Source organism: Medicago sativa, chromosome 4 (assembly GCF_051527215.1).
Source record: "Medicago sativa cultivar Bolivia chromosome 4, Bolivia_mono, whole genome shotgun sequence".
Lineage (NCBI taxonomy): Eukaryota > Viridiplantae > Streptophyta > Magnoliopsida > Fabales > Fabaceae > Medicago > Medicago sativa.
Genome location: NC_140752.1, coordinates 57,473,325 through 57,617,503, shown reverse-complemented (window position 1 = coordinate 57,617,503; position 144,179 = coordinate 57,473,325). Strand labels below are relative to the sequence as shown.

At 34.0% G+C, this 144,179-nt stretch overlaps 12 protein-coding genes and 1 long non-coding RNA gene across 15 annotated transcripts; 8 read left to right on the top strand and 5 right to left on the bottom strand.

The window, feature by feature from the left end:
- Positions 1-27,760: 27,760 nt before the first annotated feature.
- On the top strand, positions 27,761-30,431 carry LOC146930149 (uncharacterized). Its single transcript, XM_085707498.1, has 3 exons — positions 27,761-28,433; positions 28,555-29,524; positions 30,251-30,431. Exons 1-3 carry the CDS (start codon positions 27,761-27,763, stop codon positions 30,429-30,431), a joined length of 1,824 nt encoding a protein of 607 aa, XP_085563624.1.
- Positions 30,432-32,624: 2,193 nt separating this feature from the next.
- On the top strand, positions 32,625-39,866 carry HDA9 (histone deacetylase 9). Its single transcript, XM_085701766.1, has 14 exons — positions 32,625-32,775; positions 34,216-34,328; positions 34,455-34,572; positions 35,192-35,266; positions 35,984-36,203; positions 36,417-36,480; positions 36,977-37,069; positions 37,181-37,289; positions 37,394-37,443; positions 37,524-37,614; positions 38,472-38,542; positions 38,767-38,865; positions 39,347-39,413; positions 39,503-39,866. The coding sequence occupies exons 1-14, from the start codon at positions 32,739-32,741 to the stop codon at positions 39,586-39,588; spliced, it is 1,293 nt and encodes a 430-aa protein (XP_085557892.1). The 5' UTR covers positions 32,625-32,738; the 3' UTR covers positions 39,589-39,866.
- Positions 39,867-41,315: 1,449 nt separating this feature from the next.
- On the top strand, positions 41,316-42,203 carry LOC146930147 (F-box/kelch-repeat protein At3g23880-like). The gene has a single exon (XM_085707497.1). The coding sequence runs from the start codon at positions 41,316-41,318 to the stop codon at positions 42,201-42,203; it is 888 nt and encodes a 295-aa protein (XP_085563623.1).
- A 3,381-nt stretch (positions 42,204-45,584) lies between these two features.
- LOC146930146 (uncharacterized) lies at positions 45,585-47,264 on the top strand. The gene has a single exon (XM_085707496.1). It carries the CDS (start codon positions 45,585-45,587, stop codon positions 47,262-47,264), a length of 1,680 nt encoding a protein of 559 aa, XP_085563622.1.
- A 13,991-nt stretch (positions 47,265-61,255) lies between these two features.
- LOC146930145 (F-box/kelch-repeat protein At3g23880-like) lies at positions 61,256-62,722 on the top strand. The gene has a single exon (XM_085708279.1). It carries the CDS (start codon positions 61,473-61,475, stop codon positions 62,592-62,594), a length of 1,122 nt encoding a protein of 373 aa, XP_085564405.1. The 5' UTR covers positions 61,256-61,472; the 3' UTR covers positions 62,595-62,722.
- Positions 62,723-65,918: 3,196 nt separating this feature from the next.
- On the bottom strand, positions 65,919-68,855 carry LOC146930144 (uncharacterized). Its single transcript, XM_085701765.1, has 5 exons — positions 68,384-68,855; positions 67,955-68,090; positions 67,785-67,852; positions 67,291-67,377; positions 65,919-66,312 (listed from the first exon to the last, which is right to left on the bottom strand). The coding sequence occupies exons 1-5, from the start codon at positions 68,741-68,743 to the stop codon at positions 66,232-66,234; spliced, it is 732 nt and encodes a 243-aa protein (XP_085557891.1). The 5' UTR covers positions 68,744-68,855; the 3' UTR covers positions 65,919-66,231.
- Positions 68,856-88,451: 19,596 nt separating this feature from the next.
- On the top strand, positions 88,452-89,141 carry LOC146930143 (uncharacterized). Its single transcript, XM_085707495.1, has one exon. It carries the CDS (start codon positions 88,452-88,454, stop codon positions 89,139-89,141), a length of 690 nt encoding a protein of 229 aa, XP_085563621.1.
- Positions 89,142-94,844: 5,703 nt separating this feature from the next.
- Positions 94,845-95,471, bottom strand: LOC146930142 (uncharacterized). Its single transcript, XM_085707494.1, has one exon. The coding sequence runs from the start codon at positions 95,469-95,471 to the stop codon at positions 94,845-94,847; it is 627 nt and encodes a 208-aa protein (XP_085563620.1).
- LOC146930141 (uncharacterized) lies at positions 95,465-96,632 on the bottom strand. The gene has a single exon (XM_085701764.1). The coding sequence runs from the start codon at positions 96,476-96,478 to the stop codon at positions 95,717-95,719; it is 762 nt and encodes a 253-aa protein (XP_085557890.1). The 5' UTR covers positions 96,479-96,632; the 3' UTR covers positions 95,465-95,716.
- A 202-nt stretch (positions 96,633-96,834) lies between these two features.
- LOC146930140 (uncharacterized) lies at positions 96,835-99,009 on the bottom strand. The gene is made up of 2 exons (XR_015006284.1): positions 98,227-99,009; positions 96,835-97,142 (listed from the first exon to the last, which is right to left on the bottom strand). It is a non-coding gene; the product is annotated as an uncharacterized LOC146930140 (long non-coding RNA).
- A 1,324-nt stretch (positions 99,010-100,333) lies between these two features.
- On the top strand, positions 100,334-101,123 carry LOC146930139 (uncharacterized). The gene is made up of 3 exons (XM_085707493.1): positions 100,334-100,537; positions 100,654-100,934; positions 101,054-101,123. The coding sequence occupies exons 1-3, from the start codon at positions 100,334-100,336 to the stop codon at positions 101,121-101,123; spliced, it is 555 nt and encodes a 184-aa protein (XP_085563619.1).
- A 3,737-nt stretch (positions 101,124-104,860) lies between these two features.
- On the top strand, positions 104,861-130,896 carry LOC146930138 (DNA polymerase epsilon catalytic subunit A-like). 2 transcript variants are annotated; one of them, XM_085701763.1, is made up of 49 exons: positions 104,861-105,097; positions 106,246-106,311; positions 106,405-106,464; positions 106,643-106,738; positions 106,964-107,124; positions 107,271-107,359; positions 107,477-107,694; positions 108,068-108,154; positions 108,267-108,401; positions 108,769-108,891; positions 110,388-110,471; positions 111,048-111,212; positions 111,318-111,494; positions 111,781-111,894; positions 112,092-112,196; positions 113,499-113,617; positions 113,721-113,862; positions 113,933-114,027; positions 114,254-114,359; positions 114,474-114,553; positions 114,663-114,839; positions 116,819-116,906; positions 117,050-117,130; positions 117,222-117,365; positions 117,857-117,952; positions 118,113-118,313; positions 118,427-118,481; positions 118,566-118,708; positions 118,793-119,244; positions 119,838-119,973; positions 120,058-120,252; positions 120,401-120,475; positions 121,594-121,784; positions 121,955-122,135; positions 122,286-122,350; positions 123,493-123,622; positions 123,714-123,815; positions 124,166-124,249; positions 124,472-124,546; positions 125,267-125,326; positions 125,425-125,687; positions 125,773-125,821; positions 125,997-126,157; positions 126,440-126,506; positions 127,257-127,367; positions 127,528-127,698; positions 127,790-128,002; positions 129,623-129,729; positions 130,319-130,896. In XM_085701763.1, exons 1-49 carry the CDS (start codon positions 104,948-104,950, stop codon positions 130,683-130,685), a joined length of 6,612 nt encoding a protein of 2,203 aa, XP_085557889.1. In that variant the 5' UTR covers positions 104,861-104,947; the 3' UTR covers positions 130,686-130,896. The 2 variants fall into 2 exon arrangements, with proteins under 2 accessions (XP_085557889.1, XP_085557888.1); XM_085701762.1 differs by having other exon boundaries at positions 107,268-107,359.
- Positions 130,897-132,881: 1,985 nt separating this feature from the next.
- LOC146930137 (MAR-binding filament-like protein 1-1) lies at positions 132,882-139,195 on the bottom strand. Of its 2 annotated transcripts, XM_085701760.1 has the most exons (5): positions 138,907-139,195; positions 137,574-137,771; positions 135,674-135,717; positions 135,438-135,578; positions 132,882-134,994 (listed from the first exon to the last, which is right to left on the bottom strand). In XM_085701760.1, the coding sequence occupies exons 1-5, from the start codon at positions 139,172-139,174 to the stop codon at positions 133,150-133,152; spliced, it is 2,496 nt and encodes an 831-aa protein (XP_085557886.1). In that variant the 5' UTR covers positions 139,175-139,195; the 3' UTR covers positions 132,882-133,149. The 2 variants fall into 2 exon arrangements, with proteins under 2 accessions (XP_085557886.1, XP_085557887.1); XM_085701761.1 differs by lacking the exon at positions 137,574-137,771.
- Between the last annotated feature and the right edge of the window lie 4,984 nt (positions 139,196-144,179).

Genomic DNA, 144,179 nt, shown 5'->3' with positions numbered 1-144,179 from the left:
AATAAAAGAAAAACATACTCAGGAACAAACTGGAAGAAGAACTCTTCCTTAATGCTTCAGATACTTCACCATTGCCTTGAACCACCACCTTTCTAAATGAATATAAGTGTGTGCAAGGGTCTTTATTTATAAACATTTTTCCAACTCAGGTTTTTTGATAATTCTTGTCTTTTTCATTTTATCCAACTCAACTTGAAAAACAAGTTGAAAACAATCAAAACCCGCCCATGATGAGCAGGGGTACATAGATCACATTAGGTATCCCCCCTAGGTTATGCCATTCCCAAACGTGTTTTTACCATGAGATATGCAGTTTTTCGTCCTTTTTAGATCGTTCTTCCGTCTTGGAATGAATTCTCCCCGATTATATTGTCTTCATAAACATTTTAAGCACCATTGATCTTCATTGTTAATTTCCATTATCCTCCACGTGGTGTCTTTACTGAATTACATGATTTTTCAATAAAAATACTCAAAATACATATGGAGTTGCATGATTAAGGAAGAAACTGAATTACAATGACTCGAATGAAAACAATACAAAATATCTCTCGAACTATTAATAACTCCTCTAAATAAATTCTAAATTGTCTTTAAATGCAAATAAAATAACTAAAAACATAGCCTAAAACATCATGTGATGCTCCGTCATCATCTGGAATTGAAATCAGGTTCTCCTGAACGATTCGTTCTTTGGTGGAGCTCATTAACCAAAGTTCTTGATTAATTATTGGTTTTTCTTTCGATAAAGTTTTGTTAATTTGTTTACCACGTACATAGTTCTTTAATTATATTAATCAACTTAACAAATAATCACTCAAACTTGTTGATCATCTAGACAACAATATTGAATATTTGTATCCTTCCTTATCTTGATTATTATGTTTCTACTGCATAATGACATTGTTCATGCGCATCTTGTTCAATTATATCGCATCGTCTCGTCACTTGAAAACCAATCAATAGTGCAATACATGAGGTCATTGTTATACCCTAATTTTGGACCTAAAAATACTAGCTCCATTCCTCTTTTCTTGCATTTCAAGTCATTTGAACTGTCTCTGATCAATTACATCTTCCTCTGCATTTTATTTCATTATTACTTGCAAAATTCATGAAAAAGGGCATTCTAGTCATTTCCTATGTTAAAATTTCTTTCAATCTTTGGAAAATTGTTTGAGTCTTTTCAACTGGTTTGAGTAAGTTTTTATTTCAATTCCATGTCAAAATCCACTTTAAAAATTGCATTTGAAGTCATTTTGAGTCAGTTTAGCCCCTAGGGGCATTTTAGTCTTTTCATGTGTTAAAACTCTGTTCAAATTTTAAAAATTGCCTCTGAGCCTTTCAAATTGGTTTAAATAAACTCTTGCTTTAATTTCCTGTTAAAAATCCATTTTTAAATTGCATCTGAGTCATTTTTTAGTCGTTTTAGCCCCAGGGGCATTTTGGTCATTTCACACGAAATTTCGGCAGAGAGAGGTTACTTTAAAGTACCTCATTTAAGTAATTGGTTCATTTTAGTCCGTTTTGTCATTTTTAATCGTTTCACTTTACGTTATTTTCAATTTACGTTTTTTACCAATTTTATTTTAATTACACTTTAGTCCTTTTTGTTAATTTTGCACTTTAGTCCTTATATTTCAATTTTTGCAGATTTGTCCAAAAGTTAGTTACAGGTCCAGGGACACTTGGCAACTCAGCATTGGTCCAAGACTACACATGGCAGCCTATAAAAGTCCAGTCATAGTCAACGGTCAAAGATATCACTCATTTTTTGACAAATCATCATAAACAAGTTCTCTTTTCTCTCTCTGCATCTGTTCCATCAAACACCACCAAAAGGCCAAAAAATCTCAAGAACACTCAAGAACACCCTTGAATGTTCATAACAGAATCATCATCATCCATAACCCTAACCGTCCAAAACTCACACAATCTTGACAAATTCATCACAATTTGTCACTGATTCAATCAATCCTCCACACAAATCCACAAAAACACCAAATCACACAAAATTCGAATTCAATTCCAGCACCAGAACACAAATACGAATTCGATTCCAGCACTGAATCGAGCACAAAAAACTCAGAGTCGAAGCACCAACATAAAGGCGCAAAGAAAAGAAAGAAGAAAGGATTCGAAGAAGCAAACAAATTGACCGGTGAAAAGGATCTTTTCACGAGGCTTTCCATCCTCAAAACCTCCGATCCAAACACGGTACGTGGCTCCTTTGTTCTTCTTTCGTTGTATTTTGTTTGATTTAGCATATGTGAAAAAGTGAAAAACGTTGCAAAACTTTGAAGTCCGATCTACTCCGATTCAAGTTTTTTTTTTTCGAAAACGAACTTTGGATTCAGAAAGAGTATGATAAGAAGGGTCTAAAGATGTAAAAAGTTTCGAGATCGGAGTAGATTGAAGTTCGCCGGCGCCCGAAACCGCCACCGGTAACCGTCGCCGGCGTTCAAGGCTTCGTCGGAGAAGAAGACTTGTGTTGCAGAGCTTCTCTCTCTAACTTGTGTTAGAGAGAGAAGTGGATGTGATTTTTGTGCTATTTTCCCTTGGCTGTACGTATATATACCTCCCATAATCACACGCGCGCGCGTCCCTGGATCCACACCGTGTTCTCTTATGTTTTGACCATTGGATGTGCTGTTGTGCCACATGTACGCTGGTGATCTGTTGTGTCCATGTGCCAGTTGTGATCTGCCAGGTTCCCCTACGTTTAGACCGTTGGATCTAGGGTTTGCTAGATCTGGATCAATCCAATGGCCCCTGAGGCATCTGGATGATCCAGATCCAGTATTAGTGTTGGGTTTGGGCCTAATGTTGCTGGTAATTTCGTTTTCCTTCATTTTTTGGCTATTTTTACACTGTGTGTTGATGTTTACACCCCCTGCCTTGCCTAAAATTCTCATAAAAATTCCTTAAATTTTTCCATATGTTTTTTTGATATTTTTCTTAACCTTTTTGTGATACTTTTATGTGTTAAATCTTGATAAAAATATGTGTAGCTTTTTTTTAATTTGTTTACTATTTTTGTTAAAATTTGTGATTTTCTTGTACTTTTTTTTAGTCCAAAAATCCTTTAAAAATTCTAAAAATTTTCATATACATTTCTTGATAATTTTGTAGTGTTTTTGTGATGATTTTTGCATATTAAAAACTGATAAAAAATAATGTGATGTGTGTCTTGTTATTTTGTGATGTTTTTGTATTAAAAATTTGTGAAAGGTACATGTTCTTGATCCTACTAACCATTTCCTTTCATATTTCATGCATCCCATAAGCTCCTCTCATCTCATATTCATCTCTATTTTTCTTGCAAATTAATTTGTACCAAGGCTTAGAATGTAAATACCTAGGGATTTTGTAATATTTTTCTTATGTTTTTTAATTCCTTGCAAGACCATAGCATGTATCTAGGCCAATGATGTAAAGGACAATGGACTCTAATGATGTACACCGACACAAGCACCGACACATGCACACACATCACTTTAGGTATATGGCTAGGATATGCATGTTTAGATGTATGTTTAGGATTGTATGTTTAGATGAATGCTTAGGCTTTACACTTAGAAAAACCTCTTTTCCAAAAAAAATATGAATAACATCACTCAAATCTTTTTTTCATAATAAACCTTGGGATCCAAAATCCCATTGTATTCTCTTTTATTTTCTTAATCAAATTTTAATGAATTTTAATCATACTTTGACTTTCATTTTGCAAAATAACTAATTTCACCTCACTTTTTTCCAATCTTATGCCCTTGAGGCCTCTCAATCTCCATTCTTCAAAATTCCAATTTTCAAACTTAAAATCAACCAACAAAAACAAAAATATTTTTTGAGAGGGAACTACGGTGGATTTGATCCCTTAAAAGGGTACGTAGGCAAGGAAACAATATTCATTCAATTCAAATAAAATAAAAATTCAAACACTTTCTTCTCCCTCCAATTCCTCACTTAGAAAACTCTTAGGCTTAATGTCACTTTTTCAAAGTAGCATTTAAAAATAAAGCGCGCGCGTAGAAAGTAAAGACGGTTCCTATAGGATACTATAGTCGTTATGGGTGCCTAACACCTTCCCGTAGTGAAAACAACTCCCGGACCTCGATTCTCAAGGGTTTTGCTTACTTTTTCCCTTCCCAAGAAAAAATAAGATATCACCGGTTAAAAAGGTTCAAACGTAATCAATGTTTGACACCCGAAAACCAAGATAAAACAGCTGGCGACTTCACTGGGGACCATTCGAGAGTTACGCCTAGTCTTTATTTCCACGCTTGCGCTTTCGTTCTTTACTTGCTTCTTTTTACTTGCTTTCCTCTGTGAATAAATGTTTAAATTCTTGCAAAACGTGTGGGGTAAGAATATCAAAAGTCCTACACCCGGGCTGAGTGAACTTAGGATTTAGGAGGGATATAATCGACAATTCATTCCGGGGGTTGCCTCGTGTTTTGGATTATGCGATCAATCCCACATAGCTGAGGCATTTTGGGGGTGATGTTGTCGGCGCGTGTTGTCGCGTTTAGGCACTTTACTTCTAATTGTTCTATGACACTATGAACCGTAGATAACCGAACTCATCCATGGCCATTTTCTAGGATGTAGTGCGGAGGCTAAACCGAGTGTTGTCTCGAATTTTAGTCGTCACGCGATACTACACTCAAGTTAGACCTTCTTACGGATAATCATGGAGCGAGTGTTGTCTCGTGACACCGTGATATACGTCGGAGAGGTTGTGACTTGGGAACCTTTTTAGAACCCGGGTACTATTTCCTAAAGCCCTAGTTCACCGGACGCCGTGTCCACCCATGACTCCTTGACTTTGAATTTCAACCCACCGTGTTTTCTCCGTACTTGAATGTGATCATGCATACATGCATAAATTTTTTTTCATGCATTTATCGGAGGACTTAGACAAGTCATCTTTTGAACATCACGGATGTGAACACCAAGTGATACCATCTCAACTAAACTTCTAGTTTTGCTCAAGATCTTCAAATAAAACTGTGTTTCTCCGTGATGTTCACAACCACTTTGACAAGTCTTCTGACAAAAAAAAAAAGAGGAGTCTTTTCGCATTTGCATATCATGCATCATATGCATCATTCATCGGTCACAAATGGCTTCCCGTGCTTATTGCCTCATGGTTCTTCTGCCGCAGTCTGAAAAGTGGCTCGTGCTCGTAAGGTTTACCAACCAGATAGAGTTCATCATACAAGATTGTACAAGAGAAGAATCATGGCTAACTTTGAAGAAGAAAATGCTCAGCTCTGTGCCGAATTGGCTGCTATGAAAGAAGACTTGGCTAAGGCTCATGACGCTATGTCCACCATGATGGCTGCACAAGAACAACCAGCCACATCTGTTCCAGCTTCTACTGAAGGGATTCCCTCTATCCCACTGTCTACTGTAGCTTCTGATGCTCGTTTTGTTATGCCCAATGGACGTCCTTATGGGCTCTCAGCTTTCTACTCTCCTAATACTGCTGCTGGTGTCTCTGGTTTTGCTGGTCAAGGACAGATCCCCGTATCCACCTCTATGCCTCAAGTGACTACTGTTGTTACCGACCCTATTGTACACACTATGCAACAGGTGATTGATGTTGATACTCCACGCGGACAAGACCCTGTAATGGAGGCTATGAAAAGACAGTTAAGGGAGTTGGTTGGAGAACTCCGTGAGGTCAAAGCTAGCCGTGGAAACAATATCTCTGCTAAGGCTCGTGATCTGTGCTTGGTATCCCGGTTTGAGATTCCTAAGAAGTTTAAGGTGCCAGATTTTGACAAATACAATGGATCTTCTTGTCCACATAGCCATGTCATTCGGTACGTCCGAAAGATGGCCAATTATGCAGATAATGATGCACTGATGATACACTGCTTCCAAGACAGTCTAGAAGAAGATGCGGCAGATTGGTACACTGGTTTGAGCAAAGACAATATCCATACTTTCGAGGATCTTGCTGCTGCTATTGAAAGTCATTATGAGTTCAATACCCGCTTGAAGCCAAATAGGGGCTCTCTTAAGTCGTTGTCTCAGAAGACAGACGAGACCTTCCGTGAGTATGCTCAGAGGTGGAGAGGGGCAGCTGCCCGTGTTTCCCCTCGGCTTGATGAGGAAGAATTAACACAGACATTCCTGAAGACTCTGAAGAAGGAATATAAGGAAAGAATGATAGTCTCCGCTCCAAACAACTTCTCCGACATGGTTACTATGGGAACTCGTCTAGAGGAGGCTGTCCGAGAGGGTATCATTGTTCTTAAAAAGGGTGAATCTTCAGCCAGTGCACCAAAGAAGTATGGTAATGGCCACCATAAGAGGAAAGAATCTGAAGTAGGGATGGTATCTGGTAACCCATCTACAGCTGCTACACAATTACCTCTGCCTTACCAATACATGCAGTACTCTCAACATCCCTTCTTCCCGCCGTTCTATCAGCAATATCCTCTGCCACCGGGTCAACCACCAGTGCCCGTTAATGCCATTGCTCAACAAGTACAACAACAACCTCCTGCCCAACAGCAGCAGCAACAACAGGGTCCCCGACCCAGAACTTCTTTTCCACCAATACCAATGTGGTATGCTGAGCTGCTCCCAACTCTACTTGCTAAGGGACACTGTGTCACGAGACCAGGCAAGCCTCCGCCTACGCCGTTGCCTCCCAAATTCCGACAGGATCTCACATGTGAATTCCATCAGGGTGCTCAAGGCCATGATGTTGAGGGTTGCTATGCTCTGAAGTATATTGTAAAAGACCTGATCAAAAAAGGACGGTTGACTTTTGAAAACGGTGTTCCTCATGTTCTTGACAATCCACTTTCAAACCATGCTGCTGTTAACATGATCGAGGCTTTCGAAAGAATTCCCGTTCCTCAAGAGGATCCCATGTTGGATGTCCGCAAGGTTGTTACTCCCTTGATACCGCTACATGTCAAACTTTGCCAGGCTTCTTTGTTCAATCACGATCATGCTTCTTGTTCAGAATGTCTTCAAAATCCTATGGGTTGTGGTGTGGTGCAAGATGATATCCAGAGTCTGATGGATGACAAGCACTTGATTGCCAGTGATGTTTGTGTAATTGTGCCAGTGTTTCATGATTCTCCTGTTGAAATTGCATCTCAGACAAGGAACGTTGAGCCCTTAGTAATCAGGTTACCTGGTCCAGTATCTTACGCCTCTACAAAAGCAATTCCTTACAAGTACAATGCAACCATGATTGAGAATGGAATGGAAGTGCCTCTGGTATCCCCAGCTACGGTTGATAATGTTGCGGGAGAAATTACAGCTCTGAGGAGCGGAAAAGTCCGTCCACCCTTGTTCCAAGAGAAGGTGGTTACACCTGTTGCTACAATAACTCCACCAGTTGCTCCTCCTATCGACAAGAGCCCCAGCCCATCAGGCCAATCTATTGAAGAGTCTAATCTGGATGAAATTCTGAGGCTTATTAAAAAGAGTGACTATAAAATTGTGGACCAGCTGCTGCAAACTCCATCAAAGATATCCATCTTGTCTCTGCTCTTGAGCTCAGAAGCTCATCGGAAAGTGTTGATGAAGGTACTGGAACAGGCCTATGTTGATCATGAAGTCTCTGTGGATCAGTTCGATGGAATAGTGGGTAACATTACCGCTTGCAACAACTTGGGGTTTGGTGATGATGAGCTCCCCGAAGCAGGGAAATACCACAACTTGGCTCTGCATATCTCAGTACACTGCAGGTCTGACATGATATCCAATGTGTTAGTGGACACTGGATAATCTTTAAACGTAATGCCTGAGTCTACACTGAGACAATTGAGTCATCATGGGATCTCTCTAAGGGGAAGTAGCTATTTGGTTAAAGCTTTCGACGGATCTCGCAAGGATGTTCTTGGGGAAGTAAACTTGCCAATTACCATTGGTCCTGAGACATTTCAGATTACTTTCCAGGTCATGGACATCAATGCTTCTTACAGTTGTCTCCTCGGAAGGCCGTGGATTCACGACGCTGGGGCAGTAACTTCTACTTTGCATCAAAAGCTCAAGTTCATGAGGAACGGTAAGATTGTCACTGTACATGGTGAAGAAGCATATCTGGTTAGCCAAGTGTCATCCTTCTCTTGTGTTGAAGCAGGGTCCGCTGAAGGGACGTCATTTCAAGGCTTAGCTGTTGAAGGTGCAGAGCCCCGAAGAGCTAGTGCTAGTATGGCTTCATTGAAAGACGCCCAGAAGGCTGTTCAAGAAGGGCAAGCTGCTGGCTGGGGCAAAGTGACACAGATTTTGGAAAACAAGCGTAAAGAGGGCCTTGGATTCTCCCCAACCTCTGGTGTTTCAACAAGAACTTTCTACAGTGCTGGGTTTATTAATGCTATTGCTGAAGATGCTGCTGGAAGTAGTTATGTGCCTACATTTGTTATACCAGGAGGCACCGTGAGAAATTGGGAGGCCATTGATGTTCCTTTAGTCATGCATGCTTCCATGTAATGTGTCTTGTTGCTCATGTTTTTCTTTGTTTTCAAAATAACAATACTTTCGCTCTGCCCAAGGCGAAAGTGATATCATTGTAAGGGCGTGTTTGTTTCGGCATTGCCGTTATCAATAAAAGTTGTCGTCTTTCTCACGAGTCTTTGTTTTTTATACTTTTTAGTGTCTTTTTCTTGGAAATAATGGTAATGCCAGAAAAAACCAAAACATCTGTATTTTTCTTATTAATTTCAAAAATCTGCATGAAAAACTTTTTCTAAAAATCATCCCAATCATATTATACAGATTGAACCACAATAAACCCGTTGAACACAGTGACCCTATGGTTCCTCCAAATTTTGAATTCCCGATATATGAAGCCGAAGATGAGGAGGATGATGAAGAGATACCGTATGAGATCACTCGACTGCTTGAGCAAGAAAGAAGAGCCATTCAGCCTCATCAGGAAGAAATTGAGCTCATCAACCTGGGTACTGAAGAGAACAAGCGAGAGATCAAGATTGGTGCAGCACTTGAGCCAGAAGTGGAAAAGAAGATTACTCAGCTTCTCCATGATTATCCAGATGTCTTTGCATGGTCCTATGAAGATATGCCGGGTCTAGATCCCAAGATTGTGGAACATCGGATACCGACAAGACCTGAATATCCTCCTGTCAAACAGAAATTGAGAAGGTCTCGTCCAGACATGGCTCTTAAGATCAAGGCTGAGGTGCAAAAGCAAATTGATGCGGGTTTTCTCATGACAGCTGAATACCCTGAGTGGATTGCCAATATCGTACCAGTACCAAAGAAAGATGGGAAAGTTCGAATGTGTGTTGATTACAGAGATTTGAATAAAGCCAGTCCAAAATATAACTTCCCATTGCCTCATATTGATGTACTTGTTGACAGTACTGCTCAATCTAAAGTGTTCTCCTTTATGGATGGTTTCTCTGGCTATAACCAGATACGAATGTCTCCTGAAGATAGAGAAAAGACGTCCTTCATCACTCCATGGGGAACATTCTGTTATAAAGTGATGCCGTTTGGCTTGATAAATGCTGGTGCTACCTATCAAAGGGGTATGACCACCCTGTTTCATGATATGATTCACAAAGAGATTGAAGTATATGTTGATGATATGATTGTGAAGTCAAGTGATGAAGAGCAGCATGTTGTGTATTTGAAAAAGATGTTTGAAAGATTGAGAAAGTACAAGTTGCGGTTGAATCCTAACAAGTGTACATTTGGTGTAAGATCTGGAAAGTTGTTAGGCTTCATTGTCAGCCAAAGAGGCATTGAAGTTGATCCTGACAAAGTCCGAGCCATCAGAGAGATGTCGGCCCCTCAAAATGAGAAGCAAGTCAGAGGTTTCCTCGGACGTCTGCATTATATTTCAAGATTCATATCCCACATGACTACTACCTGTGGACCAATTTTCAAATTGCTCAGAAAGAATCAGCCTGTTGTATGGAATGATGAATGTCAGGAAGCTTTTGATAGCATTAAAGAATACCTGTTAGAGTCACCTATCCTTGTCCCGCCAGTGGAAGGAAGGCCTTTGATTATGTATCTGTCAATGTTAGATGATTCAGTGGGTTGTGTTCTCGGTCAACAAGACGAGACTGGAAAGAAAGAACATGCTATCTACTATCTGAGCAAAAAATTCACCGATTGTGAGACTCGGTATACGATGCTTGAAAAGACTTGTTGTGCTTTAGCCTGGGCTGCCAAACGCCTGCGTCATTATATGGTGAATCAGACAACTTGGTTGATATCACGAATGGATCCAATCAAGTACATCTTTGAGAAGCCTGCTGTTACTGGAAAGATTGCACGTTGGCAAATGTTGTTGTCAGAATATGATATTGTGTATAAAGCTCAGAAAGCAATCAAAGGAAGTATCCTTGCTGAGCATCTTGCTTGTCAACCCCTTGATGACTACCAGCCAATTAAATTTGATTTCCCTGATGAAGAGATTATGTATTTGAAAGCGAAAGACTGTGAAGAACCACTGATCAGTGAAGGGCCAGATCCCAATAGCAAGTGGGGATTGGTGTTTGATGGTGTTGTTAATGCTTATGGTAGAGGAATTGGAGCCATCATTGTAGCTCCGCAGGGGCACCACATTCCTTTCACTGCACGAATAACTTTTGAATGCACAAACAACATAGCTGAATATGAAACATGCATCTTGGGCATTGAAGAGGCCCTTGATCTGAGAATTAAGCACCTCGACATCTATGGAGATTCTGCACTTGTTATTAATCAGATAAAGGGTGAATGGGAGACTCATCATGAGAAGCTGGTCCCTTGCCGTGACTATGTAAGACGTCTGTTGACATACTTTACAAAGGTTGATCTGCACCACATCCCTCAGGATGAAAATCAGATGGCTGATGCTCTTGCTACTTTGTCTTTCATGTTTCGTGTCAATCACTGGAATGATGTGCCCGTGATCAAAGTGCAGCGTCTTGATAGACCCGCTCATGTGTTTACTATTGAAGATATGCCAGATCAAGCTGATAAAGGTGTGAATGATGGAAAACCTTGGTATTACAATATCAAACAATTCTTGCAGAATCATGAATATCCACCTGGTGCTTCCAACAGGGATAAAAAGACTTTGAGAAGATGGGCTAGCAAATTCCTTCTGGACGGAGAAATCCTATATAAGAGGAACTATGAAATGGTCTTATTGAGATGTGTTGATAAACAAGAAGCTGAGAAATTGATGCATGATGTACATGACGGTACTTTTGGGACCCATGCTTCGGGTCACACCATGTCAAGGAAACTGCTAAGAGCCGGCTATTACTGGATAACTATGGAGCGTGACTGCCACAAACATGCTAAGAGATGCCACAAGTGTCAAATTTATGCTGACAAGATTCATGTGCCTCCACATGCTATCAATGTTATGTCTTCCCCATGGCCTTTCTCTATGTGGGGCATTGATATGATCGGAAGAATTGAACCAAAAGCTTCCAACGGACATCGTTTCATTCTAGTGGCAATTGACTATTTCACCAAGTGGGTTGAGGCTGTTTCCTATGCAAATGTGACCAAGCAAGTGGTTGTCAAGTTTATCAAGAATAACATCATCTGTCGATACGGTGTTCCCAACAAAATCATCACTGACAATGGTTCCAATCTGAACAATAGCATGATGCAAGCTTTGTGTGAAGAATTCAAAATTGAACATCACAACTCCTCTCCTTATAGACCTCAGATGAATGGTGCAGTTGAGGCCGCTAACAAGAACATCAAGAAGATTGTTCAGAAGATGGTCACTACTTACAAAGACTGGCATGAGATGCTACCGTTCGCCTTGCATGGTTATCGTACTACGGTGCGCAGTTCAACCGGGGCAACTCCTTTCTCTTTGGTATATGGCATGGAAGCAGTTCTCCCTTTGGAAGTGGAGATTCCATCTCTTCGAGTGATCATGGAGGCCAAGTTAACTGAGGCTGAATGGTGCCAAAGTCGGTATGATCAATTGAATCTGATTGAAGAGAAACGTATGGATGCTATGGCTCATGGACAGTTGTATCAAGTGCGAATGAAGAATGCTTTTGACAAGAAAGTCTGACCTCGAGAATTCAAGGAAGGCGAACTTGTATTGAAAAGAAGAATAATTCAGCAACCCGACCCAAGGGGAAAGTGGACACCTAACTATGAAGGTCCCTATGTTTTCAAGAAGGCCTTCTCTGGTGGCGCTTTGATTCTTACACACATGGATGGTGTTGAACTTCCGAATCCTGTTAATGCCGATATAGTCAAGAAATACTTTATCTAAAAAGAAAAGAACAGCGTGGTAGGTCGAAAACCTGAAAGGGCGGCCTAGGCAAAAATGCGCTTCCCGGTGGATCGAAAACCCGAAAGGGCGATCCAAGCAAAAGTTAGGGACAAAAAATATATATGAAAAAAGCTCGCTGAGATTGTACATAACTCAGGCAAGAATGAGCGCCTCGATGAGCCGAAAACCCGAAAGGGCGGTTCATGCAAAAATGAGGTTGACAATAAAAGACAAGTAACTATATCTGGCAAATCACCATCACCCCTTGGGGCATCTGCAACTGTCAATGATCGTCTTCATCAGAGGCTTCTGTACCTGTGAATTCAAGATTTCTATGAAATGTAGCGGTCATCGTGTTCAATGTATCACCAACCAATAAAATTACCATTTTCCAAGCTTTGTAAATCCGTGAAGTTATGCCTTTGGCTGACTTTCACTATTCTACAACAATTTGAGCCTTTCTATTGTTTGAAATTCTATTTTCTTTCTACTTTCAATGCTATATACAAAATATTTTCTTTCTATTTGATAATGTCAATATCAGAAACAAACATTTTTCAAAATTGAAAAATCCTTTTTCAGTCTATTTTGAAAGCAAACCTGAGCAACAAGGTACATTTCAATGAAAACATGCATGAATAAATGAATGGCAATGTCTATTTCAATACAAGTTACAAGCAGGTTACTCCCCAGGATGATCTGTGGTCAATAGCAAGAATGAAAAAACAGAATGGAAAAAATCAAAGAAAAATGAAAATGAAAACAAAAGCTCGCTAAGTTGAAAACCCGAAAGGGCGGCTTAGGCAAAAATGAGCACCCCGCTGATTGACAACCTATGAAGGCAATTCAGGCAAAAATGGGGCAATGAAAAGAATTTTACTCCCCGGTGAATCGAAAACCCGAAAGGGCGGTTCAGGAAAAAATGGGATTGAAAAATGAAAGAATGAAAGAATGAAATATTGAAAAAAAGCATTGACCACAGATGCGAACATCCAATGTTTTCCCAGCACTGACACGCCCAACAACGGCGACCTGTATCCAAGAACTTTCCAAGGGTCCCTCCTTTACAAGTTTTATTGCCCTCAGCCATGGTTTTGATACGTCTTTCAACGACGGTCTCTCCAAAGAGGATTTCTATGTGAATATGTTGCAGCACGAGCCACTACATGCCCAATCTTCCAATGTTTCGTCTATCTTCGTGGAACTTTCTTGTCAAATTACAAACCAATCATGCATTTCGAGCATTCATACATGCATAATCATGCATTTTATGTGCTCATACATTCAATAATCTTGTTATACCATACATACATGCTGCATTTCCAATTTCGACTTTCAATCCAACTCAGTTTCCACTTTCAATTCAGTTCAATCTCCACTTTCAATTTGAATCAACATTCAATTTCCAATTCAACTCAATTTCAATTTCCAATTCAACTCAATTTCAATTTCCAACTCAACTCAAATTCCAATTTCAATTCAATCTCAATTTCAACTCAATCCAATGTCAACTGTCAAATTCAATTTCAATCTCCAATTTCAATCCAATCACAATTTCAATTTCAACTGTCAAATTCAATTCAATTTCAACCTGCAATCCAATTTCAATGTCAATTTAACTCAATTCAATTCCAATCTCCAATTCAATTCAATTTCAACTCTCAATTCAATGTCTATGTCTATGTCTCTGATCAATCTCAATTTTCAATCTCTCTTTCAATCTCAAACTTTCAATTCAATGTCTTTGTCAATATTAATCAACTCTCAATTTACTCTTGGGGCCAACAAAATGGTCATGTCTGTCTTCAAATCAAGTTAATATCAACTTACTCTCAATTCGTATCTTTTCAAATCAAACTTCCAATTTGTATCTTGTTATTGGTCAAGTGCCAAGTTCGATCCAAAGAACAGCTTGTACCTGTTTATATGCCTATATTCCCGGACAAACGACAAGTTCGATCCAAAGAACAGTTTGTACCCCGCTTATGCTTTGTTATCAGTCAAACGACAAGTTCGATCCCAAGAACAGTTTGCACTCACTTACATGATGTGGTGATGATCCAACGGCAAGTTCGATCCAAAGAACAGTTTGTATCTACCCTTTTGTCTATATCTCTAGCCAAACAGCCAGTTCGATCCAAAGAACAGTTTGTACCTGTCTATCTGTTTGTAACTTCAATCAAGTGTCAGGTTCGATCCAAAGAACAGCTTGTGTCTGCCTATATGTCTATGTTTCTGGTCAAGTGCCAAGTTCGATCCCAAGAACAGCTTGTACCTATCTCTTGTTTTGTATTCCTTGGTCAAGTGGCTAGTTCGATCCAAAGAACAGCTTGTACCCTATTTTTTATCCCCTGGTTTGTCTACCTTGTCAGTGTCCACCTGAATCCCCAGTGACATGACATGCTCCATAGACTCCAGTTGTTTGTCTTGCATTCATAACCAAAATATTGCATGACATTCATGTTTTGAAAATCTGAAAACGTATTTTTATGTCCAAAAACAGTGCAAATGTTAATATTTAAGTATCTCCGTCCTGTCAACTCAAAGACTTCGTCTCTTGACTCTCCGGACAAAGAAACTTAAATAGGGGCAGCTGTTATACCCTAATTTTGGACCTAAAAATACTAGCTCCATTCCTCTTTTCTTGCATTTCAAGTCATTTGAACTGTCTCTGATCAATTACATCTTCCTCTGCATTTTATTTCATTATTACTTGCAAAATTCATGAAAAAGGGCATTCTAGTCATTTCCTATGTTAAAATTTCTTTCAATCTTTGGAAAATTGTTTGAGTCTTTTCAACTGGTTTGAGTAAGTTTTTATTTCAATTCCATGTCAAAATCCACTTTAAAAATTGCATTTGAAGTCATTTTGAGTCAGTTTAGCCCCTAGGGGCATTTTAGTCTTTTCATGTGTTAAAACTCTGTTCAAATTTTAAAAATTGCCTCTGAGTCTTTCAAATTGGTTTAAATAAACTCTTGCTTTAATTTCCTGTTAAAAATCCATTTTTAAATTGCATCTGAGTCATTTTTTAGTCGTTTTAGCCCCAGGGGCATTTTGGTCATTTCACACGAAATTTCGGCAGAGAGAGGTTACTTTAAAGTACCTCATTTAAGTAATTGGTTCATTTTAGTCCGTTTTGTCATTTTTAATCGTTTCACTTTACGTTATTTTCAATTTACGTTTTTTACCAATTTTATTTTAATTACACTTTAGTCCTTTTTGTTAATTTTGCACTTTAGTCCTTATATTTCAATTTTTGCAGATTTGTCCAAAAGTTAGTTACAGGTCCAGGGACACTTGGCAACTCAGCATTGGTCCAAGACTACACATGGCAGCCTATAAAAGTCCAGTCATAGTCAACGGTCAAAGATATCACTCATTTTTTGACAAATCATCATAAACAAGTTCTCTTTTCTCTCTCTGCATCTGTTCGATCAAACACCACCAAAAGGCCAAAAAATCTCAAGAACACTCAAGAACACCCTTGAATGTTCATAACAGAATCATCATCATCCATAACCCTAACCGTCCAAAACTCACACAATCTTGACAAATTCATCACAATTTGTCACTGATTCAATCAATCCTCCACACAAATCCACAAAAACACCAAATCACACAAAATTCGAATTCAATTCCAGCACCAGAACACAAATACGAATTCGATTCCAGCACTGAATCGAGCACAAAAAACTCAGAGTCGAAGCACCAACATAAAGGCGCAAAGAAAAGAAAGAAGAAAGGATTCGAAGAAGCAAACAAATTGACCGGTGAAAAGGATCTTTTCACGAGGCTTTCCATCCTCAAAACCTCCGATCCAAACACGGTACGTGGCTCCTTTGTTCTTCTTTCGTTGTATTTTGTTTGATTTAGCATATGTGAAAAAGTGAAAAACGTTGCAAAACTTTGAAGTTCGATCTACTCTGATTCAAGTTTTTTTTTCGAAAACGAACTTTGGATTCAGAAAGAGTATGATAAGAAGAGTCTAAAGATGTAAAAAGTTTCAAGATCGGAGTAGATTGAAGTTCGCCGGCGCCCGAAACCGCCACCGGTAACCGTCGCCGGCGTTCAAGGCTTCGTCGGAGAAGAATACTTGTGTTGCAGAGCTTCTCTCTCTAACTTGTGTTAGAGAGAGAAGTGGATGTGATTTTTGTGCTATTTTCCCTTGGCTGTACGTATATATACCTCCCATAATCACACGCGCGCGCGTCCCTGGATCCACACCGTGTTCTCTTATGTTTTGACCATTGGATGTGCTGTTGTGCCACATGTACGCTGGTGATCTGTTGTGTCCATGTGCCAGTTGTGATCTGCCAGGTTCCCCTACGTTTAGACCGTTGGATCTAGGGTTTGCTAGATCTGGATCAATCCAATGGCCCCTGAGGCATCTGGATGATCCAGGTCCAGTATTAGTGTTGGGTTTGGGCCTAATGTTGCTGGTAATTTCATTTTCCTTCATTTTTTGGCTATTTTTACACTGTGTGTTGATGTTTACACCCCCTGCCTTGCCTAAAATTCTCATAAAAATTCCATAAATTTTTCCATATGTTTTTTTGATATTTTTCTTAACCTTTTTGTGATACTTTTATGTGTTAAATCTTGATAAAAATATGTGTAGCTTTTTTTTAATTTGTTTACTATTTTTGTTAAAATTTGTGATTTTCTTGTACTTTTTTTTAGTCCAAAAATCCTTTAAAAATTCTAAAAATTTTCATATACATTTCTTGATAATTTTGTAGTGTTTTTGTGATGATTTTTGCATATTAAAAACTGATAAAAAATAATGTGATGTGTGTCTTGTTATTTTGTGATGTTTTTGTATTAAAAATTTGTGAAAGGTACATGTTCTTGATCCCTAATCATGATCCATGAATATGATTTGTGAAGTGAGAATTTATAATGGTTTTCTTGCTGTTTTGGAATGTTTATTACTGCATGTGAATATATGGTATGAGTTTACTTGTTTTATAAGTCATATGAGTGTTTGTATGTGAATAAAATGCTAAGATATGTCTAAGACCTATCATGATTCTTGACTTGGTTGTATCCTCACAATCCTCATATTATTGAATATAATGAAACACCTTTAGAAATGTGTCATGGTGTGAGGGTTGTAGGTCATACACTTGTCTTGTTACCATGATAAATTTTAGGCATATTTTGCTAAGAGTTTAGTCATTTTTTTTAGTTTTTTGGCCACTTTGCTTAATGTTCCTTCTGTTTATAATTTTCATGCTATTATGCCTTATCCTACTAACAATTTCCTTTCATATTTCATGCATCCCATAAGCTCCTCTCATCTCATATTCATCTCTATTTTTCTTGCAAATTAATTTGTACCAAGGCTTAGAATGTAAATACCTAGGGATTTTGTAATATTTTTCTTATGTTTTTTAATTCCTTGCAAGACCATAGCATGTATCTAGGCCAATGATGTAAAGGACAATGGACTCTAATGATGTACACCGACACAAGCACCGACACATGCACACACATCACTTTAGGTATATGGCTAGGATATGCATGTTTAGATGTATGTTTAGGATTGTATGTTTAGATGAATGCTTAGGCTTTACACTTAGAAAAACCTATTTTCCAAAAAAAAATATGAATAACATCACTCAAATCTTTTTTTCATAATAAACCTTGGGATCCAAAATCCCATTGTATTCTCTTTTATTTTCTTAATCAAATTTTAATGAATTTTAATCATACTTTGACTTTCATTTTGCAAAATAACTAATTTCACCTCACTTTTTTCCAATCTTATGCCCTTGAGGCCTCTCAATCTCCATTCTTCAAAATTCCAATTTTCAAACTTAAAATCAACCAACAAAAACAAAAATATTTTTTGAGAGGGAACTACGGTGGATTTGATCCCTTAAAAGGGTACGTAGGCAAGGAAACAATATTCCTTCAATTCAAATAAAATAAAAATTCAAACACTTTCTTCTCCCTCCAATTCCTCACTTAGAAAACTCTTAGGCTTAATGTCACTTTTTCAAAGTAGCATTTAAAAATAAAGCGCGCGCGTAGAAAGTAAAGACGGTTCCTATAGGATACTATAGTCGTTATGGGTGCCTAACACCTTCCCGTAGCGAAAACAACTCCCGGACCTCGATTCTCAAGGGTTTTGCTTACTTTTTCCCTTCCTAAGAAAAAATAAGATATTACCGGTTAAAAAGGTTCAAACGTAATCAATGTTTGACACCCGAAAACCAAGATAAAACAGTCATTTGTTTATACCCAAAAATAATTATCATGTTAGTCGAAATTGGAAAAAATAGGATTGGAGGTTATATGTGTTTCTCTTCAGTCAGGTGAATGTTATGTCAGCCAAATAAGGGTAAGTTGATTATTTCTTAAGTCTACTTACTCAGGAGGCACACGGGTCTTAAAGACATAAACTTGAGTTAAAACTTAATAGAATTGAATAATGAGCACCAAACCTACCTTCATTGTTTATAGTGTCATTAACAGCAAATAACAACGACTTGTTGAAAAAAACAAATAACAACGAACAATGAGACATGTTTAAGGAAGTATTGCACATGTTGGATATTATCCAAGGATCACACCATGTAATGGGAAGTTGTCGTTCAAACGTGAGGGGCGACATGAGCCCCTTAGCGAGAGAAAATTAACGCACGACCCACGCAAATAGTCGAGATAGGCTAGACATCGTAAGCTATTTCATTTTGACCATCAAGAATATTATTTTTTTTCCTTTAAATACCCATTATGAACAGCTTATTCAACACAAAATCAATCAAATACAAGTTATTTACGCTACTTTATCTTTTTATCTTTATTTACATGCATTTCTTAGTTTAGTAGCAAAAATAAAATCTGAATCAATCGTAATTAACACTCTATAGGAGTACTTAAAAAACCCACGAAGGATGACAAAGTTTCATCCTCGATGTTAATTGTTTGAAGAAATAAAATCACAATTGACGACTATTAGCAAATACCTCAGCTAAATCTCTAGTTTGACATAAGATGATTAATTCAAATCCTATCCTCTAGGAGGTCTCTCACAAAATCACCCAAACTATTCGTATTATTGTCCACTCTTAATCGATCTCATCATCTCCAATCTTAAAAAACAATTTCGTTGTTAGAAAAGTCTCTTTCCACCAATTGGTAAGTCTCGTTCGTCTTTTATTCTTTACTCATTATTTAGGATTTCGTTCCTATCTTAGTTTTTGATTCTACTAAGGGATTCTTAAGATTTCATCGATTGTAGAGAGAAATAAAGCTATAAGAAAATCTAAATAATATTATTTGCTGAATTTTTTAATTTATTACAATATCTTAGAGTAAAACAATCCAAAAGTACAAGGTTCATGAAAATAGAAAGAAAGAAAGAAAAAAAGAAAAAGAATTCAAATCATTAGGTGCTACCACAACAACAAAGTGACATCTTGTGGAATTTTCTTGCGGAATCTTATGGGTACATAGATCAATCACATCCACATATACCATCATAGAAATTGGAGAAAAAATTTGACAACCGAACCTTCATTAAAAGACAATTCGGCTTAAGATGAAATAGACACATATCTTCTGGACAATCAGAATGTTGATTACATTCAATAACCGCTGTAATGAAAAATAGAATAAAAGGATGATATTAACATTTATAAAATATTCTATTATATATGAAGTAACTAATGAAATTTAAAAAGGATAATATTAGATTACCATTAACGTTCATTTCAATAAGAAATAAGGAAAGAAAGATAATCATGACATAAGTAAACTTGAAAACTTTAACCATATTTTCTAATTTTCAAACTTTACATTTAAGAGATATTATATGATCTTACCACTTTATAGTTTAAAAAACTCATCATTTTCTTATGCACGTTAACTATTTTTAGCAATTATGAACTTGTAAAACAACCTTTCTAAAGCTAAAACATTATTAAATGTCTCTTAAGTACATCTAATATTATGTTTGTCCCTTTGTCGTACTTAATAAAGAGTTAACGTAAAAAACATATCAATCATCATATTTCATTCTTATTTTACCAATCTTCTATTATTTGATAACCTCTTGACATAAAAGGGATAATATAAAAAAAAGAGGATTGGTGTGTGTGTGTGATTTCATGCGAGCCCTGAACTGTGGGAGAGGTATATCTTGTGTATATGTTACATTTCAAATTCATTGATAATTCCTTGGGAACATGAAAAGTTCATTATTGACAATGATGTATTTTTCATGTTTCACCGAGAATGAAAAAAAAGTATGTCAATATGTTTTTATGCCTTATGTTGTGTGAATTAATTTTTTTGTGAAAATAACTCCAATTGATTTTTGGTGAAGGTTGACAAAAATTCATCTACTGCTTAAATTATATAAACATTTGTTGGTCACTAAAATTTAAACAAAGATTTTATATGTCAATTGTAGTAAGATTTTGTGAATCTCTACATTTTTCAAATTCTAGATTGAGAACACCGACGAAAAATAAGTTATCACGTGTCAGTAAAATTTATTAGTGGCAAGATGATTTTATTTGCTTCTAAAGCTTTTTCTTTTGTGTCATCAGAGTTAGATTGAAGCTCAGTCGGCAACATGTAATTAGAATCAAAATAAATCGTGTATCTTTCAATACCTTCCAAACACTATAAATAGAGGTTTTTGGTCTCAAAAATTACAAATTTCACACATTTCTTTCCATCCCCCCTCAAACCATCGAGGTACAACAAAGAGGTAATGGTGTTTGGAAAGTTCTTAAGAAGCTTTATAGACTAAAGTAAATTCTTTATGAAATCATTTAACCTCATTTGAAACACATATGAATGTGAAGTTAAACCATAAATAACTTGACCTAAATAAGTCAATCAAAACATAATGAGAAGAATGAGACTGAGAGAATAACACAATATTTTTATACTAGTTCACTATCCAAACATATAGCCGATCTAATCCATCCCTATCTGAGTGATTTTGCCTTTTGTTTTAAAAGGATTTAATCCACTATAATCAACCAGTTTCAAACTTTAAAGTATATTCTTCCACCACAGGATATACTCTGAAATCCTACAAATCGTTTATCTTTTCTAAGACCTTTGCCACCCAATCATCATGTCCACACCAAGCATGATAAATTTCAAGAGAATTCATGACTAATATAAAGTCTAATTTGTCTTCTCATATCCATGAGATCCAAGTGTTTACAATCTCGTTAGAGTACATTGTTAATAAATGATGTTGCAAATATTGGTCATTGTAAGTAAGTGAAGAGTTTGTATCTAATTGATACAAAGTCTTTGATACGATGATTACTCTCTGTGAGAGAATGTTACAATAAAATCTTATGTCAATTCAAGTGCGCTGCGACTACTTTATTGTTTTACAATATGATCTAATTACTCTCTATTTGAAATATTTTACAATGAATTTTATTCATTATGTTCCATGATTTTTCTTAATTATTATTTTCTTTATAGAACATAGTTGTTTTTAAAAGTGTCGTGTATTGTTCACTCACACATGTATTTCATCCTCCTCCTTGCTCTTCTTCTTAGTACATGACAAAATATAGTACAAAGAGTTGTTAGACAGATTGTATAGATGTAAGGGCACGATGTTGTACTATAATCCGTTCTACATTATTTGCCTGTTATTTTCAAATGATTGGGCCTGATCTCTTCGACAATGTTCAGATTTTCGAACAAGATATAGTTGAGTCTTTCTAGAGTCCATAATGGTTCGCGAAGGTTGTGGACAAATTAGAATTAGTAAAAGTAAAGTGAAACCTAACGTTTTACTTGTGATGCATGTTTTTTAGCATCACCAACTGAAATTGCAATTTACACGGAAGCGTGTTCCAAGGAAGGATGCATGTGTGGATAAAGGAAACGAAAAATGTCGTGAAGGAGGGGAAATTAATACGAACATGGGGCGACATATACTCCCATCAACATGAAGAATCATACACGACTTGCAAAAATAGTCGAGCAAAGGTACATTTTGTGGGCCACAATACTTTGGCCGTTAAGACTAGTGTTGCCAATAAATACCGTACTTGTACATTTTATTTGACACAATAAATAAATTAAATGAGCTGTTTTTCACAATGTATTCCTTTCATCTGTCTACTTTACATTTTACTTACGTGTTTCTTAGTTTAGTAGCTAAAAAAAACTTTGTGCTTGTCACCTTTTGGAAGATTCAAGTAGTTAATAGTCGAGGAACAAAGTTCATTTCATAGTGTGATCATTTTAAGCATGAATGAAATCATAATTGAGAGTTATTAACTGATCACTCAACTAACTTTCAAGTTAGACAACAAATTTGTCACACTTGATTGGACATTACGACGAAAACCACTAAAAAGTTTATTCGTCAAGCCATGACAATGTTTGGCATATGCACAACATGGACCAACCATCAACATCAAAGAGGTAAGTCCCTCATAGACCTAATGATCCTCCATACACTCTGAGAGTGTTAGCATTTGTGGATCCTCTCATTGATTCTGGATTGATCCACCTGAACAAATAATGGTTATGACTACGCCCTTTACCAGACAATAGATTGACATTTAGATACATGCACATCACGGATCATGTATCTAAACAACTTGGTTAGAATGTTACTTTCATGGTTCACAATTAGTTAGCAAGTCGGAGACTAAACAACCCAATTACGGTGACAATTTGGTTACCTTTACCATTCAAAGAATTCAAGAAAACCGATGTCAACGAGGCATTGCACTTGAAAGCCATATTATCTTTGCAACAATATGACCTTCACAAGAAGTTATAGGTTGGGAACTTTGTCACAATATTTTTTTTTTGGTAATATCCAAAAAATAAGAAAGGGTTCATCGTGGAACCTTAATCAAGAGATTTAGTTGTTCATAGAAACAAACATCATAACAAAACAATAGAAATATATACCCTAGAGATAACAAGCGAAGGAAGAAACCATGCCTTGAAGCTTTGATGCTTGACCCTTGATTTGAACCATCAGTGTTCAAAATGAATATTAATGTGTGCAAGGGTCTCTATTAATAGAAAACAATTAACTAGGGTTTAGGAGAAGAAAACTTGACTTTTTGCATCGATCCAGCTTGGAAACAAGCTGCGGGAAATTTATTCCCGCTGATGACGCAAAAGGCGCCTGAGGCAGTAGCAATATTGCCTCATGCGCTAATGGCGCCTGAGGCAGCCTCCGATGTGCGAATTCATATGTTGTTCTCCTGTTTTTGATCGTTATTTCATCTGGAAACTTCTAAGAACTTGCAATGAAATTTCTTCACTTTGTATTGTCTTCAAAAACCTTCTAATAACCATTGACTTCAATCTTCATATCCATGATATTCATGTGGTGTCTTTATTTGTCGATTTACATGATTTCTCACTACAAAACACTCAAAACACCTATGAAGTTGCATGATCTAGGATAAAAATAAATTATAACGACTCAAGTGAAAACAATACAATATATTCTTCAAACCATTGACAACTCCTTTATCTCTCAACTTATGTACTAAAAACATAGCCAAAAATGTCATATGATATTCTGTCATCATGCTCCCACCAATTCACACATCTCAAGTATAATCAAATTGTTTTATTGAAATCGAAACAATCCTTGTAGAGACGAACTTATAAATTTTATTACTTGACAACAAATTAGTATAATTAATAAATTAAACATCTATGAGTATGAAATAAACCAAACAAAAATTTCTTTTTAAGTTTTAGTGTACTCTATCATGATATTAAAGAATAATCATGTAATCAATTATTATTATTATTATTATTATTATTATTATTATTATTATTATTATTATTATTATTATTATTATTATTATTATTATTATTATTATTATTATTTTAAGTGTTCTTTGAAGAAAAAAATTCTTCTAAATTTTTTTACTCAATATTTTATATCCATTTTACATATCTCTCTCTCTCTCCCCTCTTTGTTTTTTGTATCACATGAAGAGGAAACCAAAATTTATGCTGTTAAAAATTATTATGCAATCTATGTAGTTATAAAATAAAATTAACATTATGCAATCGGTGCAATCGGTGTAGTTATAAAATAAAATTTGTTAACGTAACATAACATAATTCTTTTATATTTCATTAAAAAATCTATTGTATTAATTGGTTTGATTTTTTAAGTTCAATTTGACGAAATTAAAATATGATTCATTTGATTTTGACCAACGACCGACGACTTTGATTTCTTGACCGTAACAATTTTAGTTACAAAATATGGATTAGTGGGTATTAAAACATATTTATATTTTGTAGGAAAAAAGTACATATTTCAAGACAGATATTATAAATACTAGGTCACATTTTTAGTCTCTTTGTAAAAAATACATATCCTCAATTATGACAAACAACAAACGAGTTTCATCATCACTCTCCCCAAACTCCAAGAATTTACCTGTTCACAACAAAATATCAGGTAGCTCCTCGAAAAAGCCTAGGGGTAGACCCATTTGCTCAAAGAACAGGGCCAAAGCACCCATCATTGTCAAGGAAAACATTGACAACCTCATGGAATCGATTGTCATTGAGATCCCTAAGGGCAATGATGTTGTGGAGACTCTCATCAATTTGTCTCTGTATCGTCAGGCTGGAATCACAGTGTTAAGTGCTTCTGATCTTGTTTCTAATGTGACTTTTCTGAATCCGATATCATGTGTGCCAAATTTTCGAACTAAAGGGACATACCAAATGACATCTTTATTCGGAACTTACATGAAAGCTACTCATGGTCGTGTTCCTCCCCAATTAATCGTTGAGCCATCATGTTCCTCCTTTTCCATTTATGTGAATGCCAATTGTGGCAATTACGTGTTTGGTGGAATCGTTGGGGGTAAGGTCAAAGTTGCTGGTACTGTTTTCATTACAGCCGCTCTTTTGAAAAATCCAGAGTTTCATAGGGTGGCTGTCATCAATGGAATATATCCTGAAATCGAAGATGATAACACAATATGTGTTGGAGGTGTCACCCCAACCATTGATGATTTTGCGCCAAATTTTGGTGTCGTGGGTGCCGATTCAGCAAACGCTCCCTCTTCCAGCTGATGCGATTGACATGCAGTGGAATATCTCCCCTAGCACTTAAGTGTCCGTCATCATAATTTTTCGATTCTTTTTAATATTTGAATAAATGAATTGTGTTTCACATCGTAATTTTCAGGTCTTTTTTATATTTGAATAAATTAACAAAATTTCATTTACGTCTTATTTAAAAAAAGATTAATAGTTGAAATTTTTGTGTCACCATTGCATGTTTTCATCAGGCTGTTTAATCTTCATTTTATTTCTTGTCTATTTTCTTTTTGTTTTTGTGTTTTTGACGGTGATATACCAAATATTTCAAATGTTTTTCGTAGTTGTCGATTTCTATATCCTTGAATTAATATTTTTCTAAATAAATTTAAAATATGTATCCCACATTGGTATATTGTAACACTCAAACTTAAAAAAAGGATAAACAATAAAATTTGAGTTTAAAAAAATGGAAATTTAATTAAACTTTACATATTCACGCCGTTCCTAGCATTTTAAAGGTCTTATGCAAGCCCTTATATAATACATCATAAAAGTAGACTGCAATTTTAACACCAAAGAATAATAGCACAAAAAAGTAAAGATGTTTGCAACAGAGAGAAATTGTTGTATCAATGTATTTTAAATTACACCAGTTTCTTAATAGCATTATAGTACCTGAGAACAATAATAGGAATACATAACATGAGAAAAAACTAGCAAACTAAAAGCGCCCGAGAACAACAGTAATAGCACATGAGAACAACACACAACCGAAATATCAAAATATATACCGTACGTAGAGAAAAATGTTTTGCTTTTTCAGTTACGTTTTTTGCTTTACAATTGAATAGAAAAATATCATAGATTTTTATTTTTTTTTTAAGAGAAAAGGCCAAAATGGACATCATGGGCCAAGAGTAGGACTTGGTTTTGGGCCCATTTATACGATGTAATATATAGACTTCTGCTCTTTACCCAAACGGTTTCACTCATTCCCAAGTGAAAAGACGGTTTTGCTCTTATGTGACTTAACTCACGGAGCGTGAGTTAAGTCACGCTGCGTGAGTTAAGTCACGCTGGGTACTATTTTCGATCAAAACCCAGCAGGCAACCACCCAGCTCCATTTTTTCTTTCCCTCCACCTCCAAAAACCCAAAAAGTGCGAATTTTTGGGGTCAAAATCTTCGTTCCAAATCATTGCAAATCGTCAGGAAGCAAGTTTCTACGCTCATCAAGCATCATAGAACAGGTAATGTACCGTCAAAACTCATCTTTTTTTTCGGGTTTTTCTGCAACTTACGTCATTTTTTTCCAGTAGGTGATAGGGCTCAGCGTAAGTTAACTCATGCTAGTTGTATGGGAAGCGTGAGTTAACTCACGCAGGAAGATAACACTAGCGTGAGTTAACTCACGCTACTGTGATGCCCAGATTTTGAATTTTTGCGCCACTTTTTTTACTTGCTTTGCTTGCGGCACAAGTTATTTATTTTTTTTCTTTGTTATTTTTTTATTGAGTTGACATTGAGTGATGTGGTTGAAAATGTGGCGGAGGATGGCGTTGAACCGAAACCGGGCAAAAACAAAGCTTCCGGCGAAGCTTCCGACGTAGGCGTAGGTTCCGGCATAGCATCCGACGATGTCAAAACCAGCCAATGATGTGAAGTTTAAAGTGAAAATTCCTTTTCAAGCTCACATTGTTCACAACCAAGGAAAACAAGTACCTATCGGTAACTTTGAAGAAAAGCCTAAACCGGTACCTACCGGTGTTCGTGTTATTGAAGTAAACACCGGGTCATTTTTTACAACAAATGAAAGATGGAAAGATCGAGAAGAATTACTTGGTTGGATTCGTCGACAAGCGGCTAGGGCCGGATTTACTATTTCTATAAATAAATCTAGTACAATAACTCCATACATTACGATGCAATGTGAAAGGAGTGGTGAATACAAGCCACCTAAGACGAGGAAGAAACTGAAGCTTGAAGGCACGAGCTCAAGAAATGTAATTGTCCGTTTAGGTCGAAATGCTTCTTTGAATAAAAAACACAAGATTGGTGGATTGCAATGCTTTGTGGAATTCACAACCATGACTTGACGCCAAAGTTATCCGGCCACCTTATTGCGGGTCGACAAAAAGCGGAGGAGAAGCAAAGAGTTATTGACATGACAAAGAGCTTGGCGGCGCCTAGGAATATTCTCACAGATTTGAAGGAAAAAACAAAGAAAGTGTGACACTCATCAAGCAAATGTATAATGCGCGAACTAGATGGCGCAAGGGGCAAAAGAGAGGACAAGACGGAGTTGCAATACTTGATTTCAAAGTTGGAGAAGCATCAATATGTCTATTTCACAAAAGCAAATAGCGAGGAAACCACTCTTGAAGACTTATTCTTTGCTCATTAATTGATATACTTAACACTTTTCCCACCGTTTTGGTCATAGACTCCACTTACAAAACCAATACCTACCGAATGCCGTTATTTGATATTGTTGGTGTCACCTCTACCAAAATGACATATTCGGTTGTTTTTGCCTTTCTTTCCTTTGAAAAAGAGAATAACTTCATTTGGACACTTGAGATGTTGGTTGGTCTTTTGACCTCAAAACGCAACATGCCTAAGGTGATTGTCACCGATAGGTACCCCGCTTTGATGAAAGTCGTTGCCGAAGTTCTCCTTAAAACAGACCATGTACTTTGTTATTTTCATATTGAAAAGAATGTCAAATCTAGGTGCATCACGGATTGTAGAGTCAATGCCAAGCCTTCGAAAGCAAAAGTTGTTGGCAAATATGCGAAGGAAGCGAATGATGACAAGCATTGTGAGCTTGTTAAGAAAATAGTGAGGGCTTGGAGAGATGTGATTAACTCTCCTACGCAGGATTCATTTGCAATTGCAAGGTTGACATTCAAAGATGAGGTATGCGGACTGTTTCCATTGTTTGTTAAATATGTTGAGGAAACCGTTTTGCCCCTTAATAAGCATTTTGTGAGGGCATGGACAAATAAATACTTGCATCTAGGGTGTAGAACCACCAACATTGTTGAATCGGCTCATGCACAATTGAAAAGATACTTGAGGAGTAGTGTGGGAGATTTGGCAGCATGTTGGGATGAAATTGACAAAATGTTGAAAAACCAATTAGGTGAGATACAAGAGAGTTTTAGGAGGAGCATAACCGTCATGGTACACAAATACAAAAAAAAAATTATTCTAAGAGTTGGAGGGGTATGTCTCTAAGGTCGTTTTGGGTTTCATCCATGAAGAACTTGTGCGCTCTAGGAGATTTGGCTTTGCTAACGAAGATTGTGGTTGTGTGCAAATGACAATGTTCGGGTTGCCTTGTAACTGTATTCTTGCCGAGAAGAGAAAGAAAAAATTGCCTATTCTTTTGGATGAAATAAACCCTCATTGGCGAAGGTTATGTGTAATTGGAGAAGAGATTGATGCCAATTTTTCCGTTATGGAGGAATGGAACGTCATTCAAGAACGTCTCAAGAGGGCCCCTTACAAGATGAAACTCTTCATCAAAGAAAAGTTGCGTGACCTAGGATTTCCGGAAGACACAATGTTGAAGCCACCTCCGAGAAAAATGGCCACCAAGGGAGCACCTAAAAGGGTGAAGTTTACACCGAAAACGAGGTCCACGGGTCGAATCCTCTCTAGGTGGGAGACTATTGATTCTCAAAATCCCGATAGTCAATGCTCACATGGCAAGAGTAATGTTCCAAAGAGTAAAGGTTCACGTCTTGGCACTTGCTCCCGCTCACAAGCTTCGACTCCTACTTCAAAACCAAAACCTTATTTGCAAATACCATACATTTCACAAATTACAAATCTCATGAGACCTTACATTGAAGACATTTTGAATTTTAGAGGGGATGGTAATTGTGGTTTCCGGGTCATAGCTAGGCACATGGGATTGAATGAGGAAGATCATGTTTTGGTTCGTCATGCACTTATTAATGAGTTGAAAAATCTCAAGAGTGACTACTTACCGATATATGCTACTGAGAGGCGTTATAAACTTATCTTGGATGATTTACACCCTCCAACAAGTAAAAGTGGTATTGCGCCGTTAGAGAAGTGGTTGACCACTCCGGATATGGGTCACATTATTGCTAGTTGCTACAATAGAGCTGTTGTTCTATTGACTTTGCTCGAAATGGATGGTGCATATGAGACATATTTTCCAATCCGGAGTGCTCCACCACTTAATCCACATTCCAACATAATGTGCCCTTGCTTAATTCCGGACCACTTTTTCATGTGAAGTTGAAAGAAGATTGTCCTCTACCACCTCCTTGTAAGGAGTGGATGACTCACAAGATTGGTGAGGCAGGAGAAATGGCATTTTACGTTTATGGATAGACAAGCCGCCTTTGATGATCTCATGTCTAAGGAGCCGAAGCCGCCAAAAAAACCAACAAATGAGCACAATCCTATTACTTGTGACACTCCAACTCCGAATAAACCAAAGCAAGATTTCGAAGTCATAGATGAAGACGAAGATTATGCACTATCACTAGTCTAGTTAGATAGGTTATGACACTTTTAGGTCGGTCGGTGTTCGTCCTATTTTTTGGTGGTATTACACCCCGACATATTTTTTGGTGGCCGATTGTGTAATTTGGATATATATGGCCAATATGTAACTAATATTATATATTATATAAATATATGAAATGAATTATTTTTTTGGTGGCCAGTTATGTCACACCAATTATTGCTCGCATTACTTTGTCACTAATTATTCAACTATTTATTTTATCTCATATTTGTTTTTCATTATATTATTGTGAAGTGAAACATGTCTGAAGATGCACAAGATCCAGTTAAACTTGAAGTTCGTTATGTAGATGTGAAAAAGAGGGTTTGGTTGACTGTAAACTGAACTGACAAGTTGGACGAGTTGAAGACATTACTTGATGACTTCTTTATCCATATTGGTTCAAATCATAGAACACGTGATGTGATAGTAAATGTGTCAGGCGCGGACTTGGGGGAGGATAAGGAAGAGGACTTTTGGAAGACCGTGTATTATCCACAACTTCTCAAAGATGATAGCGACATTGATTACATGTTTAGGTTAATGGTTGAGAATAACACTTTGTATCTTTTTGTCCGATCTGTTGAAGTGTAGTATTTATTTAAGTGTAACAGTGTAATATTTTCCGAATTTGTGTTTGTATTGTTGAATTTTAATGAATTTGTGTTTATGTAATTTAACAATGAATTTCGGTAATTTTGACAGTTTATGTGAGATTATGTAATTTTAGAAATTTATGGACAAATTGGTGTAATTTGGATCGCTTACGTGTCATTAATTGTGTTTAAGTGATTACGGGTCATTACCGACGAATTTGTGTAATTTGGACCGTTTAGATCGTTTATTGGTGATTACGTGATCGTGAGAAAAACGATGATTTTGTGTAATTTGGATAGATTATGTCGTATTATATAATAATGTTGTTAAACTGACGTAATTCGGTTAAGTTATGAATGTGACGTGATTACGGGTCATTCTAGACTTTTTCAAAGTTTTTGCAGTAACTGATTGCATTTAATGCTGTAACTGCTTACTGCTATAAACGTGAGTTAACTCACGTTAGTGCAAATGGCAACGTGAGTTAACTCACGCTGCAAATAACACTAGCGCATGTTAACTCACGCAACGTGTGTTAACTTACGTTGACATTTGCACTAGCGTGAGTTCACATTTGTTGGGGTATATTCGTCTTTTCACTTGGGAATGAGCAATACCGTTTGGGTAAAGAGCATAATTCTAATATATACATCCCACTTATTTAAAACAATTATTTTGAAACAGTCAAAGTTGTACATTGACTTGTGTGAAGATATTGATTACGACATGTATTTTGAAAAACAATTATATCGTTTTGCCCAAAAAAAAAACAATTCTTTAGTTAAGGTTGTAAAAGACATTTTTGCCCATGCATTTAAGTAGTTTGCAAAACGGATAATTGAGTTTTCGGAAATGCTAACGTGTTTTTAAGGACTTTAAAAGATAATTTTTTATTATAGAAAATTGTGTATTCAATGCATTGAAAATTAAAATATTTGACTTTTTTAAAAAATAATTTCATGATTTGAAATCCTTAAAGAGTGACCCGAAGCACTCGTTGAGATTTTGGTCTAAAGAAAGTAGGAGTAAGTTAACAACACACACGCGTTCGCGCGCACACAGACATATAGTGTCAACCATATGGTTCTCAGGGAAAAGGGGCCCTGGTAATCCGGAGTTCGACCAGGAGTAAGTAAAGTCTTACTAATAATTGTTCAATCGAGAAATCAAACTCAGATTCTTCTCAACAATTCGTCTTTGACGTTGCCCATTAACTAATTGAGCTCAATTGTTTGGTTATAAAAGAACATTTGTTGTACCTAAAACATCTCTGATGCAATCATTTTTTTATAGAGTATTAAGGTGGTAGTTTATAGCCATTTTTTTTGTGGTGTCGGGGTTCGGACCTTGCATATATTATGCATTAACCATTTAAAATAAGTATACATTTTTTTTTTATCATTGTAAATATTTCAACTTTTTGTTTTAGTACGTCTAAAAAATTTCTTCTACTTTTAGTCCTTAATTTTTTTTTTCCATCATCGCTGTTGGTCCATATTTTTAAATCAACTCATGTGTATGATTCGAAATTTTGAATAAGTTATTTTCATAAATGTTTTGAGTATTAAAAGAATCTCTCCCAAAAATATAAGAATGTTTTAACAAAACATGTCCGGGGTTGTGATGATTGAACATCATATGATATTTTTTGCTATGTTTTTAGTTATTTTCTTTGCATTTGAAGGCAAACTAGAAGTCATTTAGTGCATGAGTTTGAACCCTGCACCTTGCATAACATAGTCTCTATCAACTGAAATAAGTTCACGATGACTGTCATGATTAATATAGCACTCAAATTATATATGTCAATATTATAAAAAACAACTAATTGTCGTTTTACTCTTTGAATGTGACAAATAATCATAATCGAAATTATAAAGAGAAATGATATTTGAACATATATTTTATGACAACTTTCTCTTTCATACTCACATTACTTTTTATTTTATCTATTTATTGCTTTAATTTTCGTGCAAATACATATTTTTTTTTTAAATTATAGTCGTCGCATAAAGTGTCAACCAAATGGTTGTTCAAATAACACTACTCAATTATAAAATAGTCATGCACTTTATTAATAAAGTGAAATGACTATTACAAACAAAAAAAATGAAATGACTATTAAAAAAAAAAAAAAAGGTGAGAAAACGACGGCGTTTAAGAGAAAAGAGTATCGAATAATAATATTCCAGGAAGAGTCGAGTTGACAGCAGAGAAAAAGCTCCGGCAACCGATAATTGCACTGTAGTGCGACGGTGCCTACCATTCTCTTCCTTCGCTTAAACCAACACTCTTCAACCGATAATGCGCTCCAAGGACAGAATCTCTTACTTCTACGACGGTGCGTTTTCTCTTTTCTTCTCTATCCATTTCCACTTTTACACTCTAATAATCGCGTTTTCTTCTTTAGCTGAATCAGATTATTTTTCGTAGAAGTGATTTTCGAAATTTATTTATAGCTCTGTTTATTCATGTTCCTCGAAACCCTAGCTCTGTTATTCATGTGATGCGTAATGAATTGAACTTGCGTTTAGAACTGATTTAGGTTTCGGATCCAAGTCGTTGTTTAGCCGAACTTTAAGGCTTTTTCGTGTTTTTGAAAATGCAGAAATTTAGGTTTATTTGTTTTCCGTTAATTTAGGTTTAATCACTTTCATTTTCGTAAATTATTACCTGCGTCGACATGTTAGAGTCGCGTCAAGTGTTTCATAGGTTCTGACGTAAATTTTGTGATGTTGTTTGGGAGAGCTTGTTGAAACAGCTAATGGCATAGTTGATAAGTTGTTTTCAGCTCATTTTCATAAGTTCTCTAAAATAGCTTATGAAAACAGTTTATAGCTTATATGAGTACAATTTAATTTAATTTTATCTTTTGCTAGAGAAATAGCTTATACATAACCAGTTATCATAATAAGCGCTTTTGATATGAGTTGCCAATAAGTTGTTTATACAGGACCTTGATATTGGTAATGTACAATTGAGTGAGTCAGTGAGGATGGCATTTTGTGATAGGACAAGAAATTCCACAAAGCGAACTATTATGGCATCCGAGGCTGTTATTACATCACAAGATTTGCCCACATTAACTCACTCCATTAACAATTGGACTGACAATGCATTAACGATCATATCGGATTTATAGTTTTAATCGACAATCATGTCATGGGAGACTGTTTTAAATCATCTTCTCTCTCTCCTTATAATTTTGTATGGAGGGGAACATAGTAGTCAATCCCAGATAGCGGTGCGTGGCGGCCGATATTTGATTATTTTCTTTGGACAAATTACATGAATAATACTCTAAAGTATATAAAAAAAATATTTAATACACCAAAAAATAAAAGACAGAGGAACAAATAAAAAAAAATCATAAAACAAGAGAAACCATAAAACAAGAAAACAGAGGAAGAAAAAAGAACAGAGAAAGAGAGAAGAGATCCCCAAGTGGCGTTTTCCAGTTGGAAGAGGGAAGAGTGTGTTTTCTGGCGGATGTAAGAAGAGAGAAAGAGTTGAAAAATGTTATGGTTTACGAAATCCCCAAAATTCCCTCAAAAAGAGAAAGAGTGTGTTTGCTGTCACTTTGTCACTATAAATCAATTTGCATTTATTGTTTTAATTTTCATGCTGTTAGGCAAGGGAAGTAGTACGTTTAATACCACTCGAGTTCTGTGAGGAGCTGTTCAATCTTAATTACTTGTTAGTTTTTTCATTTCAAGTATTTAATAGACATTATTTATTTGCATGTTTTCCTGAACTCAATTACTTAAATTTCTTGTTGCAGGTGATGTCGGTAGTGTTTACTTTGGGCCAAACCATCCCATGAAGCCTCACCGTCTTTGCATGACTCACCATCTTGTTCTCTCGTATGATCTTCATAAGAAGATGGAAGTTTATGTCAGTAACACATGTTGTCTGTTTCATTTTTATTTGTATGTTTGGTATTTTGTTGCCATATGTTGATAGTTGTGGCTGATTACGTAAATAATGTTATTCAGATTATTTCTTTTTTATATGATGCAGCGCCCACACAAAGCTTATCCTGTTGAGCTTGCCCAGTTTCACTCTGCTGATTATGTTGAGTTTTTGCACAGGATTACGCCTGACACTCAGCACTTGTTCTCCGATGAACTGGCCAAATGTATGCTTTTCTCAATTTTAAACTGATAAGTTACTGTGATTTTAAATTTTTTGATTTACACAAAATAAGAAACATTGATAGAATTTATTGCTGTTTATTATATTTTCTATGTTAGAGAAATAGAGGGAAAGTGTAGACTGAAGCCTATCAATTTGAGTATATATTTGATTTAATTTCTTTTGCATTCTAAAGATTCTTGACATAATTTGTCTTAGATATTATAATCATTAGACTTGTGTTCCGCATCCTTCATAATTAAGCTTTTAACCACTGAAAACTATTTCATATCGTTAGTTTTGTTTTGTTTTGTTGATTGGCTTCAAGGTTTTTATATTTTAAACTGTCTTATACATATCTAAATGGAGAATAAGGAGAGTTCGTCTTTTTAAAGAGAGAAAGGAGGCAGTGGTTGGGAAGTTCTATGGAAGATAGCAAATCTTTTTACCCTCAAATTGTTGTTACTTTTCCCCTCAATAATAACTTGCATCCTCGCTTTCAATAGTTGATATCTAATTTCTCATGTTAACATTCTCCTATCCTAATGTTTTTATCTTAATATTTTCTGTTCATTGTTTAGCTAATAACAAGTTCCACCTTTATTGTTGATCATTTCTGTCAGATAATCTCGGAGAAGACTGTCCTGTGTTTGACAACTTATTTGAATTTTGTCAGATGTACGCTGGTGGAACTATAGGTAATGTGTTTATTGTTGAAACTTGAAACTATAGGGATTTAGATAGGGGAGGAATAAAAAGGACTAACGTAATTGTTATTGATTTGATTTTGATTATTGATATGAAGAACCAGTTGGAAAAAATAAAGCATCGACCTCAATTTATAGTAATTCTAGACTCCTATAAGCAAAAGGAAAAAAAACCATGAGATATATGATAACGCATCAATCTTAAGAGATTATCTTATATACAATGAAGATATTACAAGCTATTTTTTGTTTATTAACAGTCATGTTGAGGCTAAAGTCTATTATGCTTTAATCTTGTTACAACTTTGTGAGTGGCTGGAATAGTTACCAGCCTGAAGAGCCGATTGAAATGTTACATGAACAATGAAGATGAAAATGTACTGGAATGATCATAAGTGGACATTTTTCTAGCAACCAAATTATGCACAGCAAAATATTCTCCAAATTCATTATAAATGGCATCTGAAAGCTATATAAACTACACGGAAATTTAGGATTAAAAAAAATTGAAATTGTGGCTGGTGTGCACCATACCCTGGATAATTCATCACTGACATGCCTCATAAATGAGATAGACTGTAAATTTCCCAAGATACAATGATGATATGATTACATTTTTTTCGTACATTCTTACCATGATTTTGTGATTCTCTTTAATTTGGTCATGCCTTGTTTGTCTAATCTGTGCTGATTAACATGTATCTGCAGATGCTGCACGCCGATTGAACAATAAACTGTGTGATATTGCTATAAACTGGGCCGGTGGACTACATCATGCCAAGAAATGTGAAGCCTCTGGATTTTGTTACATCAATGACTTGGTTTTAGGGATCTTAGAGCTTCTTAAACATCATCCCCGTGTTTTGTATATTGATATAGATGTGCACCATGGTGATGGTGTAGAAGAAGCTTTCTACTTCACTGACAGGTCTGCTACTTTCTTATATTTTATCAGATTTAGGAAGTTCAAAGTGTTGAGAACCTTCAAGTTATCAAAACAATATCATTATAAATTTCACAACTATATTTATTAGTCTAACAAACCTCTAAATGTTTTCTTGTTATATTCAGAGACGATATTTTTGCCATACTGCACGTGATTTTTCTCTATTTTATTAAATGTTAATGTTTGACGTGACAGGGTTATGACAGTCAGTTTTCACAAGTATGGAGATTTGTTCTTTCCAGGAACAGGGGATGCTAAGGTGATTATCTTTAGGGGAATTAGTCACTTTAGTCCCTGAATGGGGAACGATTCGTCAATTTAGTCCCTGAATGCAGATAAATTGCAAAATAGTCCCTGAATGTAGACTTTGTTAGTCAATTTAGTCCCTGAATGCAGACTCCGTTAGTCAATTTAGTCCCTGAATGTAGACTTCGTTAGTCACTTTAGTCCCTGAAATTGACCATGCAGGGACTGTTTTGCATATTATCTGCATTCAGGGACTAAATTGACAAATCGTTCCCCATTCAGGGACTAAAGTGACTAATTCCCCTTATCTTTATTCTGTTTGTATTTTTAGTGTTTTTCTTGTTTTGATTGTAGTAATCTCCTCTTTTATAAGATTGATGTTTCAATTGTATAAATTGGGATATCACTATTCCCTCTGTGCATATGCTAAATTGAATATCCTGTGTTTGAAACATTTCTGAAGCTCTCAATATATTGGAATGATTTGAACTGATTTTACCTTATTGAAGGAAATAGGAGAAAGAGAAGGGAAATTTTATGCGATAAATGTCCCACTCAAGGATGGAATTGATGACTCTAGCTTCACTAGACTTTTCAAGACTGTAAGTTTTTATGTTCTTTTGGCCGAATTGCAACTTCAATATGGCATTCATTATTGTTACTTTTGGCTTGATGGTTTGTTCTCTGAACCTTTTGAAATTCTTGCGATATAGATTATTTCCAAAGTAGTTGAAACATATCAACCTGGTGCCATAGTTCTACAGTGTGGAGCAGATTCACTTGCTGGAGATCGCTTGGGCTGCTTCAATCTCTCTATTGATGGTGCTTATTTCCCAGTAAATTTCCCATTCTGGTGAAAATATCATCATTTTGTTACAACCCTTTGGCCTTGTTCTTCCTCACAATTGTTGATACCTATTGTGCAGGACATGCTGAATGTGTTAGATTTGTAAAGAAATTTAATGTGCCCTTACTGGTGGGTTTATATCACTTTATTTTTGCCTTCCATTCACCTGTACAATGAGTGGGATTTACATGAGTGGATTTCTGCCACAGGTCACTGGAGGTGGGGGATACACAAAAGAAAATGTTGCTCGATGTTGGACAGTTGAAACTGGAGTTCTTCTAGATACGGAGCTTCCAAATGGTATATTACGTTAGCCTCTTTGCAAATGTTAAATTGTGCCATGTTTTCCTGAAATTTATTTTCTTTATGAATTGGATTTAATGTTCATTGTTCTTTTACTATAAAAAAAATATTCACTGTTAAAACTTTTAAAAAAACAAACAGAGATAGATACTGCCATGTGAATTGTGAAGCGATGTTTTTTTTTTTTTGGGAACTATTTTTGGCTTTACATCACACTCTTGGAATGACGGAGAAAACTTTACCAAATACCCGTTATGAGGCATATGATATGAGAGGTTGCGATGTTGTAATTTCTTCATTGTAATCTCCTGCAATATCTGCCTAGAGAATGATTTGTGACCTAACTAGTGTTTATCATGATTCTAATATGGTTTGCCCCTCCTTTTTCTAACCTCACGGTTGCTTTTGCTTGAAGGTGCCCTGATAGACTATGTAATCTGTCGTCACACTGCAAATTATAAATTATTTTTTAGAAACATAACAAAAAACCATTCAAACTTCTCAGCCTAATATCTTAAGCGTTCGGGATAATCAGCTCATGTAATGGTTTAAGAGCCTCTACGGCTAAGTGATAAAACATTTGACTGTCACCATATCCACCTTCTAAATTTTAAAAAAAGATTGAGTTGTAGATTTAGATAGGTATTCACGTTTGCAGTGCAAATAGCTCTTATGTGAGGGCGTATTAGAAACTATTCATGTGTTTACACCTATCAGGTTGGGTTTTTTAGATTTTGGTTGATGGTAGTTTCTTGTATCTCTTTTCCAACGCTTGAATTTGGATTTCAGATGTAAATTATGTCTTGTTATTTCTAAAGTCAACATTTTTCAACTGCTTGGTCTTTCTTGTGCAGAGATCCCGGAGAATGATTATATCAAATATTTTGGACCAGACTTCTCATTGAAGATTCCAAATGGGTTTATAGTATGTAATTGTCAATAGTCTTGTTTATATTATCTATATATTTACCTGGACTTGTATTTATTTTTAAAATTGACTTGAGACTCGGAGTTTCTGGTCTGAATTTTGATACTTCAAATTACATAGGATATGATCAAATACACATTGTTATAATTTTAGTTTAGACTCTGCAATGTGCAGTGAAATGTGTTTATGTTCTCATTAATTTTCTTCTTTGAATTGATCAGGAAAATTTAAATAGCAAATCATATCTTAGCACTATAAAAATGCAAGTCATGGAAAATCTACGTTGCATCCAACACGCTCCGAGTGTGCAAATGCAAGAGGTGAGTTCCTCCTTGAAATCGGGATACCCCGCCCAGAAGGCAGTCTCAGTTTTTTTTACATAAATTTCTTTGTTGTGATGATCTGTTTGTTTTAAACTTAGAGTGTGAAGTATTAGCTCTCCAAATCAATTATCTATCGCAAATGAATTAAAAAAGAACCGTCATGATGGTGCTTCTAACTTTAAAAATGAGAATCGTTAGTTGACTGGGGACTATGGTGATAAAAAGTTGTGCAGAAGACTGAAATCTATCACTTAGGTCATAAGTTATAGCATGTTAGTGAACATATAATTTCAGGATCTATCCGTCATTATCTCTAGTTAATATTTTTTTTAATTTTTGGACTAGAGTGGTTCGAATTCAACCTCCTTCTGTGCTGTCATATGATAAAACCACTTTTAACCAAAGCTGACCCAGCCAATACATAAAACTAATAATATGTTCCAAATGGCGAGACTAACTTTTTGTGGGTTAATTGCAGGTCCCACCTGACTTCTACATTCCTGATATCGACGAAGATTTGCAGAACCCTGATGAGCGCAATGATCGTAAGGAGAAATAACTTTATTTTTCTTTATTCTCTATGTTGACTTGGTGTAAAATCTTAGTTTATTGATTTTGATAATCCTCTTTCCAGAGCACACTCAAGACAAGCACATCCAGCGTGACGATGAATATTATGATGGTGACAATGACAATGATCATCAAATGGATCTTCCATGACATTAGCTCCCGCTATGTCCATCCTTTTGTTTGGAGCGAGACCGTTTTTAGACACAAGTAAAATGTGACTAGATAGAAATACCTGGTGTTGTATTAAGAAAGCATTAGGCCTAACCCAAGTGACTCATGTATATTGGTTAGATTTTTTGGTATTATTGTTTTGTATATTTGCTGAAAACTGCATTAATGTCGTTTTGAACTTATGCCATTTTATCTGCGGCGTTAACATGTGCCCCGGACATCAGCTATTCTAGGTAATATAAAGAGTTTGCACAATATATGGACAATGTTTTCGTGCATAATTATTCCGGGCTTGTTTTTGTGCCTTCCTATTTTTGGGAGTAAAATGTAAATTCTTAAAGAGTTGGATTACAATAGAGTTCAATCTTTGTAAAAGAAATGTTGGGGAATGCAGTCATTGGATGCTCTTATTTTGCAGTTGATATGTGGCAGTTTTATGAATGATTGTAAGCACACCTCAACATTCTTAGGAATGGGGTGCAAGTTGCGAGTCCCATCTTTATGTTTGAAATTCGAATAGATGATTTGTGGCATCTTATTACATTCGATCAACAAATTCATAGTCTTCTGCCATCTACATGAAAATGGAAACATTTCTTCTTTGTGTGTTAACAATTTAGATTTCTTAAGATGTTTTTAAAATTTGTTTGATTTAAATATTTCAAAAATAAAAATAGATGTGAATGAACAGATTGGACAAAATGTTGATCCTTGTAATCATTCTTCTGATGTGCATGTCAACAGATTCAATTAATCTTAACTATGCCACTAATATCAGGATTGTATCTTCTGGCTATTAAAAGGGGATTAGAAATCTGTTATTTACAGCCAAAATATCACCCAGCAATGATTAACAAGCATCTTCAAGTGAATCCAACACCGGCAAGTGAAGGTTGGATAGCTTAACTAATTTGAGCTACGGAAAAAAGTTTAAAGGTCTTAAGTTCAAACCCGAGCAAAGAGTAAAATATTAACAAGTACTAATATTTGCGATTAAAAAAAATTATTTGTATGAGATTGATTTATACTACTAGACTCCAAAACATAGTTTGTGTATTCTTCATAAATACCTAACAAATATATTATGGTGGAAATACCGTCTTCCATAATTTTTGTGTGGACTTTAATCTCTACAAAAAATAAATAAAACTCAGGTAATCACTAAGATTTTTATTTTGAAGATAAATCCTTATTTATTAATTTTGTTACGTCTCCAGCAGCTTAACCTAATTTTTTCCCGCTCATTTGCTTTATTAGGTTTGCAATTATTTAACCTAACAAATTCAATCTAAAAAAATGCATTGCATACCAATTTCATTCCTATCCGCTTGCTTTTTTTTTTTTTGAAGAAAATATTTTCTACCATATCAATGATCTTACGAGTTAAAGATTATTTATTGGTCTCTATTATAGTCGAGAAAACTCGTGCGACGCACGGGTCAAAAGTCTAGTTAGTCCTTAACTCGGTATAACATATGAACTTTTTTTGTCATCCCTACATTGATTTGCACAAAAAATGTAAAAGAATAAAATAGATCCTTTCAAAAAAAATAAAAAATAAAATAGATCTTCACCGTATATTACTACCACAAAAAAAAAAAACTTTGAAAATCTATTAGATATCCTTTTTTATAAGTAAGGAAGGCTATTGTTGTTCAACAAAGCGAGAATAACCCTAAACCTAACATCTGTCGCTCACTCTTCCAATGGAGAAAACATCTGCTACCATGAACAAGCGGCTAACCCTAACATCACCGCCGTCACCTTCATTCTCTTCCAATGATGATTCACTTCCCGTTCTTCCTTTCGAACTCATTGAAGAAATTCTGTGTAGGCTATCAGTGAAGCTCCTCCTTCAACTTCGATGTGCTTGTAAGTCGTGGAATTCTCTAATCTCTCATCCTAAATTCGCCAAGAAGCACCTTCGCATGTCAACCACATGCCACCTACACAGAATAAGAGAGGGCAAATTCCTTCTCAAGTCACACCCACTCCACTCGGTATTCACAGACGACGTAACCACTGACGTCATGCAGCTCAGCTTTCCTTCCACCATTTTTTATGAACCTCGCATTGTTGCCTCTTGCAACGGTATCCTTTGTATTGCCGACTTTGTCCAAACTTCTTCCATTCCAGTTCTATTGTGGAACCCTTCCATTAGAAAATTCAAGGAATTGCCACTTCTTGAAAAGCCAAAAGTGATGTGTATCCACACATTCGGATTTGGCTATGATTCTTCGATGGATAATTACAAGGTGGTTGTTGTTTTTAGATACACTGTACTTGATAATAATCTTAAGTATGTCTGCAAAACTGATGTGAAGGTTCATACCTTGGGTACCTATTTTTGGAAAAGCATTCGGGAGTGTCCTTTTGTTGCTGTACCTACTAGGCAGTGTGGAAAATTTGTGAGCGGCACAATTAATTGGCTGGCATATATTGATATCTCCGGGCAAAGTGTACGCTTTATTGTTTCTTTTGATTTGGAGAAAGAATCTTGTCAAAAGATTTTGCCTCCTGATGATGAAGGAGTGTGTCATACCCCAAATTTTGACCAAATATCACGCATTCATGCATCGACACGTGTCTTTTAGACCTGACCAAACTCCGCGTTTTCAGCGAAAAATTTGGCAGAGAGGTATTTTAAAATACTTCATATTTGATTCTGTGTCGGGCCCTCTTCTCTCATCTTTTTTAATATCCATCTTTTATTTTAAAAATTTTAGTCTTATTTAATTTTAATTTCCGTTTAAATATTTTTTGGTATTTCATTTTCGTTTTGTATTTTATTATTATTATTATTATTATTATTATTATTATTATTATTATTATTATTACTAGGTCCATACAGTCTTGTCCCTTTGCCCATGCCTCAACGCTTTTGTCTGCCATGCTCACGCGCAAAGATGCTCACGCTGTAGATTCGCACAAATGCACATGTTCAGAAAAACGACCCATCATCCTTTGTCTTGAGACCTTGATTGTTGCCTATTTGAAGGGGATCAGCGCACAACACAGGGGGAGGAGAACTGAATTTTTTTCATCAACCCAAAAACCTGCAAAGAATTCACACAGACAGTTTCATACAGAGCTAATTTCACACAAACAACTTTCCCGTAAAACCTGCATCGCAAATCCTTTCAAACCCAAACATACCTGTTACCGAACCAGCAACATCATTCAAACAAACCATAGTCGTACACCACTCATCACCACCATCGATCCAACAATAACCAAATCCAACCACAGCCGTACCAAGACCGATCTCAAGCCCACAAAACCATTAACACACCACACCAGTCACATAACCGAACCAAAAATCATCAAACCAGCAGCTTTTACAGTAAAGAAAACAGTCACTAACTCCACACACAAATCCTAAACCGAATCAATCTGAGAAGCAGTGACAAAAAGGTAGAAACGTGTTTTAACTTGTAGATCTTTGATTCATACGTGTGTGTTTGTGTATTTTCAGGTGAGAAAACGAAAAAGAATAAGTTGCGGGCGGCGCCACCACCTGGAGTGGCTGGCCGCCGCCCATCTTTCTTTCCCGTCGGACATGGAGAAGAAGAAGTGAAGGAGAGAGCATTTGAGAGAGGGGAAGCCGAGAGAGAGAAAGCTGTGGGTAGAATGAAATTTTTGGGTCTTATACCATTTTATGCCAACCCATCCGAACCGGGTTGACCCATAACCCGTATACACCAACCCAGTCCATTTACTCTTGACCCGTTTCTTTATTCTGCATACTGTTTACACCTTTATGTTACTCGTTGCACCCCCCTGCTTCATTACACATTAACATTTTCATGCATTTGCAACTCGTTTTCTTTTTAAAACCATCCATTGTTTTATCATATAAGTCTGTTTAAATTTATTTATGCTTTACATGCATCTAAGTTCAAACCTTTTTTATATCATGCATTTTGTACTACTTAATGATTTAAACTTCACTTCATATGCATCTTAGTCCATTTAGGTTTAAAAATTATTGCATGCATATTCCATTTCGTTTTTTTTTTCATTTTGTTTAAGCATGTTTATTCATTCTTGTGCATTTGTGTTTTTGTTTTGGTCATTGCTGCTTCGCCATTTATTTCGTGTAAATGTTGCGTTTTAGTATGTATAATAGGACTCAATGTAATTTAATCTTCACGCACTTTATTTTCTGTCATTTATATTTTGTTTGAGACCATAGAATGTAATTAGGAACGATGTAGCCACAAATAATGAGAATATGCACAGACACCACAAAGTACTCGCGTTTTACTTTTATGCTCCGTTAGTTTAATTTTTATCTATATCTCAAAAACAACAAAAAAATCAAATATGCAAAACTACAAAAATATTTTCTTTATAAACCTTGGACTTCAACCCAAGTTGTTCTTTTCCTTTTGTTTTCTTAATCAAATGTTCAATCAATTTAACATCCACATTAGACATGGATTTCTTGCAAGTAAAATTAACCAACTTCATCGTATTCTCTCTTATGCCTTGAGGCCTCTTATCCCTTCTTAAAACCATTTTCAAAAAAATGTTAAAATCAATCCAACTCATCAAATAATTTTCGAGAGAGAACTACAATGGTTTTGATTCCACTTGTGGATATGTAGGCAGAGGGTTTCATCCTTCCAAATCAATAAAAATGTAGATATTTAGGTTTCTATTTTCTTTTATAATTTCAAATTCCTTCTTTTAAAAAGCAAGCAAGTTTATAGCACAAAAGTTAAATAAAATCAAGAGGTTCTCGTAGAGTACTACGAATATTTAGGGTGCCTAACACCTTCCCTAAATATAACCAACCCCCGAACCCTTAATCCCTTAAAAACGTGGTATTTGAACCTTTTTCCACTTTCTTTTGAAAAGAATTAAACGTTCAGTCGTGAAACCAAAAGCGGGTCTTTGACCGTGCGAAAAATGACGCGACAGAAATGGCGACTTCACTGGGGAATAAAAGTAAGAGGGTTAAACCTAACTTGGCTTTATTTAAAATTTGTGTTATAAACTTGCTAAAAAAAAAAACATGTTTTAAATAAAAGATGGAAATCACGTGTATATTTGTGCTCCCTTCTTCTTTCTCATTTCCAACGTGAGTGGTGAGATAAGTCCTACACCCGGACTTGAGAGAAATTTAAGATAGGACGGTGGTATGATCATAGTGCCTTGCCAAGAGTGAATTTTGGTTTGCGACACATGTGATAACCCCACTCAACTGAGGGATCTTGGAAGTATACTATGTTGGCATGAGTATTCGTGTTCGACATGTTATTTTCAAGTGACTGTCGAAAGTTGAGGACCTTTAGTTACCTTTAACCCCTCTTGGCCTTCTAGGACGTGGTGTGGTGGCTAATCATGAGTAATCTTGGTTTAGTTGACACGCGATACCACACTCAGACGAGACTTTCTTACGAACATTGTTGGATCGGAAGTATTTCCGTACCCGATAGTGTTCGGGAGTGGTTGATAACTCTGGGAACTTGGTAGAACCTGTGATACAAGTGCAAATTAAACCATAGTCCTTACCAAATGGCGTTGTTACCTTTGGCTCCAACATATGGACTTAAACTTCACCATATTTTCACCGTTTGTGTAGCGTAATCATGCATACATGCATACATGCATAAAAACTTTTTTTCATTAAAACATCGAAGGATTTAGATAAGTTTTTGTAAACATCAGAAATATTCCACATTTAAAGGAAAATAGAACCGATTGCAATAGCTTTACAAATTTACAAATGATATCATGTTTCCTCTGCGATGTTTACAATTCACCTTGACAAATCCTTTGATAAACAAAAAATTCATGCCTATTTTGCATAAACATATCATACATCATCCTGCATTTCACAATTTCCGAACTCAAGTCTCACTAAATTTTCTTCTTCAAAAAGAGGTTAAACTGTCTCAACTGTGGCCCGACGCACTCGCTACCGGTCAACTATTGTATACGGCACTCGGGCAAACTTCAAGAGTAAAATGGAACGTATTGAGCAAGACAATGAGACACTTCGTGCTGAGGTGACAACCTTGAATGCCAAACTGGATGAGTTGGCGGACATGAAAACGAAGATGGAAGAATTAACCACCCTGGTAAAGGTGTTGGCAGTGGCGCACACTCCGCTACCCCCTCCTCCTCCTATCAGAACCCGAGCCGAAGCTACTGGCCCTGAATGGACCTTTTGTGCCGACACTCCGACATACTCAGCTCCACAACAGTCCACGCCATGGTTTCAACCTTTGACTGCCGGCGAGATACTTCGCCCCATTGCCTGTGAAGCACAAATGCCTACTTTGCAACATGCAACTCATGTTCCTCGGCAAGTCCCGATATTTCCTCCAGCTGTTGTGACCTACTCAGCGCCTGCTGTTCATGCTACACCACAAGAAGAAGAACCCATCTTCCATTCCGGAAATGTAAGGGGGCAGGATAGAGTTGATGACTTACAAGAAAAGTATGAAGAGATGCATCGGGAATTGAGAGCTCTAAAGGGAAAAGAAGCTTACGGGAAATCTGCTCATGACCTTTGTCTAGTACCGAACGTCCGGATACCCCATAAATTCAAGGTACCTGACTTTGAAAAGTATAAGGGGGACTCCTGTCCAAAGGACCACCTGACGATGTACGTAAGAAAAATGTCTGCGTATGCTAAAGACGATGAGGTCCTCATATACTTTTTCCAAGAAAGCTTGGCTAACCCCGCTTCAAAGTGGTACAGGAACCTGGACAAAACAAGCATCCAAGATTTCCAGGACTTATGTGATGCCTTTGTGCAACAATATGACTACAACGTAGACTTGGCGCCGGATCGAGGTGACCTCCAGGCTGAAACTCAAAGAGAAAGAGAAACATTTAAGGAGTACGCTCATCGGTGGAGGAATATCGCCGCTCAGGTCAGCCCACGGGTGGAAGAAAAGGAGTTGACCAAGTTGTTCTTGAAAACTCTCAACCCATTCTACTACGGAAAGATGGTGGGGTGTGCATCTGGAAGCTTCGCGGATGTGGTCAGCGTAGGTATAAGTGTTGAGGAAGGTGTCCGGGAAGGACGAATAGCAAAGGATGATGCGTCCACTAGTGGTACCAAGAGGTATGGTAACGAGTTTCCCAGGAAAAAGGAACAGGAAGTCGGTATAGTGGCCCAACAACGCTATCCAGCTCATCAACAAGTTGCTGCCATAACACCCGCTACCAATACAAATCAACGACTAAATCACCAACCACAAAGGCCTCAAGGACTTCAACCATATTATCCACCATTATACCAGACCAATTACCCTCTCCCACATAACCCTCAACAATTCTACCAACAACCATATCAACCTCCGCTGCCTCAACAACAACATCAAGCTCAACAACAGCCTCGTCGTCCTAGAAACCATTTCCCTCCTATACCCATGTTATATAAGGATTTATTACCCTCCCTACTTGCAAGTAATCTGGTGCAACTCAAGGCTCCCCCTCGCGTGCAAAATCCTTTACCTCCCTGGTACCGTGCCGACCTCACCTGTGAATTCCATCAAGGGGCACCGGGGCACGACATTGAGCAGTGTTACCCTCTTAAGGAGGAGGTTCAGAAGTTGATCCAGAACAAGGAGTTATCCTTCACAGACTCGGATCCAAATGTGCAAGTCAATCCGCTACCACCTCATAATATCTAGTGTTTGATATTTTCTTCCGCTACTCATTTGTTCAAGAAATATGTTTGCTGGTTGTTTATGTTTTCTAAGAAAAAAAATCCTTTCGTCACACCCGAGACGTAAGTGAACTTGTGTAGAGCTTTTGCTTTAAGTACTTTCCATCATTAATGAAAAGATCATTTTGATCCCAAATCTGCTTTTATTTTGTGTTTTTCTGGAAAAATGGTAATAAAAAAAAAATTATTTTCCTTTAATCATTTCCACATATCTGCATAATCATAATGTTTATATCAATAATCAAATCATGCATTTTTAAACCCGTTGAACACTTAAACACTGTACTCTCTTTCGACTTTGAGTTTCTTATATCCAAGGCTTAAGAGGAGGATGATGAAGAAGTTTTCCAATGAGATTTCTCGCCTACTGGGGCATTTCGGTCGTCGAAGCTGCAAATATCAAGAAAGATTGTCCTGAAGAGAACTTTCAATTACAAAGACGGCACGATTTGCCTTGTACGGGTATTGTACTTCAGTACACACTTCAGCAGGGGCAATCCCCCACCATCCCTCGGTTTGCAAGTCAGCGCTTCTCTTGGAAGTCAAAGTCCTGTCAACGGAAGTTACAACGACAGATTTAAAAGTACTATTGCCATGTGTCATGGACGGTCATATCAAAAGGATAAAACAAGTATGCGACAAAGAAGGTTGGCCCCCGCGAATGTCAAGAAAGTGGATTTGTCCCAGGGGCAAATGGATGCCAAATTACGAGGAATGATAGCAAACTTGTATGTCATGTGAATACTGATGCAGTCAAAAAATACTTTGTCAATAAAATGAAAGCTCGATGAGTCACAAACTTGAAAAAGCAACTCAGGCAAAAATGAGCGTCTCGGTGGACTGAAAACCTGAAAGGGCGGTCCATGCAAAAGTTAGAGACATAAACAAAAATGATTATCCTGATAGATTGAAAACCTAAAAAGGCGATCTAGGCAAAAATTAAGGATCAAATGACAAAGTAACTGCATCCAATCAATAACAATCCGCGTGGGGCATGTATGCTATCAAAGAACATCCAATCTGAAGCTTGGGGCATACCTGCTATCAAAGAACATCCAATTCGAAGCTTGGGGCATTTCAGTCGTAAAAAGACCTCCAATTTATGGCAAGATAACTGCAGCAAATCAGTTATGATTCAACTGGGGCATTTTCAACTGTCAAAAGGATCTCCACTATGAAGCATCCGCAAATCAATAACTCAGAACAGTGGAGTTCAAAGTTGTCAGGGAGTATAACGGTTATTGTGTTCAACGTACCTTTCCCTTTATAATTACCATTTTCCAAACTTTTTAAAATCTGTGGAGCCACGCCTTTGGCATGCTACCACTCCATTACATCTAATTTGAGCTTGTACCCATTTTTTTGAAATTCTCATTTGTTATGTTTGCAAAATTTTCTTCTATTTTTGATGTTAATATTTAAAGCAAAAATTTTTATTTTAAAACCTTTTTCATGTCTTTTGAAAAGCATAAACAACAAGTACATTTTCTTTGAACTTATGAGTAGTTGAAACATGCATCAGCATCCGTCTCAAGGACATTTGAACTCTGCAAAGTAGGTATGACCAAGTGCTGGGAGATGACCTCTGTCAAAAAAAAAAAAAAAAAAGAGCTCGCGAAGTCGAAAACCTGAAAGGGCGGCTTAGGCAAAAATGAGCATCCCGGTGGATTGAAAACCTGAAAGGGTGATCCAGGCAAAAATTAGGGATTCAAAATTTACAAAAAAAAAATGAAAAAACAAAGACAGAGGCATCACAGTTCAAGTGGGCCAAATAGAAGAATGCACGTTATGCTGGTTTACAAAATGGCGACTTCAGCCAGAATGATTGATTGAGGAGTTTTATTCCGAGAAACGGCGACTTCTGCCAGTGTTTACTCAAAGGGCTTTACCCCGACAGTGTTTTGATTCATCCCCAAGTGATGTTATCCCCAATGAAGAGTGCCGAATGCTTGAAGCGTGATGTCGGGCCACATTCTTTTGGACCTGTCCAGCTTTGTCTCATCAGTCTCACCATCATATTGCCATATGAGTCTCATACATATTCATACATTCATACATAACATGCATACAAATATCATTCATGCATACATAGCATGTGTACAAATATCATTCATACATGATTGCATTGTCACCCAGTGTCCTATTTCAATTGTATCGCATAAAAGTGTCATCCCCAATATGACTAATTCAAAAGTTTACTACCAATTAAATTTGTTTCAAGTGGCAGGTCCCACCAAATATTTCACATTTTACCATTGTCTTCTCAAAATTCCCCCAGTAATTGTTCAAACCTTATCTCGAGTGTCTTTTACTAATTCAAAAGTAATTGACAAATTTATTTCTTATTTGTCTTTACCAGTTCAAAAGTAACAGACATTGTCCTTTTTCTCTCGTATGTTCGTCGTTACTCCGTGAAGGTAACTGACAGTATTTTCTTTCGTATGTTCGTCGTTACTCTGTGAAGGTAACTGACAGTATTTTCTTTCGTATGTTCGTCGTTACTCTGTGAAGGTAACTGACAGTATTTTCTTTCTGTATGTCGTCGTTACTCCGTGAAGGTAACTGACAGTATTTTCTTTCCGTATGTCGTCATTACTCTGTGAAGGTAACTGACAGTATTTTCTTGCGTATGTTCGTCGTTACTCTGTGAAGGTAACTGACAGTATTTTCTTTCGTATGTTCATCGTTACTCCGTGAAGGTAACTGACAGTATTTTCTTTCGTATGTTCGTCGTTACTCCGTGAAGGTAACTGACAGTATTTTCTTTCCGTATGTCGTCGTTACTCCGTGAAAGTAACTGACAATATTTTCTTTTCGTATGTTCGTCTTTACCGCAGTAATGGTAATAGACAATCTTTGCTCCCCAGTGATAACTATCAGTTTGTACTCCAGTCGACATATGTTTGTCGTTTGTTGCATTCATAATCACATTTGCATGCATTCATATTCATAAACATTGCATTCTCAACTGGTCAAAATTGGTGTACTCGATATTTAAGTCTCTTCGACCCGTCAAAACAAAGATTCTATCTTCAAATCTCCGGACGAAGAAACTTAAATAGGGGCATCTGTCATACCCCAAATTTTGACCAAATATCACGCATTCATGCATCGACACGTGTCTTTTAGACCTGACCAAACTCCGCGTTTTCAGCGAAAAATTTGGCAGAGAGGTATTTTAAAATACCTCATATTTGATTCTGTGTCGGGCCCTCTTCTCTCATCTTTTTTAATATCCATCTTTTATTTTAAAATTTTTAGTCTTATTTAATTTTAATTTCCGTTTAAATATTTTTTGGTATTTCATTTTCGTTTTGTATTTTATTATTATTATTATTATTATTATTATTATTATTATTATTATTATTATTATTATTATTATTATTATTATTATTATTATTACTAGGTCCATACAGTCTTGTCCCTTTGCCCATGCCTCAACGCTTTTGTCTGCCATGCTCACGCGCAAAGATGCTCACGCTGTAGATTCGCACAAATGCACATGTTCAGAAAAACGACCCATCATCCTTTGTCTTGAGACCTTGATTGTTGCCTATTTGAAGGGGATCAGCGCACAACACAGGGGGAGGAGAACTGAATTTTTTTCATCAACCCAAAAACCTGCAAAGAATTCACACAGACAGTTTCATACAGAGCTAATTTCACACAAACAACTTTCCCGTAAAACCTGCATCGCAAATCCTTTCAAACCCAAACATACCTGTTACCGAACCAGCAACATCATTCAAACAAACCATAGTCGTACACCACTCATCACCACCATCGATCCAACAATAACCAAATCCAACCACAGCCGTACCAAGACCGATCTCAAGCCCACAAAACCATTAACACACCACACCAGTCACATAACCGAACCAAAAATTATCAAACCAGCAGCTTTTACAGTAAAGAAAACAGTCACTAACTCCACACACAAATCCTAAACCGACTTATCGTAAAAAGACCTCCAATTTATGACAAGGTAACTGCATCCAATCATATATGATTCATCTGGGGCATTTCAACTGTCAAAAGGATCTCCGATATGAATCATCTGCAAATCAATGACTCGGAACAGTGGAATTCAAATGTTGTCAGGGAGTATAACGGTTATTTGTCTTTAATATACCTTTCCCATATAATTACCATTTTTTTCAAACTTTTTAAAATCCGTGGAGCCACGCCTTTGGCATGCTACCACTCCATTACATTAATTTGAGTCGGTGCCCATTTATTTGAAATTCTCATTTATGTTTTCAAAATTTTCTTCTATTTTTGATGTGAATACTTAAAGCAAAAAAAAAAAAAATATTATTTTAAAACCTTTTTCATGTCTTTTGAAAGGCATAAACAACAAGCACATCTTCTTTGAACTTATGAGTAGGTGAAACATACATTAGCGTCCGACTCAAGGACAGTTAAACTCCGTAAGGCGAACATGATCAAAAGTTGTGAGATGACCTCTGTCAAAAAAAAAAAAATGAGCTCGCTAAGTCGAAAACCTGAAAAGGCGGCTTAGGCAAAAATGAGCATCCCGGTGGATTGAAAACCTGAAAAGGCGATCCAGGCAAAAGTTAGGGATTTTAAAAAAAAAAAAAAAAAACAAAGACAGAGGCATCACAGTTCAAGTGAGCCAAATGAAAGAATGCAATTTATACTGGTTCGATTAATGGCGATTTTCGGCAGTGATGTGTTTGAAGGGTTGTACCCCGGCTGTGTTTGATTCATCCCCAAGTGATGTTATCCCCAATGAAGATTGCTGAATGCTTATAATGTGATGTCGGGCCACTTTCTTTGGACCTGCCCAACCTTGTCGCAACTGTCTTACCATTATACTGTCATACGAGTCTCATACGCATACATTCATTCATGCATACATAGCATGCATATAAATATCATTCATACATAATTGCATTATTTTCATGTGCCTCATTCCAATGCATAAAAAAAAAAAAAATATCATCCCCAAAGTGTCTAATTCATAAATGTCACCAATAAATTTCTTTCAAGTGGCAGGTCCCACCAAATATTCATCTTTACCAATGTCAATCCAAAATTCCCCAACGATTGTTCAAGCTTTGTGTTCGTCTTTACCTAATTCACGGTAATAGACACGTTTCTTATTTCTTGCAGTTGTTCGTCTTCACCTAATTCACGGTGACAGACAGGTCTTTACCTAATTCACGGTAATAGACACGTTTCTTATTTCTTGCAGTTGTTCGTCTTCACCTAATTCACGGTGACAGACAGGTCTTTACCTAATTCACGGTAATAGACATGTGTTTTATTTCTTGCAGTTGTTCGTCTTTACCTAATTCACGGTAATAGACACGTTTCTTATTTCTTGCAGTTGTTCGTCTTTACCTAATTCACGGTCATAGACATGCTTGCTTTGTTCGTCTTCACCTAATTCATGGTGACAGACCGGTCTTTACCTAATTCACGGTAATAGACAAGTTTTATCCCTTGCATTGTTCGTCTCCACCTAATTCACGGTGATAGACAGGTCTTTACCTAATTCACGGTAATAGACAAGTTTTATCCCTTGTATTGTTCGTCTCCACCTAATTCACGGTGACAGACAGGTCTTTACCTAATTCACGGTAATAGACTGATTTATTTCTTGCATTGTTCGTCTTCACCTAATTCACGGTGACAGACAGGTCTTTACCTAATTCACGGTAATAGACTGATTTATTTCTTGCAGTTGTTCGTCTTCACCTAATTCACGGTGACAGACAGGTCTTTACCTAATTCACGGTAATAGACTGGTTTTATCTTTTGCATTATGGTCTTTACCTAGTTCACGGTAATAGACATGTTTCATTTCTTGCATTGTTTGTCTTCACCTAATTCACGGTGACAGACAGGTCTTTACCTAATTCACGGTAATAGCTTGGTTTTATCTTTTGCATTATGGTCTTTACCTAATTCACGGTAATAGACATAGTTTTATCTCTTGCGTGTTGGTCTTTACCCAATTCACGGTAATAAACAGTCTTTCCTCCCCAGTAATAACTATCAGTTTGTCCCTCAGTCGGCATATGCTTGCCGCTTGTCGCATTCATAATTGCATTTGCATGCATTCATATCATTATATTCATAAGCACTGCATTCTGAGCATTTCAAATGGTCAAAATTGGTGTACTCGATATTTAAGTCCCTTCGACCCGTCAAATCAAAGATTCACTCTTCAAATCTCCGAGACGAAGAAACTTAAATAGGGGCATCTGTCATACCCCAAATTTTGACCAAATAATCATGCATTCATACACTGACACGTGTCTTTTAAACCCGATCAATCTCAGCCTTTTTTCGGTGAAAATCTCGACAGAGGGGTATTTTAAAATACCTCATATTTGATTCCGAGTCGGGACCCTCTTCTCTCTTTTTCTTCTATTTTAATTTCCATCTTTTATTTTTAAATACTTTTTAGTTTAATTAACTTTATTTTCTTTTTTAATATTTATGTTTATTTCATTTTCGTTTTTTAAGTCATTTATTATTATTGTTATTTTAAGTTCTGTCCATAAGTTTGGTCCTTGTCCTCGTTGCCCATACTTTGTCCATCCTCCTTCTTTGTTTATTATTATGTCCATACTCTTTTCCAAAGGAACCCACCGCCTTGCCCATGTTTCCCTTGCCCACGCCTGCAGACAACAAAACATCACGCCCATCCTTTGCACATGTTCACTATCTCTTTCCAGCAATTGATTCCACAAGAAAAAGCCATTTTAGTTGCCTATTTAGAGAGCAATTCACACACAAGAACAAGGGGGGGATTTTCGATCCAAAACAGAGACACATACACAGAGAATTCCGCACACAACCAACACAACACACGCATACAACCACATCGCACTCGCACAAACAATCACCAACACATACAGAGAGCCAAATTCATTCACCCATAACACATTCATTCTCAAAACCATATCACAACATATACAAACAGAACACAAATCGGTCCATAAAAAGGCATCAAAAGGTATTTTGTTTTTTGTGTGAAATAGATCTAAGTTCCCTTTTTTTGTAGGTTGTTTAAAGAAAGAAAAAATATAAAGAAATGAAGAAGTTGGAGAACAGAGAGCGTGAGGGAGAATGAGGAGAAGAAAGAGAAAGAAAAATGGGAAATGAGGGTCTTTGAAGCAAAAAAAACAGACTTTATGCTAACCCTTAGGCCCATTTTCGCCACTCTCACCCAAGCCCAGTTCTTTATTCTGTTTTCTTTCAGTTATCTACAGATTTGCTGTTTGCACCCCCCCTATATTACTACTGCAACCCCCCTGCATTTGCATTTTTATTTCAATCCATGCATCGTTTATTCTGTTAAAGTCATTTAGTTTCGGTTCTCATGCATTTCATTTAGTTTAGGTGTATTATTATCATGCTGCATATTTATTTATTGCATTTGTTTATGTCATTTATTTTATTGCAAGAATTAGCATGTATTTAGGACAAATGTAACACAAAAAACAATAAAAAAGAGTGCGTGTGCGTGTGTTTTATTTATCGCTTTATATATTTTTATTAGGGACTACGTGGCGGTCTAACGACACTACAGGTCCACACGTTTTATTTTCTCGCTCCGTTAGTTTCATTTTCTACTTCAATCATTATTCAAAAACAACAAAAAACATTCAGATATGCAAAAAACACAAAAATATTTTCATTAACAAACCTTGATTCCAAATCAAGTGAGCGTCTTTTTATGTTTACTTCTTAATCAAATTTAAAATCAATTTTAATTATACTTTGAGTCTATTTTCTTTAATATAAAAAATACAAACAAATTCCAACTTGCCATTTGGCTTTTCATTTTTAAAACCTTTTTCAAAAACTATTAAAAAACACAAAACAAATCAAACGTAAATTTCGCAACCCCGAACTACGAGGTTTTGATCCTTCACGGGTACGTAGGCAGAGGATATGTTTCCTTTCAAATCAATAAAAAATGTAGATAATTTAGGTCTCTATTTTCTTTATCATTTCGAAATTCCATTTTTAAAGCAAGCAAGTTTATAGCACAAAAGTTAAATAAAATCAAGAGGTTCTCGTAGAGTACTACGAATATTTAGGGTGCCTAACACCTTCCCTGAATATAACCAACCCCCGAACCCTTAATCCCTTAAAAACGTGGTATTTGAACCTTTTTCCACTTTCTTTTGAAAAGAATTAAATGTTCAGTCATGAAACCATTTCGTTTTTTTTTTCATTTTGTTTAAGCATGTTTATTCATTCTTGTGCATTTGTGTTTTTGTTTTGGTCATTGCTGCTTCGCCATTTATTTCGTGTAAATGTTGCGTTTTAGTATGTATAATAGGACTCAATGTAATTTAATCTTCACGCACTTTATTTTCTGTCATTTATATTTTGTTTGAGACCATAGAATGTAATTAGGAACGATGTAGCCACAAATAATGAGAATATGCACAGACACCACAAAGTACTCGCGTTTTACTTTTATGCTCCGTTAGTTTAATTTTTATCTATATCTCAAAAACAACAAAAAAATCAAATATGCAAAACTACAAAAATATTTTCTTTATAAACCTTGGACTTCAACCCAAGTTGTTCTTTTCCTTTTGTTTTCTTAATCAAATGTTCAATCAATTTAACATCCACATTAGACATGGATTTCTTGCAAGTAAAATTAACCAACTTCATCGTATTCTCTCTTATGCCTTGAGGCCTCTTATCCCTTCTTAAAACCATTTTCAAAAAAATGTTAAAATCAATCCAACTCATCAAATAATTTTCGAGAGAGAACTACAATGGTTTTGATTCCACTTGTGGATATGTAGGCAGAGGGTTTCATCCTTCCAAATCAATAAAAATGTAGATATTTAGGTTTCTATTTTCTTTTATAATTTCAAATTCCTTCTTTTAAAAAGCAAGCAAGTTTATAGCACAAAAGTTAAATAAAATCAAGAGGTTCTCGTAGAGTACTACGAATATTTAGGGTGCCTAACACCTTCCCTAAATATAACCAACCCCCGAACCCTTAATCCCTTAAAAACGTGGTATTTGAACCTTTTTCCACTTTCTTTTGAAAAGAATTAAACGTTCAGTCGTGAAACCAAAAGCGGGTCTTTGACCGTGCGAAAAATGACGCGACAGAGTGGATGTGTCCAACTTTACCTTGGGTGTGTTAAGAGATTTCTTGTGCATAATTCCTGGTAATGATGTTTGGGTCATGAAGGAATATGGAATTCAAGAGTCTTGGACTAAATTGTTCACTCTTGGACTAATTTCTGGTAAATCTTATATTTTGACCGAGGTTGTATATACTTTTGAGGATGACCAAGTGCTGCTGGAGTGCTTTCGAAATTACAAACGGAATTTGGTTGTTTACGATTCCAAGAATGGAACGTTTAAGTTTATTAAGTTTGAATACACTATCCCAGAAGTATGTTTTGAGAGTTTGATATCACCTTGTTTTTAATGCTAGGATGCACAGCTATGTCACTTCAACATGTGATTTAACTACAACCTATATTTTAATCTATGTTTATGTTTTTTATTTTGCTCTTGCTCTGATTAGTGGTGACTCCATGGATTATTGTTGATTAACTGTCGTTAATTTGAAGTTTACATTATTTGTTTGAAGAATTGTTCGGTCCCTCATATCGTATTTCATTTTTATATTTTGTGTGGTCTTTCCTCTTTCAAATGCATATTCCTAAAATGTATGTATTTGTTTTTTGTTTCATTGTACTTATTTTTCGTAATCGGTAAAAAAAAAAATGGACAGGTTGCACTACAAAATTGTTTCTCGTATAGTTATGTTACACCAGATGTATTTACATGTATCTTCAGTCAAATAATGATTGAACATTTGGTTTATTTCTCCAATTTTGAATCTTAATGGAAGATTTCAGACCCTTTTGTTTCTTCCTCATTCTAATGATTCTGGTTTTGTTATACTTGCTGGAATTGAGTCAAGTCGATGGCAGTGACCATGAACAAATTTGGGTTTGTTGATGGTAGCATTCCATGAACAAATTTGATTATTGTGTTTCAAATCAACAATGGAAAAATGTGTTCAAAGCCACGTCTCAAAATTGATATCCGCACATTATTAAACATCGTCCCTTTTCTGTCCTTAGTCCGACTCATCCCACTGCCTATGCTTCCTTCTATTAATTGAACTTGATTTGTCCAAGGTAAAAATGGCTTTTAATTCAGATATGATAAATGGAGAGAGCCTCATTGCTTCATACTAATTACCTATTATCTTACCTCAGGTTTTTTTATTTTAAATCTCATTCAACATTGTGCCAATTTTTGCATCAAATGTTGAAACAGTATGTATTTTTTAGATTCTGAATGATATACTGTTATATTATTATTGGTTATTCTTTTAGATCCTTATCGATCTACTGTTATCCTAAGTTATTTGCATCAAGTATGTAGCATAGGATGCAGACCATTCGACAGATGATCATTTTCAAGGTCATACTTGAAAAGCATTTCAAAATGAAAGGCATTATAATTTGTGCGGCCAAGAATATAGGTCACAATTTATATTGATTGATTTCTTTGTCCATATTTGACTGAGAATTTATTTACCTCGGGCTAGGTAACCAAAAAGCTACATTCTAAACTTGTAAGACATAACAGTATAACAGGATGAACAGAACGTGTCCTCATGTTCGACCACAGCTGCGTCTTCACCAAGAAGAAAGCGACCCAAAACAAGCTACCCAAATAGTGTTAATTTTCTTACTCTTGTGACCATGTGCCAAAATGGAATTTATTTATCAGATGAATTGGAATACACCGACATCATCGCTAATAAACCAAACCTCCTTTGATCAATTTAGGAGGAATTGGAACAGAAAAAAGGTAGTGTGAAAGTTAACGGAATTAGACAACAACACAGAGAGGCTTTCGGGGATGTTATCAGTTAAGAGATTATTGGAAAGATCAAGAAGGTTGAGTGACTCTAATGAGTGAACCAGCTTGTTCCCTTGTAACACAAGCAAATTAAGTTTTCTAAGGTTACCAATTTATGAAGGGATTGGACTATAGAGAAACTTATAACTGAAATCAATTTTGACAAGGCTAATAGCTCAAGAGATTGTTGGAGTTATGTATGTGTCTTGAAATTTTGTTCACTTGAAGTTAAAGTTGAAAAAGTTTCTAGAATTTCGATTAATCTCAGGAATTGGACCGGTCAAACTGTTGCTAATGATTGAAACATGTGGTAAAATAGTCACTTTGGAACCAAACCTTCTAAACGGTTATTACTGACACAAAATATGTAGAACATGAAGCATAGGAAGGCTGCAAACAGAAGAAAGGATAGTTCCAGTTAAATTGTTCACTGACATATACAAATCGACAAGCTTGGTGAGATTTTGAAGCTCCTCACGAATGTTACCGACAGGGCTGTTATAGTAATGTTCAAGCTGTTACAAGTTTTTCAACAATCCAAGCTCTGAAGGAAATTGACTTGCGAGGAAATTCCCACTTAGCTCAAGATCAATGAGAGTTGTTATGTTTTATATGGATGGCGGGATTTAACCAAGCAACGTGTTGACAAAACCACGGACAGGAGATGTGAGCCAATAGATTGGACAAAATGTAGATCCTTGTAATCATTCTTCAGATTATAGCATAATCTTTAACTATGCTATAATCTGCTGAGTCTCAGTACTCAATGATGAACACAATCCATGAAAGCCACTAATCATTTGAAGGTCTTAGGTTCAAACCCGAGTAAAGAGTAAAATATTAATCTAACAAATAAGTACTAATATTTGCCAATAAAAAATTATTTATATGAGATTGATACATACTACATCTAGACTCTAAAACATAGTTATGTATTATCCATAAATGCCTAACAAGTATACTCCCTCCGTCCCTATATGTAAACACCGACTAAAAATTTGTTCTTAAATATATAAACCCTTTTCAAATTACTAGATTCATTTATTATTTTTTTTCCTAAACGTACCCTTAATTAATACTACTAACTTGTCTTAAAATCTGAAAAGTCAAATTTAATACACATACAAACAGAGGACAATTTGGTAATATTAACATACAAAATAGACACACTAACTACTTTTCTTTAAGAAATGTGAAAAAAGTAAAAAAGAGTACATTTGTGAGGACTGTATTCCATTATTTTTGTGTGGACTTTTTTTTTTTTTTGACAACATTTGCTTAAGTCGTAAGTCACACATTTATATACTTATCCCTTAAGTATTTAACTCTTAAGTCATATCATTATGCTTCTCTATAAATAGAGATCACATGTAACATATTGTACACTACAAGAGGATAATATAATCATCTCTCTCTCTCTCTCTCTCTCTCTCTCTCTCTCTCTCTCTCTCTCTCTCTCTCTCTCTCTCTCTCTCTCTCTCTCTCTCTCTCTCTCTCTCTCTCTCTCTCTCTCTCTCTCTCTCTCTCTCTCTCTCTCTCTCTCTCTCTCTCTCTCTCTCTCTCTCTATTCTCTCTTTTTCTTTACTTCTCTTTATTCTTGTTCTTATTCTAATATAGTTTTATAACAAGTTATCAGCACGAGCTTACCAACTGATGTATGTACTTTTTAATCTATTTTTTGTGTAAATAAGTTTTTATTTTTGTATCGATGATTATAGGCTATACTATTACAATTCCATCAATTGAAATCAGTGCCTTATAGATACATTAAATCGTTATTATGTGAATTGTATTATATTATTGTGTTTATTTATTCCATATGCATTCCTGAAGCATTGCATAAGGATTGATCTCACATTATAAAATTAAAGAGATCTATTATGTAGTTCCTGAAGAACTCAATATTATTCTATGTGAATTCCTGAAAAATTCAACAACGTAGTTCTTGAAGAACTTAATATTTTTCTCTTTGAATTCCTGAAGAATTCAAAAGCATTAATCTATGAAGGATTGCTTGGAGAATTGATTTTATGGTTTAAATTTATTGCATGGTTCTTAAAGAACTTAAAAATCAATCTTTATCCTCCATGAATTCATGAAGAATTCAATAGTGATGCATCCTTGATGGATTGCAGAAAGAATTGATTTGATTTTGAGTAGTTATTGAATAACATAAAAACTCAATTTTTATTTTTGATCAATTTTATTTTAATTCGTGGTTGGTTGAAAATTTCCATAAAACGGGATGTCAGATGAATTGTTTTTTTTAACCAATAGCATATATGATTTTTTTTTAAATTGAAAATTGTTTCATATAGGATGAATTCTAGATATTTTTTAAACAAACTTTCATAATAAATTTTGCGTTCAAAACAAATTTTATGGAACAAATTAATAAAAGATTAGTGTGAATAAATTCTTGCTTTTGTAACATACATCCCTATAAATATATTAATTTGTTACCTAATTTTGAATGATTTTTTTTGTTACGTGAATCTTCAAAAACATATTGATTTGTTACATAAATCTCTAATGCTTTTAATATTTTGAAAATTTTAGTTGCTATATTTTAAAGTGTTATGTAACAAACTATTTAATGAGAAACATTTTTTTTTGTTACGAATGTAACAACCTTGCAATAAATTTGGGATAGAAGTAACAAACTATTCCAAAGAATTATTCATATTTGTACTACCTTTTCATTTAAAACTATTAAAATGATAGCGTTAATAATTTATAAAATATGATTTAAATTTGATGTACAGTTCTCAAAGAATCAATTTTTTGGTAGTGTAGTTCTCAAAGAACCAATATTTTAAAGTCAAATATTTTTGAAAAAAAGAAAAAGTGATTTTCTTTGATGTAGGATAATCCATGTAGGACTATACTTGCTTATAAGTGGATGTCCACAACCCTTGTGCTTATCTATTAAGTGACACATTTGCTTAACTCGTAAGTCACACATTTCTGTACTTATCCCTTAAGTACTTAACTCTTAAGTCATATCATTATACTTCTCTATAAATAGAGATCGCATGTAACATGTACACTAGAAGAGAATAATATAATCCTCTTTCTTCTCTCTCTATTCTCTCTTTTTTTCTACTTCTCTTTATTCTTGTTTCTTATTCTAATAGTTTTATAACAACTTCCAAAATCTATTAGATATTTCTCTCTCTCTTTTTATAAGGAAGGTTATTGTTGTTCAACAAAGCGTGAATAACCCTAACATCTGCCGCCACCTTCATTCTCTTCTAATAGAGGAGCCGCCATGAACAAGCGGCTAACCCTAACATCACCGCCGTCACCTTCATTCTCTTCCAATGATGATTCACTTCCCGTTCTTCCTTTCGAACTCATTGAAGAAATTCTGTGTAGGCTATCTGTGAAGCTCCTCCTTCAACTTCGATGTGCTTGTAAGTCGTGGAATTCTCTAATCTCTCATCCTAAATTCGCCAAGAAGCACCTTCGCATGTCAACCACATGCCGCCTACACAGAATAAGAAAGGGCAAATTCCTTCTCAAGTCATACCCTATCCACTCCGTTTTCACCGACGACGTAACCACCGACGTCATGCAGCTCAGCTTTCCTTCCACCATTTTTTATGAACCTTGCATTGTTGCCTCTTGCAACGGTATCCTTTGTATTGCCGACTTTAACCAAACTTCTTCTATTCCTGTTCTATTGTGGAACCCTTCCATTAGAAAATTCAAGGAATTGCCACTTCTTCAGAAGCCAAAAGCCATGGGTAAAGTTTACCTCACATTCGGCTTTGGCTATGATTCTTTTACGGACAATTACAAGGTGGTTGTTGTTTTGAGATACTTTGTACGTGATAGTAATGTTAATTATGCGAACATAACTGATGTGAAGGTTCATACCTTGGGTACCTGTTTTTGGAAAAGCATTCAGGAATGTCCTTTTCGTGGTGTATGTACTGGGCAGAGTGGAAAATTTGTGAGCGGCACAATTAATTGGTTGACCTCTATTGATCCTCACTGGCAAAGTGCAGGCTTTATTGTCTCTTTTGATTTGGAGAAAGAATCTTTTCAAAAGGTTTTACCTCCTTTTGATGAAGTGGACACATCCAACTTGACCTTGGATGTGTTGAGAGATTTCTTGTGCATAATTTATGGTAATGATGTTTGGATCATGAAGGAATATGGAATTCAAGAGTCTTGGACTAAATTGTTCACTGTTCCTAGTAAATCTTATAAGTTGACCGAGGTTTTATATACTTTTGAGGATGACCGAGTGTTGCTGGAGTGCATTGGAAATTACAAACAGAACTTGGTTGTTTACAATTCCAAGAATGGAACTTTTAAGTTTACTAGGTTTGAATACATAATCCAAGAAGTATGTATTGAGAGTTTGATATCACCTTGTTTTTAATGCTAGGATGCTGTGCTATGTCACTTCAGCATGTGATTTAACTACAATTGATATTTTAATTTATGTTTATGTTTTTTATTTTGTTCTTGCTCTGATTAGTGGTGACTTCATGGATTATTGTTGACTAATTGTCGTTAATTTGAAGTTTGAGCAATTGGTGTTATTTTCATTTACATTACTCCCTCCATTCCTTTTTATTTGATGTTTTAGCTCTTAAGTTTTATTTCAAAATATTTGATGTTTTAGAATTGTTGGTATTGTTTGTCCAATTTTACCCTTGTCACAATTAATTACGTTATGACTTTTAATTTATCACAATTGTCAAAAACCGTTCACTTTTTCAATTGTATACTCCCACCATTATTTTTTGGATGAAAAAATTGTATACTCCCACATTCATTTTTTGGAAGTGTAAGTAATAAATGTATTGAAATTAGAATTGTATACTCCCACCGTTCATTTAAGAAGATTTGGAATTCTGAGAAGAAAAAAGCAAGGAGTAATCATGGCAGGCAAAAAATAAAATAAGGGTATTGTAGTCCAAATCTACAACTATTTTCATTCTTTAATGATTCCTTAATATGTGTGTAATCAGCTAAAACATCAAATAAAAAGGAATGGAGGGAGTATATGTTTGAAGAGTTGTTTAGTACCTCATCTTGTATTTCATTTTTGTACTTTGTGTGGCCTTTCCTATTTCAAATGCATATTCCCTAAAATGCACTTGATTTTTTGTTTCATTGTACTTATTTTTTGTAATCTGGTATAGTTATGTTACACCAGATGTATTTTCATATATCTTCCGTCAAATATAACGATTGAACATTTGGTTTATTTCTTCAATTCTGAATCTTAATGGAAGATGTTTCAGACCTTTTCTTTCTTCCTCATTCTAATGATTCCGGTTTTGTTACACTTTCTGGAATTGTTGATGGTAGCATTCTATGAGCAGAACCTGGTGACTTTCAATTGTTTTAGCCTTAAGGCAAGGATGTGATTATTGTGTTTCAAATCAACAATGGAAAAATATGTTCAAAGCCACGTCTCAAATTTGATATCTGCACATTATTATTAGAATTTTTTAAGATCAATACAAGGTGAATTATTTTTCAATATTGTCAAATAGCGGCTACTGTGTAACAGAATTTTAACAAACCATCATTGTTGACATTCCAGTATAGTTAAAGCTGTTACATTAATTGGGTGAGTTGGAGGAGGATTTGCCAACCAAGGAACGAAGGTGGTCTTGGCGTCAGACATTAAATTGGTTAATTTAAGTTTTCTTGCTAAATGGAGATGGCGGTTGATCCAAATGGACAATTCTCTTTGGAAACGGGTTCTTGAAAACAAGTATGGCATTCGTGGTGGAGTCCGGGTTGTGTCATAGCCATGGTATGCATCTATGTGGTGAAAGGACGTGATGACTTTGGAAGAGGGAGTGGGATCGAATTGGTTTAACAATGAAGTGGTGAGAAGTGTGGGGAATGGTGGCATGACTAGATTTTGGAGGGACAAGTGGGTGGGAAATACACCATTTTTTGTCAATTTCCCTCGTCTTTATTCTATTTCAAATCAAAAAGAGGACTCGGTTGGTGATTTATGAGAGGGGGGAGAACGGAGAGATTTAGCAATTCACATGACGAAGGGAACTTACATAGCATTAGAGGAAGTTCTACCCTTTGATATTGGTTTGAGTGGAATGGAGGAAGATGTGTTTAGAGAGATATGGAAGAGTCTGGCACCATCAAAAGTTTTGCCTTTTTCTTGAAAGCTTCTTTTAGACCGTGTCCCAACTCGGTTAAATCTCGCGGTGTAGAATGTGTTGGTCCAGGGGGATTCAACGAACTGTGTTCTATGCGGAGAAGTAGAAGAAATCTTCAGCACATCTCTTTCATTGCAGGGTGGTGGATTTGGTATGGGCAAAGACAGTGAATTTGCATGAAGTAAGGTTTGTAACTCCTCCAAATCCGTTCATTCATTGAATCTAGAAAGATTTACAAAGGTTTTTGGTTGATATGGCATTCTTCAATTTGGAGAATTTGGAGGGAGCGAAAGGATTGAACTTTCAAAGTGTTGTCTTGACAATAGAGTTTAAGCAAAGTAAAGATTGCATCATGTTTATTCTATGAGTGGAGGTGGCACCAAGGGATTCTTATTATTTGCTACCTGTTACTGTAGTGCTTCGGCCTTATAGATTTTATGGCTTGGCATAGGTTCTAAACTGGGTGCTCAATTGTGTGTAGAGGTGTTATTGTTGTTTTGGGTACTTGTTTGCTACTGCTGTGTCTTTGGTATGTCTAGTCATAATATATACTGATTCAAAAAAGAAAAAAAGATTATTGGGTCTTTTGTTTTAATTGGATTAAGGGTACTTTAATTTATTTATATTTTACTATATAGTAGTAACATTTGTACTCTTAAACTTTGGTCAACTTTGTTGTTTTGTTCTCTCTTCTCTCCGATTCTCTATATTGTTAACAAAAGTTTCTCTCATCGAGAGACCAATGAATTCAGATATGCTTCTGCATAGTAAGTTCTGATCAAACTTCTGTTTTATATCTTTATTTTAATTGAACGGGTGGGAACTTCAAGAACTTTACTGACATTTTTTTTTGTTTCAAACGGTGACTGCATGTTCATTCGTCTATTTGAACCTTTGATTAATCAGTCATTGTCTCTAGTTAAGCTGAGTAGAGCATATAAGGTTGGTTTTCTTCATCACAATGGAAGTTTATTCCTCGTGCATTGCCATTTTGTGTTAACAAACGTAGGATTGGAGCAGGAGAAACTAACCTCCCTCAACTTCAAATTTCCCTTTCAATGATTCTTATAAATTTAGTTCTTGTGAATGAAAATAAGAATTACTTATTAAAGTACTTTTTCCAACAAAAAGAGATCGTGATCAAAGTAATTTATGACCTTGGTAAAATATATGTTTGTGAAGCTTTATCTCCCTTTATGAAAAGGTTCAACTTCGTGTCTCACTTGAATGGGAAATTGAAGGGCACGATCCTAAAGTTGAACGTAGCCATATCTTACTACTTGAAAATGAATATTTAATCTATAACTTGGATACATGTATGTGGTTATGTGTCTTATATATGGTGTATTGCAACACAACTGTTGAAGCAATTGTAAGTTTGCAATTCACATTGTCATATTATTGGCTTAGTTACACTTTTTTTGCTACCTCTAGTTACAATAAAAAAAGTCCCTTTATTCTTTTCCATTTATTTAAAACTCTCATACACTACACTGAACATGTTAAATATTCCCAATTTACCAGTCAAAATATCACTTGATAATTGGAAGGAGAGGGTCCAATTTGATTGGGCACAATGCAGTACCTTGTAATCATTCTTCTAATGTGCATGTCAACAGATTCAAAATGATCTTAACCATGCTATATAATCTGCTGAGTCTCAGTATTCAATGGGTAACACAACAATGAATAAAAAAGAAGAAGAAAAATTGCGTATTTGTGACTTAATTCTTGGATAGGCATGGTATAAACTTCCCAATATATAGAAGCCATGGATTTAGGACAATGAAACAACAAGGTACTCTAACATCCATGAAAACCGCCAATCTCTACAGCTTAATCCCAAGATTGGATCTTCTGGCTATTAAAAAGGTATTAGGATTCTTGTATATGTTTATTTTCTGCCAAAATGCTATCCAGCAATGATTCACAAGCATCTTCAAGCATATCTAACACCTGCAGGTGCAACATGATGATCATAAGCAGATAATCAACAGAGAGTAAAGAATGATGTGCAGCAAAATAGTGTTTTCAAATGATAATATGTGGATTTCATGTGAAATCACAATTTGAGACCCGATGTACATTATGACAAATCAATTATTATTTGCTTGAGACTGATACATACTGTTTATAAACTATTTCTGAACTCCAAAATGTAGTTTTTTGATTCTATGTGAAGTATGCTGTTTGTATGCACCCAAGAAATGCAAAAGCAAAATTTCCAATTTAAAATGTCTTTAGAAGCAGAGATTTCTTTGCAAGACTATTGCACATAAGTCCAAGTACCAAGTATGTGCACCAGAATTGCGAGTGCAAAGAACACTCTTTTCAACACTCACTCTAACACTCACTTTTTTATTGGGTGATATTCATGTGGATCTGACTACTTTATATGGGATCCATTTTAAAGTGTGGGGCCTACATGAATTTCACTCAATATGATTAGAGTGTGTTGAAAAGTGTTCCTAGTATTCCTCATATTAGAATATATGCAATCCAATGACAGAAAATATTATCATCAAAGACACCAACTATGATTAGTTGATTTCAGTTAGGCAATCTTCTATTACTTGCATGAATATCAATATTCACAATATAATTCCAACACTCAACTATTTCACTAGACATTCAAGCAATGAAAGACCGACACGGCCCTAGACACGACAGTGACACATCAACGACACTGGTAATAATTTGAAAAAATACAATTATTGAATGTAACCGTGTATGTCAGTGTCGTGCTGGTGTCGTGCTGGAGGCTGGACACGCCTTTCATGAGAAGTGTCGGTGCTACATATGAGTGATTCAATTAAACTCATCAAATGAAAAAGCATGATATTCAAGACTATCTTTGCACCGGTAAATGATATTCAACTTCTCCCTACAAAGATGAACCAAGGGTGAACCAATAACGTATCATAAAGAATATACCTTCTCAAAACCTTGAGGTCCACCATAGTAAGGATCCGGGACTTCGGTTTCATCATGCTTCTTACAATATGAGCACATCAACTTAACCTGCACCATCCCAAACTCTCCATCAGGCTTGAAAAACATATTCAAAACAAAAGCAACAAAAGTTCTACTCACGGTCAACACAAATATAAGGTGGTTCAAGTCCTTAATTTAGGTTGTCTAACAAAAACTTGCTTTAGGCCTACCAGAAAGAGAAAAAAAAAAAAAAAAAACTTATTTTTTGCTAGTATTTATAAAATTTTCATTTTTCCTTGGAATTCAATGTTGTCAAATAGCTAGCTGCATTTTAACAAACCATAATTGTTCCACAATATACGATTTAGAACAAAGTATTGTCAATTAGTCGCTACAACATTCTAGCGTATCGGAATTTGAACAAACCGCTATTGTCCGCAATTGACAACACTGCCTTGGATAAAGGGGTTCGATTTCTGTTTGAGCTTACTCACCTTTTTGTGTGCATCTTCAGGTAAAGGATCTCTAAACTTCCATCTACTAAAAGCTTCCAATATGTCCTCTAAAACAAAACAAAAAAACAAGGTCCATTACAATTTAATAAAAAGAGAAATTGAAATAACCATAAACAACCAAATTCAGATTATAACATCTCATCCCCTACCTTTGTTTTGCTTGTCCATAGCAAGAATAAGATCAAACTCGACAAAATCAGAAGGCTTGATTGGCCTTGAAATTGAAGTTATCTGAATCCCACGTCTTTTTGAAGCTGCCCTCATTCTTGAATCAGCTTCATTACCCTTCAACAACAAAAAAAATCAACTTTTCAGAAAAATCTCAAAAACCCATCATAAAAACAACCCAAAAAAACAAAAAAAAAAATTAATAGAAATCACTTTTTCATTTGATACAAGAACATAATAGATATACCCACTTCATGATAATTGATTGTACCAATAGAATCAATTCCGAAATTAAAAAAAATTAACACAACTTTTTAAACAATCTAAAAGAACCCATCATAAAAAAACAACATTTTTCTCATAAAATTCACATTTTTATTTCATATGAAAATGTTTAAAGATATACCCACTTCATGATAACCGATTGTACCAGCAGAATCAATTCTGAACTTCGAATCAAAACCTCTTTTTTTCACCAAGTCTGTGAAAACACCTTCAGCAGCTGGGCTTCTACAGATGTTGCCAAGACATACAAAGAGAACGGAGAATGGTTTGTTTGTGTCTTCTGTGACTGTTGATGAAGCCATTGAAGCTTGAATCGGAGAAAAGTGATTATTTTTTAAGGAAATGGAAGAAGATTTTGGTGTTAATTTTCTGGTATGTGTGAAAGGAATGAAGAATGGGACATTTGGGTTTGAAGAGAGGAATTGGGAAGAGTGGCAAAATGGTAAATTAGTAAGGTTTGTTCCGTCAGTGTATAGTGTCTTCATTTTCTATTTCTCTGCAACCAATTGAGGAGCTCCACTAGATAACTTTACACTCAATGATAACTCATGCGATTTTATTTGAGGAGTATTGTGAGAATCAAACATATTCTACACTAACCTTAACGGTGTCGTATTTGAATTTTATACGATTATTAAGTAAATGATTAACCGGGTTAACATCGACAGAAAATGTATGTCATTTATTAAATTATTTTTATTAACTATAATTAAGTAAATGATTAACCGGGTTAACATCGACGAAAAATGCATGTCATTTATTAAATTATTCTTATTAACTATAATTAGTAGAGTAGTTGTGGTGACTAAAATACAATAAATAATGGTACGTTGGTGGAAATAAAATGTTGCATTAGTATTATAAAAAGAACAAATAATTTGAGAAAAATCTTTCAGAAAAAAATTGAGATAATTATCTTTTGATTTTGCATTTCCAATTCTCTTACACACTCTTGAAGTTGATTTGCTTCTTGAAGTATATAAGATTTTTTTTTGTCTATACATAATTAATTAGATTAAATCAGTGATTTGATCTCTAAAATAATCAAAAAAAAAAATTATACTTAGAAAATGTCTTCGAACATTTAACTTAACAATCTATATCTATATCTATATCTATATTACTAGTTTGGACACCCGTGCCAAGCACGGGCTAGAATTTCGTTATACTCAAGATGATGGAAAATATTGTGATTTATCAAGTGTCACATAAAGCTCAACATTGGATAAAATAGTGGAAGTGGAACCAAATTTAAGTGAAAAAATTCATATACTTATGCCTTAAAATTTTGGAAGATGATGTATTATTCTCACTTGTGTGGTTGCTATTTCTTCAACATGTTGATCCACAACAATGTTGACCCCCCCCAGGAAGAATCATATCCTGGTTCAGCATTGTGGGGGAGCGGGAGTGCTTCTTCCTGGTCACAGGGAGAGTCCAACACTTAATGGAGAGATACTAATGTGTCAAATGTGAGTTAAAATTTTAAATTGGATGCAAGAGTTGATGTTGAGCAAGATATAAGTGAGATGACTCATATACCTAATGTTTTAAGATTTTGAATAATGATGTGATGTCAATCTCATTTGTGTGCTTACTTTTAGCCTAATATGGCAACATAATCCAATGCACACTTCCACAGAAGTTTCAATATTATGATGATTTATTTGGTTAGTTTGGTATCATTAGTTTCATTTGTTATCTTAAATTTTAGTTTTTGGATATCATTCATTTTCGTGCAATTTTATTTTATTCAACCTCTATTATTTCGAATTCTTTCATTGTTGATCTTTGATGGGATCAAAAAATGAAAAAATATAGATGTGTTCTACTAATTTGACGAAATATATGTTTATTATCCTTAAAAAATACATGCTTATTAAGCAACATATAAGTGAGATTACCAATGCACTTAATGCCTTAATGTTTTGGGTGAAGATGTGGTGTCAATCCTACTTGTGGGGTTTCTCTTAGTCAAGTGTGATGATCCATTTACTTAATTTTTGGATGTCAAAGTTAATGTGTCAAATATGAATCAAAGTTCTAAAATAAATAGAAGAGTGGATGTTGAATAACATATGAGTGAATAACAAAGTTCTACAATATATGTGTGTGTGTGTGTGTGTGTGTGTATGTGTGTGTGTGTGTGTGTGTGTATATATATATATATATATCTATATATATATATTCCTATAGACTTTAGTGGAAAACTTATAACTTGATGGAAGATTGGGTGTTATGTTGAGTTAATAAAATATATGTTTATTATTTTAAATTGATGTGGCATTTTTTTTAATGAGCCTAATATTTTGGTAGCATGACTGCCCAGTAATCACCAACAAATCCATAAAATTATCGGCAACTCACTTTTATTTTTGTCATGTTCATAATCCTTTCTCATCTTGTTTCTTTTCCTAATTTACTTTTCTCTCTTCTCATGAAAGAAAGAAACAAAAACATTCATCTATGAAAGCTAATAATATTAACATCATCGGCAACCAATTGTAAAAACTAAAAATTGAATAGGCTCTTGAAAAAGAAGAAGATTGTAAGTAAAACTTTCTAATTAATTAATGGGTAATGTTAACCAGTGCCCCCGGGGCACTGGTTAAGGAGTCAAATGTGGTAAGTATTACATTGGAACTTGTGCTGTCAACTTTTCAAAAGTATAAAAGGTGTTACTTTCATTTTATAACTTTCTTTTTTTAGTTTCCTTAATCAGTGCCCCGGGGGCACTGGTTAACATGACCCTTAATTAATTTGTATGATTTCATAGGATTCAGATGTGTGACTTTAGCGAGGGAAATATATGTGACTTTAGTCTTTGTTATTGTGTTTTATGAGAGAGAAAGATGAAAGACATAATAGTAAAGATGAGAGAGAGAGAGAGAGAGAGAGAGAGAGAGAGAGAGTGAGTGAGAGGGAGAGGAAGAGGGGGAGAGAGAGAGAGAGAGAGAGAGAGAGAGAGAGAGACTCATGGTGACTATCCCTCCACAAAGTCACTCAATCTCAACCCAATTTATTAATTCATGGTGACTTATGGTAACTTATTTCTGTAACATTCAAAAATTGGATCAATTACATAAATTATTGTTATAAGAAATTTAAACAATTGGAATCAAGATTCACAATTTAGCCATTTTCGATATTTTTTTGGCTAAAAGTTTGTTCTTCAACTCTGATATTTCATGCCTAATTCATCAATGATATACTATAATGATTTAAAAAAAAAGGAAGTCAGAGAAGTAGAAGAATAAATGGGAGAAAAAACATATTTCTGACATGTTCATTAGGTTCAGATCGACAAACTTTCTTTGTTTTGGTGTCCATTAAAAATAATAAAATATTAATATACCAAACTAAAAAAATATTAATATAAAGTGATTTTAATATTATTTTGCGTTGCCAAAAGTGGTTGAATAAATTATAAATAATTATAGATTTTTTTACAAAGTTCATTTTTATGTAAAAAAAATGTAATTGTGAATATTCGTACAAATACTCAACTGACGGATAGTCGTGCACATATGGAGAGAGAACATATATCATTACTATCCAATGGAGGGCCTAATGACGTTTAGGGATCGCACATGAGCCCATTTATTTAAAGGCGACAACTTTTTTCTTTGTAATTAAATTTTTTTTTATATATAAGAAATTTTAAGGAACCATCTTCTCTTACCCTTGATCTTAAAGTCGTACTTAATTTTTATTTTTAAATAAGTATGTCTCACTAAGACCATTCACAATGGTGAGTGTTTCACCTATTTAGCATCACGTTAAATAGGCACCTCCATTGTGGAGTATAATATATGGGTGTCTATGAAAAAGAGTGGCTATGGAAGCACCATCTCTCTTTCTTCATTTTTTGCGGGGCCCATTTAATAAATTTTAATAAAATAATTTTTTTTGTTGAAATGTAATTATATAGAATTATTTGTTGGATTTATTTAATAATTTCTCTTGAGGCGCTGGCTTTGAGAAAATCGGTGCTTATTAAGTATTGCCGTAAAATGAGTGAGGTGGACATAGGGGACCCATTTAAGCACTCAATTTGGGATGCTCTGTTGTGAATGGTCTAATGCTCTAATATGATTTCTTTAAAATATTGAACCCTCTCTTATGTTTTTTTAATATGATATTTAATTATTTTCTTAATGCATAATCTCACTTATAGAATAAATAATATTAAGTATTATGCTACTTTGCATCTACTTATATAAACTTTTCTTAATTGAAATTGTTAGAGTAGGAGACCCAGAATATAGGTAGCCCTATTTGTCTCCATAGATAAAATATGAGTATTTGTGCTCATGGGTATTTGTTGACATCCCTAACTTGTTGATAGATGTGTGATTTAGAACTAATACAATGTACCCCAAATCTTCATGACAAAACAAAAGTACCACAAAGTAGATTAATGATAAGAGTGTGTCTAATATGAATCTCTCAAAGATGGTCTAAAGGTGGACCTTTACCATTTTTAATAAAAAACTAAATTTTAAATAATAAAAAATGAACAACAAAAATGATATTTGTATTAAAATTTACCAAACGTATGATGGTCCACTTTTGAATCGAGTTCATATTAGGCACCCCGTAAAAGGATAATTTTATTAATATAATATTAGTGGCATATGTTGATAGCATAGGAGAAAATTCTTTAACTACGAATGTTAAGATTCATGAAAAATATCCTAAATATTGCCTTAAATTATCTATAAGAAATCGAAAATGTACAATTTTTTTTACAAAATTTAAAATATACAATTGTTTAATAAATTTTTATTCAATTATATTTTTAATAACTAATTCAAAAAAAAAAAAATTCATTTCCAAAGGTATTGGTTATTAGAAAATATTTTTTTAAATTATGGCTATTACAAAAAATATTTATCAAAATATTTATTTCCATTCAGGTTTATTTAATCTAGATTAAGAGTATCTTGTTTCAAGTAGTATAAAATATTACTTTTTTTTTGAAGGAAAAATATTACTTTTTTTGTTTAACAACTCTCTTTTTTGGCCGACTGTTTTTCTGCTAAAGATTACCACATGATTAAAAAAACTCAATTATATGTCAAATCGTCAAACCATGTTGGTAAGACAACACCGGCCTATTCAAATATTAGTTTGTCAAATTGTGGGAGTTTAACCTTTTTAGATATTCTCTCTAGAAAAAACAAAAACTTTTTAATGAAAATTATGAAGATTTATGAAACTTTTCCATATTTTAATTTTTACAACTCTTCTTTATGTTTTTACAATTCTTTAGATTGAAAATAATTAAATCGTAGAAAAGTTTATGTTCTTTTGATGAACAGATCTTTTTTGATGAACAACTCTTTTTTTTTGTTTATAATAGTGACTGGAGATTGTATTTATTATTTGATTTGCTTTGTTGACAATGATTTTTAAATTTTATTTGAATGGTAATTCAGCATGTAATTGATTATATTGATCTTGATTACATGTAAATTAAAGAGATGATCCGGGTTATTAAAATGTTTCAAAAGAGTTGAAAATCTTAACAATGGTCTATTAATGCCTTAATATAAGGCATGTGTTTATAAAATAATGTAATGAATTTCTTCTTCGTCTTTTCTTTTTTGACATTAATATAAGGCATGTGTTTATAAAATAATGTAATGAATTTCTTCTTCTTCTTCTAAATTGACTTGTGTAAGTTGTGTTGATGTGTGAAAAAAATTGAATGAGTAAACATTAAATGATAATTAGACCATAACTTTCTTCAAAAAAAAATTAGACCATAATGTCACAGTTACTTTAGAATAGAAACGTTTTTTTTGGAGCAAATTTAGAATAGAAACTTATAATAGAAGATGATTGATTTGTTTATATTTTTTGGCGGTGTTGAAGATACGAACCCCCAAACCTTATATATATTATGCATTGTCTTTATCAATTGTGCTAAGCTCACGGAACATTGATTTGTTTATATTGTAGATCTGATAAAATTACTTGTATTAAACACTAATAACAAAAATGCTATTTATGGAAACTTGTTAAATTAAACATTAGAACCAAGAACAATGAATCTCTTGTCCTAGAAAATGGAAGATATGAGAACAATTCACTATATGTATTAATTTCAAAGAAACAACCAAATAAAGAACAATGTTACGTTATAAAAAAAATCGATCAATCAATGAAAAGAAGAACAATGCTTTAGTTGGAGCACAAAAGTACCCAGAAGGAGCAAACAAAAGTAGATCACATGTAGTGGACGAAGGAAAGCATTGGAAACTTATTTATATATAAGAACATTCCTCTTTTGCTTGATTATGACCTTCAGTTGAAAAATTAAAACTTATAATAATATAAAATGTCATTTATGGCTAAATCAATAATAAGAAAATTGAAAAATTAAAATTAACATCAAATTTCATTTAAAATTCCCCTTATGCTTACGTTATATATATTTTTTTTTTTATAAGAGAGATGAACATTTTAAGGAGAAATCAGTTTTACATAATTTTGGTATTGAAAAAATGATGTAATATTAGTTTTATTATAATTGATTATTGATTATAATTGATACGTTACTTCACAAAATTGATTGCAAAAATGTTATTTCTTTTTTTGGTTACAGCAAAAATGTTCTTCCAATATTTCATTTTACAAATTTTCCAAAGAAAGAGGAAATATTCAAATCATTAAAAATGTACAAAAAAAATGAGGTAATCAAGCTGCTTGAAGAAAATTATGAAAGAAGCATTAACTGCAGATTAGACTATATCAGTGCCCCATATACTTTTGAATAGAGGAGGTTTCATTTATTTATATTGCTAGAATTAAAGATTGATGGATACGTTGATAAAAAAAAAGATTGATGCATACGAAAAGCAATATTTAAGGAAGAGTTTTGAATTGCACCAAGGAATATCGAAAATGGTGTGAGAAATGTTAAAAGTAAAAACAATGTAACAAAAGTACAATCAAATCCATAAATTCGTGTAGACCCAACATTTATGAAGACCCAACATTCGATGTAATTACATTAATCAGAAGAAGAAAAAAATCAATTATCATTTTTTCAGAATTGAAAAAAAAAAGAAATAATATGGTCCTAATAATTAACATATTCATCATCATAAAGGACTACCATTTTTATCTTGCTAACTTGTGACCTTAAAGCACATGTTAAGGAAGTCAGAGGTAGAATTATTATCTCAAAGCCATACATGCAATTTGAGAAATATCATTTACATCCATGGTTCATGGTTTAGTTTTAATTGTCTCGAGTCATACCATTTTGCAGTTATTATGAATTCAAATTCAAATCTGAATAATAATGTATAGAATAATTATAAAATATTCAATTTATTCACTTTAATTTGACAGATTTTTGGTTTGTATAAATTATGAGTGTTCTTAATATACAGCGTGTTTAGTAAAATGGGTTATAGTTAATAAATCGTTCAAGCGAGGTCACCGGTATATACCTATATACTTTCTCCATCCTTTTTGAAAATTTTCTTATATTAAGGACCGGAGGGAGTATGATATAATTAACATTAAAAATAAATGCGGAATGAATCTTGCATTACTTTTGTTAAAAAATTTTTTTAAAAAATATGCGGAATGTTTTATAAAAATAAAACGCACCTAGTTTATTGCAAATGAACTTATAATTATATTTAGGTCAAAAGATTATCCAAGTAGGACTTATAATTAAAGAGGGATGAAGTATCACCCAAACATTGAATCATATGATTTCTTAACTAAAATTCGTTTAATATGTTTAAATACATATGAATATGAATGGATTATATGTTAAAATAAGATGCTTATCATTTAAGTTCGTCATATGTTATACATATCATTAAATGACCTAAATAAAAAAATAAAATGAAAATTAATATTATTAAAATGTTTGCAAAATACTTGTCAATCACTTTATAATTACAACCGATCCAGGTTGAAATTAATATGAAAATGAAAAAAAGAAAAACTTGTGAGACTTATTCGATTGAGTTCATATTTGTGCTTTATTGTTAAATACAACCCGAGATTTGCATCACCACAACGTTCCTCGCATAATACATTTTTCCCTAAATAAGATTTGCATCATAATAAGTTCCCTAAAAAGAAAAGGATTTGTATCATATTATATTCTTAATACACAATATGTTTAGATCAAATTTAGTTTGTGTTGCCTTAAACATCAAAATCAACTCATATTTGTTTGACAGTTCTCAAACATGGTAGCCCTGCTAATGCTGGATTCGACCTTGTAAATCAAAGTTTGGCAAAATTGTTAATAAAAGGTAAATAAACAATAGCAAGAATTATACAACCCTAATACAACTATTAAAAATGATTAATAAGAAGTCTACAAATTCATTCATTAGAATTAAAACGAAATCAATAATTTTTAAAAGTGATTAATATGAACATCACAAAGAATAATAAGAACATCACAGCTTAACAAAAGATTGTCACTTTGAACATCACAAATAAATCAAAACCTAACAATAGGCACGATCAATCACCTTGATTCTCTCACATGATTAATTTTAGAAATTAAACCTTTTTATGAACTGGGAGCAAGAAAAACAATAAAAGAATAAGAAAAAAAACAATTTAACAAACCAAGAAAATATTGGTTTAGTGCTGTCTCTCAAATATTTGTGTTGTATTTCGAAAGTGATGTGAAAAGTATGAGTCTCAAGAGGATTATTTATAGCAAAAGAAATCAAATAATCATGACATAATTAACTCTGATTGGTAGAAAATTAAAACAAATGACAAATAATTTGATTTGATTGGTTGAAATAACAAACAATGATGTTAATATAAAATGACCGAGCAAAGTAATGGGTATGATTATAGGCTAATTAACAATATTGATTATCATTTAAATCTTAGAATGATATATAACTATTTCTGTCCAAAAAAAAAACTATTTATAGGAATTTACAAATTAGGTGACCGAAATAAATGGAATTTTAAAACATTTTGTTTTGTTCAAGCAAAAGTTTATGGACCAATTTTGATGTACAGTTCATTATAAATTGATTGTTTAATTCTTTTTAAAGAAAAACTCTTTTTTTGTATTAAACCTCATATCCGGTTCGTAGGATAATAAAATGACCTAGTAATTCATAGTTTGGCTAGTTGGTAAGTAAAACTTAACAAACAAAAAAAAATTAGAAAGACACATAATTGCATTGAATATTGATCATGATATGGTGTATTAAATAAAAAAAAATTAAATACTCCTTATAATTTTAGCATATTACATTTTGGAGTGTATAAGAAATATGAAATAAAACATTAAATGCATTAAATAACAATAATCCTTAATATTTAATAAAAATCATTAAATGAATCTTTCACTAATAGGATGCCACGTGTACTTTAAAAAAAAATAGCGCAAATATATATAATAGAGATATACAATTGAGAATGATTTACAATGACCAAAATTAAATGCTTCTTTTCTCTTGGCTATCCACTTAAGCATTTTGCCACTTGGCAATTGTGAATTGATTTTCTCATCTTTTGTGACAATAGCTATAAAAGGAAACATTCAAAGGAGACAAATAAAATTAACTTGCATGAGTTTTTTTTTTTTTTTTGCATTTATTTGAACAAAAAAAAGTGGTAACTCTAACAATGCTTGATATTCATTTGAAAAAAGGGAAAAAAAATCCCTGCGTTTTTATTCACCAAGAATAATACCAGTAATATATAACAATTTGTTCTTCACTTAATCGGAAAATTTAGTATCTGACTTGCACAGATGACAAAAGACTCACAATAATTTAAATAAAATTAAGTTGCATGTGACTAATTTTTGTAGCGTTTATTCGAACAAAAAAAAAGTAGCAACTCTAACATTGCTTCATAATCATTTGGAAAATATATACACCTTTATACAAATTTAATATTATGTTATACCTAAATATCTAAATATGAAGCTTGTCCTAGGAACAAAATCTCATTTTCCATAGCTCACAACGGAAAATATTTAGGTTTGTAAAAAAAAGGCAAAATATTTATAAAAAAAATGCAGTCAACAAAAAATTAAATGGTAGTAGAGTTGAAAATTACTCGATTTGAATTATCAATTAATATTCCATAAAACCAATTAATTTGTCAGATTTTCAGAATGTCAAATTCAATAAATCACAAACTGAAATTTGATGTATATAGACGAGATGGTATAGTGCATACATCACATATTATTAATAGTATTAAATGTCTTGAATTAGTTCTCAATTTTGAAATTTTTTGGACACTAAAGTGTGGTATTTTCAGCCTATAAATAGAGGCAACTCAAATGTGAAAAATTACATATTTTTTCTTCGACCCCGTTAAAAAAACTATCATTTGTACTTTTAGTGCTATCTCCAGCTATCGTGTTTTTATATTATTTATTATATTTATTTATTTCGTTAATTATTTTATTTCGTTAATTTTTTTTATCTTTCATGAATTTATTAAATACTTTCATTTTGTTTCCAACATAAAACACATTTTCTGATACTTTTTTTTAAATACTTTATTTCCTTGATTTTTCTTCTTTTGATCAGTGCAATTTTAAAAAAAAAAAAAAATTGGTAAACAAAAGGAAAACTTAATACCTTAACTTCATATATGATGTATACTTTTGTGTCTCATATATTTCTTTTGTAAATGCTTCTCTATTACTTTTGATTCAAATATTGTCATGATTTTCAACATCACGGGCTTTGCTTAGGATTTTTCTTCTCTATTTCTTTTGTAAATGCTTCTCTATTAGTTTTTGATAGCGAGGATTGTTTGAATATAGATTGCGTTTGAAATGTCAAAACTTCAAAAATCACACTCACTTGAGTATTCCTTCTCGGAATATTCCTCCTTCAGGGCATATACTACTCCTTCTATACATCGGACAATTAGTACGGATTATTTTGATGAAAAAAAATATCTTTATCCAACTCTTTTCCTTGCGTTCAATATGAAATTTCCTAATTCATTATCTACCATTAAAAACATTTACCAATAATTTAAAAATTTGAGTATTCTTATTTTCTAATTTTTGAAAGATGGGTTATCCATCAATTTTTTAAATTTAAGCATTTTTCTTTGTCAATTTCGTCTGCTTTCGAAATTATGTCCAAGTTCTAAAATTTAAGAAAATAATAAAAACAATCGGGACATGAAAAGTTAGTGCATTTAATGAAAAAATTTCCGACTTAGCATAAGTTTCTATTTTTTATTTAATTCGTATATTGTCACCGCTATCCTTTCTTCTCCAAAATCAAGATAATTGTTTTGTCAGTTTGTCTTAATTTTTTTGTTTTTTTTAATAGTTGTTCTTTTACATTAACCACATTTCATATCTAGAAAAGAAACTCAATGGTTAGTTCCAAGGTTTGCAGTTTGAAGGTTCCATATTTTTTTAAGGTTGATATTAATTATTATATTTTGTTTGTATTTTTAATCTTTTGTTTTAACGGGTGTTTTCATTTAAGCACGTTCCAAATCTAGAATAGAATATTAAAGATTATTGTAAAGTCATGTCTCCGAATCTGACATCTTTCATTTAAGATTTGTCTTAATATTTTAGGTTTTGATATTTTATTTCTTCATATTTTTCTTCTTCTTTTTTCAGGATTTTTTTTTTTAATGTTTTTGGTCTGAAACAAAAGTTTAAATTATAGTAATACATTATTTATTTTATGAGCTCAAGTATGAGATCTTACTAAATAGAACAATTTTTGTGTCAAAAAAATTTAGAATGGTTATAAAATGGTTAATGGATCCCATCAAATGACAAATTGGTCAAACAAGCCTAAATTTAATTTTTGGGTGGAACACTTTTCGGTCAAGATTTACTTCCTGACCGAACTCCAGATTACTAGGACCTCTACTCCGTATGCATTGAAGGGTTTACAAAAAAATATCTTTACACCCAAAAGAAAGAAAAACATCCCTTGAATTAGAAATAATAACTGAAAATTTCATAAATAGATAATCTTTTATAATCAATGTAATTTAACATTTCATTAAAGGTGCATCGTCAAAAATTTGTATTTCAATGCATAGAGGAATTAGTGTTGCTAATCCATAATTGATGATTACTTTTGATTGGTAACTTAAATTCCATTTAATTGGCAAATTATTGCTAATCGGTTTTGAATTTCTTTTGGACTCTAAGATGGGTATTCACATCCTATAAATATATAAGAAACAAAGGTGAGAAAGCATGATGTTTATGTAAACTTATCTTAATCAAAAAAAGGAATTTCTTTGTCTTTTGATTACTATCACGGGGTATTTTTTTTCTAATTTTTTCTAAACTATTATGCTTTTTTCACTTATTTTTTTTTTATTATGATCATGATTTGCAACCATGATCCATGAATGCCAACTCAAATGTCGAGTGTCATGATTTCTAACTTCATAGACTCTACTTGGGATTATTTTCTGATGCCAATGATTGTTAGAATGTGTTTTGTGACTAAAATGTCAATATCTCATGAGTCACACTCATTTGAAATGGTCCTAATGAAAGTTTGAGGTTGTCATTAATTTGTTGTTTTTAGTGTTCTTTTACTAAATTAAAGGTGTTTCTTGGTAAATCTAATTTTCGATTTTGATTTTTGATGTTTAAGGAAACCAAATTCATGCAATAGCCAAAAAGAGGCTCATATACATGTTTGTAAAACAATTGAGAACGTGTTGTTAAGAACACGTGAGAGTGACGGGCTATTACTTAAGAGACAACTTCAAGATAGACAAATTGCATAACACTAAATTTACAAGGGTTGACAATAATGATTTACCATAAAATTTGTATCATTTCACTCCACAGGTTGGTATCTTCCAAGACGAAGATGATCTCGACATAGATTTGTTGGTTGGTGAATTTGTTTTTATATTAAAAAATTAAACAACTTCGTCGCAATAATATAAAATATTACACTACGATAATATTGTTTATTCTATTCAGACATTATTGGTTTACTATTTGCTATTGAAAAAAGAGAGAAAATATGTTAGAAATAACTGCAAGTCAAAAATTGTTGTCGTATAGTGCATCAACATAATCAATTCATGAATATTGTTAGGGTTTGCTGATTGAAGATTTTTCCACAAAATTGTGTTGAAAAAGCGACAGGTTGCATAGAAGAGGGTGTGAAATTCGCAATTAAATTAATTTTTCATTCCTTAAATCCTAGTTTGCGATTAGTAATTACATGAGTAGTTGGTGTCTGCAACAATGTTATCAAATATCCCTCTCTCTCTCTCTCTCTCTCTCTCTCTATATATATATATATATATATATATATATATATATATATATATATACACACACATACACATACATACATACATATAACATGAGTTTTTTTTTTCTTCAGTTCAATTGATTTAGATGGTTACAAGTAGGTGTTTTTCTAATAGATTCCTTTTCTAATAATTTATAAAAAATAGCATAGCGCACTTGGTATGGTGATAACTTATCCGCAAGGTCGTGTATTTAACTCTCGTTGTCAATGTGATGTTCTCTTTGATGGATGACATGAAAGTACCTCTACTAACGTTGAGTCTTGAGCCCTACTCTGACCCTAATAAACCTCTGAAGCACAAAATGATAAAATAATTTAAATGAATGAAAACAATGGAATAACAAAATTACTTCAAAGATATATGTATTCCCTTAATATACATACAATTTGACATATGTTTTACGTATTTTTTTTTAACAAATATTACCAGCACAAATTTTCCCGTGCAGGGCACGGGTTTCAAACTAGTTTATAAAACATAGAGACATCTTCAATTCCATTATATTTTGATAAAATGAATATTATTTACAAATATATTTTGACTAGAACTAAAAATAAGCACCTTGAATTAATATATATATATATATATATATATATATATATATTTAAAAGATGGTATACATATTTTTTTTTAAAGAAAAGATGGTATACATATTTAAATAAATATTCTCAAATATTTAACTTCGACTATAAAAAAAGAAAAAAGAAAAAGAAACAACGGCACTAAAAATATAATGGAATTGACAAGTAGCAAAAAGAATGTGGTCTGAAGAGATTTTAATTTAAAAACAAAGAGTAAATTTTAATTTAAAAATACAATGGAATTGACAAAATATATAATAGAATTGACAAAGTTTTTTTTTTTTGAAAGATGTGAAATTGATAAAGTTTGTAAAGTAAAGAATGTGGTCTTTGTATAAAAATAAAAAAATAAAATAAAAAGAATGTGGTGTGAGATTTTAATTTACCACAGTGCCACGTTAACTACCATCTCTGCATTCTCTCTTTCGATAACTGCACTACTCTTTCACTTTACAAGCTTCAAAATTTCATATCATAGCATATAAACTAGTATGTCATCAATCAGACTTTACTTATCTAAATAAATATCAACCAAATATAAATCCACCTCATCGATCCGCTAAGCTCTCAAATAAGAAACACATCCATAGATATAGCCTATGAACAGTAAAATAATTAAGAACTTTTCAGTAAAAAGTGAAAAATACAACCATGTCATCTCTCTCCCTCTAACCCTTCACTCTGTCCACAAAAGAGGTCCTCCGACTCCGATTCCAACGAAGGGAATCGGAAAAAGCAGAAGTTTCTCGACGGCACACGGTTTGTTATTGACGGAACACAGCTTGTCAATGACAGCCAACAATTTATGGACGAAGCAGAGGAGAAGCATAATGCTCCGACCCAGATTCAGGAAAAAGCTCTAATTCAAGCTCCGATTCAGGATGAAGCTCTGATTCAAGCTCCGTTTCAGGAAGAAGCTCCGATTCACACTTTTTTTGTTGTGAGTTGCACTAGCGTTGATAATATCTTCCATTTATAATGTTTTACCGTTCAGCTTCGTACAAAAGCGTGCAAGTGTTTCAATCAATACTTCCCGTTGAGTTTCGAGTATATTTATATACGTAGACAAGTCTATTTCCTTTAATCTCCTTCTCTACTCTAAGTTTGCATGAATTTGTGCATGTGTTGTATTGTCGGGAAACAATCCAACAATCAACCAAATTAAAGAAATAAAAATGTATAAATTTACTTATATACAAATAATTAAAAGAAAACACATAAATAGTAAATAGTCGTCAAAATTTCGAACTTGTTGAAATATAATGAAACTTACAAATATCAGCGACAAATTTAATTTACAACTTTGCACTCTATTTTACGAGTGTATTTGTAAAATTCATACTAATAATTGAAGTATTGTATATGTATTTTTTTCAAATTTAATTTGCATCATTGCACATAAATAGTCATACATAGATTTTATAACTTTTGACCAGTATATAATATTTCCTCTGGTCCTATATATAAGAGAAAATTGGGTCAATAAAAGTTGATGGATCCGGACCAAATTGTTAACTAGATACATCAACTTTTGTTGACCAAAATTTCTATTATAAATAGGATCGGAGGGAGTATTCCGTACTAACTCATAAAGGATTAACTATTTGCTAATTGTACGATTAATGACGACATTAAAGATAATAAAGAAATTAGAGAAAAGCGTAAATATGTAATACACTCCCAATATCTATGATATATATAAAGAATGTGGACCGTTTTGGGTTGATTTTTTCTCCTTCCATTTATATTATTGAGCAAATTTGAAAAATGCTATTTTGTTGGTGTCATTAAAAAATATAAGAATTTATATTATATTTGTTATATATTTTTTAAAGATATTATATTTGTTGTTATATTGTTAGTTTCATTGAAATATAGGTACAGACTGTTAAAGTATAAAGTGCAAAATATGTATTATATATATGTGTGTGTATGGTTTTAATCAAAATCAAATTAATTTTAATCGATATTTCATAAAAAAACTATTCTTCATTATTTATACGCATTAACGGCACAATATAAAGAGCACGGATGGACGAGCATAGAGTGTCCGTCTACACGTTAGTTAATAGATAACAAATGTATAAAAGTGTCAAAGATTATAGAAAAATGAAAGACTGGGTAAATAATTAACCTTATTGATATTTTTTGTCTAATTTCAAAGTTGTAACTTATAGTTTATCCATAAAAATATAGAATGTTACAATATTTTTATGTGATAATCTAAAAAAAAAAAGTATTTGATAGATAATAGATACATAATGCATAAATGTAATAGAAGTTAAAATTTACGATCAATTTATACTTCGAACACATATAATATTCATTTTCACATAACATATATGAATAAAACAATCATATTTAATATATGAATAGTGAGGGGGATATATATTTTTACAAGATATTTTGATGGCAAATACATGTAATTGATATTGTTGTTTCTGCTTGAAATGCATGACTGAAAAAGTCATGTTTGATTTTATGAGAATGAAAGAAAATCAATTCTTTATGAGTTAAAAGCTAATAAAATTGTTTATTGGATCTACAATTTTTAACTCATGGGTACCCCATTTTTTCTTTCACACATGCTTATCATACTTGCAAAGAAGAGAATGACGGAGCAGAATTTTATGAGAGAGGCTATGGACCTTCGATTTGTAGAAAAGATTGTAGAAGAATATTACCAGAAAGAAGAACAACGAATTTGGTGAAATGAGGCTTTGTTTTGGTTTCATATTTAAGTTTTTTTAGATATGGAGGTTTGAGTTTCAACACTTTTTTAGTTTTCAATATGTTTTTTCTAGATACGAGGGATCTGAGTTTCAATCTCTTGTTAGAAGAAGGAGGTTTGTTTTGTGTTGTGTTGTGTGAAATGAGGTTGAGTGATGAATCCAGGTGTTGATTATGATGAAGGAGAGTGTTGATGACGATCATGACTTGAGTTTGAAGCTCAAGAATGTTGTAGTAGCACACATGTGTGCATGATCAGCAACTACAATATAAGCGAAAATGCGTCAAATCAGTAAGAAAGTGGGTCCAATGACTTTTTTAAAAGATAAAAAAAATTTGCAAGGACGTTTTTCAATTTTTTGTTAGGGACCAAAACTCAACCTCGCCATATTTGCAGGGACCAAGACTCCAAGAGCACATTTAGCATGTATATATTAAAAATATCTAACGATAGCATGGTAAATGAGCTAAATTGTATGTTTAAACACAATATGATAGAGAAGTGTAATGCAAGGATCTCTTAAAGAAAAAAGTTGTAATTTACTCTTAAAACAACGAAAGTAAAGTGAAGAGAAAGAACTAGGGGTGTTCGTGGGTGGGTTTGGGTTGGGTTTGGCCAAACCCAAAACCAAACCAAATAGGGTACTCCGATTTGGGTGAGGAAAAATAACTACCCGTTATCTACTGGGTGGGTTTGGGCAAACCCACTAATTTTTGGGTTGGGTTGGATTGGGTAATGGGTTACCCAATTTATTTTTCTATTTTTTTTAATATTAAATGGTTAAATGACAAGTCCTTATAATTTTGTTTTAAAATAATACTCTACTTTTTAATTTTCTTAAAAAAATGTTCAACTTATTTTACTAAAATTTTATGCATCATAAAATATCAAATAATAAACTCCATCATAAAATACTTGCAACAAAAAAAAAACTAAAGTTGCATGACATAAAATTGCATTAGTATCAAAATAACCAAAAAGTGCAACATATTAATTTGTAACTCTAGTATTTTTTTTTATTTTCAATATATAAGGTACAATGTGTATGTTTTGGAAATATAACTTTCTTCTACCCAATGAAAACAAAGATAAAAAATATTAACATTATTGGGTAAGTGGGTTTTTGGGTTTGAGTCAGGTTTTACCCGAAACCCATTTATTTTTATGAGTTTTCCACTTTTAGAAACCATACCCACCCAATTACCCAACCCAACCTATTTTTTTGGGTTTTTTGGATGGGTTTGACCGGAATTTCTGGGTTGACCCAACCCATGAACACCGCTAGAAAGAACTAATACATTATAAGATATAAACTTAAACATTTCTTAAAGTAATGTCTTAAAAAATGTTATACGTAAAAAAAGCATAAACTCGTGAAAGTATGAGAGTTACCAAACAACACTGTATTAGTCATATGAATTTAAATATTATAAAAAATATATACGCTACAAGCTAGTGACTTGAATTTACCAAAGTAGGTTATTGTACATTACATTCTCAGTTTTGAAATCTCAATTCAATAAACTCGTTCAAATTGGTATATTACTTCAAATAAACACCATGTGTTGCTAAAACTGAGAAGGATAAATATGTGATTCAAGTCAATAGCGTGAAACAAGAAAAATATGGTGCAAAGTTGTGATTTCAGACAAAAAATTACTCAAAATAATTTCTCTCCGATGGATGGATGAAGAAGAAACGACATTAGAGAGCGGTCGAAATTTCTTTAAATTGATTGATAAATTATCAAATCAACCAAATTTAAACGCGGTGAGATGGACGTGGGTAAGAGAAATGTTGGACTCGGTGGTGGAGGAAGTAAGAATGGTAAGGAAGGTATCAGTAATGAGGTGGGAACGAAGTTGATGGGTGAGCCGGTGGTTGGAGTAGTTGTTGGGGGTGGTGCTGTTGATGTTGGGGAGCATGAGGGAGTGAGGGTGGGTCAGGTGGTGGTCCGGTTGGATGGGAAGACGCAGATAGGGAAGAAGGGAAGGTTGTGCACGGGTTTGGCAAAAAAGAAAACGGTGGAGGAGGTGGGTATTGGTGGGAAACAGAAGCAGGAAACAGACCTGGCATTGAGGAAGAGTCATATGATTCGCAAGTATAGTTCTAATGAGGCTGATTTGTCTTGGGCTAATAGTGGGATTGTGGAGATAGTCCGTAACGGGGAGCCGGTACCAATTATCCAAAATAGAATTGTTGATGCTGGATTTGATTATCTGAATATTTTTCCCATGGGAGCGGATAAGGTATTTACTACTTCTACTCAAAATTTGGAAGTAAGGTCTATTATAAATAGTGCAAAAGAATTCTTTGATTTGTTGTTTGAGAATTATATGTCATGGAACAAAGATATGGTTGGTGTGCAAAGAGGTGCATGGGTCCGTATATATGGGATACCGTTACATGCTTGGAACGAGTCATTTTTTAAATTATGTATTATGGATTGTGGACGCTTTTTGAGAACTGATTGTACCTCTATTGATAAGGAGCGATTTGATTATGCCAGAGTTTTAATAGCTACTATGTCGTTGGATATTATTAATGTGAAGGAGAATATTATAGTGGATGACAATTTGATGGAGGTAAAAAAATTTGAAGAGTGGGGATATAATATAGGGGAAGATGCTTGTCTGTTTGAGGAAGATAATGATTTTGTCTCTGGTCATTCTAATCATGTTGAAGGGGAGAATGGGGATGATGTGCAAAATATTGTGGATTTGATTGTGGATGAATTAGCGGAGGATGGGGTGAAGTCAGATGAGGGTGGTGTGCGTCAGGAATCTGTTTGTGAGGAGGTTAATAATAATATTATTACAGCGCCAGAAAAAGAGATAACCGAAGTTGAATGCTTAGTGGACAATGGTGAAGGCCATAATCAAGATATTCAAGTGCCGCAAGATACAGAAAGTATGTTACCAGGTGCGAAGCTTGCACGTACAACCTCTTATCCAACAGGGAAGGGTGAGTTGAATTGTTCTGGTCCGTGGAGTATTGACTGGTTGAATGATCATTTTGATAAAGATGCATGAATTGTTTTTTCTTCAAAAAAAAAAAGAAAGCTATTTTTAAAAAACATACGTCTAAGGATGAAGATGGCACAACCTCAATTGTAATGAATAAAAGAAAAAAGGTTGGTGGAGCTTTGCATCATTCAGTGCTTAGTTTAAAGAAAATTGCTCGGTTGCCTAGCAAGGATCAGAATGATGTCTTGAAAATTTTAAGAAAGAAAGTTCGTAAGAGAAGTGGTAGGAGCAAGGCACGGGGTGTTACGGAGGTGGAGGTAAATCATACTTCTAGCAGTGATTCATCTCCAGCGTCAGTGAACAATGACTGGAAACACTGGGTGGTTATGCATAGTAATGAGAAGGTGGCTGTGGAGGATGTTTGGGGGGTAGGAAAGGCGATAGGTGTGAAGTTTAATGGGGATCCAGAGAATATGTTTAATGTTCTGTCTAGAGTGGGGAGAAGGAAGAAGGGGTCTGGTGAGGGTGTGCGAGATGGTGGGAAGGGTAGGTTGGTGTAAGGTAGGTGGAGAGAGGGCGGAGGTGGTGAGGGGTGTGTGGGGTTTCAATGAAGATTGTTACTTCGAATGTTAGAGGTTTGGGGAGGGCGGAGAAAAGGAAAGATGTTAGGAATATGGTGGGGGAAAAGAGACCTTCTATAGTGTGTTTGCAAGAGACAAAGTTGTCAGTGTGTGATGATGCGTTGTGTTTTTCCTTGTGGGGTGGTGTGACTCATTCTTTTTCGTACCGTCCTTCGGTGGGGGCTTCAGGAGGTTTATTGATTTTGTTGGATACTGCTTTGGTGGATGTATGGTCGACGGTGAGTGTGGAGAATGCTTTAATGGTACATGGTCGGTTCGTTAAAACTAATGAAGAGTTTCATCTGATTAATGTTTATGCGCCATGTGATAATGATGTGAAGCCGCTATTATGGGAAAGATTGTCTTTGATGTTGCAACATTTATCGGGGAGGAAAGTGTGCGTGTGTGGTGACTTTAATGCTGTCAGATCTGTGGATGAGCGTCGGTCTCTGAGGGCTGCGCCTAGTGTGTTGGATGTGGATTTGTTTAATAGGTTCATTGACGACAACTTATTGGTCGATCTTCCCCTGTGTGGTAGAAAATTCACGTGGTATAAGGGTGATGGTTCAGCAATGAGTCGCCTTGATAGATTTCTTTTATCCGAGGACTGGTGTTTGGCTTGGCCTAATTGTATGCAAGTAGCTCAATCATTGTTCGTTGTTTTTGTCTGTGAATGAAGCTAACTGGGGTCCCAAACCATCTAGAATGTTAAAGTGTTGGTCCGAGGTTCCGGGTTATAAACAATTTGTTATTGAGAAATGGAGATCTCTGGAAGTACATGGGTGGGGCGGCTTTGTTGTTCAAGAAAAGTTGAAGCAGATAAAAAGGGCCTTAAAAGACTGGCGTCGAGCTCATATTAGTAATTTACATGGCAGAATTAATACTCTCAAGGAGCGTGTTGCTGAATTGGATAAAAAGGGGAGCAAAATATTCTTTCAACGGATGAGTTGTCGGAACTTCGTAGTAAATGTTTTGATATTCATTGATCGTCTCGGTTGAACACAAGCATCTGTTGGCAGCAGTCACGGTTATTATGGTTAACATAGGGTGATGCTAATTCAAAGTATTTTCACTCAGTTATGGCAAGGAGACGTCGTGGTAACACTATTTCATCTTTATTTGTTGACGGAGGAGTTGTTGAAGGTGTCAATGCGGTGCGTGAAGCGGTGTTTAATTTTTTTCTGAACATTATTTGGCTTCAGAGGCCGAGCGGCTTAGTGTTGAAAATATGGAGTTTTAGCGCCTGGATTATGGGGACCGTGTGTCTCTTGTGATGCCCTTTACTACTGAAGAGGTGAAGGCGGCGGTCTGGGACTGTGATGGTTACAAAAGTTCGGGACCTGATGGTATCAATTTCGGCTTTATCAAGGATTTTTGGTCGGAGCTTAGTGGAGATGTTATGCAATTCATCGGTGATTTTCATAGGAATGGCAATTTAACTAAGGGGATTAATAGTACCTTTATAGCTTTAATTTCGAAAGTGGAGAGCCCGCAAAAGCTTAATGATTTCAGACCAATTTCACTGGTAGGAAGTTTGTACAAAATTCTGGCAAAACTTCTTGCAAACAGGTTGCAGAGAGTGGTTGGTAAGGTTGTGTCTGAGACTCAGACTGCTTTTATTCGGGGTAGACAAATTATGGATGGGCTCTTAATTGCTAATGAGGCGGTGGATGAGGCTAGAAAAATGAAGAAAGAATTATTGTTGTTTAAAGTGGATTTTGAAAAAGCATATGATTCAATTGATTGGAATTATTTGGATACAGTCCTGTTCAGAATGGGGTTTCCAACGCTTTGGAGGAAATGGAATAGGGAATGTATAGGTACAACCTCCGCTTCCGTTCTTGTTAATGGCAGCCCCACGGCGGAGTTTCCTGTAACGCCCCATTTTCCATAACATTAGAAAATGGTGTTACGTCTTAATACTTAAGTGTTTAACGCGAATTAAGTTCATAAAACTTACTTTTACTAGTAAATTAATTTGGTTACTAAAAATTTAATTTAAATAAATATCTTTCTTGCATTTTTTTTTTTAAATAAAAGTCTTAGCTCTTGATCGTAAAACATAAAAATAAATAAAACACAAGGATATAAAATATGCATCAATATATTCTACACGACGTTAATTATCTTGCCCTTAGGCTTACATACTCAGGCTTGTCAGGGTTAGTTAAATATTTTACAAACACCTGCAAGTTAAAGTACGTCATATTTAAGTCAAACTAATTAAACATAATGAGAGATAACTAGTTTTTCGATTCCTATGGTTGTCCTACTTATTCCTGTGCATATCAGTGTTTGGGACACCATATCCAATTCCCAAACTGCATCTCCTATTTCCTCCAGACACTCAATCCTTCGGTTCCCCGAGTGACTCAATGACTTCCCCGACATTATCTGCAAATTGTAAGGGTGAAATACTCGCACACAAGGTTAACTAAATGCTAATAATATTACATGATGATACATAATATTTTATAGTTACATGTAATATTTTTTTAAATAAAGAAATATATAACAAAATTATACATGTAATTTCTTTCACTATAAAATCCTTCAAAAATTAATATAACCACATAGAAATTAAATAATCACAAGAAAATATAAATCAATTGAAAACACAAAAATCTATGGCAACCACACACATCAAAGTTAGTCAAAACAAAGATCACTTAACACTTTATCATAATCAATACAAAGTTTATAGTTTTGACTTGTTAGTAGCATCTTGGTTAAACCTACTCCATGGAGACCTCTATTATGAGTGTAAGGCCGTCTCAACTGCCATAACATGATTGTTTGCAATGAGTAGATATATAATCTCTACTCCAACCATTCTGGCCCGATCGCTGCACCTTATTATAGATAGTCCTGCACAGTCAGGTATCACTGCGTCGGGTATTATGATTTCCTCCAGTTAGAGAAGCTATCACTAACTATTGGTAGGAGTTCAAAACGCCTGTGATCCCCAGAAGGTCTGTAGTCGACCCAACCGAACCTATCCTCAGTCTTATATACGTTATCGTATTATAAGAAACAACCTGTATTACTCTTTACAAAAATTATTATTTTTGTAAATCTTCAACACAACTGTTTTCATCAACAATCAACTTAACAATTTAATTGTCAAAAGTCATAAATGTACCTTAAGAGAAATTTCTTCAAATAAAATTAATAATAATAACTGTGAGTTAGTTATAAGATAAATAAATTAAGAAAAATATATTATATATACTTACAATACCACGTTTAACTGATTACTTATCATATATATATGTATGCATAATATTTAGAATGTTTTCTAGAATTTCTTCTTTCTACTTACTGTCCGTTTCAATAAATAATATAAATAATCAAATTTGCTCATTAATAATATATATTTAAAACAGATTAATACTACAATTAAATACACAAATTTTCTTAATCTCATGTGATAATATACATATATATCTTGGGCGTTCTCTAAAGTATATCCCCTTACCTTTCAGCTTTTCAAAACTTGAGTAATCACCTTCTTCAACACCTAATTACTCATCAAAATAATTATCTCTTAACTAACTATCATTGAAATAAACACTAAAATTATTAAATGCTAAAAGTTAAGGTAATTTTAATAATTATAGAGTTGACCATAAATTTGGAACGTAACAACATTAACATTGAAAAAATTCTAGAGACAATTTTCCAATAGCTATAATGAACTAGTTTAATCAATTTTTACTAGTTTTAATCCAATCTTCCAGAAATAATTTTGAGTTATCAAAACTTTTAAAAATAACTTCTAATACCTACTATTTTATTTTTATAGTTTCTAGTGTCTAATTTATAAACAAAAACATCAACGGTAGATTATTTCATTTATCTATATCAATAGATACAACTTAATTAAATCTACATAATTAATATAATCAAGTGTTTAAACTCCTAAATTTAATAAATAATTTCTTGTTACTAATAAAAAAATTACTATTCCCTTTTAATCAGCTCTATCACTAAATATGGCTAAGTTAAAACATAACTCATTTCATTTTATTTTATTTGTGAGGATCTAGTGAGATTTATAGTTTTGGTTCTCTATGGCATAGGTAAAATATTAATTTTAACAAAAGTTTATTGAAAGGCCAAATTATTTTATAGTGGTTAGCTAAGTTACAGGAAGAAACATTTTGGACTAAAATAATACAAACAAAACAAAGGAATAAAAGAACTAGTTTGTTTTTGGAATATTAAACAAAGTAGTTAAAAAGAGTAGAGAGAACTAAGAGTTTACCTTAGTTTTTTTTTTGTTCTGCTATATGGTATGTGCAGGTTTTGTGATTTAATAAGGAGTACCAATTGCCTATTTATAAGTAAATAAGTGTAGTCTATTATGGTGAACAAAGCAACACGTCCTTAGTTTAATCACTGTAAGAGATATACTCAAGTAACCTTCATGTATCTGCCACGCCAATGGATAAGCTAATGCTAGTAATTCTTATCAGTAAACTGTATATTCTTATCCAATTCTGTTTTTAAAAAAATCATAAATAATATAATTAATCATATAATCCTATCATATATATTTTTCTGGTTTCAAAAATATATTTATTTATTTATTTCAGTAATAAAATTTATACAGTCGAGTAAATCGCTGTCCGAAATCCGGTAGAATTTTAAGCTGAAATTTTTATCATAGCTTGTTATGATATTATAGTACTAATATATAACATTATTTTTCCTAAATTCACTCTCTAAAAAGAATTTAATTAACAGTTAATTCAGAGTAAAATACCGCAAAAACACACTAAATAATGCATAAAAAAATAGGGTGTCACATTACTACCCCACTTAAAAAATTTCGTCCTCGAAATTGTATACCTCGAAATAAATATGGATATTTCAATCTCATATTATCCTCTAACTCCCATGTTGAATCTCCGGTTACTTGATCCCATAGAACTTTGACCAAGAAAATCTGCCTCCCTCTTAGTTGTTTGATTCTTCTATCTTCGATCCTTACAGGAGACGTTTCGTATGACAAGTTCTCTTTTAACGGGACTTCATCGGGTTCAATTACATGAGATGGATCAGGGACATACTTTATTAATTGTGAAACATGCAACACATTGTGGATATTTGAAAGAAAAGGAGGTAAAGCAATTTGATAGGCTACTGGACCAATGCGACGAATAATTTGGTATGGCCCAATGAATTTTGGAGTGAGTTTTCTAGCCTTAATAGCTCTACCTACCCCAGTCGTTGATGTGACTCTCAAAAATACATGTTCTCCTTCCTGAAATTCGAGAGGTCTTCTTCTCCGATCAGAATAGCTTTTCTGCCTGCTTTGTGCAACCTTCATCTTCTCGCGAATTTGTTTAACTTTCTCAGTTGTCTGTTGAACAATTTCTGGTCCAAACATGATGCTCTCTCCATCTTGATACCAACACAACGGTGTCTGACATCTTCTCCCATACAAAGCTTCAAAAGGTGCCATTCCTATGCTTGAGTGGAAACTATTATTGTATGTAAACTCGATCAATGGTAGTAAATCGTCCCAACTCCCTCTATTGTCTAGAACACATGCTCTCAACAAGTCTTCTAGAGATTGAATTGTTCTTTCAGTTTGTCCATCCGTCTGAGGGTGATAAGCTGAACTTAATCTTAATTTTGTCCCCAATGCTTGTTGTAAACTCTGCCAAAAGTGAGATGTAAATTTTGGATCTCGGTCTGAAACAATACTTGAAGGTACCTCATGTAACCTGATGATTTCCTTGATATAAACCTCAGTTAACTTCTCCACATTGTAGTTAATATTTACTGGTAAGAAATGTGCTGATTTGGTCAGTCTGTCTATGATAACCCAAATTGAATCAAAATTATGTCTGGTTCTCGGTAATCCCACAACAAAATCCATCGAAATACTCTCCCACTTCCATTCTGGAATGTCCAACGATTGAAGCATACCGGCTGGTCTTTGATGTTCCACTTTTGTTTTTTGGCATGTTAGACATGAAGCAACATACTCCGCCACTTGCTTTTTCATTCCGGGCCACCAAAACTTTAGCTTCAAATCTTGGTACATTTTGGTTGCTCCTGGATGAATACTCAATGTACTCTTATGTGCTTCGTCTAAAATTAGTTTCCTCGTTTCTAAATTATTTGGGATACAAACTCTCCCATTGCATCTCTAAATCCCATCAGTTCCCAAACTGAATTATGCTGCTCTTTCTTCACTAACAGTACTGGAGCTCCCCAAGGTGATACACTTGGTCTAATGAACTGTTTTGACAACAAATCTTCAAGTTGGGTTTTTAATTCCGCCAGTTCAGTAGGTGACATTCTATATGGTGCGATGGAGATCGGACCTGATCCAGGGATTAGATCGATTGAAAACTCGATATCCCTTACCGGGGTAAACCAGGAACGTCTTCTGGAAATACTTCCGGAAAATCATTCACTATTGGGACTTGGTTCAAAACGTTTTCTCTCGCAACTTCTACAGAAGATAATAACATGTACCCTTGAGCTCCTTCTTTTGAAGAAGTTATATCATGATTAGCAGAAATAAGCTCAGAATTCTCGAAATCAGGAAACACTACAGTTTTACGTGCACAATCTAAAAAGATATGGTTGAAAGATAACCAATCCATGCCTAAAATCACATCTAATTGTGTTAAAGGCAAACATATCAAGTCAACAAGAAATTTCCTATTGTGGATGACAAGAGGACATTTTAAACAAATAGCATTTGCAACTATGGGTTTAGCAGTTGCATTAGAAATGATTAAATCAAAAGGCAGTGGTGTTATAAACAAACTCAATTGTTTCACACGATCTATTGAGATGAAAGAATGAGTTGCTCCAGAATCGAATAGTACAGTTAAGAGATTACCCGTCATATTGCAACTACCTTGTATAAGATTTTTAGATTGAGAAGCCTCAACACCACTTAGAGTATAAACCCTTCCTTTCTCCTTTGGCCTTGCAGCTCTCACATTGTTCACCACGGGTTCAACTTTTTGTTCCTGCATTCCCTAGCCATGTGTCCTATATCCCCACATTTGAAACACTTTATTCCTGTTTCGGGACAAGTGTTAGCCAAATGATCTTGTTTTCCACATTTGTAGCACCTTCGAGTGAGTTCTTGATTCTGGTTTTGGTTTGATCCATTTCCAATGGCTGATGTAACTGGACGATAGGGTCGCTGATTCTGATTATTACTCATAGTTCGAGAGTAAGGCTTTTTATACGGTTGCTTTCCTTTATGGTTCCACCCTTAAGTTGGATATTTAGACCTAGATGGTCCACCCACATTTCCTCGATTGATTCCACCTTCCTTCATTGCTTCTATCTTCCTGCATTTTTCTACAAGTGGTTGGAATTGACGAATTTCTAGTGGCAAGACAGATTCTTTGATGTTATGCTTCAGTCCACCTTCAAATCGTTCACATAGCCAATCTTCATACATCTGGTCCTGAAAGAAACGAAAATATTTTGCCAACGACTCAAACGTTGCTGCATATTCTCCAATCGTCATTCCTCCTTGTTTCAGGGTCAGAAATTCTTGTTCCTTTGCAGTCCTAGCACTTCTAGGAAAATACTTGTCGAGAAATTTCGTACGAAATATTTCCCAAGTAATATCTTGATTGTTAGCTTCAATCATCTTGCGAGTTCCTTTCCACCAGTATTCGGCATCTCCCAATAGTAAGTAAGATGCATATGTTACCTTTACTTCGTCAGGACACCTCAACACAGTGAATATCTTTTCTATCTCTTGGATCCATAAGTCAGCTTTCTCTGGTTCGGTTTCTCCAAGAAATTGTGGAGGATCGTGACGTCTGAAATCTACCAATCCTTTATTTTCAGCGTTTCGTTCTTCCCTTTGTTGCTTTCGAATATCCCTTTCAGCCTTTTCAGTAGTTTGTTCTGCAATGGTTGCTGCCATTTCTGCCATAGCTTGAATAGCTCTTCCCATACCTCCTTCGGTATTGCTTGCCTCTCCGTTTTCGGCTTCTATATGATTATTTCTACGACTCATTGGGTTCCTAAAAGTCCTAATTGGTTAGAACCTAATTATTAAATAATATAATAATCTATACAAAGTTAGTACAAACAAACGCAATTAGTACAGACATCCTCTAACGTTCCCGAAAGAATCAACCGTGCTCTGATACCACTAATGTAACGCCCCATTTTCCATAACATTAGAAAATGGTGTTACGTCTTAATACTTAAGTGTTTAACGCGAATTAAGTTCATAAAACTTACTTTTACTAGTAAATTAATTTGGTTACTAAAAATTTAATTTAAATAAATATCTTTCTTGCATTTTTTTTTTTAAATAAAAGTCTTAGCTCTTGATCGTAAAACATAAAAATAAATAAAACACAAGGATATAAAATATGCATCAATATATTCTACACGACGTTAATTATCTTGCCCTTAGGCTTACATACTCAGGCTTGTCAGGGTTAGTTAAATATTTTACAAACACCTGCAAGTTAAAGTACGTCATATTTAAGTCAAACTAATTAAACATAATGAGAGATAACTAGTTTTTCGATTCCTATGGTTGTCCTACTTATTCCTGTGCATATCAGTGTTTGGGACACCATATCCAATTCCCAAACTGCATCTCCTATTTCCTCCAGACACTCAATCCTTCGGTTCCCCGAGTGACTCAATGACTTCCCCGACATTATCTGCAAATTGTAAGGGTGAAATACTCGCACACAAGGTTAACTAAATGCTAATAATATTACATGATGATACATAATATTTTATAGTTACATGTAATATTTTTTTAAATAAAGAAATATATAACAAAATTATACATGTAATTTCTTTCACTATAAAATCCTTCAAAAATTAATATAACCACATAGAAATTAAATAATCACAAGAAAATATAAATCAATTGAAAACACAAAAATCTATGGCAACCACACACATCAAAGTTAGTCAAAACAAAGATCACTTAACACTTTATCATAATCAATACAAAGTTTATAGTTTTGACTTGTTAGTAGCATCTTGGTTAAACCTACTCCATGGAGACCTCTATTATGAGTGTAAGGCCGTCTCAACTGCCATAACATGATTGTTTGCAATGAGTAGATATATAATCTCTACTCCAACCATTCTGGCCCGATCGCTGCACCTTATTATAGATAGTCCTGCACAGTCAGGTATCACTGCGTCGGGTATTATGATTTCCTCCAGTTAGAGAAGCTATCACTAACTATTGGTAGGAGTCCAAAACGCCTGTGATCCCCAGAAGGTCTGTAGTCGACCCAACCGAACCTATCCTCAGTCTTATATACGTTATCGTATTATAAGAAACAACCTGTATTACTCTTTACAAAAATTATTATTTTTGTAAATCTTCAACACAACTGTTTTCATCAACAATCAACTTAACAATTTAATTGTCAAAAGTCATAAATGTACCTTAAGAGAAATTTCTTCAAATAAAATTAATAATAATAACTGTGAGTTAGTTATAAGATAAATAAATTAAGAAAAATATATTATATATACTTACAATACCACGTTTAACTGATTACTTATCATATATATATGTATGCATAATATTTAGAATGTTTTCTAGAATTTCTTCTTTCTACTTACTGTCCGTTTCAATAAATAATATAAATAATCAAATTTGCTCATTAATAATATATATTTAAAACAGATTAATACTACAATTAAATACACAAATTTTCTTAATCTCATGTGATAATATACATATATATCTTGGGCGTTCTCTAAAGTATATCCCCTTACCTTTCAGCTTTTCAAAACTTGAGTAATCACCTTCTTCAACACCTAATTACTCATCAAAATAATTATCTCTTAACTAACTATCATTGAAATAAACACTAAAATTATTAAATGCTAAAAGTTAAGGTAATTTTAATAATTATAGAGTTGACCATAAATTTGGAACGTAACAACATTAACATTGAAAAAATTCTAGAGACAATTTTCCAATAGCTATAATGAACTAGTTTAATCAATTTTTACTAGTTTTAATCCAATCTTCCAGAAATAATTTTGAGTTATCAAAACTTTTAAAAATAACTTCTAATACCTACTATTTTATTTTTATAGTTTCTAGTGTCTAATTTATAAACAAAAACATCAACGGTAGATTATTTCATTTATCTATATCAATAGATACAACTTAATTAAATCTACATAATTAATATAATCAAGTGTTTAAACTCCTAAATTTAATAAATAATTTCTTGTTACTAATAAAAAAATTACTATTCCCTTTTAATCAGCTCTATCACTAAATATGGCTAAGTTAAAACATAACTCATTTCATTTTATTTTATTTGTGAGGATCTAGTGAGATTTATAGTTTTGGTTCTCTATGGCATAGGTAAAATATTAATTTTAACAAAAGTTTATTGAAAGGCCAAATTATTTTATAGTGGTTAGCTAAGTTACAGGAAGAAACATTTTGGACTAAAATAATACAAACAAAACAAAGGAATAAAAGAACTAGTTTGTTTTTGGAATATTAAACAAAGTAGTTAAAAAGAGTAGAGAGAACTAAGAGTTTACCTTAGTTTTTTTTTTGTTCTGCTATATGGTATGTGCAGGTTTTGTGATTTAATAAGGAGTACCAATTGCCTATTTATAAGTAAATAAGTGTAGTCTATTATGGTGAACAAAGCAACACGTCCTTAGTTTAATCACTGTAAGAGATATACTCAAGTAACCTTCATGTATCTGCCACGCCAATGGATAAGCTAATGCTAGTAATTCTTATCAGTAAACTGTATATTCTTATCCAATTCTGTTTTTAAAAAAATCATAAATAATATAATTAATCATATAATCCTATCATATATATTTTTCTGGTTTCAAAAATATATTTATTTATTTATTTCAGTAATAAAATTTATACAGTCGAGTAAATCGCTGTCCGAAATCCGGTAGAATTTTAAGCTGAAATTTTTATCATAGCTTGTTATGATATTATAGTACTAATATATAACATTATTTTTCCTAAATTCACTCTCTAAAAAGAATTTAATTAACAGTTAATTCAGAGTAAAATACCGCAAAAACACACTAAATAATGCATAAAAAAATAGGGTGTCACATTTCCCATGAAACGAGGTTTACGACAGAGTGATCCCTTATCGCCTTTTTTATTTCTTTTAGCGGCGGAGGGTCTAAATGTTATGATGAAGGCGGTGGTGGATTCACAATTGTTCCAAGGCTACAAATTTGGTGCGAATGAGGGATTAACTGTCTCACATTTGCAATTTGTTGATGATACGTTGTTAATTGGGGAGAAGAGTTGGGGGAATGTCCGAGCTTTGCGAGCTGTGTTGGTGCTTTTTGAAAGTGTATCTGGTTTAAAAGTAAATTTCCATAAAAGCATGTTGTATGGTATTAATATTAGTGACTCTTGGTTGGGGGCAGCAGCTACGGTGTTGAATTGTAAGGTGGGGAGGGTGCCTTTTGTGTATCTGGGCCTTCCTGTTAGAGGGGATGCTAGGAGACTGTCATTTTGGGATCATGTTGTTAATAATATCGCGAAGAGACTGTCTGGTTGGAAGAGTAGATTTTTATCTTTTGGTGGCCGTCTGATTGTTTATGCTCTTTCCTTCTTCAAAGCTCTGTCAGGTATAATCTCTTCTATTGAATCTTTGTTTAATAAATTTTTTTTTGGGGGTGGGGGGGGGGGGGGGGAGTGAGGATATTAGGAAAATTTCTTGGATTAGTTGGAATTCTATTTTTGTCCGTAAGGAGGAAGGAGGTTTGGGGGTTAGGAGGATGAGAGAGTTTAATTTGGCCCTTTTAGGTAAATGGTGGTGGAGGATGTTAGTTGATAGAGAGGGCCTATGGTATAAGGTGTTGATGGCCCGTTATGGCGAGGAGTATGGCTTGTTTGCGTGATCATGTTGGGGGTGTTGGTGGAGGATGGTTCCGTGATAATGTGTCCAGAATTGTGGGTAATGGGTGGGACACGTATTTTTGGACTGATCTGTGGGTAGGAGGTATGGCTTTGTCGGTGCGGTTTAGACGCTTGTATGATTTAAGTGTCAATAAAAATTGTACGGTGGAGGAAATGGTTGGGTTGGGTTTGGAGGAGGGGGAGAAACGTGGCATTGGAGGCGGAGATTGTGGGATTGGGAGGAGGAGTTAGTGGGTGAGTGTAGGACGTTGCTTTCTAATGTTACTTTGTAGGTCTCAATGTCAGATAGGTGGAGATGGCGTCTTGATACTACAGGTAGCTATACAGTCCGTTCGGTTTATGATATTGTGACTGCTGATGGTAGCAACACTGTGAATGAGGTTGCTGAGTTTATTTGGAATCGTCATGTGCCATTGAAGGTATCAATCTTAGCCTGGCGACTTCTCCGAAATAGGTTGCCAACTAAGGCGAATTTGATGGCTCGAGGTATGCTAGCTAATGTTGTGCAGCTGTGTGTTTCTGGATGTGGGGAAGTGGAAACTGCTCAACATTTGTTTGTTTCCTGTCCCATATTCGGAGAGTTATGGCATCCTGTCCGAGTTTGGATAGGGGTTTGTGGCGCGGATCCGTTTGATATTGCTGATCACTTTATTCAGTTTACTTACTTGACAGGTGGGGCAACGTCGAGACGCTCCTTTATGCAGCTTTTGTGGCTGCTGTGTGTGTGGGTGTTGTGGTCTGAACGTAATAATAGACAATTTAACAACAGCGAAAAAACTATCCACCAATTGTTAGAAAAGGTTCAACTTCACCCTCTTCTTTGTTTGGGCATAGGGTAACTGTACTTTATTGTTACTATTGTGTGTTGTGACTGAACTTATGTTGTACTTTGCTCACTTTCTTCTAGCACACCTTGTGAGGAAGTAGTGATGTTTTTGGTGTTTATATAAAAGTTTCATTTTTGCCTCTTCAAAAAAAAAAAAAAAAACTAACGCACAAGCAAAATTATAGACAAGTTTGAGAAAATAACTAAACTTTATATTTTTATTCCACAAAATCTTCATCTTATTTGAATTATTTAATTTTTTTGCAACAAATCATATTTTTATCCTATTTTCCTCTTTCACACTCTCTCTCATCTCTCTCCTACATTTTCTCTTTTACTCTTACATTCATTTTTTTTTTCACTGTTTATATTTTTTCTTTAGAAAAATTCTTTAACACCCACTTTAATACACATTATACACTTTTTATAACATTCACTCAACCCATTTGAGGTGGCCACGTGATGTTGAGTTGAGTCTTTGAAATGTGTTTCTCCTAAATATTTTAGACTTTTAAGTTTGGTTTTCCCGTTGTTAATTTCAATGGGTTAGTTTAATTTTTTGAAAATAAATTATAACATTCACTTTCTTATTAGATAAAATACACGAGTCTCACCACTTTATGTGTGATTCATTTTCTAAAGTGATGAGACTTATAAAAAAGTGATTGTTAAAAAGAGCGTTATAAAAAGAGTGTCGCTAACATTACTCAATTTCATGGTCTACAAAGAAATTAGTTTTGTCATATTTTATCCTCTAACTTAGTTTTTAGTTTTTTCTTTGTTTATTTTTCATGAATTTTTACTTACATGAAATATACGAGATCATTGTTTATTAGTGAGAATATTTATCTTTGATAATTATAATTTTTTATAAAAATCATACATAAAAAAATGTTTTTCGGTGATAATAAGTTAGATTTAATATTATTTTTTCTATTTTTTTTTACAAAATAAGAATAATTATAATTTATTATAAAACTATACACGAGACAATATTTTTAATAAAAATGTTTAATGATTTTTAGTCAAAAAAGAGTTTAATGATTTACTAAGTTTTACATGAAAATAATCATTTATATATTAATATATTTCGTAGCAAGTTTCTAAAATTTACTATTGAACTCCCCTACAAAAAGAAAAAACTATTATTAAACCACATACTAGGGCTGGATCTGTGCTGACAATATTAGTGGGGAATTTTTTTTTTCTCAAATAATTAAATAATACTAAATTTAATAAGAAGTTATAATTAAAATAGTTGTAGCAACCAAAATTACAAAGAAAATTATCTATTTTCTGTTTGTTGAAAATGAACTAAATTTATATCATTACTATTTATTCTAAGAACATCTATTTATATATAGGTTACAAGAGATGAATCAAATGTTGTAACATGATACCCGTGCATACGGACGGGTGAGCGCGTTACGCTCTTTTTTCGGAAGCAAGTCGCAACTGCGTAGAAATTATAAAAAAAATAGATCTATGCATTGTTATATGAATAAAAATATAGCATATGTACAAATTGTACAAAAAATTATTTCCGTATTAAATATGAGTAAAAATATAGACATGTGTATAAATTAAAAAAACGGTCCTCATATTAATAAGTTAAAATATAGACACATGTATAAATAAAAAAAAATAGGTCATTTTATCCTTATTTATTAATTTTGTTACGTCTGCAGCAACTTAACCTAATTTTTTCCCGCTCATTTGCTTTATTAGGTTTGCAATTATTTAACCTAACAAATTCCATCTAAAAATCCTTATTTATTAATTTTGTTACGTCTGCAGCAATTTAACCTAATTTTTTCCCGCTCATTTGCTTTATTAGGTTTGCAATTATCTAACCTAACAAATTCCATCTAAAAAAATGCATCGCACCAATTTCATAAATTCCATCTAAAAAAATGCATCTCACCAATTTCATTCTATCCTCTTGCCTTTTATTTCTACACTTATCCTTATTTATTAATTTTGTTACGTCTGCAGCAATTTAACCTAATTTTTCCTTATTTATGATGCAAACTATGAATATTATTTTCTACCACTATAAGCCAAGTATTGGTAGCTTATTTAGGTGCGAAACTAAAGTCAATATTTGTTGGTTAAAGGATTTTAACCATTAATATGTTATGTTGTTTAATGAATTTTATTTATGAATTTAAATTATTTCAACCTAATATATTTATGTTTGTCCGAACACAAAAATTTGCTTATAATAATTAACCCGGGCAACGCCGGGTATTTAGACTAGTTAATATATGAATATCGACAAGTATATAAATTATAAAAATAAAAACATGTCTTCGTATTAATATATGAGTAAAAATATAGACACATGTATAAACATAAAAGAATTAAAACTATGTTAATATATGAGTAAAACTAATAAAGTGTTTTGTAACAAAAAAAAACTTATAAAGTGAACCGGTAAAAAAAATAAAAAAAAAGAAAGGACTTAGGCTAGCGAGGGGCGGATCTGGACTTTCAATACTAGTGGGGCACATTGTTTTTGGTCAAATAATCAAATAATATTAAATTTAACAAGAAATTATATTAAAAATAGCTGTAACAACCAAAATTACAAAGAAAATAATCTACTTTTCATTTGTTGAAAATGAAATAAAATCATATCATTACTGATTGTTCTAAGAACATCACTTTCTATATAGGTTACTGGGGGTGTCAAATGCTCGAGCAGGATGCATGTGCATACGGACGAGTGAGAGTGTTGCGCTCTTTTTTTGAAAGCAAGTCGCAATTGCATAGAAATTATAAAAAAAGTCTCTATATTGATATATGAATAAAAATAAAGACATATGTATAAATTAAAAAAAATCGGTGCCCGTATTAATATATAAGTTTAAATATAAACGCATGTATATTAAAAAAAATAGGTTCTCTTATATGAATAAAAATATAGACACATATATAAATTATACAAATAAATATGTTCCCGTGTTAATATATGAGTTAATATATAGACGCGTGTATAAATATAAAAAAATTAGGTGTTTGTATTAATATATAAATAAAAATATACAACAAGTTGATAAAAAAAATTAAAAATAAAAAGTATTGGACCTGAACTGGTGTGGCACCTGCCACACCATGCCTTGTTCAGGTCCGCCCATGAGGCTAGCATAACTGTGCCTTGAAGAGATCCGCCCCTGCCGCATACTATATTTTATGTTAGTATGATTTTTTTTTTGAAAGGTTTTTTTTTATGTTAGTATGTAATACATTTCATATATATATATATATTTTTTTTTTTTTTTTTTTTTTCTCTCAAAAAAAAAATATATATATATTTTTTTTAACAATTCATATATTTTATGTTCGTATAGTCGACCTTCAATCTTTTTTTTTTTTTTTGGTAGATTAGTCGACCTTCAATCTAAAACAACATGTTGCTAGTTTTGAAATAAAAAAGGAACTGAAACTCCGAAATCGGAAAAAAAGGAACTGAAACTCCGAAATCGCAAGTCAGTAAATTTTTGAGAATTGAAACAGAAAATGGAGGGTGAAATTTGGCGGGGCATATGCGTAATTTTCAAAACAAACTATTCTACTTTCGCCAAAAAAAGCGAGAGAAAGCGCGGGAAAATCCAGTACCATTAAAGTCCATCTCGATTGGGGTTTCTATTAGAGACTATCATTCACAGTAGCACACAAATCAGTCACAATACTTCGAGAAAAACCGAATCGGAGATTTTCCGATCTCCTCCGCAACGATGAACCGGAAATGGGACCGGAGAGATAACAAGGTTTCCAAGAAGCAGAAACTACTCAACAGCGCCGAAGAAGAACTCGAAGCTAAATTAGGGTTTGATCTCTTCTCTGAAGGTGAAAAACGTCTCGGATGGTTACTCACTTTTTCATCCGTAAGTTCAATTTCTCGCGCGCTTTCTTTATCTTGAATTCAGTGTTTTCACTTGTTACAGTACTGAATTGGTGAATGAAGTTGCTTATTGAAATAATCGATTAAGTGTGAATGAAATTGATGAAATAAGTTGCTTATTGCAAGAATCGGTTAAGTATGAATAAAATTGATGAAATAAGTTCCTTGTTGCAAGAATTGACTAAATCTGAATTAAATTGACGAACGTAGTTGCTTATTACAAGAATTGATTAAGTATGAATAAAATTGTTTCTTACATAGGTTTTGTGACGTATCTGTAAATTATGGAATTGAATTATTGTTACTACTTGTTACTTATTGCTTTTGTTACTTGGATTTAATTTATATGCACTGACAGTGTAATAATATTTTACACTGTCAATTAATCATAACAGTCATATCTATAGAAACATTTGAAGTTTATTTAAGAGCCACTGAAGTCACACACATATTGTGTTTTGATGGACTGACAGTGTAAAATTCTGTACACCGACGTTGCACAGAAATTAAACTCATGTTATTTAGTTGTTACATTTGTGTTTGTGCTTCTAAGTAACTTATCTTGCTACTCTATTTTGAAAGGAGTTAATTGATACGGACATGTTAAACTCTCAATCAATCATAATCGTTAGGCAGTTAAAATATCTGACTTTAATTTTATCTACCTTAAAAATCATATAAATGATAGTGTAATTTTTGTTGCACCGACTGTGTATCGAAGTTGATATCATATTGAAATATAAAATGATGGGAAAATCGATACACCATAAAAATGATGGGAAAATCGATACACACCATAAAAATAGAATATAAAATGATGGGAAAATCGATAAACTAGTTTTACACTGACGTCCAATAAAAATAGAGTATATGGTAGTTATCTTATAAAGTCAGTTACAAAATAAGCCTACATGACAAGATGGTGGGGTCCTACTGGATGGCAGTGTAAATATTTTATATCATTAAAGCATAACCATTTAACTTTAACATTATATGGTTATTCATTTTTCTTTGATTTTCCTTGGGTCAGAGATTTGTTTCTTCCAGTTCTTAATTGTGAAGTCATAACAAGTTGGTTTGATGTCAATTTTTTTTGGAAGGGACTTATACATGCTTTACTATGCTTTGCAGTCATCTTATGAGGACGGGGATACCTGCAAAGTCTACAGTTGCGTTGATCTTTACTTTGTCAAACAGGTATAATTTGGCTAAAATGTTTTGTCGATAGTTTTTCCACCGTAAGAGGGACCTGTTCCGGTAAATAGCTTACTGATTGGAGTGTGCTTGCAGGATGGGTCATCATTCAAGACAAAATACAGATTTCGCCCTTATTTCTACGTAGCTACGAAGGTGAGTGAGCACATTTGCATGCATGCTTGCATATATGATTCTATGGGTTTAACCTTGTTTGTGTATGACTATCCAATCATCTCTGTTAAGTGCTTTTAAAAATTTATCCTGATTCGGTGTTTATTCTGTGACAACCATCACGTTTATGGTGCTAATTGTCTTTGTGTGAATTTAATAGAACAAAATGGAGATGGATGTTGATGCATACCTGAGACGACGTTATGAAAGCCAGATTGCAGATATTAAAATTGTAGAAAAGGAAGACCTGGATCTTGTAAGAATTTTATGCTTCTCTTATACAACTTTAGCATTGATAATCTGTTTTCTTGGGTTTTATCGTGTAATTCCTTCAAGAGTATAAGAATGTTAAGTGAAAATGATTCATGACATAGTCTGCATCGAAGTTTTCATTTTGCTTCAATCAATTAAGCCATGCATAGTTGCTTACTTTGTATCTCCTCACGAACGGGCCCTGAATTATTTTCATCTTTCTGAACAGAAAAACCATTTGTCTGGATTGAGAAAATCTTATTTACGGCTTTCGTTTGATACCGTGCAACAACTGATGAATGTGAAGAGTGACCTGATGCATGTTGTTGAAAGAAATAAGGCGAAGTCTGATGCTGCAGAAGCCTATGAGTCCATATTAACGGGGAGAAGGTAAATCATGTTTCACGGGACAATACATTTTTAGATGGAAGTTTACTTCCTTTAACAATGCAATTTCAATTTTTGTATATTATCTAAGTAGATTTTAACTTTACTGTGCAACCTGATCTGATCCTATACTGCTTGTTAAATAGCAGAGAACAAAAACTTCAAGATTTCCTAGATTGCATAATTGATCTTCGTGAATATGATGTTCCTTACCATGTTCGCTTTGCTATTGACAACGGTAAGTTTTTATCTTTATCCTCTTGTTTTTAATATTTATTCAATTATCACATCTTCCATTTCCATGTTATATTTATATTTATATTTATCATCACACTATTAATCACATATGACTCAGATATACGGTGTGGCCAGTGGTATGATGTTGGTGTGTCCAACGATGGGGTTACACTTGAGAGGAGGACAGATCTTCTGCAGCGTGCTGAAGTTCGTGTTTGTGCATTTGATATCGAGACCACGAAACTTCCATTGAAGTTTCCTGATGCTGACTATGACTCAATTATGATGATTTCATATATGGTAGATAGGCAAGGGTATTTAATCACAAATAGAGAGGTAGGTATTAATGGAAGGTGTTAATGTTTGATCAATCTCTCTCTTGCTGTTACTCTTCTATTATTACAAAAGAATCTGGAAAATACATGTTTCATCAGAATCTGGAAAATTCATGATTACATATCTTTGGACCGCTCTTTCGTTTTATAAGAGTTTAATGTTATTCAGATCTGGAAAATACCCCTACAAATTATGCAGAGTGTAGCCAAAGGATAAGTCTAATAATAATAAATTATTTAACTCTAATCCATCAAAAGTAGTTGTTAATTGATCCTGCAGTTGTATGTTCATCAAATGTATTTTAAAACATCAGTCATTATCATAGGCTGATGGCATTAAATAATAGTGTTTTTTTACCCTCTTTTTTTTTCAGTGTGTTGGGGATGATATAGAGGATTTAGAGTTCACTCCAAAACCAGAGTTCGAAGGGTTTTTTAAGGTGACAAATGTTCAAAATGAGGTAATGGTTGTCTGCTCAAAATCTATTCCCCCAAGTTGTTTTATAGTGGTGGTTTACTTCTGTTCAGGTTTATTAATTTTTTATTTGTTTGTGGCAAAATATTATTTGGCAGATTGAGCTCCTTAGATTGTGGTTTTCTCATATGCAAGAGGTGAAACCTGGCATCTATGTGACATATAATGGCGATTTCTTTGATTGGCCATTCCTGGAACGACGGGCAGCCCATCATGGGTTCAAAATGAGTGATGTATGCTGCTAACCTTTTGCATTTTTTTTTTGGCAGCCCAATTTTCAATTATGTGGGTAAATAAGTAAAGTGCATGTGCTACCATGTATACAGAATTCTATGTTTCCTTAAATTTTCATTAATAGCTTATCAACTTAAATGAAGACATTGATTCCAATTGTATTTGAGATTGACTTAAAGTCACTTTCTTTGCGTATACATTTTGGGACAAACCATGTATGTTTGCAATGGTTATACTAAAATTTATGTTTGAAATTTCATTTTTATATTCACTCCTTATTCTGAAGCATAATAGTTCTACTATTTCCCCTTTAGTTTACTAATTGACTACTTTCTTCTATTGTTCTGTTATTATTCGATCTTGCAGGAGCTGGGGTTTCAATGTGACATGAATCAAGGGGAATGTCGTGCTAAATTTGCTCCCCATTTAGATTGTTTTGCATGGGTTAAACGTGATAGTTATCTTCCTCAGGGGAGCCAAGGCCTCAAGGTACAAATTTCATACTCTCATGATCTCATTTTTTGTTGTAATTTATTTTAATAATTATCAGGGTCATTCTATTAACTGTTTCTAATAAGTTTCTTTATGACACTAGTTTTCTTTCTTTCAGTTCATCCAAAAGAAAACTAGTTTTTTGTTGATATTCATGTAGGACTCTGTTTATACTAAAAATGGCGGACAAGAACTCATGTATAGTGATTGTATGTAGTTGCAAACCGTGTGTTTTCATGTCAAATAAATAGAAACAAGAGTGTAACAAAGTTAATAAACTCTATTTAAAAGTAAAACTGGCAGCATAGATAACTCCGAAAAATCATATATATATATATATATATATATATATATATATATATATACATATATATATATATATATATATATATATATATGTGTATATATATATATATATATGTGTGTGTGTATATATATATATATATGTGTGTATATATATATATATATATGTGTATATATATATATATATGTGTATATATATATATAGAATGATGAAATATGTTTTTGGTCTCTATCAACTGAACATACTTTGGTTTTGGTTCCCGTAAAATATTTTCTTTGGTTTTCATTCCTCTATAATTTGAAAGTATTGTTTTTTGTCTCTACTGTCCTGTAACATTCGTTACTAGTATATGCATCTCACAATAGGTCACAATAATTTCGGTGACACCTTTAATTTATGTGATGTCATGATAGCATGCGACTGCACACAATTATTTTCTTGAACCTTAAATGAATGATAAGGACCAAAAATAGAAATTTGAAGTTTTAAGAGGGATGAAAACCATTTTTTTTACGGGGATCGAAATCAAAATTCATACATTTGTGAAAAGTATCCAAGCACTTGGAGCCCTCCCTTAAGAGTTAGATATCTAGGGAGAAGAATCAAGCCACTCAAATGCTCCACTAAGCTAAGCAACCCATATTTTTAATTCCTCTCCTCATGCTTTGATAATCATGAATAATGCTAGCAGTAACCTTATGGCTCCCTTTGTTGCTCTGCACATGAATTATTTAATGGAAACACCATGTCAGATATTCACAGTATTGGAGAGTTTGCCTGCATTTATGATTTATTGAGCATGCATCCCTCTTCCTTTCATTGTATTTGACTTTGCTAAAGACTTTACCCTCCATTTTTTGATGCATTTTACTTGGTTTAAGTCTCTTGTCTTTCTTTCTGTTCTCTACCTTAGCAAGGCTATAGATACTACTTTCACAATATGCACAGCGACATATAACCATATCTGGTTAACTAACTACCTACTTCTACATATTCATTTATTTACTAAATTTTAAAGTTGTTTACAAAATTTATATTTACCATGTTTGAAAAAAAAAATTGTTTTATGTTAATTTGAATGCTCTCCGTGCATGTTATGTCAAATAAATTATAGGCCATGCGCTCACTAATTTCTGTTTAAACCAAGATTGCCCTTTCTCAATGTGATATTTTCTTTGTTTTTATTTAGGCTGTAACAAAAGCAAAGTTGGGTTATGATCCAAAAGAGGTGAACCCCGAAGACATGGTACGCTTTGCAAAGGAAAAGCCGCAGGTATGAGTGACCAAAGTGATGCGTCCATTATTTGTTAAATTGGTTTGATATGGTGTACTAGAGGTAGAACATTTTAAACAAAATTTGTTTTTGTTTTTAAGTGTTGGTAAAACAAAATATTAGTCATGTGCTGTAGTTTAATGGTTGTTTTATTTTTTTAAATTATGAGATCCATTTTGATGCCAAAAAAGAAAAGTAAAACAAGAATACCATCTGTATTTGTCTATCATCTGTATTTGTCTATCAAAAGCCAAGGATATGTCTAGACCTTAGTTTGTTTATTGTTGGAAATTGTTGGGCCTAACTCAACCCCACCAAACCGGGTTGTAAGGTAAGGAGTGCCTTACTTTATAAACTCTTATCAAGAGCCCGATCTATTCAATGTGGGACTTGGGTTGCTCCCCCAAATACAGAAGTGAACGTTGTTTTTTCCTTAGGGTATGCCATAGCCATGCTTATTGTTGGAGTTTTCGATCTATAAAGATATGCATTTCGTTGGTCATTGGTCATGACTCTCAGGACATATCTTGTGCATTTTACTAATTTTTTCTTCTTTGATTTGAATTGCTATTGCAGATGATGGCCTCCTATTCTGTTTCTGATGCAGTGTCAACATATTACTTATATACAACTTATGTTCATCCCTTTATTTTCTCTCTTGCCACTATTATACCCATGTCGCCAGATGAGGTTTTGCGCAAAGGCAGTGGGACCCTCTGTGAAATGTTGCTTATGGTTCAGGTATGCTCTGATGCATGTTTTTATTGAAGTAGAACCTCTCTGTTTTGTTTTTTCCCATTTTAAGGCTTCTAGTTTCCCATTTATTTATTCCTACACCTGTTACAGTCATACAAGGCCAATGTTATCTGCCCTAACAAGCACCAATCTGATCCGGAGAAGTTTTATAAGAATCATCTTCTTGAGAGTGAGACGTACATAGGTGGCCACGTTGAATGCCTAGAAAGTGGTGTATTTAGATCTGATATACCATGCAGTTTCACACTTGAGCCATCTGCCTTTGAGGTTTGTTGTTTCCATCTTTAATTACTTTACTCGTGATTACGCAGTCCCTTCATTATAGAACATACTGTTCAATTTTCGAATTTTATATATTTAGCTGTTACTACTTCCAATTCTAGATATTTACTCGGCAAAATAGCGAAAAACCCTGTTTGTGGCAGGAGGGTGGAGCAGACACCAATTTCTACCCTTGCTCCCACTCCAAAAAATAACTAAGTTCTGAAATCATGCTTCTTTATTATATTTTCTGTAAATATGCTTCACTAACTGTGGAGTGATGTGGCTCCAGCAATTGATCAGCAACCTTGATCGAGATCTACAATATGCTATAAGAGTAGAGGGAAAGATGGATTTGGAATCTGTCTCAAATTATGATGAAGTGAAGAATGCTATCATGGAAAAGGTACTGATTATAATTTTTGGCTGGCTAATTTTTCATGTATGGTTACTTTCCTATAATCATATCTAAATTTGTAATTCTATTGCTTGATCATATATTTCTGGAATAGTACATATGTTTTACGTGGTAAACTTGAAAATTCCAATAGTGTCATTGCTTAGGAATTATCAATATCATCACATATTTCTCTATGCACGCAGCTTGTAAACTTACGAGATGCGCCGATACGTGATGAGTGCCCCCTCATTTATCATTTGGATGTAGCTGCAATGTATCCAAACATAATTTTAACAAACCGGCTTCAGGTACTGTGATATTTCATATTTGTATTTATAATATTGGTCTTTAGCAGAATATGCATGCTTAGTTTGTTTTTCCAATGAGAATTTGTTAAGAGTATATGTATTAGGAGTCACACTTTGTTGTGAGCTTCAAGATCTGCTCCTTCTCACTTGGGTGCGATCCTTTTGATCTTCAATTCCGCCTTGTGTTATTCTGCATCATGTTATTGGATGCTCGCATGCATTCCAACTATGTGATAAGATTCATGTGCACTTCCATGCACACACCAGGGCCAAGGCAATACAACTTAAAGGTGAACTGAGAAATTCAAAGAAAGGTGATTGCTCAGTCTCTTTCGCTGTATTTGGTAAAAAGAAGAAAATGTGAAGAGAGAAAGAGGTGAGAGAAAGAGAGTAAGATGAGGAAATATAGTGAATTTTTGGTATAATTTGTTTGGTCCGAGAGAAAGGGAAAAGAAAGACAAAAGAGTGAATTGCGTTTTACTCTCTCCCCTTGTTTGATTGACAAAAAGTCCTTAGTATGTTTTTAAAAAATTTGATCTATTTTCTTCAAAAGAAAAGAAATAAAATCTAACCTAGAAACTAAAATTAAATTATATATTTTTAGTCTTGAGAAAAAGATCTTCTAGCTTGAATGCATCAAAAGTCATAACAGTAACACTAGGCTTAGAATTATAAGTGATACTGAACCATATGAAAAATAAGAAAAGAAAATAAATTGATGAGAAGTAGCAAAACTATGTAACAACGATTAAAGCGTTTCCTTATTACTTAGCTATTATCATGATTTATTTTCAATTTGGAGTCTTGCATCCCTATAGATTGGAGTTAGTGCTTTGTCTTTTATATCAAATTAATTATCAATCATATTACACTATTATCATATTCAAAGTCCTTATGATTTCTCTTATCATTCTTCCATGATACGTTATTTAGTACCAAATATTGTGAAATAACAGCTATAGCTGCACTACAGCAGTGCTGCGTAGCAGAATTTGAACTAACAACTATTTTCCGCGATCCACAATTGACTAAAATACATAACACCAACAATTTTCATCATGTACAAGGGTGTGATAAGCATTTCAAGTAAAATCTTTAGTGATTATCATTTTAGCATTTCATAGCCAAAAATTAATGTGGATAAGTATTTCATATATAATGTTAGGGGATATCGAAAGATATATACGTTTTCTGGTTGCTCCGTTCCTCTTTGACTAGTTTGGATCCTGGATTTTGAATTTTCAATGAATATAAATCTCCCATACCCTAAGGCCTTAGGATTTTTTTTTTTCATGATTGCAGCCTCCATCAATTGTTACGGATGAGATTTGTACTGCATGTGACTTCAACCGTCCCGAAAAGACTTGTCTACGCAAGCTTGAGTGGGTTTGGCGTGGAGCAACATTTGCCGCAAAGAAAAGGTGCATTTTTTTTTTTAATGTTGCTGCACTGCAGACTGTTTTACTCAAATATGTGAAAAATTCAATAAATTACTGACAAGGGTATTTATTTAAATCGTGTCAGTGACTATTATCATCTAAAGAAGCAAATTGAGTCGGAGTTTGTAGACGGGGTAAATGAAAGGTCATCAAAATCTTTTCTTGACCTGCCCAAGGCCGAACAACAATTAAGACTAAAAGAGCGTTTAAAGAAATACTGCCAAAAGGTAATGGCTGATTTATTGGACGTTCTTTTTAAATAATGCATGACATACTAAACCATGGTGGCTTCCTCAGGCATATAAACGGGTACTTGACAAACCAGTTACCGAACTCCGAGAAGCTGGAATCTGCATGCGCGAAAATCCATTTTATGTTGACACTGTTCGCAGGTGAGTTAAGATCATTGAAGAGTAATTTTGAATAAAAATCTTACCCTTTGAATATCCAGTTTGAAGCAGATGTCCATAGATGTTTATACTCCGTGGAACATATTTAATATACAGCTCAGAAATTTAACTTGGATTGGTTAACCCTTAAGAGTCCCTTGAGTTTCTCTTGCATTATTTTTTGGTTGCCTGTAGTACTAAACCCAGGTTTTATGTTGTCTGGTTCAAGTTTCCGGGATAGGAGATATGAATATAAAGGTCTTAACAAGGTTTGGAAGGGAAAGCTATCAGAAGCCAAGGCCAGTGGAAATTCTATAAAAATCCAGGAAGCACAAGTATGAATTAATAGGCTTGTTGATTCCAGCACAATTTGCTCAATTGTTGCTAACAGCTTATGTAACAATATGTTACAGTGTTGGGATTTCATATTTGATTATTTTGTGCATCAGGACATGGTAGTGCTTTATGATTCGTTGCAACTTGCTCACAAGTGTATTCTTAATTCCTTTTATGGATACGTAATGCGCAAGTGAGTACATTGACCTCCACATGTTCTTGATCTTTCACCATTGGGATTCATTCAATAACATGGCTATTTTTTCTTAATCATCTTGTGCATGAATGTTTTTGTTTTACAGGGGTGCTAGATGGTACTCCATGGAAATGGCAGGCGTTGTCACATATACCGGGGCAAAAATAATTCAGAATGCTCGCTTGCTGGTAGAGAAAATAGGAAAACCACTTGAACTAGACACAGATGGTATCTGGTGTGCCCTTCCCGGATCTTTTCCAGAAAATTTCACTTTTAAAACAGTGTATGTTCCAAGTTATTACTTTATGTGGCTATTTATGCACATCTATGCACACAAACATACAGAGTCGGAATTTGTTCTCATATCAGTTGCTAAATTGAAAATTATCATTTAGCAGATCAAGGTTCACATAATTTCATACATTTTGTTGAAGTTACAAGTTTTAGATAAAATAAGGAGAAAAAATATTATGATTGTGGTGTAGTATGGTATGAAACACTTGGTAGTAATTGATTGTGACTTGATTGATATAAAAGACTAAACACTAGCACTAATTATAGGGATACACGACTCCTAATCCTAAATAAATAGGGAAATTAGGACACCAATCATGATAATAAGTAAGTAATAAAAACTAATATGATGAGATAATCTAAGGTTACAAATTAATCCTACGAGATAAACTATGACACTCTAACATAATATCAAGATACAGTACTTGGTCATTTCAAAAACTACGAGATAAACTATGATATTTTCGTATAATCTTAGACATTTCAAAAACTATTTGGTACTTAGTCACTTTATTTTTACATATGATAAGTAAATATTTGCTATGAAGTTTTATTTCGACAGAATTTACTATTTAGTTATATTCCTATTGACATTTAAATTATTTGAATTTTTTTATACATGATCATCAAGATATTATAATATGATTCCAAATTTGCATTCTACAAAGTTATTGAAGGTGTGAAAATATCTTTAGTGTGAAATTAAATTTTATCAATCCTATTGTTAACTTTTGTGATATTATCTCAGCACGCTAAATTTTAGATAAATTGGACATTTGCACTAATATAATCTTTTAGTTCATATTTACTTATATTTTAAACGTACATCATTGCTTCATTCAAAGTTATTTCACGAAGTACCTGTTAGAAAATGTTAGAAATAATGTATGTACTATGTAGCATAGTTTTGGTTATTTAGTGTCATGAAAATATAATAAATAGGGTGACATTTATCTTTTTATTTCTTGTGATTCAGTGTATATATAAAACTTGGCTCCATCGTTTTATACACATATTCCCTCATGTTTTCTAGTGGAACAACTTTCATTTGCTACATTTTCTTTTCAAAGCAATGTTCTACCATCCTGTTCTCATTTTGTCATCCTAGTAGATGTCCGTCCAACAAAGACTTCTGTCTCCACTGCTATGTTCCCCCTTTTCTGATTTGTTTCTTGTACTTTCCAACCTCCATTGCTGCTTTTCTTCACCATTAGAAAATTTCTCCATCAATTTTTCTAGAAAGACCACTGTTATCTGCCACACAATGCACCGATCAGCCTCGTCACAAAATATTAGGTTCCAAGGAAGTTCAACACACTTCTTCTTTATCTTGCCTAGCATCTCCACTGCAATCTGTGGTGAGTTCTGCCTTATTGCCGCTAGCTTCTTCCACTAGAGTCATTAGATTGTCTTAGTCTTCGATCTGTAATTGCTATGTAGTTTCGAGGCCCCTTCACCCGTCATCTTCCTTGTACAACATCTTGTGCTCCATTCACAAGCCGTATTGCAACACTAGTCACTTTTGATTGTTCCTTACACTGGGTTGATGAATACCCGTTGACGTGTCATGTGTCTCATTGCCCCAAACGTTGCCTATTCTTACTTTTAGAAGTGCCAAGCCTCACCCGGTGCAGTGTTATCGAATATCGGCCATGGCGGATATCTCTATTTTAAGCAGTGCGAATGCTGTCTATTATAAGATAAACTTTGCTTAATATATATATATATATACCGTACTTTGGAAATTGTTGACTGCAAAATTGAAGTCAATGATTTTGTTGGCTATTTGCTAATTACTGTAGCTTGATATTCTAGTTAATTCCTCCAATGTTACTATATTTGAAGCTGTAGGCTGTAGGCAATTGTGCTTCATCTTACTTTTCACTGCACCTATCTTTCAAAAAGTTTTTTACTTTCTCTTTCTAGTTTTCTACAATTTCAAATGCTTACTCATTTGATGCATTTCAGAGACTCCAAACGGAAGCTGACAATCTCATACCCTTGTGTTATGCTTAATGTTGATGTGGCAATAAATAATACAAATGATCAGTACCAGGTGAGCTTGTAGTTTTTTCGTAAATGATTCAATTCACAATATGACTCAAATGCTTCTGCTTCTTTTTTTACACTAAGTTGTCTTCAGTTACCTTGCTTATACCTGTGATTACATCATTCTTTCTATTTCAAATTTTCTGACAGACACTCACGGATCCAAATAGGAAAACTTATACAACTCATAGTGAATGCTCTATTGAATTTGAGGTGGATGGACCTTACAAGGTAAAATAGAGTAGCAATTTGAGTTTAAATATCATCCCGTGTTTCACTATACTTATTTAAATTATTGCTTGTACGGTTTGCTTTGTTGTAGGCAATGATAATTCCTGCTTCCAAGGAGGAAGGAATTTTAATTAAGAAGAGATATGCTGTTTTTAATGATGATGGATCCCTTGCAGAACTGAAAGGTTTTGAGATCAAGCGCAGAGGTGAACTGAAGCTAATCAAAGTGTTCCAGGTATTTTAATAAAAAGATTATTAACTTCAAGTGTGATGCATACAATAAGATTTGGTAATGACAAGGATATGTATCCATACTTTTTTCCTGGTGCATCTGATTTGATGGAATGATAATATTTCCCTTTCACTACAAGGGTGATAGTAAGTAAGGTTGTATGCATCTGTGGAACTAAAACTAGTTAAAGCAGAAGAGTTAATATTTATTAACTACTTGCAGTCTTTATTTTTTCAGGGAGGATACAGATAGATATTTGTAGCTATTAACTATACTTCTTATGATTTTTAGAGTGAACAGTTTGAAACTCGTTAGGTGCCTATTTTAATGTGATAGCTTGAAGAAAATCCTCTATTTTAATAGATTGCGTAGAATTTAAAAAATTCCTGAAATGTAACATCAAAGTTATAGTTCAATGCTCAGGTTTTTTTTAATGTTTACTATGTTCTAAATGCAAAGTTAGAGTGATCAGTTGAAGTTGCTTTTTTCAACAGGCTGATCTTTTTGAAAAGTTTCTGCATGGATCAACCTTAAAGGAATGCTATTCAGAAGTTGCTAAAGAGGCAAACCGCTGGCTTGATCTTCTTGATGTATGTGCTAAAGATTGCAGGCTTAATGTTTATTGTAACTGAATTACCAGGGGCTTTAATATTTTTTCTTCTTCTCAAATTAGTTAGTTGAAGATACCGATGGTCTCGCCCCAATACATTTTTCTGCGTCCTAAATATTTAAATTCTTCCTGTTGTACAGAACCAAGGAAAGGATATTGCAGATAGTGAGTTGCTTGATTATATATCAGAATCAAGTACCATGAGCAAGTCTTTAGCTGATTATGGTCAGCAGAAGTCTTGTGCTGTTACCACTGCTAAACGTCTTGCTGACTTTCTTGGTGATACAATGGTCAAAGATAAAGGTCTTCGATGTCAGTACATAGTAGCAAGTGAGCCTAAGGTGTGATCTATGAATAATTTGGAAATTTTATGAATTATATTTCTTTCATTCATCCAAATAATCTGCTTGTTTACTGCTTAGTGACAATCATCTAAAGACTATTGTCATTGCAGGGAACACCTGTAAGTGAGCGTGCTGTTCCTGTGGCAATATTTGAAACTGATGCTGGTAAGTTTCTTGTTTTTTAAGGAACAAATAACGATTTACTCATGTTTACATTTTAAATAAGAAATCTATGCATCATTTTTGCAGATATAATGAAGTTCTATGTCCGAAAATGGTGCAAGGTCTCATCAGATGTTGGCATTCGCTCTATAATTGACTGGTCCTATTACAAGCAGCGGCTTAGTTCTTCAATTCAAAAAATTATCACTATTCCTGCTGCAATGCAAAAGGTTTGTTAACTTTTTCTTTCTGAATTTCGAAATAATCCATTCCTGTGTTCTAATGTTTTATGAAGAAGAGTTTAATGCTTGCAGGTTGCAAATCCTGTCCCCAGGGTTGTTCATCCTGATTGGTTGCATAAAAAGGTCCGCGAGAAGGAGGACAAGTTTCGCCAAAGAAAAATAGATGATACCTTTAAGTCAATGAACAAGAATGAGCACTTGAAAAAGCATAATGATTCTAGTGGTGTCAACCTTGTTATGGTTGATGAGACTGTTAATGACATGGAGGACTTTGGAAACAAGGGAAGGAGTTCTACATTAGGACCTAGACCAATTATACGCCATTATGAAGCTAATAATGAACAGAATTCAGAGAAGTTCAATGGTCAAGAAGATTCAGAGCAACAACATATTGACAGTAGCAATGTAGATCAACAAAATGAAACATCATGTGAAAATGTTGATAGAACTGTAGATTATCAAGGATGGCTTCAATTAAAAAAGAGAAAGTGGAAAAATATGCTGGGAAAGAGAAAGAAGCAAAGGTAAGGTTCTCTTTGTTACGTAAATATTTAAGTTTATGCATAACTATTTAGGTAGTTCTTTGGAATGGATCTCATTCAAAGTGGAAGTCCCAAAAGATAATCAGAGGTTGTTTTGCTGCCTTATACTTTTATTTTTCCTTGATAAGCCAAAAATTGATAATCAATAATGGCTACAGATACAATAGCTCAAGAAGGGCCTTTTGGCCAAATTAATAAGTTTGTGTTCCCATATATTCGCATTTACTTTGTTTCGGAGTAAATGTGGTCAAAGATTCTTGTATGCATCTTGAGATTCAGTACATAGTATTTCAAAATTTCGGATAAATCAAAATGGGATAATCATGAATGGGCTACACAATTTTCTTTCAACGAGATGAATGGGTACACAAGTTTCTTTCAACGAGGCACATACACAAGCAAAAGGGCAAATCTGATTGTTTGTGTTACTGACTGTACAAGTGACCTGCCCACCGTTCTTTTCCCTATTCGTTTAACAGTTTTTACCGGATGAAAATCTGACTGTCATGATAGATATATGTGAGCTCCCTAATATATTATTTATTGGTATTAAGGATGAGCTTTGATTTTCTCAGATTGGAGAATTCAAAGAAATCTGACCATTTAAATGGCAGTCTTGAACAAACCAACGGTAAGATGAATCATGGCAGAAGTAATGTCAGTTCATATTTTAGAAGGCATGAGGTAGTCCTAACACGGGGCCACTGGCAGGTAATGGTTAATTTTGCAAGTCAGTTTTAAATTGTGACTGTTCTGATTTTGTAATTTACTTTTTCTAATATTCGTGTGATTCAGATAATACAGTTGGTCCACAGTCCACAAGTTGGTAAATTTTTTGCTTGGGTTGTTGTTGATGGGATTATGCTCAAGATTCCTATTTCTATTCCTAGAGTCTTTTACCTTAACTCTAGATCACCAACTGAAGAGTTTTCTGGCAAACGTGTCAACAAGACTCTTCCTCATGGAAGACATAGTTATAACCTGTACGAGGTACTGGTGGTGTTATTGCTTCACTCCCCTTTTTTGAAAAGTTTGTACTGGTGGTGTTATTTTCACTCCCCTTTTTTTAAAAGTTTTTCCGATGACTCTATTATTTTTTCTCAGTTGAAGGTATTAATATTGATTTGAAAATTTGTAGGTCACAATTAATGAAGTACAATATAAAGAAGAAAGCAAAAAACTTGCCGCTCTTCTCGCAGATCCTGATATTGAGGTCCACACACTTACTGATCATCAATATATGTATATGTGTGTGTACTTCTTTTCTGTGGAAAATTTGTTGTGTCACCTATAATTTTGTGATATGACATGCCATCAACTCTTGCTCTAACTAATAGTTAGACATCATAAAATAACAGGGCTGCCTTAATATTTTGTTGTTTTTCGGGGGTGAGGGTTAAAAGTAGTCTCTTCTAGATGCCATTTATTTTGGCCTCAGCTAAATGATTCTGTTGAATGGGAGAAAAATGGTGAAATCGTGTGTTTGAACTTACAACGGAGCCGATTTTATATAGGGTCAAAACAATAATTACCAAAAATAAATGAGACACTATCCCTATTTGCATGATATAATATGCCTATACAATAAATATAAAGATCATGGTATATTTTCAACAAATTTCACTGGACCAATTTTTTTTTTTTTTGAGTATGTCATGGCGGTGATTATGTCCTCTTCATCTGCATACATGAGTTTCCTTCCCAACCTTTATCTTTTATTTGCAGAGAAATGCATTATTTTCTTGTAATACAAGCTAAAGCTTAATAAGCTTTAGCTAGAAGGGGAGAATTACAATATAAGATGTATCTACCTTATTCCCTGGGATACATTTCTTTGTTTATTGCCAGGGAATCTTAGATTAGCTCCTAGGATTAGTTTCTACATTTCTTTGTTATTTTCATGATCTGTTTCCTCATTTTCCTATTTGTTTAGGATTATGAATCTTATACCCCTATTAATAAGGGTTGTGTTTATTCTTGGTATCAAGTTTGTATCAATTACTATCAATCATATCATGCCATTATCACATTTCTTCTTTTTCTCTCTCTTTATTTTGTCTAAAACCCATAACTAAAAACAAATATTTTTTGTTGAAAATGAAAACAATAAAACTGAAACAATTTATATGGTACTATTAAACATAGCTATTTATTTACATCATTTGTAACAAAATGCATCCTTCACATACTATTATTTTTTTGTCTGCTATCAATTAGGTTATTTTGGTACATCGAAGAGCTAATATTTCCAGTTTACTTTCATTTTGTCAAATAAATATGATTGGTGTAGTTATATTGAATTTAACTTGGAGGATGCAATTTTTATGCCAGGGAGTATATGAAACCAAGGTGCCACTGGAGTTCAACGCTATAGTCCAGCTTGGTTGTGTTTGTAAGGTGGATAAAACTGCTAAAAAACGTAGCCTACAAGAGCCATGGAATTTGAACGAATTGCACATGAAGACCACAACAGAATGCTCTTATCTTGAACAATCAATATCTATGTTTTACTTATACCATAGGTAAGTGAGCCCTAATGTTTACAGAGTTATTCTCAATTATTTCTGTCACTCGTTTTTTGGTTAAAACAAGAACCACATTTTGAAGATAAATTTCATGCCTTTCTTGTGCTTTGCATAATATCTTTGAAGGAAATTATATTAACATTCTGTTATTCTGTTATTAATTTCAGCATCTCAGAGGGACGGGCTATATATGTTGGATATTTTCCTGGGTCACAAGCAATAACTTTTGTGGTAGTTAATCCCTACCAAAACCAGGACTTGTCAACAGCTTTTCTTGACAGACAATTTCGCGATGCCTGCAGAACCTTGTCTATTGAGGCACCTCCGAGGAATGGCATAAATTTTAAAGTAATTCTGCAACATTTCTCTTATCATAATTTTCTTTCATTGTAGTTGATCTTAGTATCTATTCTTTTGATATTCTTTTTCCTTAAATTATTTTTCTTCTTTTTATTATTTATTTTCATGTTCGTTTTTATAATTACATCCTACATTCAGGTGGAATATGTTGCACTCGTCAAGGATGCTGAAACTATAATGCAAAGCGCAATAAATGATCACAGGTTTTATTTTCATTTTTTATGTCTTAATAGCTAGCACAACATAGGTTTTCTTTCAAACATATTGGCCATGCTTTTCCATTTTGTGTAGATCCTTTTAGTTAGCTGCTTAGCACAAATAAGGTTAACAGTAAGCACCCTAATCTTTTTATAGAGTTTATTATAATCTTTACACGTGTAAGAAAATTTATTGCCATATTAAGGCGACATCTATGCAGAAGATTATGTCTCTGCCATGCTCCGTTTATTTGAGGTTTTTCAAGCAAAGTTGGAGTGCAGAGGCATCACACAAGTGAAATATACCACCAGGCTTCCTTTGACTGTTTGTTTTTTAGGAATCCTGTCACTTTAATATCATAAAAGTAGCAGCTGAATTTCCTACCTGGGGTCCTTAATGTACTGCAGTGTCTTTCTAGTTCTAATGGGAAATTTGCTCTCACTTCCTCTGTTTTATGCTTACTGACACACATCTCTTGTATATTTAAACAAACACTCACCACCCATATTCGTTGGAGATATTACACGTCCCTCTCCTCTCTAAAGGGAAGGTGAGTTTAAATGAGGGGGGGGGGGGGGGGGGGGGGGGGGGGGGGGGGGGACTAATGTATTCAGTTAGATGGTAATAAAATGCTGCATGATGATTACTAAGTAGAGGTCATTCCTCATTATAACATCTCTTCACTGGTTGTTCGGGATAGCCTATATATATACTTAAAAATGAAGCCTTGCAGCAAGAACATGAATCCAAAGTCTGAAATCCTCCAATTAAATGTCAAACCCTTAAATGCTCAAATGTTTTCTGTGAATTTAAATGAAAGAGAGCGATTCTGAACTTGTTTACGTAACCTAGTAGTATTTCTGTTTTCAACTTAATTTTGACCATTACATTCCATATTTGATACCATCTAGTATCGACGAAGTTCATCATATATACATGTTACATAATACATCAACTAATGTTCAAAAGAAGATTAAGAGAGACTACTACTTGAATTTTTAACTAAGCTCAGTCTCTTGATCTTTATAAGATTGAGGTTTTCTTTATATTTTCCTCCAGGTCTTAAGGTTTTAAATATAAAATCATTTTGCCATTTTCATCCTTGGAACTGAATTATTTTGCTCTTCTTTGATAATCATGATCATAGGAGTGAACATGGACCTATGGTTGCTGTCATTGAATGCCCAGATGTTCAACTATTAAAATTGGGCATTCGAGCTCTAGATGATTTTCCATGCCTGAGTATTCCTTTTAATGCACGTGATAGTCATTATCCGGTAATATGTTCTGAAACTGCTGGTCCATATCAAGTTTGTTTGTATGTAAATACCGTATGCTTTTCTATTATACTTAATTTTGGCTTTTTAGATTCTTGGATGGCAACAAATGGCTGCTAAACTTGGAATGCAACGTTGTGCAGCTTCAGTCCAGTGGCTAACTGAGAAAATTGCTCTATCAAGATATGCCCACGTAAGAACTCCAAATCTCTAGCAGCATATTTTTGCAAAAACTACAAAATAGAACAATTAATTATTAAAAGAAAATTTGAGTTTAGGAATACTTCACAGATTAGAAGAATTTCATTATGTCCAAGTGGTTATTTTAGGCAAATTTTTCAACTTGTTTATTTGAAAATGAGTGTTGGTTGTTTTCTATTCATTTTGTCATACAATTTAGTCCCAGTAGTCTTTCTAATTTCTGACTTTTGGAAATTCCTCTTCATGTTTAGCTTGTGTATATATGTTTGTATCCAATCATTAAATAGTTACATATTAGATTTTCATCAGTTTCAACTATGTGGATTTGAATTTCTTTTGTAGGTACCACTGGGGAACTTTGAATTTGACTGGCTTATGTTTACAGTGGATACCTTCTTTTGTAGAGCATTGCGTGATAATCAACAGGTTCTTGTTTTGATATTAATCTTTGGTCTTGAATCTGAATATTATCAACAGAAACTTACTTCCTCCTCTTCGTTTGTAATGTTTTACACCCTTACCTGAACCATATGATTTGTCTTTTGCAAGTATGGGTGTATCTTTGTACTATAGGATAACATCAAACCCAAACAAAACAAAAGTTCATTACAATCCCATTTGTATCTTAATTAGATTTTCATCATCCAGGTGCTTTGGATATCTGATGATGGTTTTCCAGATTTGGGTGGCAACATTGGTGAAGAGAACTGTTTTTTAGATGAGGTCTGTTTTATGACCCAACTTTTTGCTGGCCTTTAATGTTTTCAATTTCACGCAGAGCTTGACTATTCTGCATTATTAAGATCATCATCATTCTTATTATTATTGTTGTTGTTGTTGTTGTGACAAGTTGTTATTGTGATTAGTATTATTCTGGAAGAAAATGATTTCAAGATGCCCGACAGATGCTGTACTTTTTTTTACCCATAACTATCTTTTGACTTTTGAGTAATGACAACATCTCCAAAGGTGCAACCCACTTTGGATTCCACTTGTGCCAAATAACTTTTAAGCAATCTACTAATTTTTACTCTAAAGTTTAAGCAATATCCGGGGCTTAAGAACTCAATAAGTAACTCTCGTTGGAGTTGCTTTCATTGAATAACCACTCTAGACTTATTTTTTATGACGCAGATTGCATAAACTGTTTTTCATAACATGACCACAGTTAAATTATATTTATTTTATTGAAAGCTACTATTCCACGAGGTGACATCCACTAATTCTAGTTACAATTCGATAATAAATCAATCATCCACTCTGTGACACAGTGATCAGATTTTAAACTGGTTATTCAAAAGGTGCAGATTTATAGCAGAGGTGGTTAAACCTTGCTACAATATCAACTGAGAATAATTTTCCCTTATTTTTTGTAATTATGTGATTATTTAGCATGCTCATGTCTGGTGCTATGAAATTGACTGTGATGCTGTTTGGAAATAGGTGTGCCAACCTGTCTGTACGTTTCCTGGAGCTTATAGAAAAATTAGCGTGGAGCTAAAGGTTCAGTAGTTTGAAAATACTTTCACCAATTTAGTCATGCTTTTATAACTCAATGGGGAGTTTTATTTTATTTATTATTTTTATTTATTTATTTGCAGATACACCACCTGGCTGTAAATGCACTTTTAAAATGCAACCAAGTTAATGAAATGGAAGGAGGTGCTTTGTTAGGATTTGGTCATGAATTTGATTCTGAAGCATTCCAAGTGAATGGTCAGAATGGCTTTGATGAGTCTACTTCATGCGCACATGCCTTTCGAGTCCTAAAACATTTGATCCAGCGGTGCCTTGCAGATGCTGTCACATCTGGAAATGTTTATGCTGATGCAATATTGCAACATCTGTATAGATGGATTTGCAGGTTTTTACTATTCTCATTTGTTTGCTAGCATCTTCATTTTTTTTAATTGTATAATTATAATTACTGCATTTCTTCCACATCGCAGCCCTCAATCAAAATTTCATGATCCTGCTCTTCACCAGCTACTCCACAAGGTAAATAATTATACATTGAAGTATATGGTATGATGCTCTGAGATGGTACAACATTTTCTTACATCTTCCTGTTGGCCCTGATTAGTTAACTTAATTGTGATTTATATATTTGATTTGATGTTAAACATCCTTATTAACTGCATCGCTTGTCTTTTGACTGCATTGATGTTTTTAGGTCATGCAAAAGGTCTTCGCGTTGTTGTTGGCAGAGTTCCGCAAGTTGGGTGCAACAATTGTATTTGCAAACTTCTCAAAGATAATTATAGACACAGGAAAATATGATTTGTCTACGGCCAAAGCATACTGTGATAGTTTGTTAAGGACTATACAATCTAGGTTGGTTTTCAGAAGCCATACAAAATTATAACATTCATCATTTATTCTTTAAAAATTCTTGTAATCTTTGGGATCTTTAACCCATGCATAATAAAAGTTGGAATTTTGTCAACAACTTCATTTAAGTATGCAAAATATACATTTTTTTTAATTGAATAACATAAGTTGCGTTGAAAGAATGGCTACCTTTTCTTTTCTTTTCTTTTTTATAAAGTCATATTTAATTGACTTTAAAAGTGATCCATCTTTTTCTATTAACTCCTTGTATTGCATATTTTGTAGAGACCTATTTGAGTGGATTGAGCTTGATCCACTGCAGTTCTGGTGCTCATTGCTGTTCATGGACCAGGTTTGGTCTTGCTTTGTTTTTCCCTCTGTTGGTTTTTGGTTGCAAGATATATCTAGGTTCTTCATATTATTTCTAAAGCTTTTGCAAATGGCCTTTGGACTTATCTGGGGGCTTTTTTGTCAGACAAATAATTATAAATAAGAACAAGTTTATCGGGCACATTTATAATGATAATTATGGATGGTAGGGGATAGAATGGCAAAAATAGAATTGAACTAGGAAATCCAATAATGTGAGGTGAACAGGTAATTTTTCTTAGAATATAAATTTTTAGGAAGTCATTGATTTAATATATATAATGTTGACATTTTGAAAAATCTTCTTCATGGCAAGGATTAATATCCGATTCCAAAATTGGTAATTGAGTTTCTTGACTGATCTTTTATCAAGAAAGGGAAACGAAACTCTCTTGACTGATGACATTAATATATACAATTTTATAATGGTGTGGTATATAATATAAACTATGGCTTCTGCTAGTAGTGGTCTTAAATATTTTATTTTCTTTCTGTAAATTTTAAGCTTGGATCTCATGTTGGTGACCGAATGGATGAATGCATCTAATTCTTTGTGAGCATCAATATTTTACCATAACGCCTATGCAAGTTTAATGTTGTTTCTTCATGCTATATAAAATGGATTGAATTATGCAATCTTGGGATCATTTCAGCTTTCCATTATATACCCAAATATGCATGCAATTATGCAAGAATATATTGCTTAAACTATTGTGTTTTTTTTCTCTTGTAGTATAACTACGGTGGAATACCAGCAAAATCTGATGAAGCCATGAATGATGAGTCTCAAGTTGACATAATATCAAGTTGGAATATTGCGGAATATTTGCCAAAAAAAATCCAAGTGAGTTACCTTGTATGAATTTTAGCTTGAATAAAGAACTAAATGCAATGGGAAGATCAACTCAATGGATTTCAAAGGTTCTTCATTTAATACAAGGCACTGCATGCTTCAAGTCTGATTTTTTTTTTTTTTTTTGTGGTTATATTTCGGTTTTCTACAGGACCATTATATTTTCATAGTTTCTCAATTCATCTATATTCCTTGGAACTATACACGAAAACAAGCAGCAATCAGGGCTTCAGTGCAGAATGGAGACTCCTGCACCCCATCAATTAATATTGGAGCTGCAGAGGCTTTCGAATCAGAATTAACTGAGTATATTAAAGAGCAGGTATGACAATGGCAGCATAAGGATTTGAAGTGGCATGGTTTCTTGATTTGAATTATTAATGAATTCTTGCATTTTGTGTTATACTCAACAGATTAGCTCTTACTTCACTGACAAACTCCTTGGAGTTGTTCGTGATATTGTTCTTCATATGAAGGGGATGGGCAGATCAGAAACCGATCAGAGTACATCATCTGGCCTTCATCAACTTACGGATGATCTCCATAGAGGGGATGCAGCCTTGGAGTTTATCAAGCATGTCTGTGCTGTCTTTGCCCTCGACCAAAGTGTGCAGCATGATGTTCATGTAATACTTGTTTCCCAATTTGTGATAGCATTGCTTAACAACTACTATTTGATTTAGAACATGCAATCGAAGAGTGCTCCTCGTGGCAGGACTCATCTAAAAAACTTCTTTAGGTGTGGAATACTCCTATAGTGCTAACTTAGATATTTGATGTAGAACATGCAATCCAAGAGTGCTCCTCTTGGCAGGATTCATCTAAAGAACTCCTTTAGGTGTGGAATACTCCTCTAGCGCAAACTTAGATATTCTCTTAGGAAATGTTATATTGGTTTAAATATGAGTCTAGTCCCTGCAAATATACCATTTTTTTTATCTTAATCCCTGAAACTTTTTTTTGTTGTAACTCTTGCAAATATACAACTTTTTGCTTTTGGTATTTAGTATTTTGCATTAGTCCTTGCAAAATCTGTTCATAATGAAGTTGGTCCCTGTAATATTCGTTTGTCCTTATTTTGACACTAAAATAAAAAACTCTAGCAGAACCCCCCAAAAAACAAAAATTCTACAAATTATAGAGACCAGTTCCAGTATGAATAAATTTTGCAGGGACTAAAACAAAACAATAATGACCAAAAGCAAAAAGTGGTATATTTGCAAGGACTAAACAAATATTTTACAGGAAATTATACCAAACTCTTGTTGTTTGTAGGGACCATTTGCATATTTAAGCCGATTATATATCATATAATCTTCAAAAGCGTCTAAAAGTTCACACTGAAGGCATATTTACAGACCCCACAAGGCAAACAACCTAATTACTTTTCCTAGCCTATTTTAGAATAAGATAATCCAAAATTGGATAAAATCCTAAATACTATAATGATAATTCTCTCAAATCAAAATCCCTATTTACTGATATAAAACTCGAAATAATAAAGTAAATATTGCAGTCTGCATCATTATTATTAATGTATCATATACTTTTGTCTTTTTAGCATTATGGTCTTGTGTTGGAATATTGTATGTCTAGAAAACTGTGCTAAAGAGATTATTCTATTTGAGTTATTGATAGTTGTGCGATTCTTGTTTTGGCATTTGACAATCTTTCATAACCAAGTTTGTAAATTTTCATATTTTCTAGAATTCTGCATATTTTTTGGTGAATTTTTCACATACTGCCTGTGTCCTTATGACACCTTTTGGGGTTACTTAGAAGTTAGACCATCAACTCTAAGATACTGGCTAGATGCATTTGTAATGATCCAGCCCTGATTGGAAAAGCAATTGAGTTATTTTGGCCTTGCAGTGCCTCATTTCTATATTTTACTTATTTGTTTCATTGTGATATAAGACAATACTAGCGGTACTACAAAGAAGTACTTCACACTGCTGATTGTATACTTAACTTTTGCACATAAAAGAGATTTTACCCCAGATAAAACAATTATTAGAAATTAAGACATGTTGATTAGGATATCAAGAAGAAAGCTGAATTTGAGAAGTGTCCAGTTCTTAATCCCCAGCATAACGAAGAAACAAGATAAGTATGAGTGATATAACTAGCTTGCATGCATTGCCTTAGTAGTCTGTGTGAAGGGCTTATATTTATTGGCAGTTGATCTCCTATATTTCTTCTTGGTGAACCAAGTGATAGTTCTGATTGTGTCTTTCACTTGGCAGGTTATGAGAAAAAATTTGTTAAAATATGTTCGTGTCAGGGAGTTTGCTCCAGAAGCAGAGTTTCATGATCCCTGTCATTCCTTCATATTACCCAATGTCATCTGCAGGTAAACAAGTATAGGTTTTGATTATGAAATGAATTATAAAGAATACAACAGCTTTGTTTATATTTTTTGGAATATCAATAGCATCAGGAGTTAATGTTTTTCACATTAAATGAAAATGGTTTCCTGGTCGAGTTTGACTAAAACTACCTCTCACATGTCATAGGTTCTATTGCCCCATCTTATCAATTGATTACCAAACATTATTTTTTATTTAGTGGAAACCATTAACTGTTTCTTTCAACGTCGGTCAATGTTTTGAACTATTTGGGGCATAGGCTTGTAATTTGTGTATGTTTTTGCTTAAGAAAGGTTACATGTAAAATAATCTTTTTGGAATTAACTGAATTTCTCACAACTCAATGAAATTACATATCGTCTCGTCGGGCAGTTGTATCTTTATATGTGCGTTGGAATTTATAATCCTGTTTCGTAATGACCGGTTGTTAACTTCGATAATTTTATCATTAGTCTGACTCTTAGTGATGACATTTTTGTCGTCTTTGTATATGTTGGATGCAACAATGTTATTCATGGTCCATAAAACAACCATTCCATAATCACTTTTTTTTTTCTCTCTCTTTTGGGTCAGCTATTGTAATGACTGCCGAGATTTGGACTTGTGCCGTGATCCAACTTTATTGAACGAAGAGTGGCATTGTGCCGTACCTCAGTGTGGCCAGCCTTATGACCGTGAGGTGATGGAGAATGCTCTTCTTCAGATTGCACGGCAAAGGGAGCGGCAATACCACTTGCAAGATCTGGTGTGTGTCAGGTGCAACCAGGTGAAAGCTGCACATTTGGCTGAGCAATGTGCATGTGCAGGCTCATTTAAGTGCAAGGAAGATGCAACGGAATTTCGCAAAAAGATGCGGGTTATCTACAACATAGCTTCTCGTCAGAAGTTCCAACTTCTTCAAGAATGTACCGCCTGGATGTTAGAACTCAAAATTGAATGAACAGTCTAGGATTGAAACTAAACACAACTTAGGATGTGCAGAGTAATACTATCAGTGTAGACAGCGGATCCCTGCAACTTGCTTGCGCTGACGTGTTTAGGAAAAGAGTTGAAACCAACACAATCATATTATTCAACAATGTACAGTATGCTCAATTACTGCAAGCAATTCATTTATTCTATATGTATATATGAAATATTATTTTGATCGATGCATGTTTTTTATATTCTTTTTGATTTCATGGATAATACTTGTATATGTTGCAATTGATTGATAGAGGGAGTGATGCTAACCTAATTGAGATTGCCTGTTCGATGTTGATATTTTTGCGTGTCTTGGACGTAGCATGAAAGACTATTCTTAGTTAGAAATGATCCAGGTAGGAAAACATGATTTTGACATAAGAAAACCGTGTTTTGGACTGTCACGTGTTTCATGTTTTTTTTTTGAAGAAACGTGTTTCATGTTTTATTTAACTAACATGCTACCTCTGGACCTGTATTTTTTGCATTAGGACGAAATCAATGTTTTATAATTTTTTTTTTTTTAGGGAATCAATGTCTTATAAATTGAAATGCTTATTTAATATTTCATGCTACTGGTTAGGAGAAAACCTGTATTTTTTCTTATATTTATTTTTGTCAGTAACTAGATGGTTAGAAATGCTTATTTTAACATTACAGGCTAAGAAAATAAATGTTTATTTATAAAAATTATGTCACAATTTTATCTATTTTTTTTACATCCTAATTTTACCATTTTTTTGTAAGTATTTTATTGGCAAGAATTTCTTATGGGGATCACAATTTTACCATTTTTTCAAGGAATAAAAGAATGCATACCAATGATGATAAATTGTGAAAAAGAGAATCAAATATGCTTTTTATGACAGGACATTATTGAGAAATTATAAATAATTAAATGGTAATTTGTAATTGTAAGCAATTTTATGCCATAAAAAAATATTTTTATTCTATTTGGTATTTTGTATAAATAAAATATTCAGTTAGGCTAAGAGGTAATTTTTCTATTCTGTAGCAAGGCATTTGTATAATATTCATTTTTGCTAAAATTTTAATTTCCTAGAATGTAAGGCATTTGTTTAACTTGTGAAAAACTGGTTTAACCTACACTAACATGTATATTTTTATTTTAAATTTCCTCTTGGTGGTCTAATCTAGCAACTGGATCATGCTAACCGTTTGAAAATTTTGTTTATTTTTTGGGTGGATATATAGGGTTTTGTTAGAAGCCACCCCATAAAGGTGTCTTTTAGCAATCCACACCTCAAGGTGTGATTTCCACTTTTAGTCACTTTGCTAAAAGACACCTTCATAAAAGGTATCTTCTAGCAAAACTTATATATATATATATATATATATATATATATATATATATATAGAGAGAGAGAGAGAGAGAGAGAGAGAGAGAGAGAGAGAGAGACAGAGAGAGAGAGAGAGAGAGAGACATTGAAATTGCATGGGTTTGACAATTTAATCCCTCAAAATTGTGAGATGAGAATTAAATCATATAAATTATAAAGTATCAGTCAATTTAATCTTTTTTTTCTTCGAATTTAGCACCATAATTAAGACAATGTGCTTTTTTTAATTGGTTTTGATGGATATTTTCTATAAAAAGTGTTTTGATGGAGGGACAAAATTGACTTTCGTACTTCATTTTTAAGAGAATAATTTACAAATTTAAGAGATCAAATTGTTTGGAGGTTGGATAGCTCAACTGATTTGAGTTAAAGATAAATTAGAGGTCTTACGTTCAAACTTGAACGAAAGAGAAAATAATTTACTAACATTTCTCATCCCCCAAATTAAAAAGGAGATCAAATTGCTTGGACGTTCAATTAATGTATGATAAGCACTAACACTCTTTAGCATCCATGTCAAATGACCTGATAGAATTTTGATATTACTTTGGAGATTTACCATACAAGTTATACCTTTGTCCCTAATCATCACTCATCAGTCCATTTTGTAGTGTAAAATGGAGCTTATAAAAAGGGACAAATGTAGTGTATTTTTAATTTGTTTGTTTTTTATTGAGTAAAAATATAATGCTTTTGGATTATATTACATTCATGCTAATGAGAATTTTTTTCATCGCATGCATGTAATTTGCTGGATGCTCCAACCTAGTTGCATGATGATTTTGCTGAGAGACAAGGAACATCAAACAGTATTCAATGTCAAAAAAGAACCTAGCATTCTCAATTTTTTTTCTTCTTCAGGCCATTATGAAAATTATTACAAATCAACAGTCCTAAAAGTTTAACTCAGCACCTCCTATTGTGTTATTTCATTTGTACAATACTATTGCAACATGAAAACTTATCCAAAGTGAATGAAGTGCAACAATATCAACTTCCTTCCAAATAATTTATCACAGAATATCATTCTTCTAATCATGAATTTATTTTTTCTAATACAAAACTCTCGATTTTTCTCTGTTATGAAGGATTAGTCTTTCTTCTTCGAACATTCTTCCGTGCACTTACAACGACTTCTTTGGTTTCGGCTTCATTTTTCTGTACCTGCTGCTCATTGTTAACAACTTTTGATTTTGAAGAATTGGTTTCAGCTGCATTTTCTTGTACTTGCTGCTCATTGTTAACTACTTTTGATTTTGAAGAATTGGTTTCAGCTTCACTTTTCTGTACTTGCTGCTCATTTTTAACAACTTTTGATTTTGAAGAATTGATCTGACTTCTCAACCGCAATATTTCACCCTTGGCAGAAGCCAATTCCTCTTCCAATTTCTTCCCTCTGCTCTCTAAACTCTCTCTCTCTTTGCCAAGTCTAGTAATGAGGTTATGAGCATCTTCAATGTTTTCTTGGGCCTCTTTGCTTGCATTTCTTTGTTCTGTAAGGTACTTGGCAAGAACCTCTTTCTCATTTTCAAGGCTAGAAATAAGTGATTTAGCCTCTTCTAATTCACTAGAAAGGATCACCGAATTTCGGTTCATTTCATCTAGTGATTTGGTAGCCTCCTCGAGATCCATTTCAACAGTTCTTCGTGACTCCTTGTCCTTCAATACTTGCTCCTTCAAAGCCTGTAAATCGTTGTTCAAAGAAGCAGCTAGCTTCTTTTCTTCCTTCAAAACCTCTGATGTGACTTCAGCCTTTTTGTAGATCTCAATTAATTCTTTTTGTAGGCCATCGCGGGTTTCAAGTGTAGTCGTTAGTTCATGAGAGGTACTTTGCAGCTCTTCTTCGGCTTTCTTCAAATGTTCCTTTACTGTTATCAGCTCCTTAGTCAATTTTTCCGCCTCGAGTTTTGCATCATCAAGTCTACTCTGTAGCGAATCCTTAACTTCGGCGAGCTCAGATGAAAGCTTAGAGACCTGAAGCTCAAGATCTTTGCACAGATTGTTTGACTTACTTAGCTGTTTTTCCAGTTCAGTAGAGTCATTTCTTGAATTTTCAAGATTCTCTTGAGTAACTTGGAGTTCATACTTCAAATTACTCACTTTCTTTGATTCATTATCTAGGAACTCTTTTAAACCTTCTCGTTCTTTGGTTAAATCAGCGATGACAACCTGGTTTTCGCTTGATTCATTTAAGGCGAGTTCAAATTTATCCGTTAGCTGATGAAGCTCGTCTTCTTTTTCTTTCAAAACCTTAGCATCCAAAGTGGCCTTCTCTTCAGACTTCAACTTTTGGTCATTGAATTCCTTCTCCAATACATCATATTCACTTCTTAAGTTATTATTCTCAAGAGTTAAGGAACTCACTCTTGAATTTAGTTCCATCACCAAGGAATCTTTTCCTTCTAGTTCCTCTTGGCTTTTCAGTATTTCATCTTTTAACCCTTGAATATGAAAATGAGCATTGGATAATTCATCTTTGGTTTGGTCATAGGTAGAGTTCAAATTTCTCAATTCCAACTCCTTTTCTGCAAGGGATGAATTCAGACTCTGAACAACATGTTCTTTGTCCTTGAGGTCTTCACTAAGCAGATTAATTCTTTGTTGTAAAATTTCAATAGAATCTACCTTTTCTTTCAATTTGTTTTCAAGATCTTTCTTATCCGTATCAGCCTTTGTAAGATCGACTTCAAGTTTGTGAATTTGAAGTTTTAGCTCTGCAACCAAACTTTTCTCGCTTTTTAGCTCCTTTCCCAAACTGGTGACAGTACTCTTTGCAGAATTTAGTTGTTCAATCAGAGCTTTCTGCTCTTCCTTTGCCTTTCCAAGTAGTTTGGTTTGTTCCTCCTGCTCGTTCGATAACTTCAACTCGTAGTTCTTCCTCAACGAAACGACCTGCTCTTCTTTTTCCTTCAGTTTGTTGCTCATCTGTGCACATTAGCCAGTAAAATATGACCAACACATACTAAAAAGAAAATACTTCTTTAAAAATTAACCATTTTAAAAAAACTAGATAGAAAGAAATCAATCATTGTCGTTCCTCTAGAAACATCAAAAAGGGAAGAGTAATCCCTCACTTCCTCTTTAAACTATAACTTTACTTATAAGTTATGAAGCACTGAAACAGACACATACACCGAACACGACACCAACACCGAGACCAAGATTTGAGAAATTGAAAAGATTGAATGTAATAACATGTGTCAGTGTCAGTGTCATACAAGTCTCGGGCACCAATACATGCCGGACACTTAGGCACACCGTCAATCTGAAATGTTTGTGCTACATAACTTAGAAGAGAGACATTCCTCAAAGGCCATACATGTCTTACTGGTTTTCTAGAATCATAGTTAAAGTGCATAGAACCTTACTGTTTCTATTGTTGCAACAGCAGTCGACTTTTCTTTCTGAGCAAGTGCATAAAGAGCCCCCAACAGACCAGAAGATATGATTCCAATTCCATTCAGAAGAGACACAAAGGAAGTAGATGGTTTCTCCATTTCAGGTGCTGCCTGTCCAAAGAAGCAATAAGTTTAGAATACGTAAACATCCAAAGGACAAAAACAATAGGCACAAATTAATATTGAACATTTAACAGAAAACAAACCTCGCCTAGCTTTTTATCCTCTGGTATCTTCACCTCACTTTCTTCTGTAAGGAGAATGGATAATTACACAAGTTACTAAAACAAAGAACCAAGTGATACTTCACTAAACAGTTGAAGATAATAACGAATCATAGTTCACATCACAAAATTAAGGACGTGGACGCAACTAACAAAGCAAGGGCCGAAACAATGCATGCATATACATATACGGTCATGATTCAAGAAAGGATAATTTGGAGATCTCCTTTTGACATATTAATGGAGCTCTAAAAGTTTATTGCAATATAGCACAAATCACAATAACAAAGTAGCAAATCAGGAAGGGAAAGATTGATAATTTGATAGTTAATTAACTAAAGGAAGTTAAGTATCCAGTTATTTACATCCTTGAAGAAAATAAATCAAAGTTCTAGCCTCATAATATTCTATTTCTAGATACGAATAGAAGGAAGAAAAGAAGAATACTCAGAGGTTTAAACCCATTTTGAATTGGTAGGGAAACTAGTTACGAACCTTTTCGCTGAATAATTTCAATGAGAGAAAGTGGGAACTTTTATTCCATATTCTTCTCATTTCATTCTCTACGAATGTCAACCACCAACATATAGTATGGTAGTTAAGCTGTGTCCAAAACATCACATGGAACGTTTTAAAACTTGTGTGCCGAACCCAATCTTACAAAAACCGGATTGTAAGATGAGAGAAGCTTACCACCTTTTTTTCCAATCTTTTTTTCCCAGGTCATATCTCATCCAATTTGAGACTCTTAACACACTCCCCACCCCCAGGATTGAATATTTGGAGTGTGACCTGAGTAGTCTGATGGCTGGTAGCCCGACGGATCTTGGATAAACTTTGATACCACCTTAAAATTTGGGTTGTGCCTAACTCAACCATACAAATTTGGCTTACAAGGTGAGGGATGCTTCCCACTTATAACTAATTTTTCAGGTTATATCTCATCCAATGTGAGACTCTGAGAAAATTTCTGATTAGTATTAGTTTTTTTGCAAAATAGGAAGATACTCAGAAAGAATCGCAAAAGAAGACCTTTCTGCCCAAACTGTCCATTGAACATTGTTCTTGGATTATAGTTGTATTTTTGTTTTTATAAATTGTATGAGAATTTAAAAATGCTCATCAAAATCAATCTATTAAGTTAAAAAATACTTTTAATTCGTCTCTAATTTTGAAACAGTGCATTGCATTAAATCAAAGAAATATCTGATATTTGGGTAAGGCATGTATCAAGTACATATTGAGTACACTTCTGTTTTATTTTTAAAATTTTCTACCGAGCACCATAGTGATGGAGTTTCACTCATATAAGCCAGTCCATTATAAAAAGTTATACAAATTAGTTTGGTTTGCTACAAATAGCTATTTCATCTGTCCATTTGAGGCTGATAAAGCAACAAGAGTAAGATTTCTCTCCAAGGGATTTATTTTCACAAAGGATCGAACCAATTAACAACTAGTAAAGAGTAATCCTGTGCACAATCTCTTCACTTGCGGACTTAGCATGCTTCCACTAGGAAAATCCATTGGGTACACATGACTTAGTTTGCATTAAACTAGGAAGCACGGACACAAAGATCCGACACAAGACAGACACGGAGACACCACTAATGTCCAATATAAAGGACACTGACACATCTATATATAATATATGTATATTATAATTAGATCAAATAAAAAATGAACATCATTTATAAGTATCTAAATTGAGAATCAAGATTACCGCAAAATATTTTAAAAACACACCACACAGATGCTAATTTTTAAATTTTAAAATGTTGACAAATATACAGTAAGCACAAAATCTACTGCAGACTAAGTTTCAAACTAAGGCATCGTGAAACTACTACTGAAATCACCATGTAACCAATCAAAGAGGTACCTGAATTTGTGGATGCTGATGTAGATACAGATGACGAGACAACGTCTGAGAGGGAGATATCGGGACTAAAGAGAGGCATCGAGACATTGTCAGAAAGCATACGTCGTCTGCGAATAGAACGGAGACGTCGACTGCGAACAGAGTCCCGAGAGGAAGGGAAACGTTGTCTACGAACACGGGATGAAATGAAGATGAAGACTGAAAAAGAGGCAAATTATGAGACCGGAAATGGAGAATCGAAATTGGGAAATTGGGAAAGAAAGATGAAAAGCAAAGAAGACTAGAATTTCTATACGCGGGATATTTTGAAAGCCTAACTAAAATACTATTTTGTAACACTTTTAAAGGATATTTTGAATGCCTAAGTAAAGTATCAGAGGAGTGTTGAAGCCAAGAAAGAGTTTTTGAAGTGTTTGACACATGTCGTAAGATTGTCAATGTCCAATCCACACCAACGTAGGCCAGACATGCAGGTACCCCTGAACCTATGAGTGTCATGCTTCTTAGGCGATAAATTATAAAAATCACCGAGATCAAGGAGCTTATTTAATGTGTAAAACTGAAATCTTACCCCAAATATACCCTTAACATTAACTATCGAGAAAAGGGGATATGCACAGCTGGTGTAAACTAATTTTACATTAACAACAAATAAGAATCAAGTATTTGACAATTATCTTTAAAATACAGTTTTAAAAGGAACTTATGTGACAATACGTTGAATTGTCATTACGCGACGGTGCAAAATAGTTTTACACCCACAATGCACCTCCATTAAACATTAAAATATTTGATACACAAAATGTGATTTTCTAGTAAACATATATCTCACATTACATAGGGGTATAAAAACAATTCTAACAATTAATGTAGTTGATATTGTTGGAACTTAGGGGAGCCTTAAAACATTCGGATCATCACATTGGGCTAAAAGCAACCACACATGTGAGTTGGACACCACATAAGTATACGAGTCACTCACTTATACGTTGTTCAATATCTACTTTTTCATCCAACGTAAGACTTCTAGCCCACACTTATAATGCGACCAAAAATACACCTCATATTTCCTTACAACGAACATTTGATATGTACTAATGTCACAATAATAAATTATCTTCGTGAAGCCATAAGTGGGGGCAGTCCTCACATCACAAACCGGTTTTATGACACTTGGTTAGGCCCAACCACAAATTCTAAGACCGTCATCATCGACCAAGACATTCATGTATCCCCACCCAAAACAAGATAATGTCATAATAATAACAACAATAATTTAATTGGTAAATAAATAACAAATAAAACAATAAGAGTAATGTAATAAGAAACATACTTGGTGATGAAAGAATTGCTTCAACAGCGGCATCGGCAGTGTTGAATTTGAGAAAGGGAAGAACAGCAACACCCATTAACAGAAACGTTCTCTTGTTGCATATTGGATCTTGCTGGTGACGAGAGCAACATACAACAACGGGAGCACGGAGCTGCTTGGTGGTTCTCTGGTGACGACAGGAAGAGGAAGAAGAAGGGAAGAGAAACGGGTATAGAAGCGGAGAGTGCAGCAATGAAGATGTGCTACTCGCTGCTCCAACAAAACCCATGTTTTTTTTTAGTTAGCGATTATGTCGCTCCTCACTGCGCCACCTATACATACACTTCCAATTAACATATGTTTGCTTCGACACTTTTTAACCCATTCATTTGTGGCTATCGTTTGTTGGGTATCAATCACTTTTCATAATCTTATATATAGGTGGACAAATAAAATTACATTAATTGTCAACAAAGAAAATTAATTTTTATGGTCCATATTAAAAAAGTGTTCTCCATGTGAGCATAACTCAGTTAGCAGAGACATGCATTATTATATGTAGGGGCTGATGTTCGAACCCCAGGTATGCTAACATACCTTAAAGAGTGTATGAAGATGGGATATACCATGCTCCTATGTGACTCGAATCTGACTCCAACATTACTCACGTTACACTTTTAGATATTGATCGACTATAAACTCGATCAAATACAAGATACACGTCCTATAAAGATGATACAATACTCATATAAGATCGGGTTAATGCTAAGACAAGTCACATCAGTATCGAAAAAAATGAATTGATAAATTATTTTTGAATCTTACTATATTGATGCGCTTATGTGTAGATCGACAATTACCTCATTAGACGATGAAACAATGATAGTACCAACTTGTGTTGTAGATGGTACTCCTAATGAGTATCTTATGCCAATGAAGGAAGAGATTAGATGTTACGAGTCTTGAGATGAGATTATTTTGTCATCAACTAAATAGAGTCTGACAAGTCTAAATCATGTTAGAGAAGTATTCGACTCATAAGGTTGGTACGATACAATATCACCAGAGAGAAGCACACCCGCAATTGAGAAGTATTTGATCCATATGATTGGTATGCTGCAATATTGTAACGCCCTCCTTTTTATTTAAATATTTTTATTAAGTTAGAGTCTATTTATGTGATTTATTTATTTATATGAGGTGTTAGTATTTTATTATGTGGCATTATTTTATTATTTATTAGAATATGAGAATTATTAGAGTAAGTTGATTTGGAGGTAGTTTTGAGATTAGATGTCTTTTTATGATTTAGTCGATTTATTTTGATGAGTGATATTTTGTTATGTTATATGTTGGTATTTACTAGAATAATATATATTTGTTATTTGTTAGAGATATATTTGTTATTTAGTGTAGAAATATATTTGTTATTTGTGAGAGATATATTTAATTTAGAAATAAATAAGATTATGAGGATTATTAGTGTGAGTGGAATTGGGGGTTAGAATAGAAAGAAGAATAAGTTGTTGGGCCTAAATAGATTTAGGAAGAATATTTTAGTATTATAAATAGAGAAGCTTAGGTTAGGAAGAGTTTACCTTAAACCGCTTTTTGGAAAGAAGAGAAGAGAAGAGAGAAGTCAAGAGAAGAGGAGAAGACCTTAGGAAAGAAGAACGTTGTTGATGATTCAGGAATTAATCTAAGGTGAGGATGAGACTATCTTGCATTAATATTAAGTTGTTAAATCATTAGATTACATCTAACAAGTTGGGGAGAGTTTGTGAGAATTTGAGAATTAGGGTTTTGAGAGAGATTTGATGATTAGATGATGAAAACTGTTGAATTGATGTAGAAATTGTGTACAAACCTTAGATAATCATTAGGATGATAATTAGAATCAGTTTTGAGGTTAGCACCATGAGATTAGGTGAAACTTGAAGAAAATCTGCATTCTGCCCGAATTTGGATATTAAAACTGGTATTGATCGGTGCGGAATTGGTCTTAGGTGTAAACACGAAAGTTGTAGGTATGGATGTTAGCTTTCTAATGCCGTTGGTCTCACGTCAAAACGATATATAGAAATTGAGTTATGGTCAAATTACTGCACATAGGTCACAGTGAATTTTTATGGACTTTCAGCACAACTTTTCCGAATTTAAAATGAAAACTGGTATTGATCGGTACAGAATTGGTCTTAGGCGTAAACATGAAAGTTTTAGATAATTTTGTTAGCTTTCTAGTCGCTTTGGTTTGACGTAAAAATGATGTTTGGTCTTTGAGTTATGATTAAAATACTACAGGGAGGTCTTAGCGAAATTGTACGGTGACAACATTCTCTGTTTCATGTTTTTGCGTTTTGTTCATATGTTTCTGTTTTGAATTGATCTTTGTTGTAAACATGAAAGTTGTTGATATTTGTGATATCTTTCCAGTAGCTTTGGTTTGACATGAAAATATGTTGTGGATAATTTATTATGTGTTTACAAAGATACATAGTGAATTATTGTTGATGTTTAAGTACGATGTTATATGAAGTTGTTTATGATTGATGAATATGATGTTTTAAGATGTTGTTTATTATCATTTGATATTGTTATATTATGATATGACATGAATTATTTATGTGATCCATATGTTGTCAAGATGCTAAGATGTTAAGACGTTAAGATGATAAGAGTTGTATAAGTCGGTCTAAGTTGTCATGATTTAAGAAGTTGTCCATTTTAATGGAATTGTATAAGATGTTCACGTTGTTGTCCAAGCTCTAGGAAGATTGTGTTGTTGCATAGTCAGCGATGGGGGCTTAATGCCCGACAGGTTCTTGATGACCTTAGCGATGGGGGCTTAATGCCCGATAGGTCCAAATATGACCTTAGCGAAGGGGGCTTAATGCCCTGGTGGTACCACATGCATATTGAAGTTGTCGAAGTTGTCTAAGTTGTTGTCGAAGTTGTCTAAGTTGTTGTTGAAGTTGTTGTTGCATTGTAGAGTCGTCATAACTTATATTTAATGATGATTTGATAAGTGATGTTCGATGATGATGTTTTAATTATGTTTTGATGATGATGGTTGTTTATGTTTGATGATGATGTTTGATTATGTTTTGATGATGATGTTTGATGATGATGTTGTTTATGATTGACGATGATAATAATATGATATTAAATGAATATTAATGCTGATGTTATGATGTCTTGAATTGTTGAATATATGATGATACTTGGTTATGATTTAATGATGATGTTTGTTTAAGAAGTTGATTATGAACTTAATTATGAAGTTGTTTTCGATAAATGATATGCTTTGATAATGATACTTATGTGAATTACATGTTGATGCTTATGATTGATATTGATGATATGTGATGATTGTTGGTGACTATTATTTGATGTTATATAATGATGTTTAAGATTAGTAATTGATGATATATGAAGATGTTTATGATTAGTGTTATGATAGTTTATGACTAATGTAGGAAGATTAATGATACTAGTTAAGGAAGTTTAAGTTGTTAGATATGATTAATGAGTTATAAGATGTTTAAGTTGTTGAATGTACTTTATATGATTTATATGTTTAATATTTTTGTTTTGAGAAATCTCACCCCTCTGCTTGGAAATGTTGCTCTTCGTATGAGTAACTTGCAGGTAATCAAGATTAGAGGCGTCGTGAGTGGACTCCTCACATGTGTGTCTAGGTGCTCTGATACGTAACGGGATGGGACTTGACTTTACTTCTATTCCTTACGTATTGTTTATGAACTTTTATGAATAAATATTGAACTAAGACTTATGAGATTTGCTAATGAGGCCTGCGTGCCAAAGACTTTTTATGTTGAATGAACTAATTCCGCTGCGAAGTTTTGAATTACTTATGTTAAATGATTTTGAAGAATAAATTGTTATTTATTCAGTTTATGAATTTTTAAGAAGTGTAGCATTCTGTTTAAAGTTGAATTACTCTGATTTTTAATTATGAAATTTTTACGTTGGGAAAACAGGGTGTTACAAATATCACTAGAAAGAAGCAACACACCGGAAGTGACACAATATCACTAGAGAGAAACGACCATATGATGCAATATCAATAGAGAGAAGCTCACTAAAATTGTGTTACAGGGTGTAGTACACTATCTTGAGAGAAGTCTTACACAATTCATAATCCCTTGAGAGAAGTACATCCATTCTGGATCATAGAATATGTAGGAAAATATCACTTGAGAGAAGCATAACCCTTTGCATAGTAGCGTTAGATTCTAGATTCTAGAGTCTTTGATACTGTCGTAGTATTATCATCTACTAATTTAATACACTTTATAGTAGAATAGTAATAAGGAGCGAAGAGAAGTTTAGAGTCTAGAAACATGTAAATAATCCTTGAAATGTAACTTGACTTGTTGGGCCTTGTGGGTTCTTAGCAATGTTAATTATGCTTACTTATTTATGGCCAATGTGATTTGATATGACATGGTGCTTACTTGATGATTTTGCATGTTGTTCTTAGATATTTTATACTATTAAATATTTTCAAAAACCCACCCCTTTATTGTTTGTGTTTGTCTTACTTGGCCTTGGGTTTGCAAAATCGTTGTAAATAGAGGTTGATAGTTGATAACGGGTAAAATAGTTGGTTATCACATTGCATTTATCCTTCCATAATGAACGAGAAATTGAGTGAATGTATGGCCTAAAACATCTAATCAGTGCCGATTTAGAATTTTAGAGTTTTAATTAGTTTTTATTGTTATTTAATCATTTTAAACTAGCCATGCTTGTTTTGGATGCTTGATGGAACAAGTTAAGGATTAGCAATGGAGATCTGCAAAGTTGCAACGTGGATTAGGATGCTTCGCTGAGGATATGGAAAGATGCAACATCCTGGATCTCTAGCCGGGTCGTACAATAGTAAGAACCCATGGCCATTACTTAATGGTTAAGTTCTATGAGCTGGCGCCAATGATTGGAGTATGAGGAATAAAAAGAAAATGCCTAGAGTAAATAGGACCAGATAAGGACAACTCATAAGGGAAATGACCAAAGGGTACAAGTTGTAGTGGTTGGACTTGTGCTATAAAAGGACAATCACATGTTAGTGCCTATGTTCCGAAAATTTGCATAGTGAATTGAGAGGTCAAGTTCCAGCTAAGGTTAGCAGCGCAAGAGTTCTCACTCCATCTCATCTTCTCCATAGACGAGCATGAGTGGTTTTAGCTCACCTATTTCCTTCAACGATTGCAATCTTGTACCGGCGCTATTTTATCTATCAATTTAGCTTTTCATGTTTTCATTTATTT

Excerpts from the sequence above, each read along its gene's own strand:
- LOC146930149 (XM_085707498.1), top strand. The coding sequence starts at position 27,761 with ATGCCGTTATTTGATATTGTTGGTGTCACCTCTACCAAAATGACATAT. Across the intron at positions 28,434-28,554 it reads AATGTTGAAAAACCAATTAG|AACTTGTGCGCTCTAGGAGA; the intron begins GTGAGATACAAG and ends TCATCCATGAAG. Across the intron at positions 29,525-30,250 it reads AATCCACATTCCAACATAAT|AACACGTGATGTGATAGTAA; the intron begins GTGCCCTTGCTT and ends TTCAAATCATAG.
- HDA9 (XM_085701766.1), top strand. The coding sequence starts at position 32,739 with ATGCGCTCCAAGGACAGAATCTCTTACTTCTACGACG. Across the intron at positions 34,329-34,454 it reads ATAAGAAGATGGAAGTTTAT|CGCCCACACAAAGCTTATCC; the intron begins GTCAGTAACACA and ends TATATGATGCAG. Across the intron at positions 39,414-39,502 it reads CCCTGATGAGCGCAATGATC|AGCACACTCAAGACAAGCAC; the intron begins GTAAGGAGAAAT and ends TCCTCTTTCCAG.
- LOC146930147 (XM_085707497.1), top strand. The coding sequence starts at position 41,316 with ATGGAGAAAACATCTGCTACCATGAACAAGCGGCTAACCCTAACATCA.
- LOC146930146 (XM_085707496.1), top strand. The coding sequence starts at position 45,585 with ATGGAACGTATTGAGCAAGACAATGAGACACTTCGTGCTGAGGTGACA.
- LOC146930145 (XM_085708279.1), top strand. The coding sequence starts at position 61,473 with ATGAACAAGCGGCTAACCCTAACATCACCGCCGTCACCTTCATTCTCT.
- LOC146930144 (XM_085701765.1), bottom strand. The coding sequence starts at position 68,743 with ATGAAGACACTATACACTGACGGAACAAACCTTACTAATTTACCATTT. Across the intron at positions 67,378-67,784 it reads CTGAAGATGCACACAAAAAG|GTTAAGTTGATGTGCTCATA; the intron begins GTGAGTAAGCTC and ends GGGATGGTGCAG. Across the intron at positions 66,313-67,290 it reads GACCTCAAGGTTTTGAGAAG|GTGTTAGATATGCTTGAAGA; the intron begins GTATATTCTTTA and ends TTGCACCTGCAG.
- LOC146930143 (XM_085707495.1), top strand. The coding sequence starts at position 88,452 with ATGAAGATTGTTACTTCGAATGTTAGAGGTTTGGGGAGGGCGGAGAAA.
- LOC146930142 (XM_085707494.1), bottom strand. The coding sequence starts at position 95,471 with ATGCAGGAACAAAAAGTTGAACCCGTGGTGAACAATGTGAGAGCTGCA.
- LOC146930141 (XM_085701764.1), bottom strand. The coding sequence starts at position 96,478 with ATGAGTCGTAGAAATAATCATATAGAAGCCGAAAACGGAGAGGCAAGC.
- LOC146930139 (XM_085707493.1), top strand. The coding sequence starts at position 100,334 with ATGGCGAGGAGTATGGCTTGTTTGCGTGATCATGTTGGGGGTGTTGGT. Across the intron at positions 100,538-100,653 it reads ATTGTACGGTGGAGGAAATG|GTCTCAATGTCAGATAGGTG; the intron begins GTTGGGTTGGGT and ends GTTACTTTGTAG. Across the intron at positions 100,935-101,053 it reads GTGGAAACTGCTCAACATTT|GTGGGGCAACGTCGAGACGC; the intron begins GTTTGTTTCCTG and ends CTTACTTGACAG.
- LOC146930138 (XM_085701762.1), top strand. The coding sequence starts at position 104,948 with ATGAACCGGAAATGGGACCGGAGAGATAACAAGGTTTCCAAGAAGCAG. Across the intron at positions 119,245-119,837 it reads GGAAAGAGAAAGAAGCAAAG|ATTGGAGAATTCAAAGAAAT; the intron begins GTAAGGTTCTCT and ends TGATTTTCTCAG. Across the intron at positions 123,623-123,713 it reads CACGTGATAGTCATTATCCG|ATTCTTGGATGGCAACAAAT; the intron begins GTAATATGTTCT and ends TTGGCTTTTTAG.
- LOC146930137 (XM_085701760.1), bottom strand. The coding sequence starts at position 139,174 with ATGGGTTTTGTTGGAGCAGCGAGTAGCACATCTTCATTGCTGCACTCT. Across the intron at positions 137,772-138,906 it reads AGCAATTCTTTCATCACCAA|TCTTCATCTTCATTTCATCC; the intron begins GTATGTTTCTTA and ends CCTCTTTTTCAG. Across the intron at positions 135,579-135,673 it reads AGGATAAAAAGCTAGGCGAG|GCAGCACCTGAAATGGAGAA; the intron begins GTTTGTTTTCTG and ends TTCTTTGGACAG.